The sequence below is a fragment of the Lepidochelys kempii genome, chromosome 2 (genome assembly GCF_965140285.1).
Source record: "Lepidochelys kempii isolate rLepKem1 chromosome 2, rLepKem1.hap1, whole genome shotgun sequence".
Taxonomy (NCBI): Eukaryota; Metazoa; Chordata; order Testudines; family Cheloniidae; genus Lepidochelys; species Lepidochelys kempii.
The window spans coordinates 203,692,092-203,836,270 of record NC_136381.1 but is presented as its reverse complement, the minus strand read 5'-3'; the positions used below and the strand labels follow the sequence as shown (position 1 = coordinate 203,836,270).

Genomic DNA, 144,179 nt, shown 5'->3' with positions numbered 1-144,179 from the left:
CCAGTGGGGTCTCAGGGCGCAGTGCAAACGGAGCAGGCCGGGGCCCCTTCTGAGCATGGGCCCAGCTCCATGGAGCCACTGGAGCCATTGTAAACCCGGCACTGATCACCAGCTACTGATCCACAGAAAAAAATCTATCGCAGGCCACACGTAAGTAAAAAGCAATTTGATTTAGGGGTTTTTTTAGAGCGAGAACTATAAAACGTTCAGCTCACCTGCTTTTTTAGTGTGACAGCTGAGGTTACTTTTCCTTGGTGAATCTTGTTATAGCTGCTGGCACTGAAGATGTTGCTACTTGCAACTGGTTTTCCAAATTCACGTCTGGCATGCAGGTAGCTCTTCGCAAGAGAAAACTTTGAAAAGAACTGCTCACAACAGTATGTAGTACCAAATAGCGATACAATTTTCAGCCAGTCTCCTCAAGTTTGGAAATTCAACGGCACCTACATAGAGTCTGTAGAATTCCAGCAGAGGCAGGTTGTTGTATTTACCCATAAATTCACTGTTGCTTTGCAGTTCTATGACATCCTGTTGAAAGTTTTCAGGTACATTGACTACTTCAACATTGAACAAAAATGTTTAATTCCAGTCCCTTCACCTTTAGGTCTTGAAATTGCTCTCAAAATTTCTCAAGTAAATTTGCACACTCCCTGGCATACTCTACTGTCAATGCAGGTTTTTCTCCCTGAAGGGTTGGAAAACGCGCCATGTTGCCCTTTTCCAGTTGCATTTGCCACAGCTTTAACTTACCTTTGAATGATTTTATGTTTGAAGGAAGAGAAGTAAGAAGCTGGTTAGACCCTTGCAATTTGACATTTAGGTCTGACAAGTATTGAGTAATGTTGACTATGAATGCCAGATCATACAGCCACTTGGGATCATTCAGTTCAGCCACCAGTTTTCCCTTTGTCTCCATGAAAAGTTTCACTTCATCCCGCAGTTCATAAAACCACATCAGCATACTCCCTCAGCTCAGCCATCGCACTTCACAATAATAAACTAAATCACCATACTCTGATTCAAGGTCTTTCAATAGCTTTTTAAACTGGAGGCTGTTTAATCCTCTACTTTTCATGAAGTTAATGCTTGATATTGCTATCGATATTACATTGTTCAGTGTTACAGATTCTCTTGATGAATGATGCAATGACACACAATCAACTTAGTTGGATCAAGGATGAGACGATCCATTTCTTTCTTGACTAGGGCAACTAATCCCATCTGAGATCCAACCACAGCTGAAGCACCATCAGCAGTAAGACCACTCAATTTTTCAAATGATAAAAGAAGTCTGTGCACGGCCGACATAACCTTCTCAAAAATATCTTCACTTTTCGTGGTGTCATGCATTGATACTAAAAGCAAGTCCTCTCAAATCTCAAAACCTGGTGTGATTCCATGCAGAAAAATAGCCAGCTGGGCTGTACTCATTATGTCTGTTGTCTCATCAATAGCCAGAGTAAAACTCAAAATCAGCCACAGAATCTTTGAGACATTTCAATATCCTGAGTCTTATCGTTAATTCGATTTGACACTGTCCTGCCAGATAAGTTCACACACTCAAATAATTTAAGTTTATCTGGAGCCAATAAAGCTGCAGTCACAAGGATGCACTCCTTTACAAACTCTCCTTCTGAATGAGGCTGAGTTTTTTTGTGATAAGTTCACCCACCACTTAATGGGCTTAGGTAGCATTGTCCATCTCCTTTCTTGGTCTTGTGAAAATTGCTTGCTGAGCATTCAGATTCTTTTAAAGTGCTTTAATTTTATCCACATGCAGCTGTCCTTCAAATTCTTTATATTTGATATGCTTCATGTTGTAGTGTCTTTCTAAGTTTGATTTTTTTTTCATGACAGAAATCGCTCCTCCACAAATTAGGCAAATGGGCTTACATTTCACCTCCACAAAAAAATAATCATTTGTCCATTTTTCATTAAAAACATGACACTCCGCATCTACTTTTCTTCTTTTGTTTGCAGTAGCCATTTTAAAAAGTAAGCATACAGGATTGGAACACTGTATCTTCAGGCAACCCACAACAACAGGGTACAGTAGCTGAATAATGAACGTTGAGACGAAGGAACGTGCTGCATGGTTGGGAGGAAATGACAACCGCGTTGTACGCACAAGATTAGAAAATTAGTTACTGGTTGCTATGCCAATGCAAACATTACCCTACCACCCACTCCTCCATCAACACATTTGAATAAGTAACAATGATAGGCTGCATGCACTAAAAATACTATTAAAAAAGTTAAGTGCTACTGTCATAGGTCTATATTTTTAGAAATACTTGCTGCAGGCCAGATGAAATTAAAAAACGGGCTGGCCTATGGGCCGTAGGTTCCCCACCCCAGTGTTAGACCAATAACTAGCCTGTCTCTGATATCTTCGTGTTTTGTATTCCCCAAATCATAATTTTCAGCTAATGTATGCAGAACTTTTATTAAAAAAATTCAACATTCTCCCCCCCACCTTTTTTTTTTAATTATCTGGTGAGAACATGCTCTTTCATAAACCACATTTCTATGAGGTATAAAGTAGGCATCAAATATAGCCAGAACCCTTTCACAGTCATCTTTGTGATTGTCTTCAGTAAAGTCACAGGATTGGAGAGCTGTGCCTGCTTCACGATAGCATAAATGAGAGAAGATACCTGTATATTTCCAGTTTCTTCGTGGAGTTTGTTTGCAATTTGAGTTCTTGGAAAATACTCCTTCCAGGATGTCCATTGTGAAGGTTTGCCAAAGCTGATGTTCTCTGGAGCATTGAAGAGTGGCATGTCGATGAGAAACTGCAACAGTTGTTGCCGGTTTCCTTCTGTGTCTGTTCTTAGTTTTACTCCTGACACCATGTCATGTTCTTCTATTCCAGATATGGACTGCTCACAGTGCTTGCTTATGCACACCGGATGTGTTCATCATAAGATCCTTCAGTGTTTTGCCAGATTGACTAACCTTTGTTTAAATTAGGCATTTTACACACAGTGCCACCTAATGGCTGAACAGTGTAATACAATTTAGCATTCCATTACAAGGTGCGCGTCTCAAATTTTTGTTTCATTTTCCAATTTAACTCCAGTAGAACCTCAGTTATGAACACCTCTGGAATGGAAGTTGTTTGTAACTCTGAAATGTTCATAACTCTGAATAAAACCTTATGGTTGTTCTTTCAAAAGTTTACAACTGAATGTTGACTTAATACAGCTATGAAACTTTACTATGCAGAAGAAAAATGCTGTTTTTAACCATCTTAATTTAAATGAAACAAACACAGAAACAGTTTCCTTACTTTGTCAAATCTTTTTTTAAAACTTTCCCTTTTTTTTTTTAGTAGTTTACATTTAACACAGTACTGTATTGTATTTGCATTTTGTTGTTGTTGTTATTTTTGGTCTCTGCTGCTGCCTGATTGTGTATTTCTGGCTCCAAATGAGGTGTGTGGTTTGTATCTCTGGTGTTCATAACTCTGAGGTTCTCTGAGCATATAACTTAGTGCTGCCTGTGAATTGATATGGTTAACCTGAGGATAATTGCTTTGTTGCATAATTAAATGTTTGTTCAGCAATTTCAGCCTAGGTCTACCTCTCTGAGTTTCAGGTAATTATAGGCCTACAGCTTACTTTCAAAGAGGACAACAGATTACATCAGTCTTCCATTGTTTAGTGGGGATCTAGATAATATTTCTTGAAATTTACAGTAATCTCAACGAAATAAACAATTATTTGTTCCCTTGGTGTGAATGAGGTATCCTCTAGCACTTTCCAGGAGTGCTAGAAATATAGGCAATAGAAAAACAGAATCCTTTCTTGCTGAATTTCCAGCACCCATGATGTAGTGCTTTCTTTTATTCTGCTTCTTCTGGGATTGGTTGAATAGGATGCCTCCTATCCTCCTTCAGCCAGAGAAATAATTTCTTAGTTAATTTATTTGACTTGCTATTCTAGATATAATAGTTATTCCTGGAGTTTGTCCATTCTTTGTCAACTCCCTGTCCCCACCCCCATGACCAGTCATTTCCCTTCCAAATAGGCTCCATTCATTGTTTTGTGTAATTTTGCTATCTAGACCTCTCAAAGGCTCAATTCTACAAAACCTTATTTCTATGAATAATCCTTAATCACTGGAATAGTCCAGATAGCTTCAGTAAGATTGCTCATTTGACTAAGGACTACTCTCTCTGTGTCTTTTTCAGTCTAAAAACCTAAGTTCGAGCTGGTCAAAAAGTAAATATGATGATGATGATGATGATGATTTATTTGCAATAAAAATCAGTGTATAAAGTTGTCAGTCAAAAATTCAAAATTTCAATAAGAAGATTGTCCCAGAACTTCAAGAAAATTTCACAAATGTTTCTACATATTTTTGGACCAATTCTAGTTATGGTATTTCTAAAGTGCATTTATTAGAAAGCTGCTGTACTTGTACAGTAAGTACTCTCATAAGTCTTGTAATATCATACTCTTAATTTTGTTTTAGGAAAGATGCTAAGTCTGAAGCATGTACTTGTCTATTGAGAGTACCATCATGCGTTACAACTTCTCGCAGTTGTCCGAGGATGGATTTTTATGCAGTTGTCTCCAGTCACAGGAAGCTTTTTCAAGAGCTGTAATAAGATTTCCATCTCCAGAGGACCCACTGGGTTCTGTAGATAGCAACTCTAAATCAAGTTGTTAATACATACTTGAAGGAAGCGTGTTCCAAGAAAATGGTACTCTCCGCTCTGATGTAAAACAATAGCTCACCAACATAGAATAACTAGTCACTGCAGATATTCAGGGATCACTGCTAATTATATGAAAAGCTGGCAATCGCTAGATTCCAAGCACCATATGTTGTTTCTCAGAAAAGTTAGGCTGCTCCCATCCAAGAGGCTGCCACCACTGTCGAGAAGCTAATACAAGAGTTAAGTGTCTCAGTGGACCTGCACTGGAGCCAAAGATATAACTTTGAAGCTGCCACTTTACAGACATATTCTAATGTTTGTGTGCCTAAGACCTAGACATGAGTACAGCAGCCCAAGTCAAAACCATAGTGGGAGTTATTTATCATTACTTATGACAGCAGTCTCACTAATGAGTATCTGTGATAAACTATCCACTGTGGGAAAATAAGTAGCACAGGTAACCCACAACTGCTTATTATTAATACATATATTCTGGGTTTTTTTCTACACTTACAGTTTAATCATAAAAGTGTTTTTAATTTGGGGGACACCATTTTTGACTAGCAGGTATGTTGCAACAGAAGAATTTGAGGTTGGGAAATACAACAATTTGTTACTACAACAATATGACCATCTTGTTCAGTGGCTTGTTTGTGTTCATGTTTTGTACTGCCTTGACCTTTCCGTTGCATTATTTTTATTAATTTATTTAGTTCACAGGCATAGAAATGTCCTGTCTGCAGATTACGCAGTCAGTCAAGGCTCTTTGACAACTATTTCTTCTTTATAAATTCATCCATATTCTATCTGCAGGAACAAGGGGCCAATTAGATTAGTCAGCAGCAAAATTCCCACTTACTTCCAGGGGTGTAGGATTGGTTCCAGGAGAAATGCAAAAACAGGCCCATGAGTACAAGGTCTCATAGCCTTACAGCTAACAATATGCCAAACATACTACAAAGTATAATTATATTGAAGATTTCAAAAGGTCTGGTGGTAAGTGTCTAATGTAGTATAGAAACTCTGCACAATCTATGCTTATACAATAGCCATTTCTGTTTTAGCTTCGATGTTCTATCCAGCCTGTACTCAATACTTTTTCCTTATGTGAGATACCGTGTTCAAAAGCAAATGATAGTGCTCAACTATAACAACTTTAGTGAAGAATAAACTTAAATAAAAGAAGTAAACATAGGCCAGGGATTTTTAAAATGATGCCTAATGCACCCAAATACATGGCCTAATTTTCCCTTTCCTTGCAGTCCATGGGACAGCTGGGTGCACAGAAGATCTGGAAATAAAGTAACTTATTTAGATGCCTGTGTAAGGACACAGATGCCTAACTTTAGACACCCAGTTTTGAAAATGTTGGCCTGTTTTTAATCATATTTGTAATTCCCCTTTAACTTAAAAATGAATGTATTAATCTCATTCAGAAGGAAATGTTTTGCTAGATTTAAATTAGAAAACAATTATGAACAGCACTGACTAAATACAGTAGAAACACTTACCCAACTCCGCTCCTAAATAGCAAGAAAAATAATAGGACAACAAAGAAAGTTACAATAATAAATACAGTCACTAAGTCCCATCAAACAACATGGAATTTAGCACATCAAAAGTAAAACCTTTACCTATTATTAATTATGACAGTAATTTCTATCTCACAACATTTCACATAGCAACTGTTACCAAGAAAATCTGCATTTTGTGTTAAAGGTGCATCATCGCATGTGCTCGAGCTGAAGCAAGAGTTGCTACAGTTGCACCTTCATCAGATGCTTAAAACTGTAATGCTCACTGTCCTGGTTACACATTTAAGATTTAAAAAGTTTTAACTGTTAAATATCACATATTATGCCTCCCTTAGAAAATATCTCCTTTGTGCATACCTACCATATATTTTGATGATGGAATTCATTAGTAAGTAGTACAATCAATGTTTGAGCTGCACTGTTCCTCCATTACTGATATTCACAACAGTGATGTCTTGGAGCATCTTTATTTCAGGATTGGTTTCAGAGTAGCAGCCGTGTTAGTCTGTATTTGCAAAAAGAAAAGGAGGACTTGTGGCACCTTAGAGACTAACAAATTTATTTGAGCATAAGCTTTCATGAGCTACAGCTCTCTTCATCGGATGCATTTATTTCAAGAGTTGGAGACCATGTACTGTCATGAGCCCATCTAATTCCATAGGATTATCAGTGTCAAAATCAGAAATCAGGTGTAAGATGGTGCAAGCTAGACTTCATGAAAGTTAGGCTCTCTTACACTCAATTTGAACCCCTTAGGCTCACACTGTCAGACCTATTTTCACCCCTTTACTGATATGTAAGGTACTCCAAAGAAGGTGAAAACAAGGGGTTATCTGCTTCAACTGACACCTTCTTACACACTCCTGTTAGTTGCTTTTCTTGCTAAACTTCTCTTTTCTGGCCTCATGTTGTGACTTAAAGCATATTAGACCAAATTCAGCATTGATGAATAAGGACGTTGTAAGTTGGTAAGCGGGAGTCCGTGGATGTGAGTCTCAGTAAATAAGTAAATCTAGAGGGAGTCATCATTGGTGTAACACTGAGCAAACCTCAAAACACTTAATATATTTATGCTTGTGAGGCACTCGGATAGTATGATGATGGGGCCTCAAAAGTACCTAGCTAGACAGACGGATGATGAAAAGCCAGAAGGTGTAAGTTACTCCAGTTTAGACTGATACCAACTCTCTAAATTTGGCCCTCAGTTCATGCAGATAAATAACTATTGGAATATATGTTTATGCAGTTAAATTCTGTTAGGCTTGTATTTTAAAATGTCATTGTTACTTTTTTTTAATGAAATTCCTGAGAAAATTTTTCTGGTTGTTAAGCAGTAACATAACTGTAGGTTACTATAGGCTTGTTTTCTGCTATGTGCACACCTCACATTATCTCTGTCGAATCTGGGTTCCTTTAGTTTTCCCCCTTACGTTTTCTTTAGATATATACACAAGGACTGAGGACTTGGCCCCCCCGTGTAAGTGTCATTCCATTGATTTCAGTGGAACATTCAGCGCAACATTGATTTACACGGGTCAAAGTTGAAATGTTGTTGTTGGCTATATATGTAGTCCTGTTTTAAGGTTGTGTGTGATGAGAGTAATCTGTGAATGGGTGCACAGTCGCTTTGCATTTGAGTTACACTGCATACCCCAAGACAGCTTCTCTTTATTTAGAGATGTTTCAACTATCTGGTTTTTCCACTAATTAGGCAGTTAAACAAAGCTTAAAGGAAAAGCTACAATTTTTTTTGTTTTTACTTAAATTTTTATTGTTGTTTTGCATGTTTGACAACAAGCCATCCATAATGCATACATAGTAACAGGATAAGTAATACTCCCAACAGTGCTAAGTTTGTCAGAAAAATAGTCTCCTCCCAAGGCTGATGTCAAAGCATGTACATAGACCAAAGAAAGATCTGCTACCTGCACAACTTTTGCAGAGTTCTCTAATAAAGCCCTCCTTAAAACAGGTTTCAGAGTAGCAGCCATGTTAGTCTGTATCCGCAAAAAGAAAAGGAGGACTTGTGGCACCTTATAGCCTAACAAATTTATTTGAGCATAAGCTTTCGTGAGCAGTCTCTTGGGGAAATTCTGCAGTGCTTATTCAGTCCTCTCTCTCAATCTAAATGCCCACTGGAAGGTTCTTTGAAAATCAGATCTAACTTTATTTAGGTGCATAGCTATGAATTTAGGTGCCTAACATTTAGACACCACGTTTGAAAATGCTGAGCTTCACACACCAGGATCAAAGAGAGAGACACTGATGATAGAAAAGACCTATTTAGATCTTCTTATCCAATCTTCTGCCAATGTCAAACTGTTAATAGCCTGATAAGAAGTTGTTAAGGAAACTATTAGCTAGTCATGGGTAGAAAGACAAAGTTCTGTCATGAATTAGAAGCCACTTAAGTGACAGAAAACAAAATGTAGAAATAGCCAACTTTCAATATGGAAGGAAGTGAATATGATTGAATTTATCATAAGTAAGTTCAAGTTGATGTGCACTGGAAGGAATAGTTTAAACTATTCATACATATTGCTGGGTTGTAGCCAATAAGGAAGAAATATCTAAGCATCATTGTGGACAAAATAGTCTATGATTAGAGATGATGGAATACCAGAAAAAATGACTTGTTGAACAATTGACAAGTAAAAGCAAATGTAGTCAAATAATTAATGTGATGAATAGTATTGGGCCAACTGTAACTACAGAGGTTTTACACCTTACTCTAGCCCGGGCCGCTACTGGAGATGGGCTAATGGTAGTAGTCTGATACAGTATGGCAATTTCTGTATCACTCTGTTCTCTATTGTATGTCATTTAATGCTTTCATGAAGTCCAGTTTTCAATTATTTCAGTAATGGAGATTTCCTTGGGAGCCTCTTCCATAGTCAAATAGATCTCACGGTTAGGAAACATTTCATGATATTCAGGCTAGATTTAACCAAACTACCTAAATCTCTTGAAACATCCATAATGTAAGTGGAAATCTCTCAAGGACATTCTTGTGTGATTTCTGTATTTCCTGCTGCTTTCTGAGCCCAAATCGCTGTGAAGACAGCCTTCCCCAGGGTGCCTTGGCAATTCTGCTTTACCCAGTTTAGAGACTGATTTTTACAGCAACTAAGAAGTGAGAAGGAAATGTGTCAGGGAGTAATCACAGGGGCCTGCTGAGCCTGTCACTCAGCTACTTACCATCTATAAGCCTAAGTAGGCACATGTCTCTTTGCCTAAGGAGTTTAAGTGGTCTATGGCTATGTGTGTGCAATGTGCTTCATGAATTGGTCCCCACACCTGAAACCTCCCATACTGAAGAGAGGTTATGCTGGTTTCATAAGTGTCTGTGTGGGAGGGAGGGGTCTGCCTTCACAGCCCACCTCCTGACCTGTTTCTCAATCACTTCCCATCCCTTAGAAATGGTCTATCAGCTGGAAAGATTGTACTCACTGAGCATTAGCCTTCCACCTGTCTTGCAGGAATAACAGCTTTCCTTTTGAGTCTGACTGTACCTTTATAGGCAGTGTCCTGAACTGGAGACTTTGTGGAGCCCCCTACCTCAGTGTGGGATCAGGAGGCATTGCGATCATATCCATTTTCTCCTGCAGCTTCTTGGCATGCGATGTACCTACTGTATTTGGCAGCTTGTGCTTCCAAAGCATATCAGCATGTTCTGGAGCATAGAGTTTTTAAAGTACAACATTAGCCCCACATGTCCCTTTTGGAAAAAGTGAGGGTCAGGTTAAGTAATCTTTGGATTTTAAGAACATAAGATTGGCCATACTGGGTCAGACCAGTGGTCCATCTAGCCCAGTGTCCTATCTTCCAACAGTGGCCAATGCCAGGGGCTTCAGAGGGAATGAACAGAACAGGTAATCATCAAGTGATCCATCTACTATCGCCCATTTCCAGTTTCTGGCAAACGGAAGCTAGGGACACTTCAGAGCACGGTTTTGCATCCCTGCCCATTCTGGCTAATAGCCATTGATGGACCTGTGCTTCATGAACTTATCTAGTTCTTTTTTGAACCCTGTTATAGTCTTGGCCTTCAAACTCTGGCAAAGAGTTCCACAGGTTGACCGTGAGTTGTTTGAAGAAATACTTCCTTTTGTTTGTTTTAAACCTGCTGCCTATTCATTTCATTTGGTGACCCCTAGTTCTTGTGTTTTGAGAAGGAATAAATAACATTTCCTTATTCACTTTCTCCACAGCAGTCATGATTTTATAGACCTCTATCATATCCCCCCATAGTTGTCTCTTTTCCAAGCTGAAAAGTCCCTGTCATTAAATTTCAAAAGTATTTGCTTATGAACGTTGAGTGGTTAGAGCTGATGGGTACCTTTTGGCTTCCTTCTGATTCCAGGTGGAGTTCTCCATGATGTGAGCCAACAGCTGCTGCCTGAATAGAAGGGAAAGGACTACTGCTCCAAAGGCTCTCAGGACTCTGCTGGGCTATGTACCTTCCAGTTGCAAGCCCATGTGCCCTCTGGGTCACCAGGTGGTCTGGCAGGCATTTTCAAATTCCACACTGTCCTCTAGGGCTAGCCAAGGCTTCATCTTCAAAGTTTGCAACCATTTGTCTGTCGGCCACTATACATTTGACACTAATACCTGAGGCAATTAGTACTCTTACAAACCAATGGTGAACTGCAGTTATAAACTGAGTTTAACATGTGCCAGGCACTGCTTCTATGAAATGTAAATAAGGTTTACAACAGCAATATTTTAGTGAATAGGGAAGGGAAATGGACTCTCTCTGCAGCTGAGCAGCTTGCATTATGGTTGAAAGTAAAGGAGGGCTCTGGATTTTTGTGTTTTCTTTGTTTTTGTTTTTTTTTCTCTGTGGCACTGGAAGATCAATTTCTTGGCCAGATGGAATACAGGAGAGAAGCTCACACTTCTATAATTCTCTTTCACAGACAGTGAGTTTGTAAAAGAATTATGGGTTTCTGTAAATTAGGATAAATAACCTCTCTGAACTACACTGTAGTTACATACAAAACCATAACATGTCCTCCAGCAATCTCTTTGCAGAGCTCTGGCCTACCTTGGAACTGCCAGTGATTGACTGAATGCTGTCACTGCTCAGAAGCATGGAAATAAATAGAAATACTTGTGAAATCTTCTAACAACAACAAAAAAGTTCATGACATTTCCCTCCATCCAACTCCTGACATATTTATCCTTCAAAAATACATTTGAAAAATATGGGAGTGATTCTCCACTCTGCTCTGCATTCTGTATACTATAGATTTTGTGCAGTTATGCTGTCAAGTAAATTACAGCAGTCTGTACAGCCTCCCGTCCTCTTTCTCTTTCAAGGAGACCTAATGACTGATGCCTCAGCAGGAAGTTGTGGTGATGCTGATTCTGTAGGTGGCACTTTCTTCTCTGAGTTCATCCTGAACCAATGCCCCAGGAACAGGGCCTGAATGTTTGATTCTATAGACATGTACTGGGAAGTGGTGTGGGGCTGCATGCCCCCAGTGGGAGTGCAAGCAGGTTTTGTTCTTTAAGTCTACACCATGTCTATGTGAGCTCCCGGCCACACAGAGTTTGGTGCAGCCACAGCTGGTGCTGCTAGCTGACAGCCTGTACACAGAGCAAAGCAACACTACTCAGTAGAACATGAAGACAGTCTGACCCTGCTGAAATGACAAAAGATTTTTAAGAAGACAAAATATACACTTAATAGCCACAGAAAGCTCCCAAGGCACGTTACAGACTATGCCTCATCCTGCAACTGGATCCACCTCTGGCCAAGTGTAGGATGGACCTGTCTATCAAGTACATTTCACCCAAACTCTATCTCCTGCAGCCATAGGTGTCTTGCTCACTGTGGGGCACAGGGGCATCATTAGCTATGGAGATGTGGGGAGCAATTGCCACCCCCTGCCTTTACCCCCTCCTTGCCTGCTGGTGCTGCAAAGTCTTCAGACCTGGAGGGGTTACTGTGGGGCAAGGTGGGCTGGGGCTCCTAACTGCTGCATTGTCAGTACTGGTCCCCTCTCCACAGTGGCAGACAGGAAGAAGTGGCGTTGGCCTGGAGCTGAGTGCAGAGTGAACTGGGTCCCAATCCCTGCCGCAGGCTGGCCATTGGTAAGACACTCCTGCTGGCCTTCTCTATTCCCTGGGAGAACACTGGCCTGCCACCTCCCTACCCTCCTCTGGGCTGGGATTGTCCTGCTTACCCCCATCGGAGCAGCCATGGCCCCCATGAAGGAGGTAGAAGTGGGGATGCTCAAACAACTTTGCCCCTCCCCCTGAATTTTTCTGAAATGATGCCCCATTTGTTACCAGATGGTCCCATTACTTTGGGGTATGCTCATTTATTAGGGTTACTCTTCCGGGCGGGGGGAGGTTCTGTAATTCTATTAATATACTGCTTATGTCACTTGTGTGTTCATATGGAGCTCTGCTTCTCCCTTCTGCAAGTCCCCTCCCAGTGTCCATCTTGTACTTGATAGACAGGTCCATCCTGCAGTACGTAGGTTCCTCCAGTCCTAGAACTAGATGAACACACACTAACAGAGCAAGTCTGAGTGGACTGGGTCAATCACCACTCTCAAGCTGATCCCCTTGTATGTTCCTGTACTCAATGGGCTGGGTTAAGCAGCACTTTCAAGCTGTCACCCTTATGTGCCCCTGGCCTCAATAGGCTGGGCTGAGCAGCACTTTCAGCTCCCCCCCTTATATGCCACAGGTTTAACACGTCCCTATCCCACCTTCACGGCGCAATTGTACTGGTAGTAACCCACCTGATGAGCAAACCCCACAGTATTTTTGGGCGCTACAGGGATCTTTAGCTTAGGTAAAAGAAGCGCTGATGCAGAGTAAATGGGGGAAGCTAAAAACACAAAAGAGTAAAGTTCAGAGAGAGAGAAGCAACCAGCTTAACCATAAAAGTTATTTATTGAATAATAGTGATAACTGCACAAGGAGAGCTAAACCAACATAACATACACATAACTACACAAGGAGAGCTAAACCAACATACATTATTAAAGGTTAATACCTGAGATAGAAAGGAAAACAGAGAGAGAGAGAGAGAAAGAAGGGGATCTCACCCACTCCATGAGGCTTGAACTGGTCGGGGTTCCCAGGTGATGGTGGTAGTTCAGGGTCCTGAGGGCAGGAGACAGGCAGAGGCCCCAACACGATCAGTCAGGAGAAGATGGAGTCCCAGTGGAACTGATCCATAGTTTGGATCTAAGCATCAGAACACTGACTGGAGGGTGAGTAGGGATTTTTGTAGAGAAAATACAATGGTTCAAGGGAGAACACTAGATTTGTTTATGGGTAAACTGATGACTCAAGGGTTTTCTTTAAGCTAGACAATAGGAGCTGATCACTCGTGGCTATGGGTGGTGTTTTCTTCCAGGGAGCTCACAATGCAACTAGGCTGCTTCAGTATTTTGGATATCAATCAAGGATTTATTACTAGAATTGGTCTGATAATTGCTGAGCTGGGTGTGCGCAGGCATAGGTTCATTAACATCTGGAGCAGAGATTCCCATGATGCAGTGCGTCCCTGCTTTTCTGATCCTAGAGTTCAGTGCGGTTCTCTGTTCTCCATTCTGTATGCAAATTGAGATGTCTCCCTGTCCCATGTTTCATGCAGATGAGACGAGGGGAGTTGTCTCTGTTTTCCATTCTGTGTGCTAATGGAGAGGTCTTAATCTTGTCACCCTTGTCAGGAGGGGTCTAGGTGTGTCTCCCACCCGCCCTTCATTGCTCTCTGCAAGCCTTTTCTCTTATTGGTTTTGGTTCAAGAAGAGACGGGTGGTGGGGGGTGTCTTTCATGAGTCAGACAGGCTAGATACTGTGCCCTGGTTCCCCAAAAACACAGAGCTGACTGGTATCACTGTTGGGGTGCCTTGTGTCCTTGGGGTACTCAGGAGAACTTGTGGAGCACAACTGTGCCTGATCCCTGTCGTGAGAGGGTAAGGAAGGGGAAGAATAGAGGGAAATGAGCAAGGGGGAGTAGACTGTTCCTAGAGACTAATCCACCCTTGCAAGCTCCAATCCCAACCCACCCTGAAATGCTGAAGGTGAATGGAGATGCTGTCACTTGAACAAGATGTAAAATAATGGTTCTGACCACTTGCGGTCATTAAAGCTACCACAAGCATTTTCATGACCCATAACTTAGCCATGGCTTCCTGGTTAAATTCCAACTGGTAATTATACTTTTACTCAGCTAGGAAACTGTTCAGGGAAGGGGCCATCTTGCTGTTCTAGATTTAATCTTATTTCTATTAATCCTGGAGACCCTTTCTTAACGCCATTGCATCTTATCAACATTCTTCCTGTGACTTTCTCCATTTAGGGCTTGTGTTCATAACACTGCCTTATGGTACATGTGCTCTGTAATAAAACTCTAATATTGTGGGCAGATTAGCTGTAGAATAATAAGCTTCATTACAGCTGGCCGTGACGCCAGCCTTTTGCTTTTATCAATGCATTAAGCGCTCTTCATCTGCAGTTATTACTTAAAAGAGGGCACAGCAGCAATACTGTAAGGTTGAGAAGGCACTTCCATTTATAATAAGCCTGTTCCTTTACATGTACTGTGATTCAGTCATGGCAGAGCTCACTGCAGAATCCGCCCCATTCACACAGGACTGTGCGCCGAAACCAAAGCTTTTGTTTTTAAAAATCACATAATTCCAGCCTTTTCTTTCTGTCAAGAGCCTATTAAAAATGGTCATCCAATGTAACGCAATGCACTGATGTCTGCAGACAGCTAGAAACAGTGTTGGGCCTGATTCAGTTACTCAGTTCCTGGACTCAAGACAAGGAGCGGGGTCATAAGAGAGCCATTCAACCCCTTGTGGTAGGCCCTCTGCATTGTTCTCAATGTTCTCAACAATGGAGCTCGCATCTGCTGCCTTAAAGCAGCTTTAAGTCCACATTGTGCTGCTGGACTTACCAATGGCTAAGGATCTAGCCCAGGGTCTCTGTAAGCACCCTTTCCCAGGTGCTTATATTTTTCTTATAACTTTGCTATCTTTCAGTTCTCTATTGAAGATCAGCGCTTTTAAAATGATCCTTTATGTTGATATTTCTTATGGATTTGGGGGTTAGTGGACCATTTGGGATGTTTGACTGTGAGTAAGGGGTGGTTTTTGTTTTGTTTTGTTTTGTTTTAAACCAGTGACCATTTTTTTACGTGTTTTTAAAACGAGCTGAAAGTTGACTTTTTAAAAGTCACTTCAAAGTTGCTATAAATGTAAGCCCTACTGGAAAGCCCATTGAAGTCAATGAAAGTCTGAGTTGGTATCAGGCCCTGATCCCTCAATGCTTAGTGCTTTTGGAGAAATTTGGAGTAGAATTAACAAACTTATAACACTTAGAAAACTGCACCTCTGAAACAGCTAATATGAACCACTGTTGGGAGCCCAAAGACTCATTACAACGATTTCCCAACCTGCTCTTAAAATCCTGGTTATGAGCCTAAATCTGATGCTAATTAGAATAATTGTATTTCTTTCATCTTGTCTTTTATTCCTGGGTCAAACAGTGTTGTCGTCAATTCTGGCAACAAACACTTTTCTTTCCAGAACACGTCTCTTATCCTGCAGTCTTTGGACAGCCTAAGAGCTGTGCCTTGTGCCAGTGTTACTGAAGCAAGATGCCCTTCATTTTTCAACCAGAGTTTGAGCGTATGCCAGTGTTACGTGCACAAATCTGATTTATGGCTTTAGCTAACTGAGTGCATGTGTTTCCATCAGACTTGACTTCAAATAGGTGTACAGATTGCCTGCCAAATATATTGGTGGGTTCATCACCAGCCTTGCCTATCATCACATGAAAACTCCTCCTGTTACAGAGCATGCTTGAGCTTAGAGTGAGTGGAGAGCCAGTGGGATTGAACCACTGACTTCAGGAGGCTTAATAGCAGGTTGTTTTTCTTCTGCAGCTCACTAGAGGATTTGGTTGTTGACTGACAATCCTGTTCCAACACAGGGTAACAATCTCTGGGTTTCTAAGACCTCTCTCTTTTTCTTTCTCTCTCCCTCTCTCATTTGGTCAGTTCTGACACTTAAAATATACCGTGTTTTCTGAAAGATTTCTACCAGTATGAAAGCAAGCCAGTGGCTCCAACTGGAAATTCCCCTGCAATTAGTCATCTATCCCAAAATGGAAGAAACTTTCAAAGTGTAACATTTGGGGTGGGGATGTTGAGGGCATTACTTGGGAGTGGTAGGTGACTGGATGGATGTAGAAGGGCAGGAGTCTAGGAGAAGGTATGAGAGTTTCTGACAGGAGCAAAAGACTTGGAGGAACTTATCCTGCGGGTAGAGGACTGTGGGGCACAGAAGAAGGGCATAAAACTGTGCTGTCTGGTCTCAGAATGGAAAGGATGTGTGAGGGGCAGGAAGAGAGGATGGATGGAGGCAGGAACAGGAGACTGGAACTTGGATGAAGGGGACTTGGTACTACCTTTAGGCCCTCCTGATTCTGGACTGCTCCAGGGACTGGAAGAGCACTGCAATGTAAACCCAGGGTACATGGGACTGGAGTCCGCAGGCTCAGTGTTTGTAAGCCTGGGTTTGAGCATCCACACTGAATAATGACATTAAGTTTAGAATTTCTCGACCTGTGCCTCACACCTGTGCTCACATGTCCACACCGCACTATGCAGACCTGAGTCACAAGCTTCCTAGCACTCTCTCCAGCTCTAGCCATTCTAGCCCTTTGTTCATGGTGCACTGTGGGAAAACTTGACTCTCCATCCTTTAGCACTTTACAAGAAGTTGTCTCAGTCTGCCAGCATTTCCAGCTGAGCCATGTTTGGGGCTACATGCTGCTGCCAGATGGAATGAGGAATATGGATAAGGCACCTTTCTGAAGAACTTGTCCTGCTTGGGCTTTCACACTTATTTCAGAGAATGGACAGAGCATCCATGAGATACTAGTGGATGTTTTTGTGGCATTTTCTGATCTACTGAAGGCGCCTCTCAGAGGCGGAGGAAGAGGAGGACAATGCAGACATGGCAGGCTGATGCTATTCTGAATCTCTGTATAGCTGCTGATGTCCCCTATCTAGCCTAGTGCTTCTGGAGCAGGGCCACAAGAACAGATTGGTGGGACCACAACCTCATGCAGACCTGGGATGAGCAGCTGTGGTTAAGGAACTTTCACATGAAGAAAGCTAGATTTCTGGAGCTTTGTGAGCAGCTTTCCCTGGCCCACCAGTGTCACAACACAAAGATGAGGTTGGCCATGCCAGCCCAGAAGTGGGTTGTTATAACCATCTCGAAGCTGGCTACCCCTGACAGCTTACAGGTCCATTGCTAACCAGTTTGGTGTTGGAAAGTTGACTGTTGTGACTGTAGCAGCAGAGGTTCCAGAGACAATCAGGAGTGATTTTATCCAAATATGGTGGGGATAAACAACAGCCCTGAAGCGATTGCTGGTTTTGAGAGAATGCGGTTTCCAAACTGTGCTGGAGCCATTGATGGGACTTGTGTGTCCGTAGTTTGCCCCCCTCCAGAAGCACACGAGTTTATAAATGGCAAGGTCACTACTCCATAGTTATGCCAGTGCTTGTGGACCCCAGAGGCCCATTTATGGATACCCATATGGGTTGCACTGGAAAAGTTCATGATGCCAGGGTTTTCCACTGATTGGGAGTTTACTGGCCCTATTCTCACCAGATGAGATAGTTATTCCATTTATGACCAAGCCTCACTGTTGTTCTAGGGGATCCCATGGACCCCTTTGGGCCTCGGCTTATGAAACCATATCCTGATCTCAGAGGCCCTGGCAAAAGAAGGTTCAATTACACTAGTAGGTGTAGAATGGTGGTTGAATGTGCATTTGACAGATTGAAATCCTGCTGGCGCTCTTTACAGAACTGTTTGGAGTCCAGTGTCATCAATAGCATCCACAGGATTGTGCTTTGCTATGTTCTTTGCAATCTCTGATTCCAAAGATGGGTCACTGGCCCTTGAGTGGCCCCATGACAATAATGAATGGCTGAACTGGTACAATCTGCCAGCAAGTATACCTGTCATAGCTGGAGAAAAATCTAGATGAGCAACAGACATCTGGAATGCTTTGTGCACCCATATTACGGTGCAAGGGAAGAGGGAGAAAGGGATGTTTATTACTGTAAAAGTTGCTGTACAAATACATGTATGCTACAAATGGTGTGTGTGTGGTTGTCATGAATTGTGAATGAGATGACTGCTTATACAATGGGTGGGGGAGGGTTGTGTGACATGAATTATGGCTTTTCATTATGGATTGATCTGAATAGATAGATTGTGTTTGGATGCAACTTTCTGGTTATACCTTATCATGGCTTTACCTTTATTCTTTGAACTACACATTATATGAAGTGATGGTAATACACTTCCGGATTGAAATAAAACCTTTATTTGTGAACATGGCTGTACAAATAAATAAAGAATTGTCAGGCAGGCCAGTTGCCATCAGACCACCAAAAGCAGTAGTTAAATAAAGTGCATAACACAAACGTTAGACTGTGAAATCAGTGCAAACAATTTCCCTACGTTTGCATGTCCCCTGCATCCCTGTTTCTGTGCCCTTTCTAGTGCATTTAGCTTAGACTTGGTGCCACTGCAGGGAGGTGGAAGACTGCATGGGGTACATTTAACCTGTTGAACTAGTGTTCGGTTCCAGTTGCATGGACCACCTACCTGTGCTATTGTCTAATGCGTTTCTGGTCTGCAGTGCATGGGACTCAGTATGTGGTGCAGCAGCCTGAACTCTTGTTGCCATTAGTGCAAGCTGCCTCTCAAACAGCTCCTTCTGCTGCACTCTACCTTCCTCCTACAAGCAACATTCCTGCTCCAGGAATTGCAATGCAAGTCTCTCCTCATATGCTGCAATTCTCTCCGGGTGCTCTAAAACCTCTCTGTGCCTTTCTACTGGCCAGGAATCCTTTTCCCAAAGACAAGGGCTGGTGGTTCTGTGCTGCTCTTTACGGCCTATGGTTTCTCAATCTTTTCAGGCATTCCACATTCTGGAGGTCAGATCAATCCCGGAGGTTCCTGCATGGCAAAGGGACCTTCTAGTCCAAGCTAGCCATGGCAAGCCAGCTGTGTAGGGCAAGAGGTTTTCAAGCTTATGATGACTGAGCAACACACCTACTGGGGGAGTGGGTGGATGATCTACAGAGAGAGGCCTTAAAAATATGCCCTTCTCTGAAATGTGACTACTTATCTGGAGCTATCAGCACCTGGAATTGGGTCAAAATGCAAGGGGGAATCAAAATGGATTACTCCCTCCCTATGGCTTATAAAACAGACCGTGCTGCCTACATCTACCTAAGGACTACACACAAACACACTCCATAATATAGACTTGCAAAGAACTGCATAGCCTGCATCCTTTCCTCCCCCCTTCTTCAACCCCCCCCCCAGCTTGTAATAAAAATTGCATTGGGTCATAAGCCAAAAATTCCTCCCATTCATGTATTATTAACAACACACATGGAGCCAAACATTTAATCAGTTTCCAAGTATTTCTGCTTCTGTGTCTGCTGCTGGTTCTGTGGTGGGCTGCTCCTTCAGGGTGGGGTCATCCAGGATGTGCTGCAGCTGCTCCTGTGGCAAAATTTCCTCTGGGACAGGTGTGAGCACCAGAGTCATTTTGGCAGCCTGATCCGGTGCCTATTGGCTCCCCTCTGGTGCTGTACTAGATTCTGGGGTCAGATGGTCGCCATCCTGACTGACCAGGCTGTCATGAACCGCTAGGGCCTCAGTGCTTGGCACAGTACCCAGCACCCAGTCAAATGCCGTGTAAAAGAGACAGGATGACAGGGAGTTCCCATCCAGGGCATTCCGATGGTCGCTCTTGAGCTGCTTAATCCACTCCCTGTGCTCGTCCCTAATGCGGCCAGCTTGTCCTCTAGTTCTTTGTACATGTTATTTCTAGTTCTCTTACTAATGTCAAACATCTTATTCGCCTGGCACCAGAGATTTGCCAGAATCTGACTGTGCTCCCGTAATCAAATATCTGCATGGTTGGCAAAGGACTTCTTTTTGTTAGTGCCCATGGGGCTAATGCAGGAGACAATTTGCTCTGGGTGCAGGACAGTGGTCAGAATAAAATGGAAGGGTTAAAGGTAGAGCAGCTGTACTTGACTCAGGGCGGTTGCTTCCATTTCCTGGGAGTTGATTTGCCACTCTTGGGATCGAAAGGATAGGATCACTAGGCCTAGGTCTGTGAGAGAGCATTGGTGGACTCTCAGGACCCAGGCCCAAGCTGCATCCATATTGCAACATGATGCATTTTGGCCCTGAGTCCCAGTGGGACTCAGGGTCTGACTCTCCCCATCCCACCTCACCCCCCCCCCCAGATGGGCCTTAGGACCTGGATCCTAAGGACTTACTGGTCCAAATCAGACAGCTTTTTGTTTAAACAGAAATAGGTGTTGGGCTTGAGCCTGAGCCTGGGTTTACATTGCAGTGTAGACATACCCTTAGATATCTCTGGTGACCTAAGTTATGGCAGCCTCTTCAAGCTGCCTATGGGGAGCAGCACTGCACAGAACCTCTTCAGCACTGTGTGCTGTGGCCCCAACCCTGGCAAGTCCCCTATGCCAGGGCTTTTCAAGGGGCTTTCAAGAGATTTAAAGCTCTGTCTGCAATGCTTGCACCAGAGAAATCCCATCATCCCCCTTGATGCACACTGGGCTTTTAGGGATCCTTTACCACACTCTAGCACTTTCATGTGGCATAAATAGGCTGGAGCAGAGTCAAGGATCGTAGAATTGAATATAGGTGTATATGAAATCTATATAAATACAATTAAGGAGAAAAAACCAGCAAAAATAAATGTGATGGACATGGCATAATAGCATGTAAAGGTAGAAAGCATGGTTACTAATCTATTCCACAGGTGAAGTCATCCTTAAAGACCCATTTCTCCCATGCTGCCAGCAAAAGTGAATCTAATTAAACGTCTTAAGTTATCTCTGTCCATTCCCCTCTTTCTCCTAAACACCATCTATCTTTCTGTTTGTCCTTAGACTCTGAGTTCTTGAGGGAAGAACCTTCCCTTTTTGAACATATGCAAGTTCTCGGCATATAATGGGAGCTACCACAAACAAATACTAAATAATAATGACTGGGGCTGGTCCAATTTTTAGTGTTGAAAGAATTTCGGCTGAAAAAAATACGTTTTAAGTTTAAATTGAATTTTTTTGGTAGGAAAATGTCAGTTCCAATTAAAAAAAATAAGTTTTTCGGCAGGAAATTTTGAAACCAAAAGTTGAAAACAATTTCCCCCATTCCGAAGGACATGGAAAAACCAAAATTTTCCCAACAACAAAATTGAAAATGAAGGGTTTTTTTTTTCTTTTTTTTCAAAATTTCTCATTAGAAAAATTTGCTTTTCTAAACCGCTGTAATTATACTACTTTGTATGAACCCCGTTGTATCACATGCCGCGGATAATATGCAAACTTACTGTTTGGATCCAATATGAAGCCCAAGGTACAGAAAATTGGCCTCTGCAGCTTGTGGTGGCGTTTACGGGGCAGAGAGCTAACTGATGGGAAGCTCTCCACTTTCTGGACACCCCTGCAACTCAGTGCCAAAGAATTAGTGGGGAAGGGGTCATAGCTTTTGCAGCAGGCTAGGTTTCTCTCTGGTTGAATCAGGGCAATTGTGGCTTTTCTGGCCCCCAATATTTTGTGCTGGATTGGGACCATCAACTGAAGTCTGGGCATAAAATAGGAAGTTGTTCTCATCTGGCCTGAGACAATAGTTATCCATCGTACCATCCATCGTACAGTCCATCCAAGTGCCAGTCACTATCTGTTTTATTAACTCCCATAAAGAACTTAGGTTTAGCTTCCTTTGAACTAAGCTGGGGTTTCATTTGATTTCAACTGCGTAGCCATCTCCGTGTAAAGATGAGGCAGGACTAGTTCCATGCCAAGAAGCAGCCCACCCTTGCTGGAGACAAGAAAACAAACATTTTAACAGTGTAATCAATCTTATGGAGCAGATGGATGTAGTAATTAGAGCAAAAACAATTTTGCCAAGACTATTAAAATTTCTCCAGTCTATCAGAAAGAGGGTGTTGCCACTGGTCAATAATTTTCTCATTATTGCAAAAACATTATTACTCGTTGACTAGTTTGTGGGAAATGGAAAAACTATTTTTGGCTTTCTGACTTTGTTTACAACAATGAGACTGAGACTTGCAACCCAAAGGCTTAAAAAAAGTATGCATTTTTCTTGAATTCAAGGTGTCTTAAGCCATAAAATAATGCAGTATTGGTAGAGTGTTTTTTTCATTGTGCTCCTCCGCATGCTGTTTGGATGCATATTACAAAACTTAAAACAAACTGTTGCCAACCAGTCAGCTTCACCCATTTTTCTCCCACTCATGCGCATTGATGAGATAAGTATCATAGCTAGGGGCCCAAATTTTTAAAAGGCCGGAAACCACTTCTACTTAGAAGCTGATATACCAGCTGAATAATGAACTGGCAAATCGTAATGAGACATGGGTGGAATTTTGGAATTAAAAAAATAAATTACACAAGGAAGAAAGATATATTAGGGCCCACAGTTATACAGGAGTATTATAGATTCCAGATATCCATTTATTTTGTATCATAATGACACTATGTAAATCCATCGTAAGCTCAAACCTTGAATATTGCACACAGGTATGGTCACCCCATCTCAAAAATAATATATTAGCATTGGAAACAGTAATATTAGAATTGGAAAAAGTACAGAGAAGGGCAGCAAAAATGATTAGGGGTATGGAACAGCTGCCATATGAGGAGAGATTAAAAAGACTGAGACTGTTCATCTTAGAAAAGAGAGGACTATGAGGGGGATATGAGAGAGGTCTATAAAATCATGAATAGTGTGGAGAAAATGAATAAGGAAGCATTGTTTACTCCTTCCCCTAACATAAAAACCAGGGGTCACCCAATGAAATTAATAGGCATCAAGTTTAAAACAAACAAAAGGAAGTACTTCTTCACACAACGCACAGTCAACCTGTGGAATTTGTTGCCAAGGAATGTTGTAAAGGCCAAAAATATAATTGGGTTCAAAAAAGAATTAGGTAAGTTCATGGGGGATAGGTCCATCAATGGTTATTAGCCAAGATGGTCAGGGATGCAACCCCATGCTCTGGGTGACCCTAAGCCTCCAACTGCCAGAAACTGGGACTGGACAACAGGGTATGGCTCATGCAATAATTGATTTTTTGTTCATTCCCTTTGAAGCATCTGGCACTGGCCACACTATCAGTAGACAGGATACTCAGTGAGATGGATCATTGGTTTGACCTAGTGTTGCTGTTCTTATTTATTTATATTTTCGTTTGTTTTTTCCCCTCCTCCTTACTTCATTCTGTTTCTTTTTCTGCCATCCTTCCAATTCCAATGAATTCCTTTCCATCTGTATGTGTTATTTCTATTGTGTTTTTGCTGTTTTATTATTGTATATTTCAATTTTTGTGCCTGTATACACGTGAAGTGGTACAAAGACATAAAGGATATGTATAACAGCAAGCATGTGGCCCGTGTGTTCTCCTTGTTAAGGGTGCTCATCCAGGTACTGTAGTGTCCTTGAGGTAATTTTAAGTGAGGGCAGCAATTTAAGATAACCTACCACAGTCCTCTCCTTCCTCAAACAATTTCCCACTCTGCAGTTACAATTCCGCACACTTTCAACTGCCTGGGGGAAAAAACAGATGAGCCCATTTATTTCTTGCATTTCAGCCTAACAAATCACCCAAGTGAGGCTCTGGCAGATCACAAGAAGGGGCAAATTCCAGACTGAGGGACCGCACCATTGGGAATTCCCTGCTGTCCACTGCTAGGAGTTCAATGACAGTGGCAGAGAGCAAGAGTATGCAAATAAACAGCAACTGCTACAGGGGTCTGCAGGGGACAGAGCAGGTGCCTCAACTAGCCAACCAATTCAGGGCTTCGTGTGTAGTGGACATATATGTATGTGTACTGCATATGGTAAACAGCCTGTTACCAGTGATGAAACAAATCAAATGTCATGGCTATGGCACAAGATGGCTATGACTTCAGAGCCATACAATATAACGCACCAGATTTGCGTGTGCTTGGTGCAGAACCAGAGGGACTGGGGCAAAGTGGCCTCAAGGCATTTTTGCACAGCCTTGATCCCAGGGCCAGTTAAGGACTAGGCCAGTCCCTGGCACGAGTTAGAACAGCGTGAAGGTTGCTCGAATTTTTCATTGGTTGCCCATGACCCTTACTGGGGCTATTCCAGCTGCTAAGGATCAGCTGAATGCGGCAGTGTCCTGGCCGCTCCCCTTTTCCCTAGATACAACTCCTGTGTTGGGAGATTAGAGGCGGTGGCTCAGTGCATATGGAACATGGAAAAAGGTGGAGAGATGTAGCTGAATCTTAATCCTTGTCAGTATAAGTACTAATTATTTGGATTACAGCAGCACATTTGCACCAGTGTTTTCTTTAAAGGGTTTATAACAGATGAAAGTTTGCTTTGAGTTGAAATATGGCATGCCAGGACTCAGAGCAGGTGCACAGTTTTGTTGCCATTCTTAGAAATGAATCATTTTGTCAATATTTTTTGTTGCTTTCAGAAAAAAATGCAGGTATGTAATTAAAATAGTTTCCAAAACAGAATGCAAAAAATACTTATTTACTCATTGAACAGTAACAGTTCTCTCTTTCAGGTAAACCACACATGGATTTACAGTTAGTACGAGGGACATGTTTATTAAATTGTAAATAGACTGCAATTCTTCCAAAGGAGAGAGATGGAATGGCACTAGCTTTTACAGTGCAGGGCACCCGAGAAATATCTACAGTAAACTGCAGTAGCCTGTCACATAAACTATAATATTACCATATTATTTCTTATCCAGTAGTCTGTATGTAATCAATCATTTAAAAGACTACATTCAACTAACGTTAAAGTTACGACACAGTGACTGTCCAGGGCCCATTTTAAGAGGGAGAGAGAAAAATGTAGCAGCTCTAGAACTGGTCTGTTTCTCTGACAATTTTCAAGAAAGAAAGCTCATTGTTTGAATCTGTTTTTCATTAACTAACTGAATGGTAGTTGTCAACAGGAAAGGGAAGGGGCTACCCTCTCCTCCCCAAATTTAGTTTGTTTGGGGTTTGTGGGCCAAAAAAGGGGGAAATGTTAACAAAAACAAAAGTTTTCATTTCAGCCCAAAAGCTATTCTTTGACGAAAAAATTCAGCCAGTTGTAGGTGGGAGCAGTCTCTCTAGCAGGGTTAGGAGGGCAGTTTTGAAAGGTATTCCTACATTTTGGTTTGACTAGGAGCATTTGCAGTGAAGAGTTGTAGGAATTGAAGTTCTGATGAACCTGCCTGTAGGAATGCAGGATTCTCTGTCCAAAAGCCTCTTTGTGTGTGTGTGTAAAGAAGCCTTGTTTGGTGTTGGAGTTGTCCTCCATCTTATTTTGTACCGTACTGAGTGTACTTGTGTTCTAAAAATGTCCTTTCCCCTCACAAATGTACCATGTAGAGATGTATCTACAGCTAGATGCTTTGTAACCATTTTCACAACTGCCAGCTGGTGCAACTTACAGCAGGCCCCAGGTTGCACAAACTCATGCCAGGATTGGGGCAAAGAATCAGGGAGCTGTAACTGGTTATTGGGTTTCAACCTCACCTCCTTTACCTTTCTGGGGCTGTCCTGGGAGTCTGGGAGGGAGGAGTGCCAGCTGGGTGAGTTTTAAGCAGGAGGCAGTGATAGACTCACATTCACAAGAGCAAGATGTTCTGGTTTAACTTGGATTTAAACTTGGAGAGTGGTCAGTTTGGATGAGCTATTACCAGCAGGAGAGTGAGTTTGTGTGTGTATGGGGGTGGGGGGGATGTGAGAAAACCTGGATTTGTGCTGGAAATGGCCCACCTTAATTATCATGCACATTGTAGGGAGAATGGTCACTTTGGATGAGCTATTACCAGCAGGATAGTGAGTTTGTGTGTGTGGTTTTTGGGAGGCGGGTGAGAGAACCTGGATTTGTGCAGGAAATGGCCCAACTTGATTATCATGCACATTGTGTAAAGAGTTGTCACTTTGGATGGGCTATTACCAGCAGGAGAGTGAATTTGTGTGGGGGGCTGGAGGGTGAGAAAACCTGGATTTGTGCTGGAAATGGCCCAACCTGATGATCACTTTAGATAAGCTATTACCAGCAGGACAGTGGGGTGGGAGGAGGTATTGTTTCATATTCTCTGTGTATATATAAAGTCTGCTGCTGTTTCCACGGTATGCATCCGATGAAGTGAGCTGTAGCTCACGAAAGCTCATGCTCAAATAAATTGGTTAGTCTCTAAGGTGCCACAAGTACTCCTTTTCTTTTTGCAAATACAGACTAACACGGCTGTTACTCTGAAACCTGTTATAATGTGATGATGTAACCCATGAAGGGCAATATTGTGCCTAGACTTGGTCAGATATACAGTGTAGGAGATGGTGGGAGAGACAGTTTCCTCCCCTGCTTGCACTCCTGAAAGGGCCTAGAACAATCTGCAATCAAAGACAGTGCAAAGCTGGTACCAGCCTATCCAAAATAAATGGGGAAGGAGCAGGGCAAGCAAAGGACTTAGGCCCCATTTCTGAGCCCCAGGTCCTAGAGCAGGCCGTAGCAGCGGTTGCACACTCCGCAGCAGAGCTCCAGAAAGGAGACACCAGCCTGTGCGCTTGTCTACATGTGGATGCTACATCAGATTAGTTTGTTTGCTCTGAGTGCAGTGAATTAACTGTAGTGAACTGAAGTACGACTACACCACTTTGTTACGTTGGATTAAAGTACTTTCCTCGTTACACATTGTGTAGTCCAAATCACTTTTTCTAGATCAGCCCCTACAGTAAACATGCCGGCCATGCAACGTGTTTGAATGTTAAACTCTCTAGTGCTGACGTCTTGAGCAAAGTGGGGGAAGATTCCTGGGGAAGAGGAAGAACAAGCTCTGGAAAGAGGGTTTGGAGGCGGCAACCGTGGCTGATGGTTGTGGGATTTGATACTGTAGGGAAAGAAAACTTCATAGCCTTACCTCTGTGGTACAAACAGCACTTTGAGCACGCTAGAGGACAGGGAAGAAGGTTAAAAGCTGAGCAGGCAGAGAAGATCCTAGCTCCACTCAACATGGCATCAGACAGTGGATAACCAGAAACAAGTGATTTAACCCCCCTCTTCCCCCATACAGTTGTATTTAATACAGAACATAATCCTGGTACAGCTCTGTGGTATTTTCAGGCTGGCTGCTAGTAGCGCTAACCTCCACTGCAGTTTCAGTATGGCTGTCCGCATGGGATTCTTGTACAATCTCTGAATCGGGTGCGTCGTACGGTTCTTGGCTGCCCAGAAAAACCTCCTTTTGTGTGGTCCCCATGATATGTGGGCCAAGTTCGCTTTCCATGAGAGTCAAGGGGGCTCGCTGGAAAACTGTCACTTGCAACAATGCAGTCCAGTTCCTCATAGTATGGGCCAGTAGTGGGATCATTACTGGAGGTCCTGTTCTCCTCCCATGTCTTCAAGTATTTCTGCCAGAGCTCCTTTGCTTGGACTCTGCACAGGCATGGCTCAGGGAGGGATCCTCATCTTCATTTGTTCTGACAGGGTTTTGTAGATGTCTGCATTACTGTGACTCTTCTGGAGATGAGATTGGATGTGCAGCTCTCCAGAGAGGGCAGTCAAGTCCGGGTCCATGCAGAAGCAAAGCACGCATATCTACTCTAATGGCTATGTGATTCCAGGTGTGTGAACTCATGGCTATGATTGACTGACTGCCAACACTTTATCAGCAATGTGACAAGAGTGCCCTGGAGCAGCTGAGACTATACAAGTACGGGCAGGCTGATACAGATGTGAAGCAGCGCAGTATGGGATAGTTGGAGGAGGACTGCCAGCAGTAGTGAGGAATAGGTTCACATAAATTCTGAAGTGAACAAACTCCCTGCAAAGTTCCTGTTCCAAGGGAGATTACTGACTGTGACCTAAGACACCAAATAACTGGCTTTAAAAAAAAGATTGAGTGCATGCAAGTTACTTTAAGATGAACAACCTGAAGTTACTCTGATGTAACAGCCCTGTGTAGAAAAGCCTTTAGTGTGTCTAATCTAATGACCCTTCCACTATGGGCATGTGAGGCATAGCATAATATTAAGTAAAATGATGCAGCGCAAAGTCTCTGCAATACTTGGACATACTAGGGTGTGTTGTATATGCTAAATAACCTTCAACACTGGATGATCGAGTAGGACCTTCTGGGCCCCTGACTTACAGTGACCGCTGTTAACTGTGGGAATTTCATAGCAGAAAGGAAGGTCGGTAGCAGTGTTTGATACTTGCCCAGTGTACAATCTTGGCATTAACTCAGAATTTCACTATCTAAATCAGGCTCTCCATTGAGTTGGGAGCTTTCCTTTCCCTTTGTCATGCCCTCCTAGTTCAAGAAAGAAATTCAGCAGAGAACCTTATTGAAAAACCCTTATTGTTTATAATTATTTCCTGCATCTTCTCTCAAAACTTAAAAAAGCAGCTCTTCAAACACAACTTTAGAAATCCCGTATGATAAGAAAGGGAGGCCTTAACTTGGTAATGAGCCTTCAGTATATGTGACTGTGAACACTGATTGACCAAAGCCATATTTGGAGCCTTTTTTTGTTACATCACAGCCATATAGCAAGTCCAAGGGCATGCACACCTGGGACTATATCACAAACATGTAAATCCTACCCTGTAGCATAGGGAAAAATGGGGGAAAAGGCAGTAATAATATTCCATTTTCTGTCCTCCTTTTTATTGCCTTTTTTTTTTTTTAAGTCAATGCTCAGCTTTTGCTTTGTAGCTAAAGCCCTTAGTTTTATCAATCTCCCTTCTCTCCGGCCTACTGTGTTTTGCAGGCATTTGGCCTTCTTTACAGCTTAATGTTATTCACAATAAACATTTTTCTTAGTACATTTTAATGATACAACATCCGAGCCATAGTTGTATCATTGCTAAGCTTTAAAGATCAACTTTAGTTCCAAAGCCCAACGGGACTGTTTCAGTGTTCCCAATTCATTTTCTTAATAGTACTTTGACCTTAAAGCAGCTCAGTTACTTGAAAGATACATCAGCTGGGTGGGAGGGGGGGGAGGACAAAGGTAATGGGGAAAAGGCAGTGCAGTTGTAAACAAGCACTTACAAAAGCAGCATACAGAAAACCCAAAAGGAGAATTTATTCACAATAGGAGGGAAAAGCAGTTTATAAACTTGATGGTATTTGCTCTTATCCTGCTATTATGAGGTGTGGTATCTGCTGTCTAAACCAGGACATTAGAAATACATACATAGTAATTTATAGAGTGCCAGGATATATGTTCCATAAACAACTGCCCCTCCCATCCCAACCACACCACAACATTTTAAATTATGCAGCCATACGCAGCCGTTACTGGTACACTTCACAGGCAGGTGAAGGCAGCTGATGTCACTCTTCACACTAATATGCTCAGGACCTGATTCTCCTCAGACTAAGTCAAGTCCATTGATTTAGCTAGTTATTCCTGATTTACACCAGTGAAAGGCCCTATCCACACTAGGGATTTGTCCTTATGCCAGCCAGCTGTGTAGGGATTTGAACTAGTAAAGCTTGCCCCTCCTTGAAACCAGGGGGAGCGCCACTGGTGCAAACAGTGGCTTCCTTGGTCTGCAGCTAGACTGATTGCTGGCTGCCAGTTGCTATCCACTCCCCTCAGTGACAGCACAATCAGGACCCTAAAGGGAGCACCAGGAGACCAGGAACGCACACATTCTTGTGTCTGACTCATTTTAAGCATGCAGAGCAAAAAAACCTGTTTTGCTATCTACCCTGTCTCTCCTTAAAGAATCTAATATTGTTATAGGGGGAAATTTTCACAGACACAAATGACTGACTGCCAGTTGTAGCTTGGCAAATTATAATGGGGGAAGATTTCCAAAGTTTTAGTTATTCTAGAACGATTACATTGAGTTTGCAAACTCATGTTAAAAATGGAACTCACTGGGGTTTTTGGACTTTTTGTTTTGTTAGGCTAATGAACTATGTAGTATTGTTCTTCAGCTGTGGAGTTTGATCTCACCTCCCCAGTACAGATCGTACAAGCCTAGGCATGAATTCAATGCCTATTAGTTATTACGGCTCTAACAACCACCTTATTAATGATCATTAAAACTGCTTTTGCCTAGTAAGGGATTGTTCTACACAAAGGCCATTTTTCCTATTTATTTTGTGACTAATGTTTATACCTTAGTGTAAGGAACAGTGTTAGCATAATTCAAGTACTATAAAATAAAACCAGCTGCATCCATTATACGTGCATTACTGCCAGGAATTGTACATATGTTTTTGCCTGATAGCCTCTTGACTCAATAATATCCTGCTATCTCTGCTGGGCAGGCAAGTTTTTAACCAAGAAAAGACAGGTTATGATTTTCATAATCAGACTGTGTTTCTTTTTAAAGTATGTTATCCAAATTCAAATTCTAAGAAGGTCATCTTAAAAAAGTGTTTGTGATTTTAACAATTGAAAAGAGTCATCTTCGAAGTGGTGGCAAGAAGGTACAACATGCACTTAGAGCAGAGATATTTCTTTAGGATATACACATAAGCAGACAAACCCTGCCATATCATACCATACAAACAATTTTAATTGTGTAGTTACAGTCAATAACCACTCCTAGTCAGAACATTTCTGCATAAAGAAAATTGTGATACACATATAAAAACAGCCAGCTGTAACAAAATAACTGGTGTTTTCATAGCAATAAACTCATAAAAAAGAAATACACCTTTATACAGAAAATTTATACAGCTGTAGCTTTAAAATTGATTGTAAACCAAAGGAAGACACATTGCAAACATCAATTATTTTCACATTAATTGCATAAGTTTCTAAGGTGATCTATTAGTTTTATTTACCTAAGCTTATTTGCATGATAGTAAAAATTGCATACAACAATAAGAGTGAAGCTTATAGTATGAATTGCTTGGATAACATAGAGCACTTTTTATAGGCAACTGTGTAAAGCACATTTTCTCTATTTAAAACTTTTAAGACACTTTGTTTTACTGCCCATCAAAATACATTTATAAATAGAAAAAAAAATCAGTATGATAACAAGAGAAGCAATATTACATTTAACGGAAACTTCCCCCAAAAAATTAATTACAACATGACGCTGCAGGATCTACAAATAAATAGACTAAATTGTGTTTCACATTTTCTTTTCATTTTTTTAAAATCATATAACAATGAGAATAGAAAAAAAATACAGTGACCTTTATTTCCAAAACAAAAACAAATCTGAATTACGGCAGTGCCATATAATACAAGGCATTTGTTGGCATATGTTATCTTTAAACTGCATTCCACAGTCTATAGTTCTTTTGTAACATACAATAGACCAAGAGTAACAAACTTTTCTTTTTTTAAATAAACGCGAGTTTCCAAAGACCAAGTGTGGAGTGTTACAGTAATAATTAAAAAAAAAAAAAAAAGAGAAAAACAAATCACAAAGGTTGTAATGCTTGTCTGAAGGCTCCAGAATCAAAATCACTGGTATCATGCTTATTGGGTACACCACAGTGTAGCCAGTGAACACAAATTAATATCAAACAATCCTCAACGCTTCATCTGTAGCTGCAAAGCAGTTTGTAAAACAGAGTAAAACATCTAGTGCAGTCTGCATTATTCTTTTCTTTTTCCCCCCAACTTTTGTGCAAGTTTTGGAAGATTCATTGACCAAACAATGAATGAGAGGTTTCTGACACAACGCAAGATGGAATTTTCGTTTCATTATTAAATACCAGTGGCACTGTTGAATGAAAATAATACTTTTTAGATCAGTCTTTCAATTCAGCATTAATCTCTGTGTTCCCTTCTACTGATAATTCTTCTTCTAGTTTCACTGAAAAAAGTGTGTTTGCATTTTTGTCTTGGATGCTATCTTCTAAATCCTTAAGCAACTCTTCCTCCTTGTATTCTGCAACATCCACCTCCAGCCCGGAATTGTCCTTCAGCTTCCCATGGTGCTTGAGATAATATCGCTGGTTCTGAAAGAACTTGATAATGGTGTACTTGGGTAGGTCAAGCTGAGCTGAGAGAGTCTGGATTGCTTCTTCGTCCGGATATAGGCCTACGTCTTGTATGAAACTCTGTAGGATTCCCAGGGCTTCAACAGAAATCTTTGTTCGTGGTCGGGGTTTCTGACGATTTTCATCCTCTGATTCAGCTGGTGATGCCACCGTTGGTTGCCTTGGTGGTAGTCTGGGACCTGGCTGCTGTTGCTGCTGCTGCTGTTGCTGCTGGAAGACAAAATAAATCATTTGGTAAATGTATTTTTGCTGATATTTTTATCCTACCCCCCAAATCCAGATATCGAAGTTAAAAAGAAAGGCCCTGGAGATTTGAAAAAAGACTTACTACTGCCCAGTGAGTCAGAATTAAAATACAAATTAGTTCCCCTCTCTGTGAACGGGTGGTGGGAGAAGGGGAGGAATATTGGTAAAATATTCAGGTCTGGTCTAGATTACGATTTGACGATATGGTGGTAGGACATGTTAGGTAACACTTTCTAACTAACATTTTAAGAGTCAAGTGCAGACGAGGCACGCTAACTTGAATGTCTGTTAAACTGGCAGAGTTAAAGCCTAGAGGTGGGCCTAGGATTTAACATGTTCGAGTCTACACTAGACTTGAAAATGTGTTCGCTAATATATTCTCTCTTATTCTGACATGGCATTTTAAAATCCTAGTCTAGACAAGGACAAAAAAATAAAAAAAAATAAATAATCAGGAGCTTGGAACTCCTCATTTCTAATCATCACCCTGACAGTACCTTTTTGTGTGACCTTGGGAAGGTCACTTAACCTGCCTGTGTTCCAATATCCCAACACACAAACTGGGAATAAACATACATACTTACCTCAATTGAGTTAATATTTATACAGTGCTAAGATACAAAATGCTAAATAAGTTGCGTTATTATTACTAGAAGTGAACATCCAGCATTCCAAAATGTCAAGCAATAAAATGACCCAGGATGTACATCACAGAGGAATATGGCAAAGCAAATCAGGATGTAAATAATTAACAAGAGTTTAAAATGAAGGTTTGGAAGCAAGGAATTCAAAGACATTTTAAAAAGGTGATGCACTGAGCCCTAGGGACAGAAATGTTTTTCTCATCACCGGCTGGAGCACAGCACATTATAAGATCATGTTTAAATCAAAAGTGAATTTGTTAGCTACTGCTTTGGCTGAGAATTATGTTCCTTTACAGCACAAAAAGAATGGTTTAATAAGATATTTTGGATCAGCAAATTTCTTGTCATATGGTGCAATTTAAATAAAGTAATACTTCTTGTCTTAAAAAGTGAACATTAGATAGATCTAGATTTTCTCTAATAGAATATTTTAATTGTTCTTATATAACGGTAAATTTAGATACAGACAGTGGCGAGCTGGAGCCAGCTCGCACAAACCGGTTGTTAACCCGCTTCCTTGCAGGGGGCGCTGAGGCTTTGATTGGCTCCGGCTGAGAAGTGATGTAATTCCTCCTCCGGCCGCCAGGGGCGCTGCGCTGCGGGATCCATGTGGGCTGCCGCCTGGCGCTAACCACAAGCCCTGTTGCTGTTGCTGCTCCCCCGACCCCTGGACCTGGGGCTCCCACTGCTGCCTGGTGGGTCCCCGGCTGTGTCCTGCTACCTGGGCTGTGTCCTGCTACTCGGGCTGCTCTGAGCCGCTCTCCCCATGAGTGCCTGCAGCCAGCCCCTGCCCTGTATCCAGCCAACCCGTCTCCAGCCATCCCCGCACCCCCTGCCCGCAGCCAACCCCTGCTGCACGCACCCCCTGCCACGCCCCTGCCCTGTCCACAGCCAGCCCCTCTCCAGCCACCCCCGCAACTCCTGCCCGCAGTCAGCCCCTGCCACACGCACCCCCTGCCCTGCCCGCAGTCAGCCCCTGCCGCACCCCCATCCTATATCCAGCCAGCCCCTGCCGCACGCACCCCCTGCCCTGTCTCTAGCCGGCCCCTGCCCTGCCCGCATCAGCCCTGCACCCCCTGCCGCACACACCCCCTGCCCTGTCTCCAGCCAGCCCATGCCGCACGCCCTACCCTGTCTCCGGCCAATCCCTGCCGCACGCACCCGCCCTGCCCAAAGCCAGCCCCTGCAGCACCCCCATGCCCCCCATCTCCAGTCAACCCATGCCGAACCCCCCTGCACCCTCCGCCCTGCCCTGCCCGCAGCCAGCCCCGCACCCTCCGCCCTGTCCTGCCTGCAGCCAGCCCCGCACCCTCCTGTCTCCAGTCAGCTCTGTACCCCCTGCCTCCAGCTAGCCCTGGCCCATGCCCTTGTCTGCAGCTGGCCCCACGTCCACTGGTGCCCTGCAGTTCCCAGGGCAGTAACCCTGCACACCTGCTTCAATGAGAAGGGCAGGGAGCAGCTGGGAGCCACAGATGTGCACACCGTAGGGTGACCAGACAGCAAGTGTGAAAAATCAGGACGGGGGGGGGGGTAATAGGAGCCTATATAAGAAAAAGACCCCAAAATCGGGACTGTCTCTATAAAATCAGGACATCTGGTCCCCCTAGCACATCCCCATGGAGTGGCGGAGACCCACACATGTGAAACGGAGCTCATTTCTAGTTCAGGTCCATCTTTTTAAAAAAGAACTTTAGGTAGTGTTAACATACACCCGTATCTTCCTGGACATGCCCAGCTTTTTGGTTCTTAAATTGCAGGAAAATACGGAGGTGTGGTAACCCTATTGGTACAAAAAATACATACTGTGGCACATCCCTTAAACCAGAACTTTTTATACGGAACCGATTGTTAAGATTTTGGCAGCTCATCACTGGATACAGATACTATAATTATGGCCCCAGTCCTGCTAATATTTATGCACATCAAGTAGTCCCATTCTTGACTTAAGTCCCAAATAGACGTATGCCCCTACTCAAAGTGCTTAACTTTATGCATGTGCTTAAGTCTTAGCAGGATTAGGGCTTTTCAGAGTTCACACATATATTAATTATACAATTGATGCATCTACAAACAATTACAGTATATAAAAAAATCCCTACCATACTGTAAATACAAATTCAAAATACCCAATCTTGCAACCCTTATTCACACAAGTAGTCAGACTGATACAGTGTAATGCAGCTACTCATGTGAGTAACATTTGGAAGATGAAGGACATAATTTTTATCAACAAAGCAAGCCAATCTGAGAAAGCAGCGTAATATTAGAATATTTATACCGTGCATAAGCTTTTCCTTTTATCCCCCTAAGAAGTAATGTTATTAAAAACAAATGCTGCTTTACTACTTAATACAGATATTTCTCTCTCTTTTTTGCTAAATCAAACAGTAAGTTTCCAGGCTTTCACAATTATTTTAGTACTCAATATCCTAAGGGATTGTCTTGTTCAGTTTGTTTTATCTTTAATACACACTCATGTTGTTTCTGGCTGCTGGATAACTCCATTCTTTGTAAATTTGTAAATATTTTTCCATATTGGTAATACAAGTGATCCACTAAGCCTCAGTGGAGGTTGGGAACTCTGAATGCTATGGGTATTTTCTGCCCTTTGGGGCAGCAGTTAAAGGCTGACCTCAGATCTTTGAGCTGACAAAGCTATTTAATTCCTTTTTGTTAAACAGACACATATTGGAACTATTCTACTACGTTTTGTGTGATAGTCTATCTGGTTCATGTGTTGGGATGCAGTGGAGCAGAGGGAAAACTACCTCCCCAGGTGAATACTGAGGCCTACCATGGCTAGTTCAATGAGCGTATCTTTTCTAAGTATATAGATAAGCTGTTTCTCGGTTATCTGGGAGTGGGTCCTGAAACCCTCTCCCTGACACATTTAACTCGTGCCAGCTCACCTGTGGAGCAGCACCCAGCCAAGGTCCAGTGGTCAGCAGGCCTGGTAAGAAAGCGCCTCTATGCTCTGCTTTCACAAGGGTGGTGGGAGAGGGGCTCTAAAGGAAAAACAAATAAACATTGACTCATCCCAAGTTTCAACTGGGAGTAAATGGGATGAGGAATTAGGTCTGGTCCCCCTCCCTCCATTTCTGCTTGAAGTGAACCATTGCTGCTGAGTATTTGAGTCTATGGTACTTGGATTTTAAAAGACACCACTTAAAAATATCAGTTCCTTCCACTTTGTAGGTTATGTAAGTATCACAACTGAACAGAGTAATGCCATCTTTCTAATTCTGACCTCTAACGAAACTACGTGAGCCTAGGTAAGGATGTCTAAGATAAGTAATCAATTATTCCTCCTCCAATCAGATACATTTGACCCATCAGGTCTATGTAAGTAAGTTTGTGTATGTTCACACTCTCCTTTTAATTGTGAAGGAAGATAGCAGTGCACTATTATCTTTTACTGAGAAACCTCTGTTTAGTCTGGCAGGAAGGAAAGAAACACTGATTTCCTTTGCTGCATTTAAAGCTTTATTTACTTAGTGCTATATTGGATTGGCCAAGGTAAACTAACCTGAATCTGCTCTGCTGGAACATGGATAATGTGGGAAGGTCTGTCACCATGGTGATGAACTGCATTGCTTTCTTGTTCATAAATGGCATCTCGTTCAGGCTGAGGAAGACTGAGGAACCTTCGGATCATTGAAAGATTCTCCCATAGGGTCCTGTTTTCTGGTGAGGGATCTTCCTTCCAACGTAACAGTTCACAAAGCCACCCCTTGAAGATAACATCAAAGTATCATTTAATAAGGGACAGATTTTACTCTCATTTACACTTCATTTGGAGTGAATGGGGTTTTACAGGGACAAACAAGGGCTGAATTTGTACTTTTACATTGCCTCATTTCCCTCCCCGCCACTTTTCTTTGTCAGAAATTACTTTCATTTTAAATTCTGGAGGCCTCTCCTGAAATCTAAAGTAAACACTAAATGTGTCAAGAGTCTGTTATGTTATTTTACTATCACAAAATAGGAATTTTTTGCATAACATGTTTTCAGTAGTTTCACATACTTGCTATATATTAAACAAACAAATTGATCAAGGCAGTATCCCTTACATACTCCAAATATATAGTTAGTGTTCTGTTTCATCTAACTCCAGTATGTTCTTTCTTCTGTTTATTTTCTTTTATGTAAGCCAATATCCATCTCAGGGTATTAAGAATGTATTTTAGTAGCTAGTAGATGTCGTCTTCTGGCTGCCGCGTCTTATTTCTCCCCCCCCCCCCCGAATTCTAGTATGATATTTTTTCTTATTCAGAGTAAAAATACTTCAAAAATATCTCGTCTGTAGTTCTGCCTCATGTAAATTGTTATGATAAAGGAGTTCTATAATGTCCTTTTAAAAGAAAGGAATCCTTTGAGTAGACATTAAGTTATATCTTCTTCCTCATTGCTACATACAGAGGTGGCTCTGCAGGTGAACTTACCCCATATGATAACTTTATCTATTTCAGATCCTTTCCCTTTAAAACAGACTTTAAAATCAGATTCACAAGTTTGTTTGATATTGTGGATTTAAAAGGGGATATGTTCATAGGTATGCACAGGAACATGCCCTTCACACCATTTCCAGATTATAGCAAATTGTCTAAGAATGCACCCACTCCAACTCAGACATGTTCTAGGCAAACAGACTAAATGTATGACAAAAGACTGTCCCATGAGAAATGTAGCAATTGCTAATTTGCTTCAAAGACAGACATACAGTTTTATCTTGAACATTTAGCAACTGGTTTCTTATGGTACCTTAAAATTAAATCTGGGGTACTTTCTGCCTTGGTATTTAATGTTTGAAAGGAATAGCGCAGACACCAACTGGCTAATATAGTGTGCAGCAACAAAACATTACAAGTACACCGGACCCTCGCTAGAACGCGCGTATATATAGCGCAAATTTGCATATAACGCGGTCGCAGCCATGGATCCCAAATGTAATTACTTTAATTGGAATTCATTTTAATGCGGTACCATGCATGGATCCCAAATCCAGTGTTCTAGCAAGGGTCTGGTGTATATAACGTTCACAATTCTTTTTTTAGCTCAAGGATTTTTTTTAAACTAGCTCTATAAAATTTTATTTCTTAATGTTGTAAGTAAGATAATGTGATATTTTATTAGACCAACAAATAATACATTCAGAAACCTTTAGACCCCTTCTTCACATACTCGTGGTTTACCCAGTTTACTATATTTTCTGTAGATACACTAACAATGGAAATTTAGATGTTCTTGGTGCCATACATACTTTGTCCAGAAGCTAATTTCAAAGTGTAGTTTTTAAAAAAACCATTAAAGAAGAGAAAACAGTAGAAGTAAGTGATTTAATTCATCCTGTGTTATTTGGAGGGCTGAAAATTTAAAATATATGGTCTTGGTCACAGGTGGCAGATTAAACAATGGATACGGAGGAAAACATATGGAAATAATGAAAAATAAATGCTTTAAATAAATATGGTGGTAACACAGTTGAGAAACCGAAAACTTAAATAGGGCCAAATCCAGATTTGTGGTGAACAGGTACTCTGGGTAGAGAAGATAATGTATTAGAAAACTGTCCTTTGTGGAAAAGATGGGATAGAAATCCAACCTATTGCTCAAAAGAGTGCTAGTGAGAGAGAACGGCTACTGTGGTGTCCAGTGTAACATAGGCTAAGAGATCTAGTCTAGGAATCTGATTAGGTAATGTAGCCAGCTCCTTAGCACATATGCGATGATGTCCACCACATGCTAGATGGGGTTGAAGACATTTCCTTTTTAAAGCAGCAGCAGCAAAGTGCACCTAGCTGTACATTTCTCCTGCCTGTCTTAAGGCATCATGCTGTATGGAGGTAGGTTAGTGCATGGACCACACATGCACTCAGCATGATGCCGCTCCTTCCAGTCTTCTGTGTATTTCATAGGCAGAGGGACAGTATTCTGCATTTTTTTAAATTATACAGCATCAGTTAAATTGATGGATAATGTAGGTTTTTTTTTAAAAAATTTCAAAATCCAATATTAATTAAAATTGTGAAATTTGTAATTAAAAACAATGAAAATTGTCTTTCAAATATTTGCAGCCTGCGATGCTTCCCACCCAAAATGTGTGGCATTGTGCTAGTGATCCTGAAGCAGAAAATGAAACTGACAAGTCTGTTTATATCATAGGAAACGAAAAAGAAAAAGAAACAAACTGCAGTTATCTAAGGTATAAGTAACAAAAGCAAAGACATTTGTTTTTTAGCCTGACACTGTCCATTAGAACCTGGGCATATGTGGTGAACATGTGGACCACAGATGTTCTTTAGGAAAGATTCATCACAATTATGCTGGCTTAACAAATATTTCAGAAAGAGAGCTTTGATTCACTTAAAATATTTTTTCCTCATATTGTCACTTCAGTGTTTCTATACATACTAGATTGATCCTTATTTTTATTAATTGCCCATGACTAACATAACATTTCCAGTAGTTTGCTATTAACCTTTGCCCTGAAATAATACCTCTAATTCCTTATCTAAAAATCATTTGATGAATTGTTAAGTTGAAGCGTGTCTCCTTAGCTTTCCAAGGAAATGCAGTGATTTTAAGAGACTGAAATCAGATGCTTCTTACAAACTATTTCAACCTGCAGCCATAGACTGCTATTCTAACAAAAGTGTCTATTTTTCCATTTTATTCTTCATGTATTTTAAAAGGAGCAGATAGACATTTTGTTGCAACATCTGTGTGGCAATATGGAAATAACCAATTTGTTTCTTCTAAAATTACAAGGGTAAAAATAATTTACTGGACTGATTTCTACTATGTATTTCTGAATACTTTTATAAAGCCTGATTTTATTAAGGTTTAAATGATGCAGGGGGTGAATCGGCACTAACAGAAGTTGTATGATCTAGCTCCCACAGGGGACCAAAATCACTGTTCCAACATCAGTTCTTTTAGACTAAAAAGTCATTAATATTGTACATATTTCCAGGTTCAGTGTTCTGTACCAGATACATGCCTCCATCACAAAATTCAACACACAGAGAGGATGTGAGAAATGATTTTATAATATTTAGAAAAACAATTGGATGGACTTTGAAAACAAAAGATGTCATGGTTTTGAATCTGTTTTTACTTGGAGCAAAACATGAACAGATGTAGTTAATGTAGCTTTTAAATTTAGAAATGAACCCAAAAGGGCCAAATTCTGCCCTTCTATGATAGTCTAAATCTGGAGTAATTTTATTGACTTTAATCAGGTTATTTCTTATTTACACCAGTATAACTTAGGGCAGAATTTGATTCACAGTTTTCATGTTTTATAGCTTCTCAAAATTATAGGACTATAAGATAATAGGCAAAAGACTTACTACTCAAATCAGATCACAACTGTTCTTTAGTGCACACAAAGCACAGTGAAGAAGCAGCAGCTTTTCAAAAATTAGGCCAATTCAAAAACAGCAAGCCTAAAAAACTAAAACATCCTTGGGAACAACCTAAACTTTAAACATAGTATGTTTGCCAGGCAATATTACACTGAATATAAAGAAGGTATAAGACAAAATATAAACATTTAGCTACATATAAATACACTTGTAGAACTTTCAGAATGTTACTACTTTTCAAACTGACAAAGTTTAATGTGACACCTTCTGTTCTAAAACCTTTGTTTCTATTCAAAATCACGCCTTTAGCTGCTATCAATCACTATGCTCTCCCTACTACTTAAAATACTAACATGGGCCCTGGATGAGCTGAAAATGCCATGCAGATGAATTCTGAGATAATATGTTCAAACCTGTTATATACAACACAAATCCTGTAAAGTTATGTATTGTAAACCTACATTTATTGAGAACTAAAAGTCTTAAATCCATCTGCCACAAAGGAAATACTGATATGCACTTTAGAGTAACCAAGAACCATCTGCAAAGGTCTTGCTACAGTAAGCAAAAAATTAAAGATGCTAAACCTAAATATTATTAAAAAAAAAAGTCTTCTGACTGACTTTTGGTTAGGATGTCATTAAAGAAACATAAGACATTAGAAAGCAGAGAAACTGCCAAACTATTGCAGGAAAAAAAGGAAAACACACGCAAAAAGATAACAACAAATGTTATAGTCCACAACATATACCATTGTATGCTTATTTTAAAGAAAAATTCAGCAGTTCTAATCTCAATAGCCCAGTGATGTATTTTTCTGAACATTTTAATTGTATCTGATTTAAATACAAATCCTGATCCTCACCCTTACTCTCACCTCCCACTTTCTAGCAAGACAATTTCTGATTTCCTCAGCACTTTCTTTTTTGAAGAAGTTGATACAAGTCAATTAAACATGGAATAGGTAAGCACCAATTCTTATTATACTCAAGAACGATTGCCTTTCTGCAACCAATCAACATTTGCTATGCAATTCCCTCCAGATCTGTGGCAGGGCTAGGAGGCTCACCTTATTTTTGACTGTGCCAAACGTAACCAGTCTAGAAGGAAAGGAATTCAGTAAAGAGCAACTAAACTTCTTTGTTTGGTAAATCTATTAATGGTAAAAGGAATAAAATGACAAATACTTCTTACTGTATTAACTATCAAGGAATCAAATATATATTAAAAAAAGATTAGCTCTAACTTGAATTCTAAATGGCAAAACATTTTATATCATGTATGCTAAGATATGAAGAAGGTTCTTTCATATATTACATGCAGGAGTATTTTGTTGCAATCTCTGGGGTATATACACTATAAAAATATATGGCATTAGAAGAAATCAGCCTAAACAGGGAGGTATTTGATACAAAAAACATTTTAGTGGAAAGCATGAATTACATTTCTGCATCCAGTATGAACAAGGATTAAGTACATTATCCATTAAACAGTACTTCTAAACTCAAAAAATTCAGTATTGTAGACTAAACTACAGTAGGCATTTTGAATGAGCACATTTTCAGCAATAACTATAAAGCTAGCAATTTATCATTCAGCAAATAATTTTCTACTTTTAAAAGAATCTGTAAGTGTTACTTATGCTAATGAAGACCGTTTTTAATCTGCCCACAAACATGCTAATAGAGGGCAATTTTTTTTATTTACAAAGCTGAAGGCACTCAAGTGTAATTTCATATCAATGTTCTATAAACTGGGTAAAATGGGCTCTTAATCGTCTGAGCCACCAAAATCCTTCACCTTTAACACAAAGGCTTAAAGACAGAACAATAGATGCAAACTGATGAACTAAACTTCTAAAACTGACTTTCTCCCTTCAAATTCATTCAACTTGCTTTACAAATCTCATCTTTGTTAAAATGGCTTTGTTCATTGCCATTGATACTTCCATTACTTTTGCAGCTATGAAGGCAGAACCCACGTATAGGAAGGAAGAAATACAGGGTGGAAAGCACTATCACAGTGAATGTCTGTTTTCCTCAGGCTTTAACTTGTGAGCTGTTCATTGTGCAGGAAGGTTGCTTTTGCAAAAAGAAGTCATAATACTTTGAACAATGAGATACATAATGGTGGCAAAGGAGTACTGAAAGCATTTTAAATTATTTACTATGTTAAAAGGGTGAAATGGTACTTTAAATACATCAAATTTCATCATCTGGGCCATTTTTTGGTGGCAAAGTGGTATTGATCTTTCCAAATGCTTAAAATTAACTATTTCCAGAAGGTCATTATTTGATTAAAGACATTAAAGTTGAGGGCAAGAAATGATGCACTTTGTCTTCTTTCCCATTCAAATAATCATGTAATTTAATCAGAACTATCCCTTCATGTCCTGTAATAAAAATGTTTGTCTTAAGATATTGTTCTTTACCTAACATATTAACCTTTAAATGTTATGAAGTTCTTAAGAATAATCTTTGCTAGAGAAGATTCTTCCATAATGTAATGAGAGAAATCCCAACATTTAAATTGATAAGGATAAATTTCCTCTGTACATTGATTATAAAATGCATTAAACCCTTCAACTATGATTTCTCAGTGTTCAACAGAACCTAGAAATTCAGAGTTCTGAATAACCAAATTTTACATACAGTATTTTGAAGCAAAAATGTACCAACTATTAAATATATTGCTCCGTTAATAAACATAGTAAAATGGAACTATAAACTTGAAGTTATATAAAAACATTTCAGTTGGCATTAATTTTGTATTTGAGAAATATTCTATTTTTACTAAAGAACATGTAGTAGTAAAAATTTAAGGTTCATCACAAATTCATTTTTGGGCTGAGGCCATTTAAATTTTACTTGTTACTGGGTGAAATCCTATGGGTTTATTCAGGACGTCACACTAGATGATCACACATGTTCCCTTATGGCCTTAAAATGCATGAATCTACTTTTGGAATTTCCTAAAATCTGAAAGCCTATTTCCAGATAGAAGCAGGCCTGGCTGTAGTCCTATTGATGGTTTGATGTGGAAGGAAAAGTCAGACCCAGTTGTCCCTTACCTAGGCTTTTCTCTGGTGTTCAGATCTAGGTTTTACTTGTCAAATAAGGTTACCTTTCTCTGGCAACTTTGTAGCAAGCAGGAATGGGAAAGAGCTCCTTCTCTTGAGATGGCTAGTTGGCTATGCTGGAGTAAGGAACACATGCTTGTCTTGTGTGTGTTGTCAGATATCACTTTATCGAGCTTCCTCTCACACAAGATTCCATCTAAGAATTTAAGGCTCAGAGGATTTAATTTGAATAATTGACTGCTGACCAAGCCTGTTTAAGCCTGGCCATTGAGTTAACTGCCCTGGCTTTCACTGCCAATCTATCCACCACTAATACAGTAGGGATGTTTTCTTTACTATTAACTTGTATTCACCCTGGTTTCCACTCCTTCCTAATGATTCTTTGATAGAGGAGTAGGAAATTGTTTTAGCTTTGGATGGGAGACATTCTGTATTTATCCTGCTCATCCTTTTACAGATGCATCTTGTTTCTGGCCATCACCTTTTCTCTCTAGTTTCAGACACGTTTTTGAGGATTCTCAGAAAGGGTTATTGTTATCCAAAGCTGATAGTTTCTCTTCTTCAAAGGACTGAGCTAGAGCTTGTGAAAGGAGAATTTGCAGGGATTTTTACTTTTGCCCTTTGGGGGACGGTAGGTGTCCCCATCAGAGGAGAGGTCACTTTTCTTGCATTTTAGGGGGCTTAGACCTGGAGCTGGGGGCAGACAGGGGTCCATCTGTGTGCTTTTTACTCTCCAAACTAAATTGAGAGGAAATGTAGATGAAATTCAAGAAACTGGGATGGCACACAGGGATTTTTATCTATAGAGGTGAATTGTACTAAAGGAAAGGTGGACTTTTGGACTAGCCTTGGAGACTCCTACTTGGTGAAGATGTTAATATTTGCAGTCTTGAGAGCAGAGGAAAATAGACCTTCCCTTGTGGAGGTCTCTCTGGAGGAGTACTAGCTAGTGTCGAGGGATAGAGAAGCCACAATAAGCCGTAAGCACGGCAAACCTCTTCCCTCGGCAAAGTGAAAGTCCATGAGCTGGAAGCCATCACGACAGAGCTCCCCTCCTGTGTCTCCTTAGAAGGTCTCCTCATAGACACAGCACATCTCGACTTTGGTTTGCTCTATTTGGCCTGCTCTGATAATTGGGGAACTAGGAGAGGAGCCTGGCAAGTAGTCCCTGTTTGAGAAATAAAGCCCCTGAAACTTTGGCTCCCAGAGAAAAAGCGTAGCAAAAATGATTTTGCTTGCTGTGACCCCCCATTCAGCTTTAGAAGATAGTCAAGGTGCAAGAGGCAGAAAAATCTGCTGTGAGGGCAGAAGGGGCAGGACCAAGTCCTGGAAACTCATGGACAAGCCTAAAACTAGTATAGCACTTAAGGAAGCATAATGTAACCGAAGTACCTCAGTTGGAGAGTGTGGTCAGGATCCAGAAATGCTCTGTATGAAAACAGGGAAATGTGGCTGCACAAGTACATAACCAGTAACACAAAGGGTTCATAATTTAAAAAAAACTGATTAAAACAAGTTCTCTTACAACTTGGCTTTTTGTTTAAATGTCTCAATGAGATCTAAAACAAACAAACTAAGTTTGAAGTTTCTAGGATCTTCAGTATATGAGTTATCCAAATTTGAACTACTATATTTTAGTCATCTATTCTCTCATACTATATATTACTCTGCCTGTACAGTCACTCCCTTCTTTCCTGTATCTACATACATTTGCAGCATTTGTTCCAGCACTGAATTTTCCAACTGGAACTGTACCCAAATAAATAAATATATATTTTTTTGCAATGCCAGCCTGTTAAGAAAATGACAGGTCATACCTCATGTTTTAGGCCTTTGTGGAAACAAATACATTTCACCTGCTGTTCAGCATGATTTACAAAGTTTGTTTAACGTAAAAAAGCATATATATGATCTTGTTGACTGTCCGTTTGTTTACCTTATGAACCCACTACAGCCACATCCTCCCTAGTATACTATACTTCTGGGCCACTTTTAATAGTATGTGTGGACAGGAGATGAGAATCCTCTTAGGGAGCATATAATATTGTCCTGGTCCCCTTTACAGGGGGATGCATTGTAAAGGCTGTCAAAGTTCTGTGTGAATTTGAATTAGATTTTTTTTAAGCTCTTATAAGAATAGATGAATAGGCATAAAATGCTTTCTAGAGAAACTAAGGTCTATTACATGAAGGGCAATGGGCTACTTGATTTTTTGGAAAATGGAAATAGGCAAACAGCTTTCATGACCAAAGTTTTCTAATACTGCACTAGCGTGTTTTTGCCAGTCAGAGCCTTTTTAATGAGTTTATTATTGTCTTTTCAAAGTTTATGAAATTGGTTTGTGTGTGTCTGCAAAATTCACAATTTATTCATTTCTGACTGCTGTTCTGTCATTCAGTAAATAGAGATTGCTCTTCAGTATATTATATGACCTCTATCGATCTAGCTGAACAAGAACTTCACGCTTCCTCTTGAGGGTAGGCCTTCAATATAGCAGGGATGAGAGGTGTCACCACAAGACCATCTTACAAATACAATTTTAAGAGAGACAACCTGAGGGTTTCTTCTCTGCTCTTTAGACTTTCTCCAATCCAAAAGAGGACTACCGCTGTTTCTTTGTTACATAAGCTGACTGATTCCTTTGCATCAGCTACTGGGATTTCCCCAACCCTAAATCAGGAAATTTGAAACTGATCATATGGAAGCGTTAATGGCATCTATGCACTTATTTTACAGTTTAACGGAATCACTAGAACACAGATTGGTTACTTATTCATTATTAACTCTTCAGTTGGACCAACGCAAAGTTTTCATGTTTTAGGATTTTTTTTAAAATGATCACTCCTGATAGTTCTGTCAAAAAGGTTGGTTTCTTTATTTATTAGATTGGCTTTTGTTGCCAGAGGATCAGCAAAAAGGGTGAGCCTGGATGTGATCAGCTGTGATTAAATAAATAAATAAATAAATAAATCAATATGTAGCTGTCAGTACAACAGATGGGAATTAGTATAAAAGAACTTATAGGGCTTGTCGGAAGAGAGGTAAACTTCAAAGATAAGGGATTCATTTTTTTCAGCTAGGGAAGGATGAAGAAATTGATGTTCCTGTTTCTCGAGGTATCATATTTAAATCTATTAACCAGTCACATCATCTTGCAGTTCTAATCGGTTACAGAACCCTCCCTGTGATGTGAAAAAACCCAGCTAACAGTGGTACATAAAGGTATTTTGTGAACCCTTTTTTCTGGCATACTTCAAAATAAAAATTTCCCCTCCAATCCCATGTGTGCATCTTTAACACCTGTCCACCAGAAACTTACAAAAAGGCCACCAACTTCAATTCATATTTGTATTTTTTTTAAAATAAAAATATATAATTTTTAACAAAATAAGGAAATGGAATATTAAAGTAGAAAATTCATTTATAGCCAGCAGGTGAGAAAGAAAAGAAAGAAACGGCATTTAATTAGCTAGCTGGCTATTGTCCTGATCCTGCAAGCTACTTTGTGCAGGCAGACCCCTGTGCTTACTTGGATCCACGATGAAATCAGGGTGAGCGATACCGGGGGCAAGGACCCAGCCTCATAGAGCAGGATCAAGGCCTAAAACTGTATCAGATATGTACCCTCCATATACACATGCACTTATGGGAGAAAAAATTCTGTGCCTAACTAAAAATGTAATTATTCAACTCGTTTTGTACTCAGCTATAAAAGTAATCTAAATTAAGAGCTGCCCCCAAACTTAGTTCCCTATCTCTCAGCCTCCTCCACTTTTCTTTTCCAACTATATTTTTCTTCACTTCAGTACAAATAGCAATGATAGGCACAAGCCCTAATCAAAAATATAATAAGCATTCTTTTGCAAACCTTATATAAAATGCAACTATATTCATATGTAAAAAGACAAAGAAAAAAAGGAAAAATAATAATGGATTGTAAAAAAAAAAAGGTAGGTGATGCTTTATTCTTCTTTCTTTTCCATCATTTTTTCTTCCACACATACAATACAAACGGCACTGTAAGCACCAACTACACGAGACAAAAAGGTGTTTAAAAATCAAAACAACAAAAAACAATTGCCAATTTGTTAATAAAGTCAGCCTTAGTCTGGTACATTACCCTTTACACTGTAGGGCTATAAAATGGGTCACTGGGTTTCACAGAAGGGTGACTGGAAAATACAACCCCACATCCCTTACATATACTGAAGAGAAGTTGCATGTAAAAGGGCCTGATTTCATGGCAATAGCACGGCTTCCCTCCATAGAACTGAAAAAAAAAACTACCAATATGCTTAGTGGCCCCTATATTTATTTTTCAAATGTGCCATGAATTTTTCTTTGGCTGCTAGACCTACAGTTGAGTTAACCAGGAGTCTTTAAACAGAAGGGGTCTGGCGATTTTTTCAAACCTTTTTACCACTAACAACTTACAAGTGAACAGCAAATGTTTATTATTAAGTTACTTATAGAGGTTGAACATTTGCTTCTTTGGAAAGGCCTTTGGTAAACAGACCTTGGGGACAGAAGAGCCACTTTCAAAAAATAACTCACATGTTCTTCTTAAAAAGAAAAAAAAAAAAACGCACAAAAAGCCCTAAAACGAAAAAAGGTTCATAATCCTTGTTTCTAGAAATTCATTCTTTCCTCATAGAAAAATGAACTACCATTTGAAGAATGAGTCCAGATCCCTACAATTTTCAAAAACATTTTAAACTACAACTTTCAGTTTGACTGGGATAATTTTCCGGTAAGTTACATCACCCCACAAAAAGAGCATATCCCAAAACATATTTCCATTCACCACTTGCCATATTCTTGACCCAAGTCTCAATTTTTTAAACAGCTCCATATATGCATATTTAAAATTAGACATTTAAATATTCCTGAACAAATTCCTTCTATATTCCCTTTTGGAACAGGGTATATTCAGTGGTTTTCAGTTTCTGAATAAATGGCACCTCATGCTATTAAAATATGACAACATCTCAGTTAAGATGATGAGGGTAAAAGTTGTAAGAAAGAAAACGTTTCTCCAACTTCTCCTCCAGGTTCTGCTGATATAGACATTTTACTACAGCCAAGGTCAGAGAACTTAGCAATGCCAGCTGTCTCAAGGCCCCTTAGAACCTCTTTAAAATGAAGATCTTAGGAGATGGTGAAGCTCCAAACAGATGAGAAGGCGACAGTGATGAGAACATATATCCCACATATGACAAGGAAAAGGCCTCTGCTTATCACATGGTGCCTGGGAGAGTGGTAAGCTGGGTCAAAAGTAAAATAAGGGGAAGGGTCTGTTCTCCTTCCTCCTGACTGGCCAAGGCAGGGAAAGCCTACGGGAACTGTCTCCCAATGTTTTCAAGTACTTTGCTTCTGTTTGGTGAACTCTAATAAAAGCCTGGAGGAAAGACTAATGCTTGGATCTTTATTTCCCTTCCCTAGCTAATGAAACTGCCTACCAGCTCACACTATCACTTCTGGATGTCTTCACAAATGCATCTTCCTCTAAGATTTCCTCCACTGAGTCACTTGTCCGGCGGTACTAAGCCAGGTTAGTTTCGTTCCTTATATTTATTTCCACCCAATGGCATTTATTTTGAGTTTCATGCAAAAGCGAATAGTTCCAGTGATGTCTGGTAATAAATCTTAAAATCAGGAGCAGCTAGGTGTCACCTGAAGCTGAACAAAGTGAATCTCTTTTCTTAGGCCAACTCCTTCCTCATATTAAATCAGGGTAGCAAATCATTAATTAAAGGTGAACCAAAAATGAAGTTACATTTGAGCCTTTCACAGCCTGTTTGTTTTTGTGTTTAATGTAGTTGGAGGAAGTTCCTGTATCTACAACATTCCCCATTACATACCAGAGACATTAATATCCTGATTCAGTAAGGTACTCAAGCATGTGCCTAACTCTAAGCATGTGAATAAGGACACTGAAGTTACTGATGTTTAAATACCTTGCTGAATTGGAGCCTAAAGCTTTAGAGAATTCTACTGAGGACCATTTAAGGTCTCATCGATTTTTAATTTGCCTCTCAAATACCACCCTGGTGTAACCTGAGAAGTCACAGAACATTATACTATACAGAATAAAGATGAGTTGATCACTGAATATCAATTTGGATAAATATTTGTGAACTGGGATTCCCCCTACACCTGCTGTGTCACTTGTGTTAGTCTATCCATTGGAATAGTTTGGATATGCTATATTCAAATTCTGAAATATGGGCAAGTTAAATTTGGAGGATAGCAAAAATATGCAATATGAAAATCTATTTAATTTAATTCAATTGAATTCAGATCAACAAAATTTTGTCCCCTTTCATTAGGACTAAGAATCCTACAATATTCTTTTCAGTGCTAACAATTTTTAGCTATACAGCTTATAAAGGACAGGAAATACAGATCTATACTCTCCAACCTCTGTTCGCTTTAATTTGGATCTGTCAATCCTCTATTAAATTGCTTCTCAAAATGCCATATAAAGGCCCAGCAAACATTATCACTTTCACAGAAATTCCTTCTTTGTATTAATATACTTGTACAATCAAATTTCTCAGTCTCAGAAATAAAATTCTCCCTGATAACTATTTTCCCCTCAAACGGTATAGAAAACAACAAGAGTTGGACAAACGCTCAGTTAATCTAGTACTTAGTCTAGCCCATTTCCAGGCATTATTGATTAGGATCACTAACGCCTTAACTTCTTTGCAGAATCTTTAATTATATTTGCATCTGACCTCAGTGTACCATTAATACTAGCTCACGAAGGCTTTTTCTGTTTTTTACCTCTTCCTGTTACAATAATATACTGTCTGCTTATTAACCTCTGTTTTTCCACGTCTACTACATGAAGGCCAAAAATCATTGATGCATGGTGAAAAGGGAGGTAACGAAACGGAGTGATCCAGAACACAGATACTCTTTCTGAAGTGAAGTGGGAGACTGCTCCGTCTTGCTTCTCACCTCTGATATGGATGCAGCACCAACCTATCAGATTATAAAATCAGCAGTGCCTCTGACTAGGGCTGTTCTCTCTCTACTGCCCTATGCAAGTGTGTCTAGCAGAATAGTAAGCAGAATGCCAGTCAGAGGCATTTTAGGAGGAGAGCTTCTACCCTGCTGAAATGGGGGAAGATTGTGTGAGTGCCAGCTAGAACAGAGGGTGCTTGTACAAAAGGAGTGGTGTATGCACCTCGGTTGGGGTGACTATTTTACAGGCAGGCTCGTGCATAGAGGTGGCAACAGGGGAGCAGAGAGAGAGATGGAAAGAGTTGGTGGTAAGGATGTGTGTGGAAGAGAAACAGGGGACATAGTAATGTGAAGGGGTAAGGGAGGGATAAAAGGACAGACATAACCAGGGGAATTAGTCAAGGATGACAACAGGGAAACAAAACAGAAGGTGAGGATGCAGAAAAAGAGGGAGAGATTAAGAAAATCTATCCTGCCAGAAACAGCACCTCTTGTCAGACAGCAGGTGCTGCCTCGGGAAGAGCTGATTTATGCATCTGGAAGTGTAGGAGCCAAAACACTTTACCTAAATAGGAAAAAATTAAAAATAAAGCAACTGAAAAAGGAGGGGGAAAGGGTGTCACCCTCATTTTTTGGCATGAAAAGACTTCCAGATTGCATTAATTTTTCATATATCTTCTGAGAATGAGAGGAGGATCTCTGGACCTTCTGTAGAAACCTTAAACAATTCAGTTTCTTTCCTGGTTATCTCTTCTCAGCTGAATCCTTCCTTACCCTCCCCTTTACGCCGCCACCAATTGAATTCTGAATTAGATATATGGCCAGAACCTCCAATAGTTCTTTGCTGGGGCTCTTCTGATGGATCCACTGGGCCAGATTCTTCATTAGTGCAGCCATTCTACACAACCCTCCTTGGGGTATTCTAGTCATAGAGATGGTAGATCCAGCCCTATGAGGATCATTCCACAGCTAAGAGATCTTTCAGTGACAGAGCCAGCATACAGGCTCCTTTGTCACTGTCCTTTCTTGCTATCAAGATGGGGAGCATGGCTGAAGAAAGGGGACATCGCTGAGACACCCACTGATTCCTAGCTATAGTTTCAGCCCTCCTGCTGCCATGAACAGCCTATATACATTAGAGCAGTCCTCCAGCTGTTCTACCTCAGCACAGAAGGACTTGCCATGCATGCAGTGCCCTGTGTTATGTGCACCTTGGCTGGCCCTAAGATTCTGGCTCATTGTGCCTCCAAGAAGTTCTCCTCCTCCACCTACCAATTGAGCTCATTTTGAATATTTTACTATTTGTACCACAGTTCCCACACTACCAAAATAACCACTCCACCACTAAATGACTGACAAAGGATATAGGATAAATGAACCTTTAATTCATGACAAATGTTCACCTACCATAGAAGCAGTGTCTAAATGAGAACAGACTTCATGCAAGTGGTATTATGTATAATACCACTCACCTTAAGAGAGCATGCCCATACATCTACCAGTCACAACTACCCAACGAGCCTACACAATTCCACTCCTGTCCATTACATAATTTTTCTTATTATAAGAATTGTTTCAACCCTTATAAATAAAAACTTCTCAAAATTACATAACAGGAACCCTAAATGGAAAAAAAATGCCAACAAAGTGATCTAGTTATAAGTAGACAGTTTAAAACTAATCTAACCATCATGAAAACTTTAAGTCAAAAAATTGACTGGAAAATTGGGTTATTGACAAAAAAAATTCTGCAGGTAGTTTTTTATTTCCTTGAAAATATTTGAGGTTTTTTCCATTTGATACTTGATTTTTTTCCCTTTGGGCAGTTTTTGGCCAAAAAAAATTAAGTTCCCAGTTGCCAATGAACAACATTTTAATTTTTTGCATTTTGGGATAAAAATTAGAATTTTATTTTTATCAAAATTGTGTTTTCTGACCAGCTCTATTTTTAGTTCACCTCAAAATCAAAACTAGAAATTTCCTAGCACATCATTTTTAAAACAGCACGTTAGTACCTTTTTTTTAAAAAAAAAAAAGGGAGCAGAGATAAAAAAGTAAGAAAGAACGAGATGAAAAGCAGTGAAAGCATATTCTTGTTTCATTTCTTTGTGTAAGCAAGGAGGATTTCCAATAAAAGTCCTGAGCAAATGACCTTCAGTAAAACAATCTTGCACAATTAGACAATGTCTCTGTTTTCCTATACAGACTTTGATTTCACCTTCTTTACAGTGAAAACCACACCTTAAAAAAAAAAAAAAAAAAAAGGAGAGGGAAGGAAACAACAAACAACAACAAAAAAGCCTGAAATTTTAGTTACACCACATGTGGTTTTCATTTGTAAAAAATGAACAAGCTGTTTGTGGTTAAACTGTCTAATCTGCTGTTATCAATCTAGCGCTGCATTCAAGATTTACAGGATACATCAGCTTCTGTGCCACATTAGCTGTAAAAGGGAGAAGGGTGGGAGGAAAAAGGAGGAGGAGAGAGTTTATCCTGAGGAATAATATTTCCAATGCAGCCACACTCACACTACATCTGGTTGTGCTGGTAGCGGCAGTTAAATTGAAATATTTCACAGCGTGTGTCAGAAACATGCAGAATGGTAATTATGACAGATCTGATTAAGCCTGAGTGCCACTAGCTCCCTGGCCAGCTCCGGTTGTGCAGGTGTGACCTTGTGCGTGCCTGCGTGTGTAAATAAAATTAATTACAAGCGAGAGGGCGAAGGCTTCAGTGACATCACAAAGCGGAGAAACTCCCAAGGGGGAGACCTAATGGAATATTTTCCCTCAGTCTAATAATACAGTTCATATTGACTTGAGGTAATTAGTGGGATCATTAAAGCAGTTTTCCCGGCGTATTTGGCTGCCTGATCAGATTAGTGAAAATGTTCTTCAGAACAAGCCCTGTGTGGTCTGCCAAAGGAGGAGGAAATAAAAAGCAACAAAGCATATTTTAGAATGATAAGCAGTGCTGGACTTTCAGTCCTGCAAAATGCTGTACTGATCTCTGGAGTCTAGAAATCCTACTGTCTTGACCCTTTCAATTCTTCCATACAACTTGCACATGCTCCTGCTTCGTACAGGCTAATTTCCACGAACACCTTCACTATTTAAAACTGGATAAAAGGCATCTTCACTGATCGTTTTAAAATGACTAGGTTCAATAATTGGAGGGGAACCACGAAAAACAAATATAAACAGAGCTTGATAAAAAATAGATTACATTGGTTTCAAAATTGGTAATATTTTGAGGTCATAATAGGCTTAGCGTAGCAAAAAAAGTTTTAAAAAAATAGGTCTTCCATTTTAACAGAACATAGAGCCCTGAACAAGAAATGGACCATTTGTTTAAAAACACTCTATTGAGCATGCTCTATCTTGCAAATGGAATATGCCAAGCTCTGTCACAGATGGCAGGCTTTGACAGTTCCCATCCGTAGTGTCGATACTCGACAGTTCAGCACAAGATCAGTGACATTCTGTCTCATTAGAGCCACGCTAATTATCACAGCTAGTTTCAGGGGAAACCATGTGTTGCAATGGTCAATTTGAAGGAGTCTGTGCATCAACAAACTGGTAATAAGGATCAGACACCTTATTATATGACAGCATGCTGCCTATGATCTGATTTACTGAATCAGAGGTAGTGAGGCAACAGTGAAGCCTGATGGGTTGTGGAACAGCGTGTACACAATGCATGTCTAAAACATGCTTCTAAAAAAGGAATTACACAAATATTATACATAAAGATTCCAAAACTGTGAAGTCATAATAATTAAGACTTTTTTCCTTTATCATGAAACCCTACTGAGATGGTTAAAATACCGTCAATTGACCTGATTGTCTGTAGTCAAATAAAATCAATTACTAAAAATGAGAACAGTAAAATTATGGACTATGCTAAACTATATTTCATCTGATACTTTGTTTTTTTCAATTGCAATAATGATGATGAACATTTCAGTGTCAGAAAACACTGCTCAATTTTTGGATAGGACTTTAGATCCTGCAAAATGTTGTCCACACATGACAATTTCTCTGTATACATCCACAGACCTAAATTCTAATTTTCAGACAAGGATTCCCTCCCCCCAGTACAGAGTCATTCAACTAGCCATTGTGCTTTGCTGCTGTTATTTTCATGCCAGTCTGAAAAAGGCTAATGGAGGGTTTTATCCTGTCAGGTGTGGCATGCCCTCAACTCCCACAGATCTCTACGGATCTCTTGCAGGACCTGGCTATGAAGGTGTTAAAGATTAACTCAGGAATAATGTATGACAGGTGTGCAACCCATTCCTCTAGAGAAGCTCTTCTTAGATCTTGTACATAATGTTTTCTGAAACGGGTGTAGATACTTAAAATTGGTTCAGGCTAATGTATTTGGATATGCGGTGGGATAGCTATTTTATAACACTATTTAAAATGCTTATTGCCTCATCCACACTGGACAGAGTCTTTTCATCTTCTTTATTTGTTGAAGGTATTGAGTGGTCCTAAAGAGCTATGGGGTGGTTAATCTAGTCCTTGTACATCATATTGAAATGCTTTCCATTCTCACATTATACATTTTCTTTGACATGAAAAAAATCAGTGTTGTTTGGTTCATTTTATTTATAAAGCTTTTCTAGGGCAACCAGCACCGCAGTATCAGAGCGCCTCAAACATTAAGGAGTTTATCCTCACAATATCCCTGTGATGTGAGGACTATTATTATCCCCATTTTACAGATGGGAATCGAAGCACTGAAACATCAAATGACTTGCCCAAGGTCACAAAAACATCCTGTGCTACAGCCAGGAACAGAACCAAAAACCCAGTTTAAAAGACAGTCAAGTTATTGCCCCATTTTGCTATTGCCTGCAGTCTCTCCAGAATGTTTTTTTTAAAGACCAGTCATTTCATGAAGTGCTTACTCTTACTTCTAAGAGGAAAGGTAGTGAAAGTTAGAGAATATGGGCAGAGGTAAAGTCCTGGGGACGTTTAGTACTATCTTTTGCTTCTGCTGTCAAACATAGAAATTTCACTCTCCATGACTCCGTTTAGAAAGAACCCTACGACTTGCAATGTGATATTTTGTGAAAAACAAATTGGCATTATCTGCCAAGTTTCACAGTTTCACTGAATGACACACGGTGTTATAGAGCAATTCTTCATCCCAGACAGAAGCCAATCACTCTTTCCCAGTTTGCACTTTCCCCCCTCCATTCCTGTTGATACCTGATCCTGTCCTGACTCCTGCAGCTCATGGCAAGACTACAACTGTCAGAGAAACCACACTGGGGCAGTCCAAAAAAGGAGACATGTTATATGAGGTGTTTATACTGCTAATATTTTCTACCTATAGAAGCAAAGATTTGAATGGAAACTTGTAATGAAGAAAGATGTAACAGTACATTTTATTTTTATCTAGTGTCTTTTATATGCAGTATCCCTACACACATCATCGAGAATCCATTGTAAGCTTAAGAAAAAAAAGTTCTTAAGCCAAGATTTAAAAACAGGAAATGGCAGTCACTCTGAAGGAGACAAAGAAGAGAATAAATTCCAGATAGATGGGATATGATAATTAAAAGATCAAATCCCACTCTGGAGACTCATTGTCTGCCCAAATCAGAGACCAAGGTTTAGCTGGGCAGAATGTGAATGGTGAAGGGATGGTGTCTTTTAATATATACTCAAAGAGCCCCCTCCTCCCCTTGCTCCCATACTATAACAGGGATGTCTCCAGATAATAAAAGGTTACCTTCCTATTAGAAAGTATTTGTGTGGGGAAAAGAACAGATCAAACATACAGCATTTATAAAACTGCTGGTTAAAAAGATAAAAGTGAGATAAACATCAATGTTTCACTATAAATCACTAGGTTTACAACATTAAAATTTCCAGTAAAAGCAAGGTTTTATATATACCTGAACTCTAATGGCCTATTCTGAAAATATTTGTGTCAGGAAAAGCATGGTATTTCCATGCCAAAAGCAATTTTAGTGCCATTGTTTAGCATTCCCTTCCCAAATTAACTCTTTCCAAATCCATGTGACAAAACCTAAAATTCAGTGTCTATTTCTATTTTTACCCTATACCATGTTCTTTGTTATGCATAGGTTAAAAACTGAGGGAGCTCTGAGTTGTCAAACGGAAGAAGTTGGACACTTCTGAAGAAATGCCACAGCACAAAATAATCACATTAGCAGGCAAGAATAGAATTTATAGTGTGTCCTTAACCACTGATTCACCTCAACGCTTATGCATGCAAACCGATCAATTTCAAAGGGGCTAACTGCCTAACCAACTGGAATGACAAACATAGACGGACAGGAAATTAGGCAACACAGTATAACATACTGCAAAAGAAATTGGTCAAAATGGTATCTGACTATATCTGATTTTCAGAAGTACATACAGTACTCTTACTTCCATTCCAAAATTAAATCTCTGAAATTAGAGCTCAACTCCCACCAATTTCAAGAGCAAGGTATTATTATTCAGTGGGAGCTTCTCAAAAGGAATGCCCAGAACCCTGCAGGATTGAGCCCACAGAACATTATCTCCCCCTTTATATTTATTCTTCCAGTAGTAAGGCATCAGATTTAGGAAGAACTAGGCAGACTAACAGCATTAAATTATGATATATTAGGCATTTACAGTAACTGAAAGCAATACTCAAAATAAAGTACTCATGTTACTCAGGTTTTCATAGTGTGTTTCCTGAATGCAAAAACCCCCTCTGAAAGTGAGCTGATTTTCACCAGACTGTTTTCCTCCCCATTTGACTTCAACATGTGCAGGTTACACCTTTTTAGGCAAGCCCATGTAACACCTCAGAATACAACAAACATCATGGAGGGCTATTAATGTCTCTTTGCTGGACATACAGCTTACGTCTCAGAGTTCTCGAGGGGGTCTGTGTGGAATAAAATTAGATTTCAACATCTGCCACCATAAGAAAAAAATTCATCTCTGGCTCCCATATGAAAACATTGTAACCAACGAACAGTTACTGAACCATGTTACCTTAATGATTATTACCCAAATCAACATTTTTTGAAACAATGAAATTAAAATTGTGCTTTCATAATTATTTGAATCAGATTATCATATTACAATTTTAATAAAATCTCAAAATGATTAAATCGGAAAAGTACTGTGTAGAGTGAAAATATATATGCAGAGGTTTCTTGTGTGTTTTGTTCTGACCTATTTTGGAGCTGGTCTGTTTAAATTTTAGCAAACAACGTGGTTAACCTCGCAAAAAGAACACAAATAGGCATATATCGTGTGTTCAAAATGTTTCTTATATTTGCATAGTGTTTTCTAAAGCTCTGCTTTTAGATCAGATATTATTGGGTAGTCTACTTAAAGTTTATTAGCCAGTCCAAACAATATAAAAAATTAACAGTTTTTGACTTTGAAATGATATGCTTTTTTCAGTTGGTTACAATTCAAAGAAATACAGGAAAGTTGCTATGACAGTTACAAAATTCTAAACCATTTAGATCCTCAGTATAAATGCACTGAATTTTTTTTTTAAAATAGTGTACATTTTTAATCTAATATTCACTGTTTAGATAATGCATTGATGGGTGCTAGAGAAAATTCTAAGATAAATAGAAGATATTGAAGTAAAACCTCAAAAATAAGAAAAAAGACAGACAACCCTCTCTACCTCCCTCCCAAATGTCTGATCATTTAATCTTACAAGCCAGATCGACCCATTTCTTCCAGGAGGCTTATGGACAGTCAAAAAAAATCACCAAAATATCACTGTTAAGAAATGAATATCACTCCCCTAAGCAACAGCAATGATATCACTATTATCACTCTAATCTCTCCCCCGCTCCCTTACTTTCTTGCCTTAGTTTGTATTGTAAATTCTGCTGAACTGGGATTCAGTCTTCATCTGTTTTGTAAACTGGCAGGCCCATGTATGGTCCTATATTTCCAGATTCCCTAATACAATACACTAGATATTCAGTTTTTACTTTAACCCTGCCTAAATATAGACTTCCTTAGTTTCTCTTTTAATAGGCACTTTTTTCTCCTCATGAGCTTAGGTTGTTGAGTAGCAGGTATCCACAAGGCTGTGGGGCTTGCATGGCCTAGAAGACTGCAGATATATTTCTGCTGAATAGAGCACTGGAGAACAATTAGCTTGTTGCAAAAGGTCTCTCCACTAAAGATTTGTCTTTACCTTTTTGTGGAACTGCTTGGAGAAGGAGAGGTCATGTAAATGAGATCCTCACCCCATGTACTGAGCGTCCCTATCTTACACAGTGAAGTTACTCCAGCTTGTGTACAGCATCAAGAGGTCAGAGAAAAGAACAAGTTCTGACCTTTGGCCATTTATCATCCCCCAACTAAACAAATATGTAATTTGCAAGAAGGATGGGAGAAGGAAAGAGTGTTCCTGCCCAATCCAGTCCACTGGAGAGTGATGGTTAAGTGGTATCCTGCCCTAGCTCTAAAGAAAAGAATGGAACCCAATATTCTTGGTGATGCTGGAGCAATGGAGCTCCAGTCACTTTTTGCTTACAGATGAGGGAGGATTTCGGTCTCAATAAATCCCTCTCCTTTGCGTAGCGGTCAAGCTTCATAATACAACTATAAGCTTAAAAGCTGCAGGCTTGATACACATAACTCCATTAAAATGTGTTAACAGGATGACTAACAGTCAACCACCCATTATGGAAGACCCACCTTTCAAGCTTCCTCAGTGCATCTCTGGATATTATTGCCATGATCCAATGTTTTACCATATTGGCAGTCCAGCTAGATAGAGCCTGTGACTCTGTCGCTGGAAGGGAATTATCTTGAGAGGCTGTTTTATATCTAAATTAACTTTATGCAGTCTGAAACAGGTGGGAAGTAACCTCCACAGTGGAAGGGGAAGAAGGTCAGGGCCACTATCTCTGATATATTTTGTACAAGTCAATTTTAAAGTAATGCAAATAAAAATAATACTGACTTTTTTGGTATCTACTGTTATTTCCTCTGGCCATCTGTGCATTTTTAAAAGCAAACATTGGAAGGGCTATCCTTCCTGAGTAGTTTGGAATATACAGATTTAAGCAAAAATACATGTAAATGTGAAAAGATTAAAAAAAAAACAAAAAAAAACCACACGGACTTGTATAGGAGAATCACACCATAATTCTGCTTATAATGCCAAAGAAGGCAGAGAGGTGAACAAAATGGACATTTCTCTTTAACACATAGTTTTGACATGTAAATAAAGACATCTGAAGAAGCACACAGGTTTGAAGCTGCTGTAACATTCTATCATAATTAGAAACGTTTCAAGAGCCCTGTAATTTCCAATAAAAAATTAGTTATTTCCGATATACCAGCCATGATTCATGACAGAATTTTACATTCCATGGGAGATTATAGTGGCCTGATGTATGACATAGTGAGTACAGTGCTAACAAACAATTCAATTTAATGTTTAAACAGCACTTGGTGTTTAGAATCCCACAATAAAAGAAATATTATTGTAGAAATTATCACTTTGACAGTGACTTGAAGGGTAGGCAGGCATCTATATACATTTTTTTTTTTTTTTTTTTTTTTACAGTCCACAGCTTGAGTTTAATCATTTTGATGTAACATTTCCAAAATATCCCTTGAAGTAATTCTTTACAACATATAACTTAGAAAAGAACATCCATTCTCTACAATGAAATGGAACAAGTCCAAAAGGCAAATATTTCCAAAGTCAAAGTTTAAAAATTCTGAAAGGAAAAAACACTGAAGGTCCACATAAACATTCATAAACCTGATCACATTTTATCAGCAGCTTAATGGGCACTGAAAGACAGCAACTCTCTCTCAGAACCAATTTTGGGCAGCTAAGAGAATACTTAATAATTTAGCAGACTTAAATACATTGGCAACCAGTGGTGCCTCTATTTCTTCTGTCAATGTTTTTTCCAGTGTTGGTGTTAATACGGTCTTCTTCTTTCCCATTTTACGTCTGACCGCCCTGAACTCTACTTGAGACTTGAGCACATTCTCACTTGAGTCTTGCTTTTGAGCACACTAATGAGCTTTCTTAAGACAAGTTACTTAGAATCATCATGCAGCAATCGTCTGAGACAAACATACTGACAAGAGTATCTTATTTGCTGGTCTTCCTTCCGTTGCATAAAAGTAACAGTTCTCTTGCACTAAACTTGATATTTTATTCAATTTTTAAGAACTTGTTATAAAAACACCTAATAGCAGAGGGTTAAAATTGAACACACATTTTTGTGTGTGTAAGTACTGTGTTTCATGAAGGTTATAATTTGTCTATCCAGGATTAATTTACATGGCTAGATATGTTACCCTTATTTCTTTTAAATTTGTAAATAATATTTCATAAAATAATTTGCCTTTTAGTTTGGAATTGTGGACTTCTGAAGCTCTAGGGTGACCATATGTCCCGGGACAGTCTCTTTTTTAAGCCTTGTCCCAGCCATCCCGACTTTTTTTCCGCAAAAGTTGGCAAGAGCAAACTGGACAAATGCCCACTTTTGTCAAAAAAGGTGGGGTGTGGAAGAACATGAGGGGGAGGGCGCAAGTGGAGATGCCAGCCCCGTGCAGGGGGGCAGGCAGGGCTCAGGGGAGCAGCGACGCCAGCCCCGGATGGGGAAGGGAGGCCAGGCTCAGGTCAGTGGTGCGGGTCAGCCCTATGCAGAGAGAGGGGCTCAGGCAAGCAGCTCGGGCCAGCCACATTCGGTGTCCCGTTTTCTCTTTGGGAAATATGGTCACCCTACTGTTTTGCTATTTTTGCATAACAAGCAAAACAAATGTATCTACATCCATACAGCTCCATTGTGTCCCTATTTCCTCAAAGCTCACTTCTGACACTTCTCTAGCTGATCCAATAGCTGCACTAACCACCCCCACAAAATCAAAACATCAAACTCTCTAGTTAAAACACCTGTTATTGCCAAAACTAGTCACCTGATCAACACTGCAGCAGTATAGCGCATAGAGCATTTACTCATTCACGGTCACTATGAATTTAAGAAGTTGACAATTTTGGCCCTCCAGGATCTAACCTTTGGGCAGACAACAAACCTATCTTACTGTTAGGGACAACGTCTTCGTCTTCTTTTTTCAATTCTGGCAAACAAAAGGTATCCTTTAGTTACCTTAGGACTCGGCAATAAATGTAAGTAGCTGTACTACTACATGTTGCTAACCCAACAAATAATTTAATTCATATAGAAAACCAATCACAAAGACTGTAAAAATCATATATAAAATGTAAGTTGTTGATAACTGGCGAGTCCCTACCTGGCTTTTGGTTGCTGCAACCTTTGCAAATAGTGCTTGAGACACTTTAGCTCTCTTCATTTCCTGCTGAATCTCATCATATATGGAAGCATTAATGTTCATGGTATTATTTTCTGGTTTTCCATTCCTCTCCGTTGCAACAGTAGCTGTTTTTACCTAGAAAATATTTTATGAGATTGTCATTTTTCATTATGAATGAGTGACTTTTCTCCTCAAGTAGTGTCTCTCTCCCTTGTATGCTTTTACTCAGTCCTACTCAGATTTCCTTTCATGATTCTCTCTTTCTTTTCAACCTTTCAGTATTTTAACATTATGAATTATCCATGGTTCAGGAAAATGGGCTTTAAGAAAATCCTGCACACCGGTACAGGTGAACGTACCCAAAATAAAATGGTCAGTCAGCTGACCATTATAAATTACATCAAACAAGTTAGGTGGAAACAGCCTCACAGAGACTTTTAAATCCTGAAATGAGTCTTTCCCCCACCCCCAAACAATTAAAGTAAAAATTATAACTGCAGTGTAAAAGGATCACCAATGAAATCAAAATGCAGACAGATATATCTTGATTGGTGACCAGTACAGTCAGTTGCATCATACAAATGTAATACAGTTGTCACTTTAGATTTAATCTTTATGTTTTTTCTTATGTTTATTTTTGTATCTTCTATGAAAAATCAGTTTACAACGCTGCACATTGAAATTCTCTACTCATCCATGAAATGGGAATAGGGAGGGCCTTCTCTAACTACCATAATGGCTAGTTAGTTGTACTTTACTTATGTACACCTAAACTGTTTTTCACACCACACCCCATCCCATCAAGGATACAGCACAATGTGCACCACCCCTCCGCAGAACAGGCAATGGCATTTCTCACCTGCAGATGTTCGGAGAAACGTGGGGGAAATCTGGCCTCACTACCTCAGGACAGCCTAGTTCCCTGAAGAGGTATGATGGTAATGCTTTTCTCTCCGTTGGCAGCCATAGCATAATGGGGTCACGGGCATTCAACTGAGGCCCTGAACCTGCCAGGTGATACATGCAGGCAAGGTGGACCTTTAGACCCCATAAAATCCCACTGAGGGTCAACGTAGCCACAAGGGGTCTGCTCAGATGAATCAACTTGCAGGGTCAGGACCAGAGTCTATATTATCTTGGGCTTTAAATTCCCCAAGGATGTGAAGGGAGATGATGATAGCATGATGAATAACTATAGCTCTAACCCCACTTTGCATGAGCTCTAAACTGCAGAGCCCCAAAAGGATGAGTCAAAGGGTTGGGGTAAGAGGGGGAATGCAATTTAGGTAACCCCCTTGCCCTCTGAACAAAAAAAGGACCAATTTTGTGGATAATCCATACTATACACCTTCCAGAATAGTCTGAGTATGTTCAAATATGGTCCATAAATTAAGAGTGCACATCAGCGCCGAGGATATGCCTATGAGGCTTCTCAGCAGCAGTGCAGGTATGCGCACATTAGTTGCAACAAGAGATGCCATTGCTAAACATCATGAGCCTTCATAACAGAAAAGCATGAATGTGGTTGTATTTGCCTTCTACTGTGAGGCATGAGTGCCTCCCAGTATGAACAGTGTCTGATATTAGTATGGATGCACAACTGAAAAAAAAAATGCAACTACCCCCCAGCCCTTTACAGTATATTGTGCACATTTTTATCACTAGAATTTAACTTGCACCTACAGGGTGACAGACTGAGATGCTAAGTGAGACACCAAGCTTGTGCGGACCTCACGTACAGTGATGATTTTCACCTATTGACTTTAAAGCAACTGCTGATCAGGCTGTGCTAATAACTGCTAAGAAAAACACTTGAGATGCCTGGCAATGGGCAGCATAAGCAGTAGCATTAACATTTATGCCTCATACTGCAGCATGAGAAAACCCATACCTTGTTCTCCCTGGGAGACATTCCCACTGAACTCGAACTGGGCAGAAAGAGTATAGGTATGTTCTGAGTAGCATGCAGCAAAGTTATGTGCGCACTATGGACTCTCTAACCTTTATAATTTTGAAATGTACTGAAAGGTTATCTACAACTGTGATCATGTTAAATGCATTATTGTAAGCAGCTGTCAAACTCATGCAAAAATCAGACTGAACTTTGAGACGAGAAAGCTAAAAGTGGACGGCTTTGTAGTCTAAGCATCTACACTGAAATACTGGGATTCCCTGGGACCATTAGTTCAAATCTCATCAAGGTTGTCATCATACTTCTGAGGCATGCAAAAATTCATGGGAGCGGTTGTGGAACAAAATAAAGAAGTCCTGCCTACTCTGCACGGTCATTAACGCTTCCATGACAGGTTTTTGTATGAGGACCAATTTGCCTCTGTGGCCTTGATCACAATTTCCACTGTTCTGCAGCGTGCTGGCTGGCTGCCACTCTAAAGGTGGCTACATAGTGCATTGGTGCTTTAGGATATTACCGCAGACACTACTCAATCAGTGCAGCGTACTGCCATAAAAGAACCCTCAGCAAAATCTGAGGGAAATATAGGATGTAGAGGGATACATGAATTAGTAAGGGTAAATGCTTAATACTACAGTGACAGGAGCTACTGAAAACCCTAATGCTAACAGACTGTGCCTATCTTTATGTTGATGCAGCACAATACTGACTATGGGCCTGATCCAAAGCCCACTGAAGTCCACGGAAAGACTTCTGTTGACTCCAGTGGACTTTATTCTCTATTATTCAGCACTTGATCCACTGACAGCTAAGTAAAATATTATATGAGCCCAAATTAATGTTCGGAGAAAGCAAACACGACACTTCTGGGTATAAAATGATCGATCTTTGGGGCTGGAGGGAAATTTTATCCCCCAACAACCCTCACCCCTCCAAACTTGCATAATGAGTCAAGTGCAAAAAATGTTCCCCTGGCTCCTTAACAATTTCTCTTGAAACATCAGATGTAGACTATGGCTGGATTAGATGGACCACTGGTTTGTCGAATACTAAGTAACACTGCCAATTAACCTTTTGGAAGATAGTCATTTAGAAAAATTATTTCATAATGTATATAGCAACCTTCTAGTCTAATCTTGAAGTGTGACATTCTATAAATCTATTCAGAAGAGAAAGGTTTCATTAGATTCAGCTCTTTTTTGAGATAAGCTTTTGTGCTGGAGTTGGACCTGAACTCAAGGCACAAACATTTTCATTCTGGGGGGGGGGAAATGTGATGTGTTGGGGAAGGGGAAGAGCATCTCCTTTGGAATAAGCTTTTATAAATTAACCACAACTTCCACTTAAAAAAAAAATCAAGATCAATTTAATGTCACTAAATATCAGCTAATCATTTTAAAATGGTAACCAAATTATGCTTACACTTGAGGGTGAAAAATATTTTACCTCAATGTTTAATATCACAAGACTATTCTCCTTCTCCCCCCACATTAGTCATTTCAAAAATATTTGGAAAAAAACTTCATCCTTCCCAACTAGTCTGCCCAGATAGATATCTCATCACATGAGATTGATTACAGTCATGAGAAGTTCTGGAATCATTCACTTTTCCCAAACAAAGCACAAGGTGTTGATGGAGTAACCACTCTGAACAGGTTTTCACAAATTATGAAGTCTTCCCCACCCCTCCCCCTCTTAGGCAAAAATCGAAACAAAAATCTTTTATGACACATTCTCATAAGTACTGTTTTAGCTTAGGGAGAAAACCCTTCTTTAATCCTGGTTTAGCTTTTAATATTACATCGTACATTAAAATTCATGAAGTAGTTCATTCCAGGCAAAACAAACTACTTTTCAGGTCTGCTCTGGAAATAGCACAGGAGGTATAATAAATGCAGTTGCTTTCAGAACTGCTTTTATCAGGACAAGGTTTACTACATCATTATTATAGTGGCGCCTGGAAGCAGAGCCCTAGTTAAGTGTCAGTGTTCCCATTAATTCTCTTCCATGGTGGTTTTCGTAGGGGTAGAGATATTAATTTAATATTTAATATTTTGTTCATTTTGATTTTAAGAAAAATGAAACTTGGCACAAAGATTGTCAATGTAAATCAGATCATTTTTTATTTAAAGATGGGCCAAAAAGTGTAAGTTTCACCAGTTGTTAAATGTGGCCTGATTTTTTTCTGGCATGCTTAGCACCCACAGGATGCACTGAAGTTAATGGAAGTAGAAAGTATCCCGTGCCTCCTGAAATGCAGGTCCAGCTTTCTCTAAACCAGAAAACCTGAGTCCTGTTCAGCCTTTCAAGTTTAAAGAGTGGGCTCAGAGAGACAAGGTGGGTGAGGTAATATCTTTTATTGGACCACCTTCTGCTGGTGGAAGAGACAAGCTTTAGAGCCTCACAGAGCTCTTCTTCAGGTCTGGAGAAGGAAACCGGAGTGTTCAAGGTAAGTATGAAGTGGGACAGATTAAGTGTAAAAAAACAGATGGCTAGTAGGTAGCAGGGGGTGTCACAAGTTGCTGTAATGGACCATAAACCCAGTGTCCCTGTTAAGTCCATGGTTTTTAGGGTGTAGTAGAGTTGTGAATTTAAGTTCTTAGGCTGGTCTTTTGAAGGCCCTGCAGGTTTTCCTTAAGGACAAGTTCTGTGAGAGGTCAGAGATTGACTGATCACTTCATGAAAAGTGTTCGTTAACCTGTCACAGAGCGTTTTAGTCTTTTTTGTGTGAGTTCATTAAAGAGCATAGTGATTGTCTGGTTTCACCCCATAGGGCTTGTCTTCACTGGCAATTAACAGCGCTGCAACTTTCTCACTCAGCGGGTGACAAAACACCCCCCCGAGCGCAGCAAGTTGCAGTGCTGTAAAGTGCTAGTGTAAACAATGCCTCAGCGCTGGGAGCTACGCCCCTCATGGAGGTAGTCTTTTTAAAGTGTTGTGAGAGCTCTCTTCCAGCGCTGTGCCGCGGCCACACAAGGCACGTTAAAGTGCTGTCGCGGTTGCCTGTGTAGACTAGTCCATAGTGGTTATTGGGGCATTTGATGCAAGCCTGGGAACTTAAATTCACAACTCGGTTGGACACTAAACACCATGGATTTAACAGAGACACTGGTTTTATGGCCCATTGCAACAACTTGTAACACACCCTTCTGCCTACTAACTCTCCATTCTCTTACCACTGCAGAGGTGTTAACTGCCCACTTCTTTTTAAATTGTCTCCTACAACGTGTGAACCCCTTATGCTTAATCTGTCCCATCTTGTATTTAGTTTGAACACAGTTTTCCTTCTCCAGACATGAAGAGCTCTGTGAATCTGGAAAGCTTGCCTCTTTCAACAAGAGAAGTTGTTCCATTAAAAAAAAATTACCTCATCAACTGTCTCTCTCTCATATCCTGAGACCAAAACAGCTACAACAATATTACAAACAAGAGTGGCCTTAGATTTTTGGTGCTCAAATTGAGACAGCTTGTGACCTGATTTTCACAAGTACGAAGGAATCGTAACTTCAGCTGAAATCCATAGGAGCTGGGAGTGCTCATCACATTCGGGGGGGGGGGGGGGGAAGAGGGGGTGAATTAAATACAAAGGTTTCTCAAGTTAAGCACCCAAAACATTGAGTCACATAAAATCTGTGGGCGCGTTTGAAAATGCTGGCCTTGTAGATTATATTTTGTCCTTGATCTGTACTCCCTCAGTTTCACATATGCTGATGGAAGGGCAGTGTCTGACCAAAAAGGATCCCACCTGATTGACTGGAGGTTTTTCAGGCTCCCTTCTGCAACAGAGATTATTCAGTTTTGAGAGAGAAGTACCCACTCCCTAATGACTGCAGAGTGGCTCAAACAAACATTCTGCAAAGGAAAACCTGCAGCTCAGAACAGCCAGGCATATAGACACATCACAGTCAGCTGGGGTAGAAACTTATAGGGACTCTGGCCTGAAATTATCATGCTCCCACTCTCTCAGGCTGGCTCCCGTTTGGAAGCCAGCCTGTAAGAGGTAACAAAAAGGTCCTGAATCCTAGAGATCATTCTTTTAGGGGCACTAGGGAACAGGAATGAGGCAGCCACTCAAGATGCTCCAGTCCAAGGAAGGAAATGCCCCTACACACCATGACACTGATCAGGATGGAGAGTTCCACCCCAGCAAATCAGCAGCGAATGAAGTAAATCTACTGAAAATAATTAACAATGGCTGTTTCTTGCCACCCTTCCATGCCCCCATTTCCAGGCAACTTATTTCTTATTAGATGCTTATCCCTTAGGCTTGGATTAGAACTGCCCATCCCCCACATCTGAGATGGTGCAGGATTGTTTCTTCCACTGCTACTTTACAGCAATGCAACTGTCAGCACTTTGCCCAATGGGGTTGCACTCTCAGTAGGGCTTACTAAGTGACACTGTTATAGGAGAATATTAATTAATATCACCACCTGTATGAGCACAAGGTTCAACTTGCCACATCCTGGGGTGGAAGAACTCTCCAGTGCAAGCTCATACATGTGGTTTGCCTCCTTTGGTTCAGTCAGTCTACATGGCAGATAGCATCTGTAGCTTAAGACCCAGGTAATCTGCACAAGTCTGATGTTGAGTATTGGGGGATTTATTGATTGGAGGAGGAAGAGCAGGGGTAAGGGGCAGAAGAGCGCCTTACAGGTTTTCAAGGAAGAGGTGGAAACAATCCAGATACATTAGCTCAGTAGTAACTAGTGAGCATGCTGTTTGAGTGAGAAACTCAGCACAGCTCTTCCTAGCTCAGGGTTTGAACTTGGTCAGCTGTTGCATTACCATTAGAACACCAGGGTCCCGACTGGATTTTTGCATGCAATTTTGTGCACGATTCACACACCCAATGAGGCTGGCCACTAATGGTTAAGTCTGCTCTACTGTCTGCCTGCCAGTTGGCAACACAAGAGATCCTTTTCAGGATGTTTATTTTCACATCCGTCCCAAACAGATAAACTTTCAATTGCAAAATAAGCCTTCCTGTGTGGCATATTAGATCCCAATTTCATGGTTTCATATCTTAATTGTTTCAAATCTTACTGGTCTTAAAATTTAGTATCAAAATATGTTTGCTGTTGTATAAGTATGTTGTCATGCTACATGGTCTGTTTTGTCTTTAAACAATAATCCAAGACATCCATTGCTGAATGAGCAAAATATTAATTTTCTCATTGTATAGTGAACTTTGTTTTGCTAGACTATAACTTCTTATAAATATGCAATAGGTAGGATGTTATTAACTTCAGTGGGTTTTATTTAGTGACAAATAAAAACTAGACAAAAATTCTTCTGATGATAAATATTGAGGCCACTGCTATGATCCATCTAATAGAGGCATCATAATTCAAGCATTTACACTACTATGAACTATTTCCCCTACAATTTATAGGATTTATACTATTTTCCAGTGTAACTAACAAAGAGGAAATATATGTACTGATTATTTAGGACTTTTCATTTTTGAATTTAGGATTCAGGACATCCCTATATGGCTATGTATACTTACAGATGGGCAAACTGAGGCAGAGAATGAAAGTTACCCAAGAGGGAGTCAGTAGCAGCCAAAATCATAACTCAGACATTTCTGTCTTAGTCACTAGACTGTGTGTGTGTGTCTCTCAGGTAAAATCCTAGCATATTTTGTAGTACAACAAACAAAAATACTGCATTTAGGAAACAGTCTTCTTATCAGTTTTACAGGACACAAATATTAATCTGGGGGAGCCGCCTTACATTTATTTTTATTTTTTTTTAAACTGTGTGCTACTTCTACTTTGAACTGGCTGTTTTTAAATGACTTTTTTCCAGTAGGAATCAATGATGCACATCATGCTAGTATACTCAGTAACTAACTAAGCAAAGATAGATACTGAATATGGTTATAAGAATAACTTGGTCATTAATAGTACATGGTGTCTTCACAGAACCATATCTATTAACTTTTTGAAAGATAAAAAAATGCAAAAGAACGGCTTTAGAATACATTAGGTTGCTTATGTAGTTTAAATCAGAAAGCAAATTCAGAGTTAAGGCTGACCCTTTCTTTGACTCAACATTCTGCCTGTCAGTATTGCACTGAACCTGATTTCTTAGATCACCAAATGGTCCAAGACCACGGGAGACAGTGTGGCATGACCTTGGTATAAGGGGATAAGTTAAGAAGGAAGAGCCTGCCTTAACTGTTAATTAATTGGCTTCTAGGGGCAGGCAGGACTATTAAACCAAACTCAGATGTTATTTTAACAGTTATCTGTATTTAACTATTCTTCCACTAAAACATTACTATATAAATAGTGACCCTCATCCTTTATCTTTAATGGTATCTATAGGGGCCTTCACAGACTAAACTTCATTAATGACAACAAAAATAAACCAATGCACAGTCTGTTTTGTTCCGGTACAGAAATTTCCCTTTTTCATGCAATGCATTACAGCAGATCAGAAGCTACCTCCGTTCCATCCTTTTCTACAAATAATTTGTTATTAATCAGGATTTTTAGTATTCATTAGCTAAAGTTTTTACAAAAATATTCATTAAGTGTACTATATTCAAAATGCGTACAGCACACAGCAATCAGTTGTGTATGATCCTGATCAGTATTGTTACCCTTCAACAATCATTTACTCAAAGAGAATTCCCAGGACCCAAAGCCCTATTCAATATAATTATTTTGGTTTATGTATACAGCATAATGTTTCCCACAGATGCTTGTACAGTAGTGCACATTTGTGTGTGTGTGGCTATTCTAGCAGTGGTACAACTTTGAGCCAGAGCAACACAAAACCTTTCAGCAGAGATGCAATATTTTGTAATAATCTTTCAACAAAGACAGTTTTTCTTTTGCAGAGAAACCAGCACATTCCTATGGCCCAATCCTGTACTCCCCAAAACTACCATCAATTCCGTTCGACAGTTGCTGAGAATTCAAAATTAGGTCTCTGTTGCCTAGTCTGACAGACCCTCACATGAGGAGTACTTATTTGAGCAGGTGGTCCCACTGGATTTCAGAGAAGTGAGTAGCAGTTTTACTTGACTGAGGGTTGAGTAAAGACTTACGGATGTTGCCCTAGGGCCCCAATCTTTCAAAAAGATCCATGGAGGAAAGACACTTATGTCTACCTGGGAGTCACTGAAGGGACTCCATGTGGACATAAAGGTTAAGAGTGGTACAAATCACTGGAAAACTAGAAAAAATGTAAAAATGTTGATGTGAAGAGAAAATTTCAGGAATGTTTTAAGGAAATTTCCCCCCATTTTTTCAGCTACTTGAACCGATCTCTGTGTTAAGGACATCTGATCAGGTTCTTAATGAGGCAACACTACCGGCTCAGTGGTAGCACAGGAACCATGGGTCTGCTCCTGCTCCCACTGAAGTCAGTAGGACCAGGAGCGGACCCTAAATCGTTATAGTACCTATTTAAGCTGTTTGCATTAAATGCAGACCAATAATTACAAAAGAAATAGATAGCTGCAGCAGCACAGGAGCCAGCAAACAGAGCTGTAAACAGGGGAGTTTGAGTGGGAGTTCTGTTGGAGGAGAAGGACTTAAGTGAGAAGTCTATGACTGATACAGAGGCAGCAGTGGTAGCGACCCAAGCACTGGAAGACACAGTGAAGAGGACTGGATGTGGAAGCTGCGGCATGTACATGATCCTGGAGGGAGTACCTGAAAAGAGTTTCGTCTGCATGAAGTGCTGCCTGATAGAGCTGATGGAAGAAAAGATCCAAGGACTGGAGATGCAGGTGGAAACTCTGGTTGAGTTTAGAAGGGGGTTCAAGCAGATGATGGAGCAAAGACATGAGGAGGCTGAAGGAAAAAGTTCAGATTTGCAGATGGAAGCAGGGCCAAAGAACTCTAAGAGGATACTGCTGGGGGAGGAAAGTGGACATGTGACTAAGAGAACTAGGCAGAGGAAAAGATGGGCTAGTGAAGGAGAAACAGAGCTCCGGAACAGGTTTTCGGAGTTGGAAAATGAAGAAGCGTCACTGAAAGTAAGAGGGCAAGGAAGAAGAGAAGAGCAGCTAGTCCTCTAGGAAGAGGGGAAGAGTCAACGGAGATAACACCACCAAATGTGAGCCCCAGGAGGATACGGGATGGGTTGAAGAGGATTGCAAGGGACAACAGGAATCAAGAGGACTTGCAGCCAGAGGGAACAGGGGATAGACCAGAGAATTGCACCATCACCAGGTCTACGTGATTGGAGACTCCTTATCGAGAAGAATAGACAGGCCTATAACCAGAGCTGATCCAGAGAACAGAAGGGTGTGCTGTCTGCCGGGTGCTAAGATACGGGATATGGACCTGAGGCTAAAGAGTATCCTAACAGGAGCAGGAGAGAATCCGTCGATTATCCTTCACCTGGGAACAAATGATATGGCTAGATTCTTGCTGGAACATATCAAGGGACACTATGCCAGGCTGGGGAAGATGCTTAAGGAAATCAAGGCTCAGGTGATCTTCAGTGGGATTCTGGTCCTAGAGAAGGGCAAGAAAGGTGTGACAAGATTATGATGATCAACAGATGGCTCAGGCAGTGGTGCTAAAGGAGGGCTTTGGAATGTATGGCCACTGGGAAGCACTCATAGACAGAGGACTGTTCTTCTCGGGACGGACTTCACCTGAGTAGGGAGGGAAATAGACTTCTAGGATGGAGGCTGGCACAACTGAGCCAGAGAGCTTTAAATTAGGAATTTGGGGGAGATGGCTGGGAGATGTCCAAGTAATCTCCACGCTGGATTTTAACATTGAGAGGGAAGAAAACCAAGAAAGAAAGGATACAGCCGTAGGTAGTAGAATGGACATAAGGAGGAAGGGTAGTGTACATACCAATCTAATAGGTGATACTGGCGATAGAATGCCTGTGCCTAATCGGGTAAAGAATGTGAGTGAAGTCAAACGGCAAAAATTAAGATGTTTGTACACTAATGCGAGGAGCCTAGGTAACAAAATGGAGGAACTTGAGCTATTGGTGCCGGAAGTGAAACCAGATATTACAGGGATAACAGAAACATGGTGGAATAGTCGTCATGACTGGACTACAGGTATTGAAGGGTCTGTGCTGTTTAGGAAAGACAGAAATAAAGGCAAAGGTGGTGGAGTAGCATTGTATATCAATGATGAGGTAGACTGTAAAGAAATAAGAAGCGATGGAATGGATAAGACAGAGTCTGTCTGGGCAAAAATCACATTGGGGAAAAAAGCTACTAGAGCCTGTCCTGGGACAGTGCTTGGGGTGTACTATAGACCGCCGCGATCAGATTTGGGTAAGCATAGAGACCTCTAACGTTTTCAATGAAGTAAATACTAATGGGAACTGCGTGATCATGGTAGACTAACTTCCCAGATATAGACTGGAGGACAAGTGCTAGTAATAATAATAGGGCTCAGATTTTCCTGGATGCGATAGCTGATGGGTTCCTTCACCAAGTAGTTGCTGAACCAACAAGAGGGGATGCCATTTTAGATTTGGTTTTGGTGAGTAGTGAGGACCTCATAGAAGAAATGGTTGTAAGGGGCAACCTTGGTTCGAGCCATCATGAGCTAATTCAGTTCAAACTAAATGGCATGATAAACAAAAATAGATCTGTGACTAGGGTTTTTGAAATCAAAAACCCTAAACTTTAAAACATTAAGAAGATTAGTTAGGGTAGTGGATTGGACTGAAGAACTTGTGGATCTAAAGGCGGAGGAGGCTTGGAATTACTTCAAGTCAAGGCTGCAGAACCTATCAGAAGCCTGCATCCCAAGAAAGGGTAAAAAAACCTCACAGGCAGGGGTTGTAGACCAAGCTGGATGAGCAAACATCTCAGAGAGGTGATTAAGAAAAAGCAGAAAGCCTACAAGGAGTGGAAGATGGGAGGGATCAGCAAGGAAAGCTACTTTATTGAGATCAGAACATGTACAGATAAAATGAGAAAGGCCAAAAGCCATGAAGAGTTGGACCTTGCAAAGGGAATTAAAACCAATAGTAAAAGGTTCTATAGCCATATAAATAGGAAGAAAACAAAGAAAGAAGAAGTGGGACAGCTAAACACTGACGATGGAGTGGAGGTTAAGGATAATCTAGGCATGGGCCAATATCTAAACAAATACTTTGCCTCAGTCTTTCATGAGGCTAATGAGGAGTTTTGGGATAATGGTAGGATGACAAATGGGAATGAGGATATGGAGGTAGGTATTACCACATCCGAGGTAAAAGCCAAACTCGAACAGCTTAACATAGTTACTATTTTTAAGAAAGGGAAAAAAATGTGATCTGGGTAACTACAGGCCTGTTGGTTTGACATCTGTATTATGCAAGGTCTTGCAAAAAATTTTGAAGGAGAAAGTAGTTAAGGACATTGAGGTCAATGGTAATTGGAACAAACTACAACATCGTTTTACTAAAGGTAGATCGTGCCAAACCAACCTGATCTCCTTCTTTGAGAAGGTAACAGATTTTTTAAACAAAGAAAATGCAGTGGATCTAATTTACCTTGATTTCAGTAAGGCATCTGATACGGTTCCACATGGGGAATTATTAGCTAAATTGGAAAAGATGGGGGTTAACATGAAAATTGAAAGGTGGATAAGGAACTGGTTAAAGGGGAGACTACAACAGGTCATACTGAAAGGAGGTTACTAGTGGAGTTCCGCAGGGACTGGTTTTGGGACCAATCTTATTTAATCTTTTTATTACTGACCTTGGCACAAAAAGTGGGAATGTGCTAATAAAGTTTGCGGATGAAACAAAGCTGGGAGGTATGGCCAATACAGAGAGGGACTGGGATATCATACAGAAAGATCTGGGTGACCTTGTAAACTGGAGTAATAGGATGAAATTTAATAGTGAAAAGTGCAAGGTCATGCATTTAGGGATTAACAACAAGAATTTTTGTTATAAACCAGGAACAGAGGAGGAGAAGGACCTCAGGAGTATTGGTTGATCACAGCATGACTATGAGCCGCCAATGTGATATGGCTGTGAAAAAAGCTAATGCGGTCTTGCGATGCATCAGGCGAGGTATTTCCCGTAGAGATAAGGAGGTGTTAGTACAGTTATACAAGGCACTGGTGAGACCTCATTTGGAATAGTGTGCGCAGTTCTGGTTTCCCATATTTAAGAAGGATGAATTCAAACTGGAACAGGTACAGAGAAGGGCTACTAGGATGATCCAAGGAATGGAAAACCTGTCTTATGAAAGGAGACTCAAAGAGCTGGACTTATTTACCCTAACCAAAAGAAGGCTGAGGGGAGATAAGATTGCTCTCTATAAATATAATCAGAGGGATAAATACCAGGGAGGGAGAGGAATTATTTAAGCTCAGTACCAATGTGGACACAAGAACAAATGGACATAAACTGGCCATCAGGAAGTTTAGACTTGAAATTAGACAAAGTTTCTAACCATCAGAGGAGTGAAGTTCTGGAATAGCCTTCCAAGAGGAGCAGCGGGGGCAAAAGACATATCTGGCTTCAAGACTAAGCTTGATAAATTTATGGAGGGGATGGTATGATGGGATAGCCTAAATTAATTGCCAAAATGATCTTTGACTATTAGCGGTAAATATGCCCAAAGGCCTGTGATGGGATGTTAGATGGGGTGGGATCTGAGTTACTACAGAGAATTCTTTCCTGGGTGTCTGGCTGGTGAATCTTGCCCACATGCTCAGGGATTAGCTGATCGCCATATTTGGGGTCGGGAAGGAATTTTCCTCCAGGGCAGATTGGCAGAGGCCCTGGGGGTTTTTCACCTTCCACTGCAGCGTGGGGCACGGGTCACTTGCTGGAAGATTCTCTGCACCTTGAAGTCTTTAAACCACAAGTTGAGGACTTCAATAGCCCACACATAGATCAGGGGTTTGTTACAGGAGTGGATAGGTGAGATTCTGTGGCCTGCGCTGTGCAGGAGGTCAGACTAGATGATCATAATGGTTCCTTCTGACCTTAAAGTCTATGAGTCTGAGTCTAAATGGACCAAATCAAATCCATGATTCACAACTGGTACCACAAAAGTTACTCTTTGACTATGAATATATTACTAACACTACATTATTTTAAAGTTAGAGGAAAATATACTATTTCTGCTGTGATGTTAAGTAAAGATTTTTAACAAATAGAGTTTATTGTATTTTTCCTAAATTTAATTTGTGGTGTGCACTGAAGTTAATGATTTGACTAGGATTTTAACATAATTGTATTGAGAAGGCTTTTCTTTAAAAATAGAAGTTGTCAGGGGGACATTAAGGTGGCACATTAAGTGGACATTAAGCAGATCTGAAAGACTGAGAAAGTAGTTTACCTGTGGAGGACGGCTAGGCGGTGTGCTTATTAGAGGTGCTGGGCCCATAGCAGAGGCTGCATTCAAGCTCCTTTCCCTTTCGTCCTGGTAAATTCGATCTCGTTCAGCTTCTGGCAGCTGCAAGAAGTTCTGCATAGCCCGAAGGTTTACCAGTAAAGACTGTGAGGCGGTCTTGGGGTCCTCTTCCTTTCGGAGGATTTCTGAGAGCAAGCCCTGTAGCAAAAAAGAATGCTGAAGAGTTAGGTTGTGCAATCTTTTGTAAAACATGCTCTGCAAATCCTTTGCTAATCATTCCTTTTTCTTCTCCACTATGTTTAGAACACGAAGAGTCAAAGACATTCACACTGCATAGGAATATATTAATGACAATGTAGGTAGTGGAGAAGAGAGCCTCAATTGTATTCTTAATTTTATTAAGCATCTGCTTTACATACAACATAAACTGAATCTGCCTAATTGGTCTCCTTCCTTTTACTGGCTTAACTCACCATGAAATCTTTCACAGTCAGACAATTGCAAAAAGTTAAGAATAAATGAAATCCACATAGTACAGCAGCACTAGAGACTGTGTAGTTCTCATGCCAGGTAGACAAAGACTGCAGCGAAGCATCAGTTCAATCTGTAGTAATGGAAAGCCATTTCTAGAAACTCAAGCAGCACTTTGAAAATAAGTGATATTTGAAAACTAATCTGAGTGGATTAACAGATAACACTCCTAAAGCGCTACTTAATTGATTAAGGCCCATATTTATTACATGTCAGCATTCGCTACCCCCGTCCCCCAAATACCTGAAGGAAGAATCATAATCAATACTAAATGGAATATGAAGGCAATTACGCTGACAAAATGCACATTTTGGGGTGGGAAAAGAGGGTGTGTAGAAACAGTCTGGCACAGAGAATGTCTGTGCGCCTCTATAATTGCCTGACCCTTGGTTGCATCCTCCATTATTCACAAGAACTGGTACTCAACCCCCCAATTATCTGGGATGGGGAAAGAGGCAAATGCAAACCTACACTTAGAGCCCCAACCCCAAGGAATAATTTGGAGGACAAACCTCATGGAATTTTCTTCATCTCTACCCCACTTCTCCTGTGGGCTTTCTTGCAAATGGCGATGATCCAGTGCATAATTTTGTAGTTTCTACTCAAGAAGTGAGCCAGTATAACATAGCCGAGTTATAGGCAGAGGTCTTACGGGGAGGGCTGGAAATTAGTCTTTTTTAAAAATGGTTGGAGTCAAAATACACTTACTGTTGGCAATAATTTTCAACAATCATACTTATCTACCTATTTACTAGATCTCTGGATGCTAGAAAAATGACCCAGTGCTAAGAATACTAGTTAGCAATGGGCACCTCTAATTTTCCAGTAACTGTTCAGAAAGGTTTAACTGCTATTTGTAGGGTAGACAAAGCCATTTTCAGCACAGTTATAGAAAGTGTGTTTGAGATGTGCTTTTTGTAGCAGTGCTGAAAGGAGTATACACAGGGTAAAAAGCAACACATTTATAACACCAGTTAATTAGCCGGGGGGCCGGAAGAGAGAGCCACTGCTGACAACCATTATCAACAAGGGGTCATTTGACTGGAGAAGATGAATTTATGAAGAGATATGGATGACAAAATAGCAAGTCTTAGACTTGGTCTATAATAGGAAAGGTTTCTCAGTCTAGCTACAATCAGCAAACTCTCCCAATGCAGACAACTTAAAATGGCAAAAAAAGAATGATTTTGTTAATATAACTTATACCAGTTTCCCTGAACGAAATAAACTATAAGCTGGTTAAAAAAAAAAAAAAAAAAAAAAAAAGAGGAATACTTGTGGCACCTTAGATAAATTTGTTAGTCTCCAAGGTGTCACAAGTACACCTTGTTTATTTTTGCTGATACAGACTAACATGGCTACCACTCAGACCTATAAGCTGGGATAAACTCTAGGGCTTTTGTTGGTTAGAAATGTTATTTAAAAACCACACCCCAAAATCACATTATTATATTCACGAAAGTTTTAAGCGTATAACTGGCCTTCACCATAAACTGTGAAAACACTGAGTTGACATGAGAGGGGGGTTCTAACGAATTGAGCTGAAAGTTCTAGTACATACTGGAATACAGGTGACTACACAAGGTGCATTGACCGAATTGGGAAGTACTATAGCAGTACCTGCCTGCAATACATTGCTTTAGCTGGTACTGCTAGTCCTTCACTTTTCTAAGCACTAAAATTCAGCTAAAAATTGTATGACAAAATATAAACAGGTAAATCCCAATGAGCATACTGTACATCAAACCTAGCACCCTGTCGAACACTGACACTGACAGATTTACCATCCACTTATAACCAGATTTAAAGTGATTTGCCAAGATAAAATTTGTAGTGTGCTCTCCTGATATTATACTTCAGGCTGCAAGAAGACTGAAGCTGAACATGCAAAACTGCATTTAATCTGTCAGCCTGAAAGTCCCATTTCCCCCTCCAGTGGAAATGAATTTTCTTAAGACACCACCAAGCCTCATTTTAAAAAAAAGTTTACAAGTCATCACAAGTATAATTCATTAGTAATTACACAAAAATGTTCAATAAATATTATCAGTGCTTTCAAAAGCTAATTATGAATTCTTTAAAATGGGAGATAAATGAAAGTGTCTGCCAATATGAACAAAAACACTGCCTGTCTGGCCCCCAGTTTGTCTCCTCTTTGAACGTAATCACTGATTCAAATAGATTTTATCAGCCTTGTGGAACTTCAAAGCTCCCAGAAGAAAAATGTGATTTGTTGAAACCTCCCCAAAATATGCAGAACATCCTTGAGTGCTGTTTCCATTACACTGTGCTTAAATCACATGTCCAGGTGGAAGATTATTCGCAAGCTCCACCCACAAGTTTGGATTCCTGCCAAGTAAGTTACAAGCAGACACATTTATCTATGTCGCTCAGTAGCGAGAGGAGAGCTGTCATGATAGCGTAATAGCACCTTTTTACTTTTTACTCAGTAGCGATATGGATAGTGGGCTTTTTCCTTAAATTACACGATGAAGAATTATACGAACATAGTGGCAATTTCGGTTATACTTAAGCAGGCAAATTTTCCTCCACCACATAATTTACAGAACTCAAATTCAATAAAACATTACATGATGGTCCATTACTGTTATCAATTTTGAATAATCCATCTTCATTCTTCATTTTACTGGAAAATAAAGTGTGCCAAAGACCAAATGAAAAAAGGAAAAAAAGCCTAGCAAGGTGACTGGTATAAACTTCAGGTTTTAAAATGACAGTCTGCACTTTGCTGCACCCAAATGGTTTCCCTTTAAAACAGTAATTGCCCAGAATTAGTAGGTGCGTAGTCTTAAATATCCAGAAGCTTTCACATATTTTTGGTTGTACTCTACCATTTAAAAACTAAAAAGGCATAAACGAATGAATGGCACAAGAAAAGCTGATATTTTAAACAAAATATACATGGATTGAACGGAGGGGAGGAAGAGAAGGTATCCATCAAAAACATTCAGATATGTTCAGAAATCAAAAAATATTTTCTTTTTCTGAACAGAAAGTGACAATCTACATTCAGACATAGCAAAAGCAGCCAATCAAGCCTCTCTTTAGGCAAAGAGCTTTTGTAGGTGAGAACAATGTGCTTTGCAGTCACCTTGGTACAACAAAACCAGAGTTTAGGCAACGTATGTTATGGTCAAGTGTAAACAAACAAAAAGGCAATCCAAAGTTATGGTTTGAACCATAAGCATGACTAACAGCTTCTTGCTTGAAATGTACAAAGTACTCATTGCTGTTATATACACATGGTTCAACCTATGCCTTAAAGCGAAATATGTCAGGCTTGTTTATGGGAACCTAACCTTTGACTTGAACAACTTGTGTGTGTACAGCACTGCAAATCTACTGCATTTTTTGCAATATTTTTAAAATAAGACTATTGAAATGATTGTGCACTATTCACATTGACTACATGTGATTGGCTCTGGGTGGATACACTTTTCAAAAGGAAAAAAGCAGGGCAGACAGCCTCCCATCCATATACACAAGGTGTAACGTCTGTGCAGCTACCCTATGCCATTCCCTCTCCTTGCCCCCCAACATAAAGGGTATGGCCAAAGTGCATTGCACTCCAGCAACCCCTAGCAAGTAGGCAGCCCCTTCTGACTGTTATAGACCTGAGACTTCTCTAAAGTACTCCACCCCTGCAAGGTTCAGGGAACAACAACTGGCTGGCTCCTCTTCATCTCACCCTCCTCATCTGCGCCCAGTGAGGGATTGGGCTCAGCCTATGTATATCAATGGGATATTCTCACTATACAAATGTGTGTTATCTGCATGATGCATTGAATTTAGATGAAAAAAAGTCTGAATACAATCTATTCATTCATTTACAGCTCGTAACTGAAACACAGCTCGGTTTATTTTAGTGTGGCTATCCATGTGCATATATCTGGATAGCCACACTTGGGATGAAATTCACAGAAATTTTGGCTAAATGAACTTCGCATGGGGCACCACAAAGAGGGGCCAAGGGGATGTAATCTACGTCTCTCTCAGCCACTGGGCTAGAATGGCAACTGCTTCTTTTCACATTCCCTTCATAGGGGTTCCTAGCAGCAAAATCACTAGAATCTTAGGCTCACTGTGCACTGAAGCCCACCTTACAGGACAATTGGGAATGTTCAGCGACAGACTGGGGGTTCCACTCTCCTACGCTTCTTTAAATCAGAAAGGCAAATGATGTACTGCATATGTAAAGTATGCAAATTTTCACTCCGTTATAGCTTTCTCAACTATTCTCTTTTTACACTTGGCCAAACGTATTCTTAACTGAGAACTACATATGTACCAACACTGAAGTTTGAAAAAGAAGTTGTTTGATTATCCAAGAGAAAATTAAAAGCATCTGGTCAATTTCTGTATGTAAAAAAACGGCAACACTATCTTCTAAAAATAATGTTTAGATAGTTTAAAAAAAACCCTAGCAGATGTAATTTTACCAAATTCCTGTCTCCTATGGACTGGGACCTAGCACAAGCAGTTCTAATCTAAGAAGAATTTTTTCCTGAAAGAAAAATCCCCAGAAAAATGGAGCCAAGTGTTGACCAACCATTCAAGTAATTAGGAATTTCTTCTTTCCTAAGGCATATTTATAGCAGTATCACAATGTAATACTGACAGAATTAAAGGCTGTAAGATAAGAAGTGCTGACACCTACACCAGCACGTTTAACCAAAACCGAAGCCCATCTTGAACACCAGACTGTTATGCTGCATTACTCTCAGCGTATAAGTCATTTCCTTTTTTAACTTCTATACTGAAAATCAAATTTCTTCTCTCATCTGGGGCCATATCAGACCATCCGTTTTTACACAGAACTCCTAACTGATTTTGGTGAAGTCTTCTGCTTAAAAACTGATGGCATAATATGGTCCCTGGACTGTTTCAGAGAAAGGCTCAAAATATACCTATGACAGTTTTTAAACATGTCACAGTTAAGCCTGGGTTAGTTTTTAACTCAGAATTTAGTAGCTGGATTTAAACAAACATTTTCACTTTGCACTATTGAAAAATAAAAATAACTATTACATGTACATACACTGTATTCAGAAATAACCTCTGAAAGATGTAATGAATCAAAGTTCTTCCCCTAAGTCCAGTTAAAGGAGATATATTCTGAATACACTGATTAAAAATAAATATGCTTACCTATAAAATATGGGTTTATATACACTATGTAGACATTAAATGCAGCAGCAACCCTTAAACTTGTCTTTTTTACCTAAGGTAACTAGCTAAGGCCCCAGTCTTGCAAACTGTGTGTATGTGTGAAGAACCATTGACTTCAATTGGGCTTTGCAGGGGCACAAGGTAAGGCTTGCATATCTCTCTGCAATATTCGGGTCTAAGAAAGAAATAATGCAGATGCTGAGGGAACCTATCTTGTTCCCTACCTTTTCTATATCCAATACCATGCAATATTGTAAATACACAGATAACTTAACGGCAAGTATTTAATTAATTAGCTAAGGCAATTTGTAAGATTCCAAGGGCAACTACTGTTTGTTCACTCAAGCAAAGCTGGATGAATGTTTTGGGGTTTTTTTTTTGGGGGGGGGGGGAAGAGGGCGGAAGGGGGAGAAAGATTCCACCTCTTCTCATTTGACTTTTTAAAACAAGTTCACTTTGATGGTGTTTTCTCCCATTTTGGATCATTTGAGTATATCCTAATGAGTTTATTGGCAACAATATTCCTGGAAACAGTAAATTTTAAACAAATTCCTAATTTGAGAGAGTATTTGCACTGGAAACCTAATTCTAAGATTATACAAATCCAATCACAAAACAAAAATATACTGTACTATATGAGCTAGGTGTTCAATCAAAATTAACCAATTCCAACTTGAATTTCAAATATCAAATACTAAGAATGCATTCGTATACAATTTACAGACTAAAAATTGTGTGCAAAAATTAGCTAGCAAATTTTGGAAACACAAATAAACTATTTTTGAAGGGTGGAGGTCTCAAGCTGCTCATGCACGATTCAAACAGAAAGAGGCAAAAACTACTAAATAAATTGTTCTCTGAATTATTTGCTCAGCTTTACCCGTAGGCAAGATGGCAGCCCCAGACATCATAACTCGAAGCTATTATTTATTTCAATTGGAAATAGTGCCAATAATCAGAAATGTTAAATACTGCAAGTGTGTTAAGTAAAAGCACAACCAAAACCCACACATGCATATTTATTCACACACCTCAACTGACATAGCCTGATCCTACTCAGATACACTCGTCCCACTGAAATAAAGTGTAAAAGACCCAATCCTAAAAACCTCAACTACTGCTAAGGATCTAAGGATTCATGTTTAAGAAAAACTACAACTTTATACAGAAATCACAACATACAACACAGAAGCTATATTTTATCTCAGCTAAAGGAGTTCCTTTTCCTAATTTATAATGGTGGGAAATGGTGCATTGATATAAACCCAATATTAGTGAATTTAAAGTGTACTCTCTTTTTCTTTCTTAAATTATACAAGGAAAGTTAAATCAAAAGTTTCACAAAATGTACTTTACTCAGAACATAATTGTTAAATTACACACTGGTCAGATACCTTCCCACTAAGTTTTAAATTTTCAGAATTCCAAGCCAGTTTTTTTCATATTTCATATTAAGAATATTTTAGCCTGTTAAAATTATAATTTGTTTTGTTATGCTTATTAGATATATTGTCATTTCTTTCATAGTGTGTCTTCATTAAATTTCATGTGGCATGGCATTAAGTTAAAATCCTATAGAAGTTATAGCAGCATTAGCTTCTAAATCAAGTGTAAAAAGCTAACACATTAGTGTTGTATCAGCTTTGCTAGAGAAAGTTTTTACTGCATTTGACACCTGCAGTATACACTTTGGTCTGAACACTGGTACTCAGAAAAATTAAATGTTTTAATATGAAATTTAATTTTAAAAAGTAGACACATGGGAAGTGTGGGAGATCTAAAAATTAAAATCCAAATTGATATATAATAAAAAACAATTCTATACCTTTTAGTCGAGGTATGTTTAAAAATTTGGTAGTAGTCACAGAACAAATCTTATCAGGAAAAGAAAATAGTAACAGCCAGTTGGGTGCTGTGGAGGCTGAGTATAGCTAATGACAAAACAGAGAGTTTGAGAATACATTTGGGATATGGAGCAGCAGAGTCTGCAGTGTGTTGCAGTTAGTTTGTTCAGCATACACATATGCATGATGCGAGACAGAGACAGTGTTAATTGCACAGCTGCATCTTTACAACATAGAAAGGGATTCGGTGAGTGGCTTTGAGCTTGGCTCTGGGTAGAGCTGTTAGGTTTCTCTCCTTTTGGAAATTACTACACATCCAAGAATAGCATCTAGAACAAGAGAGGAACAATAAAAGCTGTTTAAGAATGGTGAGAATTTCCACACACTGTGGATAACTTAACGTTTAGACACAGATGTACTAGCACATGCCAGTACTGATGGCTCCTTCATAGGAGGAAAGTGGGGAGGAAATGAACAAGGTGAGAGATGGAAATGGTGGCAAATACTGAAAAGAACAGAATCTTGCATTAAAAAAAAAACAAAAAAAAAGTCTGACCTGAGTTCTGTTAAAAGCCACACGTGCAAATACTGCCTGTGAAATTCCTGCTCGTTTCAATTCATCACGCACCCACTGGTAGATTTCGGAAGACACCTCTGTGTTGGTTGACACCTGCTGCTCCAACGGCTTGTTCATGGATCTACTGACAGGAGGAGGGTGGTTCAAGTACTGTTGGTTTAAGGACTGCTGGGCTAGAAGTCTGTTCACTGCATACTGCTGGTTCAGCAACTGGGCCATTACCAGCTGCTGATTTACCAACTGAGGGCTAATAGGAGTTGATACAAGTCCAGGGTGCAGGTTTGGGAGTGGGGTCCGAACAGATGGCTGACTGCTATGAGAAAGCTGAACAGGGGATGGAGGCTGTTCAGCTGTGTTCCCTGGGACTGGTTGCTGACCAAAGTTGACATGGTTGGCACCTTGTTGGGATAGTTCAGAAAGACTATCCATTTCAACTAGAGTGAAAAACAAACATTTAGTTAGACAAAATACCAGTATAGATTAACTGAAAATAGTATTGCTCCTCTCTTTAGAAGAAGGCCTCTTAATTTAGGTTCTGGCTTACTGTATTGTAAGTCCCATAAGAAGTTTAATAGCAACACCATTCCTGTGTAACCTTACATTTCTGGCCTTCAAAGGATGGTGCAGTGAATTAAAAAGAAGAACACACACACATGCATGGCACACCAGACAGTAGTGTCTAGGATGAACTAGTGGGGATTCAGTAAAACCCTGTCTCATCTGGTCGAAGTATGGCGAGGGAGGATCCTTTCCTAAAGGCATGGACAAGGGGAATGTAAAAGCCACTAAATTAAAAAACAAACAACAAAAAGCATGTTTGCAGTGAGGATGCACAGTCATATGGGTCTAAAGCAGGGGTGGGGAACCTATGGCCGGCTAAACCCGCCCCGCCCCACCACAGGGCGGGAAGCACCGGCTCACCCCGCCCTGCCCCGGGAAGCACCGAGCCTCTGTGCCTCCGGGGACAGAGGAGTTGAACATTTTACAGTTCTCTAAAATAACCCTGTAAATTAAAAAGAAAAGGAGTACTTGTGGCACCTAAGAGACTAACAAATTTATTTGAGCATAAGCTTTCGTGAGCTACAGCTCACTTCATCGGATGCGACTCTGAAACCTGTAAATTAAATTGCTTTTTACTTGTGTGTGCCCCACAATTGATTTTTTCTGTGGGTCAATGGCCCGTGATAGAAAATAAGGTTCCCCACTCCTGGTCTAATACGTTGTCAATAACCAAGGGCCCAAAAATCAGGAAGCAAAAACTAGATAAAGGGAAGAGATGGAGTACAGGAGAGGGAATGGTGAGCAGTGCTACCCACCTCTAAAGGAATTCAGGGAGGCCCCTCCGTAAGCATGAACGTGCACAACTCTCAGTGCAGACATGCAAAGCCTAGTCATGGTTGTTACTGGGGAGCAGCCTCACTCTGGCATATGGACCCACTGACTGCTTGTGTTGCACCCATGAACTTTAACTCCTGCAGAATCTTCCCTACTATATCTACAGTTCCCAGATGGGACGGAGAAGGACAAACAATCTAGACATCCCTGTACCCTGCTGCTAATTCCTCGTTGCTGTATCAATCCTATGGCCTGTTAGAAACCAGAATAATTTATGTTAAATTATGCTGTTGGACCGTACTGGCATGCAGCATCAGGAGTGGACAAAGGCCACCTTCACCTTCCTCATTCCTGAGCTACTCTTCAGCCATGCTCAAGGATCTGGATGTGAGAGAGACTGGGGTAGGGAAGGAGGACAGGTTGCTTTATCTTATAGCCTCCCATGTATCATTGTTTCAGTGCTTGAAGCACAGCTAAACTTTTTTTTACTGGCACCTTCCCCAGACACTCCCTCTGAGCTAGTCACACCTTTTATTCTAACTTCCAGTGCCTCTGTGGACAATTTAGACTCCCTTACAGCTGAGCAGAGTGCATACATAGCACTGGAACAGTCCAGGTTATATTAAGACTCCTTTAGATTTTATTAAGAGGCCCCCTACCCCCATCCAACTTTTGGCCAACTTTGATCTGACAGGGCTCCTTTAAACCAGGTTTATTTGGAATAGATCTTTGTTCAAAATTTGTTTCATTTACTGGCAATATTTCTAAAAAGGCAAAAAATAAAAATATCAGTGTAAGGAACAAATCCCAGTTTATGAGAAGGGAGAAAAATATATATATACGATTTTCACATTAATATTCCTCATTAACAATTATTCAGCAGATCACCCTCCTGTCAGAGGGGAGTCTACAGGAAGAAATCGGTCCATGGATTCCCTCACACAGATTCCCCTCACACTGTCCTGTAAAATGCACAGGAAAGATGGGGGTTCTTCTACAAAGAGGCCCCATGCCTCCAAACTCTGGTGAGGACCCACAGCTTACTGTCATCATGGAGCCCCTCTCTAGTTTCACCAGCTACTAAGATTTTTGAGGAGATGTAGTGTGGACTTCGTGGCTGTATTCCCATTACCCCTGGCTTGCGTACTCTGTGGAGATGGCCAAACCCCGTTCTGTGCAGTGGGGAGATTGGCACAAGGATCAGGCCCATTGGCATCAGTATAAGTCTTTCCACAGATCTCAGTGGGCTTTGGATCAAGCCTTAACACAGAGGGGCAATACAGTTTTAGACTCTAAACTTACAGAAAAATCTGACATTGCTGAAGTTAACATTACACAGAAGCTACAAACAAGTTTAAGGAAAGCAGCCTTCTGTTTTCACTAACTGAAAGCAGAGATCAACCCAAGTGTGTCATTCACTTGGAACAGTAATTCAAGCAATTACCACAAAAGTGATGCATTGTCTTCATTACTGCCTTAAGCTATAAAAGGCAAGGAACCCGTTTTGGTAGATGAATGGTTTTGCTTTAAATACTAAAAGCTAGAACATGCTCAAAATTCAAACCAAATTAGACTCCGTTTTCTTCATTCCAAAAACAGTTTGAAAAATATTATGTAGAAGCTGATGTAAAATGCCCACATTTATATTAATTGATTTAAAAAAAACAAACTGTGAAAGACATTTATAAACACATTAAAGAATTAATATACCTCACCAACTAATTTATTATAATCCTATAATATACTTGTACACTATAGCCTTACTGTAATCAGAAAAAAACTTGTCCCAATAGCTATAACAAGGCCCTTGTCATAATGGACTGAAGTTACATCCCCAGAAGTTACAGCAAGATATAGTTCATTTGTTAATTCATAAAGCTTCTTGTAGGAGGAGAGTGATGGAGAGCAGACTAGAATTTGTTACAGTAACTACAGACTTGTTACTTTAAAATATAAATTTACCATTTTAGAAAAAAAATCCACAAATTCATAATCTTTCACAGTTCTACATAAAGCTTTTTAAAAAAATAAAAATAAATAAATTATTCTAGGCCGTGGTAGGTTTCAGATTTACAAAATGACAACTTTATATCTTATTCCAATTTCCTGCATGTCAGACAAGCCAAGTCAGTTTGGCTGGTTTAATAACAAATATTTATTGAAATTAATTCTCTCATTATATACATACTCCCCGCACCCTCATTAAAAAAAAAAGCATGCTACATTCATCTTGAAGAGCTCTAGCTTCTTATAGGACTGTGACAGACCTTGACACATGTGTAATGGTATATAGCCACCACCACTGCAACTTTTTTGCTTACCCATCATATCTTTTGCCTTCTTGAAATGTTTATACCACCTTCCAAATTCCTGACATTTTGCTGCTGAGACATTTGCATAGTAAGTGCTGTTCACAATGGAAGAAATCATACTCTGCATGAAAAGGGGGGGGGGGGGAAATCATCTGTAACACATAGCAGCACAAATTGAGAAAGAGAAATTATTTCAATTGTTGAAACCATAATATTTTTAGAGTCTGAGCACCATACTGCATTTTTAATCCTTTTGCCCAGAGCTTTAAATTTCTTTAAATCCATTAATCAAGCTTAAAATCATATACCAAATACATTGTAAATGAGAACAAAAAACAAATCCACTGAGAAAATACTAAAGTTATCAACTCTAAGAATCTTAGACTACTAGAGATGAGGTGTGGTTTCAACAGATTAAGAATTAAAATCCTAAATTCAGAAAGTGTCATTTATTAGTACTTCTACTGCTTTCAATTGAAATTGACCCATCCTAGGTCCACACAACACTGCTAAGGATATGCCCATTCCCTTCATGTCACCTGTGTGCAGCACAGAACCCAGAGAATCATGGGGGGAATTTTAATCCAGAATGAGGTCTTCTGAGCTGCAGAAGAGTGGTTTAAAGCAATGCTGCACAAGAGTGGACGCACTCTTCTTAACCAAACAAACTGTTCATAGGGAACAACTTTGAGAAACGCTCTCATTGTCAGCTTCAACTCTAGGTACTGTGCCATTAAGTGCTTAATTGTAGGACTGCACATTAATCATAAAATATACTAAAGAATTTCAGACATTTTAAAATTATTAAACTTAAGGATATATTTAGAAAGAAGTTGGTTAGATAGAAGGAGGTGCCAAATTTTAACCAAATAACCTTTCAATAAAGTGCTGTCTCACAAATCAAGATTGTTTTGCACACTGATGCACTGTTGCAAGTTAAAAATTACACTCAATATAGGCAATATATTTTTGTGATAGGATGTGTGATCAACAAAAAAAATCAGTGAGTACAATTCCAATAGACTGATGAATTTCAATAGTATTTAATGCGGAAAATAACTACTATTAGCATAACTAAAGGAATTGTCCAGCATATTTAGAACACAATGACTCTCTAGAAGACAAAGCCCTGATTATTAAGTTTCCTTTGCTGGCCTGCATAACACATTTCATTATATTTGTGCTATGGTGAAATCAACGTACAGCATGGGGCCTTTGTTATATGAATTGTAATAACCACTAGCAAAGCCAGTTTGGGGACAAAGGCAGTAAATATTCCTCTAAGTCTGTCTATTACAAACTATTCCTGATCTAACACACCCTGGTTATCTTGATTATTGATTCTACTGGAGTCCATTATAAGCATTCATTTTATAACATGCTGTTCAGTAATATGTGAATTTCTTAGATCCCAAAACAGTTATGCTGACATGTTAATAAGGCAAAATATGGAAACCCTTCTACAGAAGTCCTGTAATGAATGTATCAGACAATTACTACTGTATAGCCATCTTCACGTTTTTCCATAAACCACCACAAATATATAGTCTTTAAGTGCTTACTATTCCTTTACATTAACCCAGTATTTTTCAGGTGAACTAGAAATCTATTAAACAGTATAAGGAAATCTTGACAGATCACTATCTACAGCCTGAATCATCTAAAACTAACCTTAACTGAATCCAATTTCTATTTCCAGCACAATGACAATATCATTGATGTCGGATACTACTAAAATTGTGGTTTTAGGTTCCCTTACAGATCTGGCCACTCCCCCATGGGGACAGCTGGTGCACATGACAACATAAAAAAAAAAAATCATGAGTCACATCTGCAATACATATGAATAAATGAACTGGTTATTGTGCATGTAAAACCTGCAACATCGGCAACTTCACAGCCCACTTTGTGTGTGTACACGTGCATATTTTGCAGGTGAAATTTAGGTTTTAATTGTTGAAAATCTGGCTCATCTCTGATCTCGTCTCATCTCTCTTTTGCTAGGATACAAAAAATGTAATACTTTCAGTGTGCCTCCTGCTATTAAAGATGTCTGCCTAAGATTTGCTGTCCTCATCTCCACTTAAATGTCATTCAACTTCATCTCACAATGAAGTTATAATCCTGTGTTTATGACATCACAGTCTGTTACCAAAGAAATAGGATATCATCAGTTCAGCACTGTGACCTCACTGTAGGACCAAACAGAAGGAACTGATAGGCTGAGTGAAAACTCTTGTGTAAACAACATGGGTAAAATTCTGGTCCCTTTGAAGTTAATGGTAAAACTCCCATTGACTTCAATGAGACCACAATTTCACCTCACAATCTAAGGATTAGCAAGATTGGCAAGGGAAACCGTGAAAGACACGAACAATGTAGTTGTATCTAAAGTATTCCCAGTCTGAAAGTCCCTCTTTAACAGTGGGCTCTTCGAGAACATTTCACACAAATATGCAAACTACTGTGCTTCATTTGCTAATTCACTTAAGGCAACAGTTTTACAAATCTAGTAAAAATGTTCATATCTTGTTAATCCATCAAGTACCTTCACCAAACCTTTTCTTCACTGTTTCCATTCTTGATCTGCCTGTACCATTGTTTTCAGAAGTTCATGGTGTGTCTCTCTGTCTTAGAAGATATTCCCAACATTCTTGAGGGAACCAGAATCTTGATCTTAGGCATACTGAGGTTTCTCTCTCTCAACCACAGGCTACACTACATGCAAAAAGCCCTCAAACTTTGTTAGTGCCTTGTGTTCCTCCATGACCAAACAGTCCACAAGTATTAAACTAGATTGTCTCATGGTCCATGACTGGACCATTTAAAATTCCTTATCCAGATATATCCTATGTACAGCCTATAGCTGTAGATGCTTCCCAAGAATATGGAAGATGAGCTAGCACAACGTGCAGCCTGAATAAATCTCAGACATATTCAAATGCATCACAGTACTCACCCATGATCTGGCCACAGCTTTCACACTTTCTGTGAAAGAAAATTGATAAACCGTATAAGTTGGCCATAGATCTCAAAGTCTTAGAGAACCTCCCACAACCTTATCCTTCGGACCAAGTTGCTTTAGGATCCAAAGTGTCACACACACAAATACCACACACACACACCCTACAAGTACATGTACAGTACTTGCAGTTCTGTTTTGAGAGTCTGATGAAGAGCCGATCTGAAATGGTGCCACCTTGACAGAATCATAGAATATCAAGGTGGGAAGGGACCTCAGGAGGTCATCTAGTCCAAACCCCTGCTCAAAGCAGGACCATTCCCCAATTTTTGCCCCATATCCCTAAATGGCCCCCTTAAGGATTGAACTGACAACCCTGGGTTTAGCAGGCCAAAGCTCAAACACTGAGCTATCCCTCCCCCGCCAAGCCCCCACTACTCTGGAAGGATATCATCTGTTGCAGCCCGAGTTTTCTTTTTCAGCCAGATACATGGTTTACAGTTAGGTCTTCCGTAATTGTGGTGGAATAGGGCTAGAATTGGTTCTCAAGTTCAGCTTAGGTTTCCTTAGAACATAGTTTTAAAAACTGAATCTCATCCCCTCAAAAGGTTAAGTATCATAGATATGATAAATAGGCATGAGGTGCTCTCCAAGAAGTTTCAAGCACTCTCTAGAAAGTAAGTTTTTTATATGTCCATTGCTTTAAAAAAAAAAAAAAAGCCAGTGTCAGCCACCTTTTACATTATGATGTTGGAAGCCAATATATGATGTGTTTCACTAGGAAAGAGAAGGAATTTTATGTTTGATTCTCTCCGGTCATTTCAGCTGCCACAGTAGGTACTTTCTGTGAAGTATTCCTTCACTGTTTCCTGTAAGACTGCTCACCAACCAGGTAAAAAACTGGTCAGTTATGACTAAAAATGTATTGTTGTCCTTTTTGCAAAACAACAAAAACAATGTTAATCAGGTTAATTCAATCATCCAAACCAAAACTGTTCATGCTTTCCTGCCAAATCAACCAACCACAGCAAAATCTGTTATCAGTGATTGCTCAGCTTCCAGTCAAAAACACTTAAGCCCCACAGTCCCAAAACTTCCCCAATAATAACCTTAAAATTACTCTTACATAACAAGACTGAAGCACAGAAAACAACCTCATCAAAGGGTATTTGGGATGCAGTATTTGCACAGAACAAATACATGCTAACAGACTTAGTAGAGGGTTCCAGAGACAACAGTCCCCTTACAGCACTCTGAGCTAGATATTAAGGATTTTTTGGTATGAAATTTCCCCCTCAAAGTGGTATCATAACCAAAACTTATTTAGGCCTTTCTGATTGTTTAACTGAAGAGGGGTTTGGGGGGAAAGAAGCATTTATGAAACTGGTTCATCGGTGTTTAAAGCTTTCAAGCTCTATCAGTGGAGGGGGCAAGGGCTGCAACAACTTATTTACACAATTATCTAAATACGATTAAACAGCTGATGGACAAATATTAAACTGGAAAATGTATAGTCATTTCAGCTTAATGTAATCCTCTTTCTGTAAACACCCAAGATGATTTTTTTCCCAACCAGAACAGTCCTGACATCTCATAAGCCTAAGGGTGAATAGCAAGAGATTGTTTTTGATAGTTATAAATATTCAAAAGACATGCAGACCATCTGCTTTCATAATACAGGTAAAGCAAGACTGAAATGGTGACTGCTGTATAAAAATGGTTCTTTTAACAAAGTCTTCCTCTCCTCGCAAACTATAAAGACAGATGTCAAAAACTGTTTATATAGGGTAATCAGGAGCGTGCAAAATGTAATATTCCTTTTACACACACTGCTTGCTAAAGAGATTTTTTTTCTTTTTCTTCCCATCTGTGTGTTGCAACACATTTTTACAAGTTAAAAACATTTTTTCAAACAGAGATCCCATGAATACCCAAAAACATGCTATCTGGTTTCTGAATGCTAATTAATTTCAACTAAGGAATCTGCATTTTTTCTGTAGGAAGGAATGTATGCTTTTGAAATGGAGTACTGTAGCGATAGCAGACATTGCAGACTGAACACTGAACAACTTCAATTCTGCACGGTTTTGACACTGGCTATTTTGACAACCTTGTCTTGCATGTAATCTGCATCTGTTAAATTTGGTTTACCATAAATGGAGAACATATAATTCTCTCCCTTTTCAATGGAGTTTTATTTATGTTTTGCCATTTATCAAGCTCTTCAATATAAAGCCTTATAACAATGTAATGATTTTGTCAAGTGGAAAGTAAGAGGTCTTATCTTCCAAGCAGAATATGAAGAGAGCTGCCCATAAACCCCTACAGTCAATTTTCAGAATTGAAACACTAATCTTGACAGTAACCTTTTAATGTATTATATTAATGGCACAGAAGCATTAAGCACCTTTTTTATAATTCTCAATAAAACCAACATTTACTGAACAATCTGTCAAAGGACTGGCTCCAATTTTTTTTAAACCAAACTTTTAGAGTTCTATCTATTTTCACTTCCATAAATTCATCACTTTAGATACCTAGATATTTGGCAAGGCAGGATACTTTGCTACCACCACTATAATCTTCCTAACAAATATCCAAACTGTGAATCTCTGTTTCAGTCCCTAGATAAAGTTTAAATGGTGCTTAATTTAAGAACAGAGTACAGCTCTAGATTGGGGGCGGGGGGAATTAGAAGAGGAGGAACCATGCATATCTCAATGTAGAACTTTACCCAAAGGAACTTTATCATAAATAAAACTCACCAACAGTGGAGGACAGTAAGGAAGCTGCTTGAATTAATAAAATAATAGTGGTAGAAATCTCAAACAACATAGTCTGCACTCAGACTGAGATCTCAGAAGTTACTTTAAGTTCCTGTTTAAATATTATTTAATTAAAACTACAGTTGTGCATATAGGCCCCAATCAGGTAAATACATAGTCAGAGACAGTCCATGGCCCCAAGAGTTTACACATCATTGGAGATTATGCCATTCCACACACTTGGAAGATGCAATCTGGTACCTGATCTACTGACATACAGATAATAATTCTCTGACACTTAAACTAAAACCAGAATTACAAATGCAAAATATCTAGACACCATGAGTTGTTTTTAGGACATGGAATGTTAAAATGGGCTGGTTAACAAACACACATACACACCCCTTTAAGACTCTTTATTACCTTGAAATATGAGTGACATAGGAATTTGCTTTGTCATGCCCACTATAAATATGTTGAAGAAAAAAATCAGATGGACAGAGATACATTTCTGATGGTGAGAAGACTGTCTGTGCCTTTGTCAGTGCATATGGATGAAGATTTGACCCCGTACTGTTGCCAAGGTCATGAGAACTATGATGATCTGTAAAGCAAGTGCTGGTCATATTAATTAAAATTGCATAAAGGCGGTCCTAAAAATGATTAAAATGAGGCTTTCCAAAAACTAAAATACCATCCTTGCCCTTCACACACCTTCTACATCATAGAAGTAATTTAATTTAGACTAGCTCCTCCCCCTTTCCCACTGCTTCTAAAGGCTTTGTCTTCATACAGAGAGAACTGAAAATTGCCTCTATTATAATGAGGACTGCCACAACCTCTTATTTTGGTAAAAAAAAGAATCTGAAGTGTAGAATGAAAAATAAGAATGAACTACAGATTCTTGCATTGCTCTGTCATGTTGTAATGTGAAGATTGGAAATTTACATGACAGAGAAGCAATCTCCCACTCTCCTGATGGATATAAATAAAGCAGAAAAAAAAAGAGTCTGCTTTCCAAGATACCAGTCTCATATCCACAGTCGAAAGGCTCAACAATAAAATAAATCATTAAAAAATAAAAGGGTCGGTGGGAAATGCTAATTCACACATACCAATTCACAAGAAATGGGGAAACTGGAAATGGCAGAAATCCAAAGGACACTCACAGCCATTTTTGTGATTTTTGAGTATTAGTTTTTGGGTGCCTAACTTGAGTCCCCTTAAAGAGAGCTGATTTTCAAAAAGTGGTGAGTACCCACCCTTTGAAAGTCACCCCTTCCCTTTTAAAATGTCTCAAGCTGAGCATCCATAAATGGAGACACCAAAAGATCAGGAGTCAATCTTGAAATTATTGTCCACTACCTAAAGTCTGTACAAGGGCTTCCAGCAGCAAAGGCTTGAGATTTAAGTGCGCTGCTGACTAGACCCTTCCTGAAATCAACGTGGATAAAATCTGAAAATTACTAAAATAGTAGCAATAGGTTCCTAGCTTTCTCTCATTGAATGAAAATGGCCTTGTGTTTTCAGAAGTAGAGTCTACATTACTTCATCTGAGAATACTTGACTTCAGCGTTCACCTTCCAGTGACTGTAACTTAAACTTTTGAGTCTCTGGGCTGAGTCTTCCAGCAGGGCAACCCACAAAAAAGGAGGATATGGATAGTGAAAGGTGCTTGAGCTATTATCCATTTCAGATCAGCAACCCTGGCTCGCAAAGGCAACTTGGTTAAGCAATTAAGATTAAATTTGCTGTTTGCCTGCAGGGTGCTCTCAAGTCTTCAGGAATAAGAGGAAAAGAAGGGAACATAAACAGAAAATTGCAGGTGAAGGGTACTGAGAACATATCTATTGCTAGAGCTAGCAAACACTTGTACAAGCAGAAGACATGGGACACCTGATGTCAAAGTTGGGAGTCTCCACAGACTGTTCTGTTAAGACATGAAAAACTGAGCATTCCTTATCTTTATCTTTGCCTTATCCAATTCTCTTTTCCATTCAATCTTCTTGCTAGATGAACCGCATCCTCCTGTGACAGTTCTGTTCTTAGGAGGATAGGATACCTCTGACTTCCTAATTGACTTTTGAATTCCTGGTTCCATCTTTTTTTTTCTTCTTCCAGGTATGACATGACTAAGGTTTTATTGGTACAAATGATTAGTCAGAAAGGAGAGTCCTTTTGCAATTAGTTAATTAAAGACTGCTTTGAGTATCCAAAAACTGTATATTCCTTCCTGCAGAAAGACTTACTTTTCTCTCTACAGATTGAGAGCACATGAGCCCTGACCATCTGCTGTGGTAATTCTCCAGTTTGGTTCCAGTAAAGAGGCTCCTGAAAGTTGCACAATATTGTCCACCAAATTAAGAAAGATTTCCTTGCTAGGGATTATGACACGCTTTTTCAGCAAGTCCCTTCTCTGGTTCCACTGTTCTGCTAGGCAAAGCACCAGTTGTTTGGCATGAAGCTGAGCCCTAAGGCACAATGTCCAGACAAGAAGTCATCATACTCAGTATCATTAATGATGGTCTTGCAAAATTTATTTTGGTGTTCAGGATCAAATCTTTCTTTGATCTACTCTCCTATGTAAATAGAGTAGATTTTTAAAGCCAGAAGGGGCCATTATGATCATCTAATCTGGCTTCCAACATAAAGCTGTTCATAGAATTTCACTCAGCAATTTCTGAATCTATCCCAACAACTTGTGGTTAAACTACAGCATTATTTCTTTCTAACTTTCAGAAAGACCTCCAAATTTTAATTTTAAGACTTCAAGACATGGAAAATGTATAACATCTCTTGATAATCTGATCCACTGGTTAGCTACCTTCCTGTTAAAAATCTGTCTGATTTCCCAGTTTGAACTTTGCTGACTTCAATTTTCAGCCACTGGATATTGTTATGTCTTTGATGGCCAGAAAAAAAAGCCTTCTAGCATCTTATCTTCTCCCTGTGAAGTTACAGAGACTAAGTCACCTCTTAATCGTCTCTTCAAAAGTCTAAACAGATGCAATAAGAGACTAAAGGAGCTCATCCAAGCAATGTTTACCAGACCACCAATCCATTTTGCAGCTCTTCTCTCAACTATTTCCAATTTTTCACATCCTTTTAAAAGTATGCACACCAGAAGTAGACACAATATTCCAGTAGTGGTCTAACGGATACCGTATAAAAAGGTAACTTCACCTCCTTACTCCTGTAAGTAACTTGCTTGTTGATACATCCAAGCAGTCAAAGCAGGGACTGCTGCACTGTGTGTGTGTGTGTGTGTGTGTGTGTGTGTAAAATGGGACCCCCAGTCTCCCCATCCTCTGGGGGCACTCAGACCCAGCTGGTTGCTTCTCCCAGTCACATAGCCTTGCAGAAAATCTGTGGGGAGGAACCAGCCAGACTCTAGCCCATGGGAACAGTTGTAGAAGCAGCTGCAGAAGCAGGGACCTTTGGACATCCAGAGAAGTTTCTACAGAACTTTCTCTGCCCTGCCCTGATGGGCTATTTCCCCCAACTCTCCTTCTCTGTCTCTTCATCTCAATTTCACTCCTCATCTGCCCCTCAGACTCTCTTCCCCACTGCCCTGTCACCTGCCCACCCTTCCCTTCCATGTCCCCTCTCCTTTCAGCTTTCTTTCCATTTAGCTTAGCCCCTCTTAACTAAACCCACCTAGAAAAAAAAAGGTGGAACATGCCACCTCCCACCATCACACAGCTGATTCTGCTTGTGGCTTACACTCTTTCCATTCTCCACCCTGCGTGTCTGTCTTGTCTATTTAGAGTGTAAGCTCTGGGAAGGTAGGGATCATCTGCTATTCTGTGTTGGTACAGCTCCTAGCAAAATACAGGCCCCACCCGTGGCTGGATTTTCTTTTTTGGCACTACCCACAATAAACCTGATTATTAATCATGTTAGAGAGATAAGGTGTGTCAGATAATATCTTTGGCTGGTGAGAAGGACAAGCTTCCAATGTTACCCAGAGCTCTTCAAGTCTCTTCTCTGGGCAAGCTTGAAAGTTTGTTGCTCTCACCAACAGAAGTAGGTCCAATAAAAGACACTACCTCACTCACCTGGTCTCTGTACGGTCCTGGAACCAACACGGCTACAACAGCACTGCATACAATAATCATATTAGGCTTTTTTCCACAGCACCACATAAGGTGTTAGTGTTCAGTTTATCTAAAGTGACCCTAAATCAGACAATGCCCCATTCATCTAGTATATTTAGCTCTATTGAGGAAGAATGGGATGAATGACTCTGTCCTTTCCGCCAAAATGGACTCTAAAGTACACTAGGGTCTGAACAAGAGGAATCAAGCCCTTTTTGAAGTTTTCAATGAATCCGAGACTAAAATATTTAAAGCTCATTATCAAGTGCTAACTGATTTTGATGGATAAAATGAAGATTTCATTAAGCAGTTCTCTAGTAGAGCAAGTTACACATGATCTCTCCCCATGATGTTAGCTTTAGCAATGAGAGTTTAAAAAAAAAAAAAAAAAAAAAGAGTCCAGCTACCCTGGAAAGATCCAATATCCTGTCCAGTTTTGTAAACATTAAGACAAATGAGACAAATCTCATTGATTTTTGATAACTGCTTATCATAGTGATATGCATATTGATGATCTGTTGATTCAAAGAAATCCCTTGGCTCTGCTGCAACAATTACTTCCTGGAGAAAATCTACATTTTTAATTCCTTGTATACCATTAACTGATGGTTTGGGTTTCACCACACGTGTGGCTCCTTTTGTTTTTGTTGAACAAGAAATGGGGAATATACCCCTGAAAACTTCTGGAGTTCCTGGTACTGGAAAAGACATTTGAATGCACTGTAAGGTACATTCAGAAAACACACCTGAGAACAGAACTGTGTTTGGCCCATCTACTTTTAGAGGATATTTTGACACATGGGAACACACAGTTTTGGGAGAGGGATATAGTATTTTAAAAAAATGTATCTTAAAAAGACATACTTTTCCATGGCAAGCACTAGCCAGGTTGAGAGAGAGATTTATTCCTCCTCGCCCCAGAACAGATGTTAGTAGTGAGGGTCTCAGCAGAAGTTTCACTGTCCTTTCTCATCATTGAGTCCATTTTTTCTATTGATAATCTCCTTCAGAGCCACAAAATCTTTTAAAGAGATGGATCCTTTTTGGCAAACTAGGCCACATCAAGATCACACAAAAGCACATTACCCTACTCTGAGAAACAACTCTTCTCAAGCTTGTAATGTTTTGAGACTCTGGATATATTATGTTTAGAGTTAGGGAACTTGTCAGAATTAAGTATTCTCTAGACTCCTATATATGAGGAGAGCCTTTTATGTCTTCTTACCCTTGGGGGAAGACAGATTTCTTTAGCTTGTTTATTCCAAGATTTGGAGGGAGACAGGTCTCAGGCTGCTGCCAAGTGTTTGAGGTTTACTTACTGTGCTCAGGACTGAAAAACCTGTCCTCCGATAAATGCTGCAAGGCATCAAAGGAATTTGATACTTATTTTTCCATTGAGAAGTCATCCAAGGAAGTAGACAGACCTCACCCTTCCCCTAGCATTTATTTTGAGGAGACAAGGTGGGAAGTGAAGAGGAAACTATACATCACTTTTTTTTTTTTAAATGAAGCTTTGTAAGAGTTTGCTTACAGGTTTCAGAACCTTTAAAAAAATCCCCCCTCATCCTCTCAAATAATCCTCAGTGAGCATTCAAGTCAGAGTTGAGATCAATCTGACAAGGAAGGAAGTATTCGGTCTGTCAAAGCCAGAAGTGCTTATCTCTCTGTGTAGCCACTCAAGAAGTGGGTCTCACTGTGCTTTCATTCCTGTCAGGTGTAAAGGATTATTACGAGTCCAATTCCTTTTCTTCAAACAAGACTGTCACAACTTAGACCACCATCACAGAACTCTGCATAAAGGGCAGAGGATGCAGTTAATACACTTGGGTTAGTTGGGCACCTTTCTTCTATATGCTGGTAGCATTTCATAGGGGTGAAAAAAAAATCAGAAAAATGTGTCACAAACTGAGAAAAAACAGCCATGTCTATTTAAAGTCAGGGCAAAATGGACACCGTTAGTGCAGCAAAGACAAGAAACATCTGATGAATCAGATTCATCTGTCCACTTGCCTTTTAAAGAGGACTTAGGTTGGCTGTCCAGATAAGAGCTCTTTAATGGACAGAAGTGAACTTCATTTTAATTCCTAAACTGACACTTCACAATACACAAGTTTACCATATAATTTGGAAAAATTCTTTGCCACTGGCAACTTCCTGAGGAAAAGCAACACGAGGACCAGAAAGGCATTAGTGCGGCAGATGTAACTGACCTGCACAGGCAAAGAGAACGAGCAAGTCACACTGCTTGGCTCTAATCAGTGCTAGAATGTTTTTATATAAATTTTTTTTGAAGAGACATATACATAAGTGACATAAATGAATCAGAGACCATATATTTCTTCATTGTTAATGAAAGTCAGTTAAAAGTGTAGGAAGTGATAAAAAAATACTGTTAGTAATGTGTTTTACATAAGAACACAATATAGAAAGGGAAGCGCAATTAAATCTTAATGTGGACATTTTTTATTTTTAGTTTATCATCTGGTTTACATTTTGAGTGCCTTCACAGACAGTAAATTATGCTGGCATTTCTTAGGGAATAACTGCCATGTTAATTTAGTTTAATAAAATAACTGACATAGAAAAGGGGGGAAAACAAGCAAGAAGAGAGTCCCAACCCCCACTCCTTATCTTTAGTTAAGTATTCAACTGCTTTCTATATGAATTGTCCGTGGTCCAACTCCAGCGCCATGTAATAATACAATACATTACAACACAATACAATACAATCTTGGATTTCTGTAGCGCCCTTCATGCGAGCATCCCAGGGTGCTTTACAATCATTACGAGTTAAAATTAAAACTGAAGCACATACAATTCCTAATAGAATCATTTAAGAATGCTAAACAGAACAAACAACTTTTAAGTCTAGATTTAAAAGTCCCAACTGTCAGAGCGTTCCTTACTTCAATTGGCAATGAGTTCCAAAGCTAGAGAGCAAAGCGACTAAAGGCTCTCTTATGTTATGTTAAAGGATCTCTTATGTTGTTTATACTCTTATAGTACTCTACAATCAACCAGTTTCCAATACAATTTTTCTTTTATGTGTTATTTGCAAATCTTGTTTTAAAAGAAAACTGGGGAGTAGCTGGGGAATAACCCCCTAGCGTAAGTTAGAGAAAATCAGGGTTCACACTCAGACACATCTATAGACATAAAATGTCTTAAGTGGTGCATTAAGAAAGGATATAAGAAAGCATTTATAATAAATGTGCAATTCCTGAGCAGTGTATTATTTACTGGCACTAAATATGCTGCAAAGATATATATAAAGGACACTTTAAACACTAGTTATTGTATATGGCTTCTGTCAAGATCATCATTGCAGTGAAAGTGAAATAAAACAGAGTTCAGTTTTATAATGTATACAAGGCATCTTTTCTCTGAAATTAGCACCGTGTTCCTTATTTTACTCCTGCCACTTCCCTAAAACTTCAAGGCCATATTATGCAGACACCCTTCACGTGAGTACAGACTGAAAACCACACAAGTACAGACCAGAATTGGCCAGTACCTGGAGAATCGGAAGAAGCACAGAAACATCATCATCTGCCTGCAATCCACAGAACCTCCTCCTCTGAGTTTAGGGCTCTGCAGTGTCGGGGCCAGAGGTGAATAAAAGGCTGCTGCCTAGAATCTCAGCATTTATCTTCTGAGAGTCGGTTGCGCAAAGTATCATGCATTAGCTTGCACAAAAACATCCTTCCAAGATTGGAATCCCTAGCCCGAGCTGGAAGCAGATGCACGTGGGGGCCCCATGACAGTAGGTCCCTTCATTGCTGTACTAGCAGGGCCCTCTGAGGTCAGAGCCTATATTGATTTGGTAAGGAACACATGCCATCCCCAATCAGTCAGTGAGTAAACCCAGGAAAAGAAACTGATTCTTCTAGTCCAGTTCATGAATTTCCCTCCTGGAGGGAATGTTTTGAGCCTTAGTTATAATGTTTCAGGTATAAATATCTTTCTACCTCTTCACAGTAATCCTATTTTCCTTCTATTAAATGTTCAGGTCAGGAAATTGTTTTATATTATGTACAGAAACATCTAGACATGTTTTAAATCTTCAAAAAATAATATCTAAACAATGTTGAGAGTCTGATTTAAACTGGGGTGGGGGGGTAGAAAAACCCTTAGAAATTCTAATTAGAGAGGAGACTCTTTGTTCTCTACTTAAGTTGGGAAAGAGGCACCATAGCAGCAAAAGTTAAGGATGAAGTTAGTCTTAACACTGGAATTTTCTGGCATTTCTTAGTGAATGGTTTTCCCCTCCCCCGCCCCCCTTTTTTCCCTCCTGTGTGCCAATACTCATAGAAGATGCCAGATTGAAAGTACCAGAGACTGAAGATTATTTAAATGTACCCACAGAAAAGGTATAGCAGCATAGGGAATAGCAAGAAAAGCCTCATGCCATATCATGGATATTCTTAACTAATTACTTGTAAGAGTCACCTTGAGGAAAGTTCAGCCTCCATCCCCGTCCAGTCCAGAGATGCCAACCTTGGTCTGAGGCTTTTCGTGATGTTTATCAAAAAAACATTAGGGAGGTTGCTTGGACTTCTCCCCTGAACCCAGAAACTGGGACCTCTCCTCTAACCATACCGAACAGTACCTCTCCTCCCCACCTTTCTCATCTTTAGCCAAGGGAGAGAGAAGCCTGGGTCCTCAGGCTCCCATCCCTCATTGCACCACTGACTCCCACCCCCAAACAGGGAGAAGGGGAGGACTGTCCCCAGGGAAATGCCCTCGAGGACTGCAAAGCAGTATAAAATTACCTTGGCCAGTTCCAGGCCTGGACCTCCTTCCCAAGATGATCCTTCTGTTGCATCCACTCAACTGACGCTGCCTCCCCCGCAGACTTCAAAGTGAGGGTCTAATACGAGGCAAGCTGGGGTGATTGGCAGTAGGGCTTAGGATGCTGGATTCATTGCCTAAACCGGAGGCTGTGTGTTGGTGTTTTAATAGTCCCTTGCGGACCCTCCTGGCATGCTTTAAGCACCTCCAGCACATTAACGTAGTCCAGCAGGGTATACACAGGGCAGCTACAACGCAACACGCAGCCTGTGATTTAGGCGGTTAATTCAGCAGTGCCCCAACCCATTCAAATTTGTCACAGCTTGCCTCCTCTCAGACTGTCACTGTGCTGTCTGGGCACGTGCTGCAGGGATGGTGAAGAACATACTGTCTCTCTCACTCTCACCCCATGGCATTATTTGCTGGGTTTGTTGAACCCAAGTGGTTGTGAGTGACGCATACATTTTATATAAGTGTGTGTGTATGCTTGGAAAATTAGTAGATTTAAGCCTAGATAATGTAAAAATCAGGGGGGGTTATGAAAAATTAGGGATGGTCAGCATCTCTGCCAGGCCCTCGCCCCTCTGCAAAGGTTGTCACAGGAGTGCCATTCATGATGATGGCTTCTGTCACTGACACCTGTCCACTAAGAACTAGACTAAGAGCAGTACTCATTTCACCTAAACTACTGTATGCTGGTGTGCTGGTATTTGCAGTGTTGTTGTAGCTGTGCTGGTCCCAGGATATTAGAGAAGAGGTAGGTGAGATAATAGCTTTTATTGGACCAACTTCTGTTGGTGAAAGAGGCAAGCTTTTGAGCTACACAGAGCTGCTCTTCTAACTTTCAGGCATTACTGTCCTTGAAGCAAAAGGCTCTGTATCCCATTAAAAATACCTGAGCCATATAGATCAGTGTTTTTCAAACCGTGGGTCACGACCCAGTACTGGGTAGTGGCATGTAAAGTCGTGGGGTGCCTTGCTCTGGTCAGCACTGCAGACCGGGACGTTAAAAGCCCCGTCGGCGGTATTGCCCAGCTAAGACAGGCTACTGCCTACCTGTTCCGACACCACGCTGCGCCCTGGAAGTGGCCAGCAGTGGGTCCGGTTACTAGGCAGGGAGATCACAGGGGTATGCGTGCTGCCCCTGCCCTGAGCACTGGCTCTGCACTCACGCTGGCCGGAAACTGGCCAACGGGAACTGGAGGGGACAGTGCCTGTGGTGCTGACCAGGAGCTGCCAGAGGAAAGTCCATGCTCCAATCCTCTGCCCCAGCCCTGAGCCCCCCCAAAACCTGGAACCCCTTCCTGGACCCCAAACCCCTCAGCCCCAGCCCAGAGCCTTCACCCCCAGTCCAGAGCCCTCATTCCAACCCCCTGCCCCAGCCCAGAGCCCCCTCCCTGAACACCCTGAACCCCACAGCCCTCACCCCTGCACCCTAGCCCTCCGCCCTGAGGCCCTCACACACCCCAGACCCTCATCCCCAGCTCCGTTGGGTCGCAGGCAAACAATTTCCTTCAACTGGATCCCCAGAAAAAAAGGTTTGAAAACCATTGATATAGATGACAGAAAAGGTTATATCAATTAAAAAAAACAACAACAACATTTATCAATATTAACTTTCAAGGTAAAATGAAAGTTAACACTTTAAAATTTTTTAACAAAAAAAACCAAACACAGATACCAAGTCAACATGTATAAATACACTTAAATTGTTCTAAAAGTCAGTTTTCCCCTCACTAACCTGCCAAAACCTGTGTCCAGGCCCTCAAGGTTCTGTGTTTCCCCTACAATAATCGAGGGCATCTTTAAAAAAAATCTAGAGCAATGTAAAGAATGCGGCTCCCTGTTCTGCTTTAGATATTAGTGATACCATTAACTGTTGCAAAAGAAACAGAAATCTTTAGGTCTAGCAGGTAAAATTAAAAAAGGGGGAAAACCCACCTTTTAGTTCATTATTAAAAATAATTTTAGTGTACACAAACACGCATTATGGTAAACCCAAATCCTGGTCCCATTGAAGTCAAAAGCAAAACTTTACAATTGTTCAGTGGCCCAGAATATAGTGGTTAATTATTACAAAAAGTTTTTCAACTGGGAAAAAAAAAAAGTTCTGTGTTCACTTTTAGTTTCATACAAAAGGGACCTTTTTAATATGGACTATTGTTTACCAAGATGGCCAGAACGTCTACCAGTTTAAGATACTCAATTCCTGTCCCTACTGAATGTAATATCTTCGTAGCTATACAATAATTTGGCATTTAGGTAGCTGAATATTGTTGGGCAGCGTTCTGCTGCCAGGTATTTGAGTAAAAGAACTCTTAAGGAAGAGCTGCTTAGCTCTCTTGGTCTTCCTAAGGGAAGGAAGAAAAGAAGTTGCTTTCTTTCTTCCTCCGCCCCCCAGCCTTGGAAGAAGCTGGATTCCACTGCTCCAACCCCTTCAATGGAGAGGGGGATAGGAACCTGCAGCTCTGCCCCCTCTCGCCTTGTCTACTGCAGGGCAAGAGAGAGACAAGATCCCTGGTGAATTTGGAGGCAGGCCTATTGGATATCCCTCTGAAGGCTGGAGATAGAAGGGAGAGGATCAGCTAGCCACAACCTGAAATTGTCAGGCATTGAGATTGAGGGTGAAGTCATCCAGAAAACCACAAAAGAACGTTGACCAGAGAACTTCTAAGGTCTGATAACAACTCAGTGCAATCATTTCTCCCCAAAAGTAACAAACTGTAAACATTTTGCCATACTATATATATTTGGGTTGAGAACAACATGAAGGAGGCAGCACAATAATACACTGATACTTCGTGGAAAATCAGAGTTCTGAAGTGGGCAAGATGTGAGGCATTTGCTAATCTAAGAAAAGACTATTTAATGCATTTCCTAGTCATTGCAGTCCCAGATCCTGCAAAATGATCTGGGTAAGCAGAGCTTGGCACCTGTGCCAAGTCCTGCTAACCCTGCATGGACACAGGGGTCTGCCCACGTGGAACAGTTTGCAGGTTCTGGGCCTGATATTTGAACAAAAGGGAAATGTGTTTTTATATACACATATTATGTTTGTGTAAAGTATATACAATATGTATAGGCACAATACAGGACAGTGATATAGTAGAAAGGTTTGATCAAAATGCATTTGGGGCAACTGCATTAATCCCAGTAGTGAAGCTATTAAAACCCTTTGTACCATTCTGCATATGCCACATATTTTACAAAAATACAACTTTGGAAATGCTTCCAAATTTGTGTGGGTTTGTTTTTCCTTTTTGTTTGTTTTTGTTTCCTTGCACCTAAAAAGTCAGTCAGTCTCAGTTCCAGGAGAGAAACTAGAAAGGTTTCTGTGGAAAAAAAGAAAAGAAAAGAAAAAACAAAAACCCATGTAAACAATACATGTCCTAAATAATATTACTATGTATAAAAATATCATGACACATGAAGAGATCCCAGATGCTTCCAAAGCTAGAAGCAAGTGCAGCTTGTTCACTGCAAAACTGGTAATTCCCTTTTTCTAATGATATAAAGCTCCTTTATTAAAAACCTGAAAGGCTGTGAGATATCAGGCCTTAACTCTAACATGGATACCAGGACTAGATATTGCCTATCCTGATCTGTAGGCCCGTGTAATCTGAAGGTCTGGGAAACAGAGAAGACAATTCCATGTTTGGAAAAAACAGAAGCACTCTCTCTTTTCCCCAACTATTTCTATAGCTGGTTGATATAACAACATAATTCAAAAGGGCAACGGTTGGTGACTGTTTGAATAGTTTCAGAGGTTTAAAATGCTAGTAGTAGTCCCAGAGGAAACTGATTAGTTGGCAGGGCTCAGGTAAGGTGATTGGGGTGCATGACAAAATGTCCTTTGTCACATAGCCATTGCTGCTATGGGTGGGTGCTTTGTACAGAAACATTTTCAAAGTCATGTTCAAATACTAATCGCTATAAACACCTCTATTGGGTAGGAAATTAATTATCCCCATCACACAAAAGGAAAACTAAACTAAATGTAAGTGACATGCTCAAATACCCAACAACATACAATGAGAGTCGCAAAACTATTGAGAGAACTCAGGAGTTCCTGTTTCCCAGATCTAGACTCAGGCCACTAGCCCATGTCACCACTCTAATATATCGGCTTATATGAGAAAGAAAACGGGGGTGGCGAGTGAAAAAGTTATGAAAGCCTGGTAAGTCAAACATGAAAAGTTTCTTGCATAGCATCTACATATTCTGCTAGTCTGTGGTAATTAGAGAGATGAGGTGACTGAGCTAACATCTTTAACTGGACCAGCCTTTGTTGGTGAAAGACTCTTCAAGCTTGTCTGTCTCACCAACAAAAGCTGGTCCAAAAAAAAAAAAAAAAAAAAAAAGTTCTCACCTTGCCTTTTTAACATCTTGGGACCAACACAGCTACAACAACTCTGGATAGTCTATGGTAGTGACATTCACTAACCTAGGGAACAGCATGCAAACATCCAGTGGCTTGCAATTCACCATCTGAAATTAGTAGCTATTCTTTTCGCTTGCCTGCTTGCGGCCAGAATTTGAGAACAATCTCTGAACTCTTACGTTTTTAATTGAATGGTAATTTAGGCTCACATGCTAGCTCCAATCCACCCACAGGACGTGATTTATGTCAATGAAAATTCCTTACAATCAAGGCCAGCATAGTAAGTGAAACTTGGCCTTAGGGGAAGTGGGGAAAAACAGGAGTAAGGCACAACATTCTCAAAAACAAGACAGTTACAGTAACCTTGGAAGAGAGATGCATTCCACCCTTTTCACGAAAACAGCAGTGTTACAATGGCATTTTGCTAGAGAAATGCAGGAGGAAGGTATGAAGAAGCAAGAAGACAACACGTTATACCTAGATGCCATGAGACACCAATTGTAGCAAATGATCAAGAAAATCAATGGCAAAATAGAAAAAAGATAGTAAAAGGAGGAGGAAAAGAGTCAAGAAATAGAGCCTAATAATTTAGGGTCAAACTGCTTCACAAATACAGTTTACATTTGCCTACAGATCATCAACAGTCCATAACTACATCAACATTTTCCTACAAAATATAGTTGGTTTGCTTTTGCAGCAGAGAACTGTTAGTATTCTGAATGAAATTATATGCAAACACTCATGATCAACTGACTGAAGTAAACAAGTTTTAGTTAGGGACATCACTCTTTCTAGCTTTCCACTCTCAAACGATACATTGGCAATGCTGCACATACACAAAACCACTTTACATACCGTATGAAAAACTCTTCCATACCGATGCAAAAAGGGTATTGGTAAGGATAGTCTGACAGACAAAAATCTGACTATCCTTGGGTTATTTTTCTGTTTTTAATAAACTAGATGACTGTGTTAAGAAGTTATAGTTAGGTGTCTATATCTAGCTGATCCCAGGAGAGAGGATGTCTCTAAGCTTTTTAACGCACTCTTATTTCTGATCTCTAGACTGCAAATGCATCTGTTTCGGAGCACTCCCAATTAATTTAAGAAACACAGTTAATGTCCCAATATTGCTCATAAACCAGTGTCTCCCACATGAGAGTAATATACAATTAATTATATCTGTCTGAACATTTAAACCATTTTTTGATAATTTAAGGAGAGATGGGCAGGTCAAAGTTTTTAGATACCATGATCCAAAGCTTACTCAAAGGAATGGAAAGATTCACATGGAATTTTAAAAGCGCAGATCCGAACTCCATTAAAGCTGATTTTTTTCCAGATTCATATTTTTAAACTTTATAATGGAATAAAAAAAACGGATTGTTTTCAATCTTTGCAACCCAAACATTGCACCACTGAGCTAGAGCAAGAGGTAATGAAATAAAATCTGCTATAAAACAAAACTAGCAGACATCTCTTTCCCCAAGCTGAAAGAAACGCAAACACTAAAAAATCATAAGGAAAGTTAAGGTTTTGCAATTCTTTGTTTTAATAATTCCAACTGTTTTTGTTGTGGACTTATATTTTAAATAGGATTTGTTTTACATGGCATTATCCCTTTAAATCACTGTTACTCAGGGACACTGAATTTGCTACATTATTTAGTTGAAGGAAGTATTTATATACAGTTTTCCACCAAAATGTTAATGTTGAATCTAAAGATATTCCTTTCTAAGTCTGCTTTACTCTACATTATATTGTTGCATCATATGTACATATGTGGACAAGTTGCAACAAGACAATATGCCAAAATGTAAATTAAATCTTGTCTCCAGACAATTTACTTGCTTTCTATCGGTATCAAATAAAAAAATAAAGCTGGTGAACCAAAGTGGAGCGAATCCTAAATTATCTGCAGTCTCCATGAGCCATCAGCGCAAGAACGCGCATGCTTGTACAGTAGGTATGAACAAGATAGCTTTGCAAACATATTACTAGAATGGTTTGCAACCAGTGAAGATAATTTTGATTTCCACTCTGAAAATTCCTGTATCAGAACCATATCATTGAAGACAATCTAACCACAGGAAAAATAGTGATGGGAAAACAGTCTTAGCTAATATGTATATCTAGCAGATATATAATATCTTGTCTAAATAAACTAAGGGCCCTGCTTCTGAAAGACTCCAGTATTGTGAGAAAGGGAAGTAAATACTTTTTAAAATAATCTGACTTCCTTTCTCCCCCACCATGACCAGTATCACTGATTTATAAACAGAATTTCTGTCTGAAGTCAACTTCAGCACAGCAAAATACCTTTGAAAAATCTGAAGGGAGAAATAAATCCGTTGTTCCTACCTCATCATCACTGGGCACAATACAGTAAAGAAAAATAAATTCTCCTTCAAGACAATTTAAATCAATGACAAAAGAACAACATAAAGCAGCCTCATGGTAAGAAGCAGTTCAGTGTTTAGCAATGGGGAATATACGATTTCATCCTTGTTAGATGTATTTTGGTTAGTTCTAATAAATGACTGATTTTCTTTTGGTTGTTTGTAATGACAACACATCATCTAAGGAGCTTCATTCTTTTTTTCCCCTCCACTCATTCAGTACGGTAAATAGACTGTCTAGTTTTATGAATTAGCATTTAAAACTGGTGTGGGTTATGCAACAAGCATTCAATTTCAGTAGTACTTTTGACAGCAGTAAGTAAAGAGCCTTTTAATAACTTCAACACGTGCTTGAAAAAAGTAGTTACATGAAAGCAGTTCAAAGCCTGAAGACAAAAACCAGTAAAAATCCAGTTTGGTATGAGACAATTCTAGTGCACCTAGTGCAGTGTAAACTGCCTTTCACATTTTCCCCAAGGGCAAATACTGTAAGACTATATCTGAAATGAATCAAGCATATTTAAAAAGATCACAAATTGGTGAAATGAATGTGTATTTTTGGCAGATTCACTTCAGATACTACTTGCTACAGTCTATAGAAATCTCTAATCTCACATCAGTGTCGCCTACAGTGCTTCATTATTTGTTACATGTTATGCTAAGTACCTGTGAAAGGGGACATTCCTTGGCCAATGAACTCTGGTTCATATCCTTCAGTAAGTCCTTGAGAGCATTTCTTACTGTTGTGTGAGACCACTGTTCAGGAGGCAAGTCTTCTAGTTTAGGGCAACTATTTGAGACATAGATTAGAAAAGGGATTATTACAAGATTGCATCCTGCTGCAGAACATTCCTTTAAGACAGACAGATTTCATTTTGCGCATCAAGCAGATGCATCTGGAGATTGCTCTCGGTCTCCTGATTGTTCCGATTAGTTAATTACTTTATACAACACATCTGCTGTATTGATGCATGAATTATACATCAGCTGCATGTGGCGACTATTTTTTCATGTTACTTCTACCTTCCTGCTCTGATGCGCTTGGTAAAACAATTTAAGGTGTAATGCTTTCTCACAACTGATCATGAAAAGCATTAATATATTAACCAACCATTTTTTTCTTTTTTTGTTACTGTGAAATTTAAGAACCTAGACAGCAACAATAAGTGTGAGCAAGTCATTCTTTTACAAAATGCACACAGATGGTACTGTTCATGATATGCAAAAATATTTTTCTCTTAAGTAAACTTTATGTAAAATGCCTTCTTGTAATGCATCATTTAATTGACTAAAATGCAATATACTTTTAATGAGATATCCAGAGAAATGTGTATCAGAGCTATACGCATGAAAGTTTTCTACAACAGCATGTTGTAACTTAAAATTATAACCACCAAAAAGGAATGTAGATAAGCTTTTAAACTTTGAGCACACAGCACAGTGGGAATCAAATACAAGCTATATTAACCCTAACAGTGGACAAATAGCAGTCCATGTCCTAGGACTGGTATGTGTCACTCACCTGTGTAACTGGATTTTCAGCGTGACCACATGATACACATCTTGCAGCATGTCTGCTACTGTAGCATCAGGGGCATCTGTCACATAGGAGAGTGGAACTGGATTCCACTTCCCAACCTGGATTAGCCCTGTGCCAGACAGAGAAATTATTTAATAAATGTACCTTACAAGGCTTTGAAAAATACCTGTGATTTTAAGCAGTGCCACTGTCCTGGATTCCATGCTCATTTATTTGAAGACCAGCACAAAAAAACCCTGCAAGTTAGCTCTCCATGCTATGAAATTATGTAAATGCATTACAGTAAATGATTAAAAATACCTTCCGAATATACTGTCAAGTTTCTCAGAGTTCAATAAGACAATCAATCATACACACACATTATATAGGATTTTATAATGCAAGACCTCAGTACTAAAAGTACTTCACAATCCACAAAACCCATCAGTAACAGAATAAAAGAAACAGAGCTAGATATTTAGTCATAAACGCAAGTTGACTCTCAACAGTCCATCTGCTCAAATATGCTTTACACTTCCTTGTGGATCCTCAGTGGAGCAGATTATTAAGGTCAATAAGCATACTAATGATTCAGTTGAAGTCATTTTTTTTAAATTATAATCTACCTCAACATTCCATGAGCAAAGCATATGCTAACTAAATAAAAATACATTAAGCAAAAATTTAAAAAGAAACAATAATAATTGCACTGCATTCCTGAAAAATTTTCTACATTTTCCCCCATAAAGTAAACAGTACAGTTTAGCAATCATATTTACCTTTCGCTTGGGCAGCAGAGCTATGAGAATATCCAAGTGATAGCAATGCCATTTCAATCAGTTGGTTGAATAGCATGTCCTTCCTTACCAACACAAATTCTGCATGCTCCTCCTTACAGTCATACTCAATGGAATTTTCATAATGTTCTACTACACAAAAAACTGGAAGCATAGTTCCTATTAAAAAAAGTAAAATATACAGTATTAACTGGTGTTATTGTAGGGATAAGGAAGAAATCTACAGCGTTACATGGCTAAAAGCCTTATAAACTGGCAGATGAATATCTAGGGGTATTCTGTATTTATGAAAAACACCACTCCCTCCCCACACAAAAAAGAGTTATTTAAAATAAATATTTCCATAAAAGGTATGAATGCAAATATAACCCTACTACTACTTCATCTGCTACCGAACAGAGAATTACCTGCCTGCAGAAATAAATAATAAGGCTGACAGAAGAGAAGTAAGTTGGTTGTCTCTGTCCTGTCTGATTTGTTGTGAGTAGCATGCAGCGTGAGAACCTAAATACATACTGCAGATGTCTTCAGAGTAAGCCATTTTAATGGCATCTCCATAATGTTGTTCATTAACGTTAAAACTTTCCTAATTGTGCCAAAAATATTCAGCTACCTTTGATTTAAAAATTTCACCTTTGGTCTTTTGTTAAACCTCCATGCTAATAAACAGTACAAGAAAACAAAGCAAAACTTACTGCTAACTGATGCTGTATTCATTTTCTGGATGTAACCAGACCACTACTAAACTGCAATTCCAAGACTTGTATCTTTAAGAAACAGTAATAATAATTTTAATCCAGTTTTAAATTTACCTGCAGTTGACACATTTTTTGTCATATGTATTTTGCTACTTCACACCATATATTTCTACACTTACTGTAGATATCATTTGTATGCCCAAAAGTCATTTTCTTGTTTTTGTTACTAATTTTTTTTTTGGGGGGGAGGGGGGTTTGAAGACAAAATGCTTCCCCACACCTTTTGCTTAATTCAGTGCAATCTACTAGACCATGACCAGAAGATTAACAGAGAGCCCAGCAACACTTACTGCTGGAAAGAAGCATTCTTCTGGAAGTCAGAATTGTGGATTTCTTTAAAACTGTATTTATTTTATACAAAATAGCAGGGTACTACAAAAAGACCTTGGAACTGCAGCCCCAATCCTGTTCTTAGTGAAGTCAATAGCAAAATTCCCATTGGCTTGAGACGTGCAGAATCAGGCTCCTTAATGACAGGAAGCAAAAGGGTTAAAAAGCAGATGCACAAGAACTGGCTTATGGCAGATTGCCAGCGGGGTATCATTTTTAGTATAAATGATGACAAGGGTTACTTTAACAGGGCACCCAGGATCTCCAATTAGTCCTGCGATGTTAATGCCTCTGTGAGCACTGCCCTCTAGACTTATAGGGTATGTCTACACTGCAATTAAACAACCACGGCTGGCCCATGTCAGCTGGCTTTCTAACCTGCAAAGGTGTATAAAAGATACCATAATTGAAAAAATAATTTATTGCTGATGATATATGCTTTAAAACCCCTTTGTTCATTTGTACTCCTCTCTGTAACAAAAGATTATAATAAAAAGATAATATGCTTAAAAGGTATTACACACACACACACACACACACACCCCCCCCACATCTGCAATAAGCTGTTCACCAGAGAGTCAGTCTCTGGGAAACAAATCCCTTCAGGCTCATTTGGAAAAGCTCACAAACTCAGTCCGGTTTGCCCAATAGGCTCAGCATGAAAGACAAGACAAAATGCTTGCCAATATTTATGTAGTTGGGGGAGGGGGGGAGGGGTTCTGTTGTTCTTGTTTTTAAATCACAGAATAGGACAAGTCAGGAAGACCAGAGCAAAAATAGCATATGTAAACTGGCAATTTCTTCACTGGTTTTAATTGCACTTTGGAGAGAGAGAGATTGATTTCCAAAAACAGAAAAACCCCACACAAACTTCACTTGGGAGTGGGTTTTCCCCAGCTCTCACAGTTCAAGTTTGACCTGATAGAAAGTTTCACTGTTAAATATCTGAAGGCAAAATCTACATCAAGCTTTATTTTCATGTGAAATACATAACTCTGTTTCAAAAACAACAAAGGCAGGGAGTGAAATACTGCATTTGGTTTCTTAATTTCCCCCCTACCTCCAGTAGGCTACAAAAATTAGACTATAAACACACATGCACTGATATTTCATTTTATGTACAAATGTCCCATAAGTTACAGCACTCCTAAAAATGTGCTACTTGAAACAAAACAGTAGGACCTCTTGACCAGATTTCGATGCAAGTTGTAGATATCAAAGGTGTATCCTGGTAGTGTGACACAGGTATCATCTGAATACAAATCAAGCTGCTAAACCTTCTAGCGACTGTCACTTATGTCCTTCTGCTAATTGAAAAACATTATGCAGAAGAGCACAATCTTAGCTGGCTGATCACTCTTGCTAGTATTTGGCAAGAAATTCAAGTGCAGCAACTTTATAACCTTCTAGTATTAAAGGGGAGAGCACTGGTCAGTGCTAAAAAAACCAACATGATTTAGACCTGAAGGCAGCGTTAGAGCTTTTGCTGAAGGTTTATGAGTCTGTGTAAACAGCACGTCTGCCATAAGGAGCAGTGAAGTCTGTAGAATCCTTGTCTAAAACTGTCCTGGCATTAAAGTTTGCTGTGCAAATATCACATAATACCAGAGACAGCTGAAATCTCCTATTTAGGAATTTATGGAACTTATATGTTTGCAGGCGTCAGAAAGTCCTTTTTATATAGCCCCAGTGCTTCACAGTACAATATTAATGCACTCTGTTTGAAAAGCCATAATAAATTATATTTTTAATGCTCTTACCCTGGCTTTCTTAAGATGCATACATTCTTGGCAAACAATCAATAAATAGGGTAATCATGAGCAGAGGCCAAAGAATTTGCTGAAGTGCTGTTTTTCCATTTTAATAGATAAAGATCTAACAATACGGACTGCTGTGTCTGTTCATTTCAGGATCAATATATTCTTTGTTTTCGCCAAACCGAGGAAAAAATAAATGATTGTATGATAAATGTTACGCATCAGACACAATGAAATTCCACTGCCTTCTAACATTACGTGTTTAATGGTGTTGGCTGCATTTTACACTTTGCTTAGCAAATGCAAGAAAAATCTGAATTATAAACATATAGCAATTATACTGAGAAAAAGTAGAGGTAATTTTAAAACAAATGCCAAACACATACAGCATGTTTTGATTTAAATTAGCAAGTCTGTAGTACACAGTCAAAAAGATATATTTTGATATACAAGATTAATATATTATGGTGAATTTTGAAGTATTTTAATACAAACAAAAGCCACACACCCCCCAATCAATGATTCTAAATGTGCCTTTTCCTTGTGAGAATGCCTAATTACAGCAAACCAGCCACTAAAAAAATATGATGCCCAAGATGTTCATTGTTCAATAATGAATTTTACTTAAGAAAATAAACTGTAAAGATTGACATCATAAATGACTTTTCCAGTGTGATACCTAAAGATTTAAAAACTTTCTTCAAACAACTTGCAACTGTTACTGAAATCCTGTTGACTTTTCCAAGCTTGGATTATCACTAAGAGCAAAGGCAAGAATTAGGTTTTTAGGATTTTGTGTACCTTTCTACATATTTCAGTGCTGCTTCGCAAAACAAACTAACCAGAGAGTTTATTACATTAACTGTCTTTCAGGGAAGAATCTGGTCTAATGAGGACAACTAAAATTAAGACAGTCTTTACCTTAACAAAAATAAGACTCCACCCTGGAAAGCAAGATGCTCCACCCAAACATGAAGCATACATTTCCCAAATGTGATTTACATCAGAATTGGGAATAAAATATTTTTAGAATGGTGATTCAGCACTGAAATATAAATGAAGTCTGTGAAAAGTATGTTTCCCCACGTAAATGGCAATGCATATATTAATATAATTAATATTTCTCCGATGCAGAATTATTAAAAGTGTTACCTTTTCTAATATTTGTTTTCATCAGGTGTCCAGAGTGTTTTAAAGGCACTCCTTGCATTTTAGTTCCTGTACTTCCAAGTCTTCCTCTTCCTAATGGGCTCCCATTCTGTTCCAAGCGCGCAATTTTGGCTGGTGGACCCTTCGGATCGCTTACATTGTTAGACATTTCTGAATGTTCTTTCCCCTGAGTTGCCTCGTTCAAATGATCCATACTCAGTCCCGCCTCTAAAGATCACCTGCCATGATTTAAAAAAATATATATATGTTGTACAAATGTGCGTATGTGTATGTAGACAGTTAACACATGTACAGGGATACATATGTATTGTAAGCTCGCAATTAATAAGTAAATGAATATTTTAAAATAAGAGAAGATGGCTTAAAAACAGTAATACATTTATCCTCAGAAAATGTTCCCATTCTCCAAAGATTGAACGATTTGGTGAAAAAAATGCCACCTACAGAACACAAACAATGATGTGCAGCCTAGGTAGTCATATTCTATCTTGAATTCTTAAGAATGAGAATTAAATAGGTGAAGGTGATTACTAAGTTACATACTCCAATCTATCCAATGCTACAAACCTCACAAGTGTTTGTTGTAAATCATGAATGCTTTTATTTAAGCACCACCACCATGAAAGTGCTTTCTCTCTCCTAGTTAATAAATGCAACTACAACAATGAAACTTTAGGTAAACATGCAACAGATTTATTAGCAACACGAAATATTGTGCATTTAGATCTTTTTCCTAGAAATATGAACCTCAATTGCCTTGTAATTTCTGATCAGGTGGGGTTTTGTTTGTTGGTTTTGCATTCTTCCAGGCTGTTTTATATTACAAATTATCAACTTTTGAAAACTTAAAATATACATATGAAAATTAAGATGTAATCAAGTTTTAAATGTTAGGTCAAATATGGGATCTTTTAAAAGTCAAAACAAACTAAAAGAAGGTTGAAACATCTCTAAATATCACAAGGGTCTCATGTTGAAAAACCACAATTCCTGTGGAACTTCAGAAACCCTCCAACACAGAGACACCTCTGCCAGTGTAAAATTGTATTGATACAGGTATCTGAAGTAAAAAAATAGAAGTAATTTCAACAATATCAAATTAAGAAAATGGTTATTTTAGGACGTTTGTATTTCTTTTCAAAAACTTGTTTTTTAAAAACAAACACATTCCAGCTAAATGACTGGATCATTAAAATCCCTAGACTAAAACACAGAGTAAGTTTGTGATTTTAGTTAAATACATACATACATACATACGTACGTACGTACACACACACACACACACACACAGAAACCTATTTTATCAACTATAAAACAATCAGTTACTGAAAATCGATACGTATCTGGTAGTGGTTTTATTCTGGATTACCATTCTAGTTATATTAGGGTCTACCACCTTTTTCTGAGTGAGAAAGGTATGGTCACGCTGTCAATTATATTATGTATATAATTGAATCACAAAGAACAGGTGACTAGACATTCATTTATGAACTAGTATTTACATTACTGAGTACAAACACTAACACTAGGGGAGTCATATTTAGAAAGACTTGCATGAATCTGATAATTGCTACTATCTTTCAGTTACCTAGTAATTCAACGCATTTTGTACATTTTTCATTGCAAAGCTATTTAAGTCTGGATTTCTTGGGAGATATCATATATTACAAAGATAATTCTGTAAACAATTTATCCTGTTTGAACACAGGCTGCTTCATCCTACATAGCCAAGAAAAAGAATCTGTGTTAATCTGGATGTTTACTAGCAACCTAAAGAATGCCAACTGAATAACTGTAAAGTTTAGAAAATAATGGTTATTTATCCTTAAGCTGTAGGGTGACATGCTGAGAACCGATGGTTTACCATTGATCGTGGTCCCATCTGTTTTTGGTTATGAGTCTCATTAAACAATAAATGTGACTATTTTAACCACTTTTTTTTTTAAAAAATCAAGGTTACTTTATCATTACATTAACTGCAGTCTAACCAAAAACTGCAGACTCAAATCATTGATATCTACCAATGTTTCCTTACAACGCTGCTTTATTATAAAGCTGCTATTCTGAAACTAACTTCTTGAGAATAAGAGGATTCACTTAAATAAAGCCTTACAGAAGAAAATCCCTGTCACTTCTGGCACAACTTAAAAAGTACATTACAACTCCAAGATTATTGCTACAAAAAAGTATCCAGTCATCATGAATAGAATAGTACATCATATACAATGAATAAAAATGATAGATCATAATCTAGTTAGTGTACGGATTGCTACCAAAACACCAAATAGGTCATTCTAATTTGGCCTTAGAATACCCACCCATAGGCATCCTTTAATCACTTAGTCATCTTGTAAAAAGCTTTACATTACAAAGCAAAATTACATGCACATAAAACACCTAATTTACTCATTTCAACTCCATGCCCAAGGCTAAAGTTCACTGAAACCTCAGTTTGGAATAGCGATGAGCAAGGATCAGCATGGCCTGCCCAGAATGACAGCACTTTGGAGTAACTATTATCTCTACAGATGCAGGCAGAGAGTTGATTCGGGTTTCATATTTAGACCTCCTTTACTTTAGCTACAAGTTTCCATCCTAGACATTATATAAGGTCGCAGTTTCAACGTACCGTTTCAAAAAGATCACACATGGACACACCAACTAATTTCTTAATTAATTCATTGTAATAGTCCCTGTAATCAGTATTATTTTATTTCTTTAACTCCTCATGAATTAGCCCCCTCCCCTTTTCATCTTCCCTCCTCTTCCCGCTCCCCAATAAAACCCCATAATCACATTTGAAACAGGCGCTGCTCTTATCCATTCCATATGGCTGTCACAATCCAGGCCAAGCTTTCACTGTGACCTTTTAAAGAGACAAAGAAGCAAAGTACTATCTAGAAACAGAAACACTGCAGTTTTCTGAGTGAAATTAGCAAAACCGACCCGAAACTCACCACTTCAAAACTTGACAGCATATAAATAACAAAAACAAAGGAGGTTTCCTTTGCAGCCCGAGCTCTTGAAGAGGAAGAAGTTCAAGACTGATGTTGTCTAAGTCCTTAAAAAAAAAAAAAAACCTAACCCCCCCGCAAAAAAACAAAACAAAAACCACCCTACACTCCCCCCCTCCAAAAGCCAGCAGTCCTGAAGGCTACTTCCCCTGAAATGCTATTATTTTCCTTTTTTTTTGGTTTTGTTTTGTTATTTTCCTCTATGCAGGGGAGGGGCAAAAATAAATGGCGAGAAACAGAGTAGCCATGAGCAAAAACGGCAATGGACAAAAATATTAAATATCTTTTAGGAAAGCAGTTTTCAAGGTTTTGAAAGGGAAGAAGGAAGTGAATCTCAAAATTGAACAGATAAGTGTAATGCTAAAAATAAATTTGAAAAACGAAAGTAGTAGATTTAAATGGAAGGGGTGACTTGAGTCTAGCTATTCTTTCAAAAATAATATCAATGCGGACAAGAGCAAGTGGGGGGTGGAAAGAGAGGAAGCTTTTCTATCCAGGGTGAAGAGCAGAAAGTCTACTTCTAGGCTGTCACTTACACTATTATTCTCCAACAAGCATACAGAAGAACAGCGCGCACACAAAAATCAATCTGTTTCTCTCCCCCCAAAACCACCACCAGCCCCCAAACTTTCTGCATGAATTTGTAGTGGGGGTAGAGGGGGGTGTAGAGAAAACAGCAGGAAAAGGCACTAAAATGCCACTTTTAATTTCGCCTTCCCGGTCCGTTCAAAGAAAACACACAACAAAATAAAGAGAGGACCTGTCTCTTCTCATTTACCCGGGGCTGTTGCGAGAGAGAGAGAGAGAGAAAGAGGAGGAGGAAGGAAACGCACACACAACAAGACACTACCACCACCAAAAGTAGAGAGATTTCACTCCCACCGAGTCCACCAACGAGTGTGTGTGATTATTTCAAAATAAAAATGAACAAAAGAGTGATTAAAAACAAAAAACCCAGACAACTCCACGGAGAGTTACTGCAAATGGCAAAGGAAAAACTGGAAAAACAAAGGTTGCAAAGGATAAAAAAATAAAAAATCCTGGCTTTGATGCTTGTTTCCCCCTGGCTCGCTATTTATTTAGGCCGGTTTGGTGGCTGTGGCTGGATGTTACGTGTGTGTGTGTGTGTGTGTGTGTGTGTCCCCGGACGAAGCTGCTTCGCTTTGCTCCCCCCCCCAACCCCCTCTGTGTTTCTGTCCCCATTAAATTATTAGTTGACTCATCACTCCTCCTCCTCCTCCTGCTGCCGCCGCCGCCGTCCCCTGCTCAGAGCCTCCTCTCCTCCAGCGCTTTCTGCTGCTGCCGCCGCGGCGGCGGCGGCAGCTTCTTCTTCCTCCTCCTCATTTTAATACAACAACCACCACCGAGGCCAGCCGGCTTTTTGCAGACCGAGACAAGGGGGGACGCAGCCTCCCTGCTGCTGCCCGGAGCCCTTCCCCGGCGGCCCCGGATCATCCGACGCGTCCTGGGAGAGAGAGAGAGAGAGAAAGTGGCAGAGGCGGAGGAGGAGGAGGAGGAGGAGGAGGCGGCGGCAGTAGAGGGAGGGAGGGAGGAGGGTGAGCGGAGGAGGAGGACAGCGAGCAGGGGTGGAAATGGGAACCGGAGCGAGAAGCGGGATGGGGGGGGGGGTTGGAAACCAGAGACCCAAAGAGGTGAGTGGGGGAGAGGGGTGGGGGAAAAGGGGGGGGGGAGAAGAGAGGGAAAGTGGTGCGATTTCCGGCCTAGGGCGCGCAGGAATTTGTAATCAGCTTGATTAGGGTGAGGCGGCTCTGCGTTGATTAGACACAATAGCCAGAATAAGAGGGGGCCGCGCGCGGCGCAGGCAGAGCGGAGCGGGCGCGCCTGCGAACCACCTTCCTTGCGCGGCAGGAAGGACGCGGCCCAACCAGACCGGGGGAGGGGGGGATTTGAGCAATATCCAGGCAACCTGCCAAGATGTGCGTAATAATCAGCACCCTCCCTCCCCTGCCCGGCCGCCCAGTAGCCAACCCGGGGCGAGGGACGGGACTCCGGGGGACTGCGCACCGGAACCCCGGGGAGAGGGGACGGGGTGGTGCAGGTGAGGCTGCGCCGGCTACCAAGCCGGTCAGCCGCAGGGGCAGCCGCCAGCGGGCGGAGGCTTCGCCAGGGGAAGCGTGCGTAGGGCTGGAGCGTTGAGCAGACCTCGCGAGGGGCGGGAAAGAGGCAGGGTGGAGAGCTGCAGCCTGGAAAGCAGGTGCATGATGCATGGTGCACACAAGGAGCAGGCAGATAACAAATCAGGCTGGACAGAGTCCAGCGTAGGTGACCCCCTTGGGGGGGGGGGCAGGGGACCCTTATTTCCCTGCTACCTCGAGTGAAAAAGCTTTTGTTCCTAACAAGAGCCATGGAACAAACTGTAAATAATAATTAATGAAGTTACTGGCTATATAGTTACTCAAGTTACCAGGCGAGTAAAGGGGAATGCTCTGTCTCTGACTTCTAATATTGCTTCACTTTACTCAAGGTTTTCCCAACCCCTGGAAAAGTGAACAAGAAATATGCTCTTCCCCGAAGTAGTTGCAGTTGGAAGCAGACCACAGAAGAAACAGAACTCGCCTACCAAGACACCTAACAATGCAAATGGAAAGAAAGATTCTCTTTTATATTATGCGAGATGGAAGAGATGGACAAGCCACACTTTAAAAGACCACAGTACAGAGACAGGAGGTGGGACTAAACAGAGTACCTATTCAAGTTGTACATAGAACCATAGTCACTTGCATGAGAATCTACTACTGTACACTTTTACAGCAAGGATGATGGTGATGGACATATGTAACAAAATAAGAAATAGACATAATTAAACAACCCTGTATCACAGATATTATAATAAAATTACAATACATTGAAATAATATAACCCTGATCAAAAAGCAATGCAATACAGTTGTAGCTATCTACAGTCTATAAAATAAGGTCCAAAGCCCACCCAGTGAAATGCAAAGAATAGCAAACTACTGAAACTGTTAAAGTATTCACAAAATAAATGGGTATATGTAAAGCTAAATAGATAATTTTCCCATGATTCATTGGGGGAAGACCATACTGACTTGATAGACTTGAAAGCAACAAGTTTGCACAAGCTATGAGAGAACAGGAAAATTAAACTCATTTATTGATAAAGTGCACAAGTTTAGACACACTGTAAAAGAAAGAAAAGCTATATTAGAAGCAGAAGAAAAAGTTTAATTGATACATGAAAATATGTACCCAAATTGGAGAAACAGTACTTCAGGATAACAACTTGGGGGGAAAAAATGTATTAAAAAAGAGGCAGAGAAGCTGTAATAACTTTAAATTTACTTTTTAAAGTAGGCAACAGGGAGTTAATAACATAAAATGCAAACTACAATAATATAATTTCTGAACAAAGAAAATACAAATCGATAAATGCTGTGAAGAGTAAAGGTATCACCACATATATGTTACTATAACAAAAGCAGAGCATCAAACGTAGGTAAGCTGACATCTACTGAAATAAGTGCAAGCAACATACAGGGCATGCAGGAAAAGAAAATGATAATAGGATGAAATACATAAAATATTTATCATATTCAGCAATGCACAAAATAGATTATAATCACAGAAGCAGAGAAATGCAATGCTTGAAAATGAATGTATTATATAATATTCAAAGATGTGAAAGTGGAATACTTGTGAAACACAAAGTTGTACACATTGTATGTGTTTCATAAGGTTATTAAAATTATTACTGAGTGCATACTGGAAAAAAAGGGAAAACAACAAGAATCATGCTTTACAAAGAAAAAAGAGAAAATGTAGAGGATACTTTCTATAATAGATGATCAAGGGATAACTATCTTTTCCAACCAGATAGAATGTTTTGGGTAAAGATTTCATCTTTGAATGACTAAATAAAATTCAAACTAACACTTTAAAAATCTAATTTAAATAGTTGAACCTAAACTTTGAGGAAATAGTGGAGAACATCTACACTGGATTAGTTCTCACCTTTTCAAAATAGCCTTTGTGGCACTAAAGTTTAGGAGATGAAAAAAGACTGACCACTGGAGTAGACTAAAGAAAAGAGGAAGATGCTGAAAAATGAGAACTTCAAGTGACATCACATGTATCTGTTGCTTGCATATGATCAAGAATAAGGAAAGTGCAGAACTTAGGGAAAGAGAGGTGTAGTTTAATACATAGCTATTAAAAATTCTTGGAACAAGGATTAGGGCTATAACACCTTGTAAATTGATCACCAGATAATATTAAGACAAAATTAAAATCTGTTTTACATTTGCCTCAGTATTACAATACATATATGAAAAAGAACTTAAAATGCTCAAGTTAAAAAAATAAAAAATGATTCATCCTAAAGCACCAAGAGTAAATTAAAAGATTGGGGAGATAAAAATCTGATAATATTTGAGCACAGAGGCCTAAATGATATTGTTATGGACACTTACAAACACTGACAAATACTCTGTTAATTATATGATCATGCATATGCGTCTTGGGCTTGAGATAAATTGTTATGAAAAATAACTGCTGTGAAATTGCATATATGTACATATACCCTATAAACACCACACCACACTAATAAATTTCATTATTGTGTATCACCTACCCCTGTTAACGCACTTATTGCAGGCTCTGAACATTGACTAATGTAAAACTTTGCTTAGAATGGAAAGCAAAAATTGATAGTTATTCCTATATTTGTATATCTGAAAAATTAAATTTCTCATCAAAAATAGCAAACTCAGTTGAAATTTTATTTCACTGGTTTATGATACTGATATCAGATTTTTGTAGTGAAAGGCAAAAAATGCTAACATTTTGTAAAAATGTGTAATTGTAGACTGACCATTATGCCAATAGATGCTCAAGTATATCAACTTTTTAATATTATAATGTCCCAGTGGAGGATGTTATTTTTATTTATTAAAAGGAAAGAGATAAATAGATAAAGAAACAGAAGATATGTAAATACCCTGGAATGTATGCAGTCAATAGTTTAAATATCTGATAATGGCACTTTTCAAATTAGTTGCATGTCAAGTGAAGCCAAATACTTATATTAAAGCTGCCTCATTATAGTAATCAGAAGTAAATATTTTGAATTAGACTGTGTCTTCCCAAAACTGTATATGGACACAAAGAAAGTTTGTATCCAGTTTTTGAACTCGGGGAGGAGGTGACTCGCTAGGTATCAGTCAGTGCCTCTGTCAGTATCTGGGTTACAGAACGAATGCCTGTAGGGTGGAGCGTTGCCACAGTGCTTTCTAAGGACTCTGTTCTGATCTTCTTGTGTTCAGAGTAAGTTTGTATATCTCTGGACATTGTGGGTCAAAGCTGGGAAGTTGGTAGGATGGCTGGTGTTTAAAGCAAACAGGAGAAGACCTGGAAGCATCACAAAACTGGCACTAGAGACTGCACATTTAGTTTCATCAGATTTTTGTCCAGATCTGGCTGAGGTTGGATTTTCCACCTTTGCATTTCTGACAACTATCAGGCTACTAGTGTGACTCAAGTAATGGCCTGTGTTGGAGTTGGTGCAGAGAGGCTGCACTGCAGCAGGCATCTGTAGGGAAATTCTGGCTGGTTCCCAGAGTGTTACATCAGAATGGCAGCTCCTCTGTTTCAAGAGGTGAAGTGTGCACTCTTCCATGCTTGGTCAGTTCTGCTGCTCAGTGTGGGAAGAGAGAATACTAAGTCCTGGCTTTCAGGAAGCTAGCGTCCATGGTCACTAGAAGGGAGCAGTGGCTCCCCTCTTGCAGAAGCTTGTACTTAATGCTGCTCAGAGGTAAAGGGAGCATGGGGTGGGAAGGTCCTTGCACTTCCCTTCACACTGCCCCTTGTGCCCCTGTGCAGAGCTGGGCAACATTCAAGTCGAGGCATATTTTATACCTTTATTTAACACGTGCCCAAGTCTGGCGGTTTAATGCAGAGTGGACTTCCTAGTTACTTCTCCACTGGACGTAACCCTGAATTGCATATTAGAAATGATCACTCACTGTCTGAAACTACAGTCCAAATAGCATACCTAACCTGACTGTCACAAGCACAGATTACATATCATACGTTTGATCAATACATATGGCAACATTTTGGAGTTAGAGTTGCAGCATTTGATGACATCTCTCTCAATGAAGTGAAAAGTGTATACTAAACTTGCATTTTGATCAAAATCTGTCCCAGTCTGGGCAGTGTGTCTGTCAAAAAGTAAGAGCGCTATGGGTTTCGTTTCACCGAGAAGCATACCACAAAATGCTGCTGTCCCGTCTCATTTTTATGTGTTCTTTCACATGATGGTCTGAAAGTTACATAAAATGAATATTTAACTTAACTACAGTTTAATACAGACTAATGTAATTGCTTATTAATTGAAGTAAATTATCCTTACCATATCTGTCAGAGGTAAAACTACATATGATGCACTCATTAGTTTATGGACTCAGAATCCCCAAGAAAATATCAGGTATCTACATAATGTCCCACAGTGCTGTATTTTACATTTGGATGTCTCAGTTAGCTTACAGTGTAGAAAATCACATACAGGCAGACATCTCCCTATCGACTACATACCTAAGGAGGCTTGTGTTTATTCCTGCAAATGTTTTCTGCAATATATTTCATTCAAGAAATGTTCTTTTGATAAAATGGATAAGATTATGCAAATGCAGTTTAGGGCTAAAACAAGCTCTTTTTAGCCATACCATCATCCCTTTCCAAATATGCACTAGATAGGTATGTTTCTGTTTTAACTGTGATAATTGTATGATTGGGGAAAACACATACTTTAGTTGATATGACCTGGCTGATCATTTAGGTTTGCCTCTAGCTGCCACGAGTCACATCGAGGCTAATTACTGGGAGAAAATTATGGTATAAGTACAACAAAAATATTACATGTTGATAATATTAAGAGTAGGGATTGAATGGCTAAAGAGATTGATAATATAGAGTCTTTCACCTTTAGGTTGCCAATCCAAATCCAAGTTGGTTGCAATGTTAATGGACAGGTGTCCACATCACAAAAACCATCACAACAGTTAGTACTAATTGCCAGTCTTGTTGGCAGTCTCAAGCAGAGAAATCTTGGACTGAATGGGGACATGGAAACTACACACCTTAAAAGTGGTCCCACGATGAGATGATGCTCTTTGTTGGAGCAGTGTGGGAAAGCTTACCTTGCTGCTGCCCAATCTGTACCCGTTGTGTAGACAAACAGAGTTCATTCCCTAAGTCAGTATAGCTACTTTCACAAACACTAATATATATATATAAGAATGTTTTTATGGCATTGGGTTTGCAAAGGGTGAACCACATTTTAAAAGACAGCCCCATAGATTATCTCTTCTCTCATTCATGATTGCACAGACCACCTTCCCACCAATTCACACTCATAACTTCCCTGTGGCAACTACAGTAATTGCTTACATGGAAATCTGTAATAAGAAATTATTTCATATATTCTTTTAATGCAATTTAAAAGCTGGAAGCAAAGAGGAAAGCCAACATCATATGATCTGCCAATTCTTCTAGCTCGCAAACAAGTGTTCCACAGATCACCAGTAACCCTCAGGTCACAGTTTGAAAGGCTCTGGTTTAAGGTAGCATTTTCAAAATACATCTGTGGGAAAAATACTTAATGTTGAGGGGTGCTCTCTGTTAAAACTCCGATTTTCCCAGACACTAGATAATTAGTAGGCAAGGGATGGGGGCAGAGGGTTGGAATTGCAAACAATTATGTCAAAGGACTTGGCTAATAAGCAGTGTTATTATAGGGACATGTTCAAGAGGCACCTGTATTCATTTTTGGAGCTTGTTGGGATGCTGAAAACATTGTACTGAATATTATAGAAGAGCTTAATATTACAGATGTAAGTGACTAACGGCAAACAAAAAAATTCTAAGATCTTTTTATTTACTGAAGTCAGAGTTAAACTGATATTTCCAAACTACTTTGCAACACAGTCGAGTGTTGTTTTTTCAGACAAACTACTGAATTTCTTTCTTGATCTTAAGTAAACATTGAGCTAATAAAGAAAGAGGCTTCCAAGCAACACAGAAGTTTAATCCAACACTTTTGAGTAGAAATGAGATTTTCACACAGTCCAAGCAAAGCTGCATATTACAATGCAAAACAGCCCCTGCCATTGCAGTTATCACTACACAAGGACCATTCAAGTACTATTAGCAAGACTTTTGATGCTTACTCTGATGAGTTCCAACAGCAGAAATTTGGTATGCAATAGCCTGCTTTATCAACAGGACAAAACAATCATTCTTTTTTCAGCTCTTACAGTACTAATAATTCACTTCCTCAAAAATCTACTGATAATTCTTGTGGGCTGGAAACAGGGAAGAGTTTAGGTTTAAGAAAATGGTTAGAACTGATTGATGACTTGAACTATGTCAAACTTTCATTATGAAACCCAAAACCACATGCAATGTCCTGGTTTCAAATTTCGTTAACTCACAACTCTGCCCAGGTTCTGCCACACTTTTTCTAAGGTTCAAAAAGGTTAAGTGAAACAGCATACCTAATTTTGACCCAAATGTGGACAGGGGTCAATATTGGATTGGATCTAAAAACCCTGCAAAATATGTGGTTTTGGGGCAAACAAAGTGAAACTTGGGGGGTTGTGCTGAATTTGCTTTGAATTTTGGAGTTTGCTCCAATCCAGAGCTCAGAAGATCCCACAAAAACAAAATTTGAAGAAAAAAAGTTCACAGAAAATGAAATAGTTTTGCAAAGCTCCACTGGCAAACTAACAATGACCACACACCATACCTAGCAATATGGATGTGCTAAAATAAAGGGTATTCTAGCATATCCAGTGCCACTATAATACATTTCATTTGTAGAAGCACACAGGAACATGATACAAAAGCAATCAAGCAACTTAACACTAAAGCAAACAACCTCAAAATGACAGGTTTCAGAGGAACAGCCGTGTTAGTCTGTATTCGCAAAAAGAAAAGGAGGACTTGTGGCACCTTAGAGACTAACCAATTTATTTGAGCATGAGCTTTCGTGAGCTACAGCTCACTTCATCAGATGTTTACTTTCTATCCCTGTTAACTTCCAGAACACACTGGAATATTTGACTTAGTTGAATAAAAACCAGAAAGAATAACTATAATAATGGAATCAGAATACTAGGTCAATAATCAAAGAAACAAGGTTTTAGAATACTTTTAATGTTTTACCTCACCAATTTAGTGCTTCCTAGTTCCTGGTAACAATTATAGCATAGCCTTTGTTGAGTAATTAATTCAGGTAATGAATACCTGACCTGAACAGAAATTCATCTGAGTGAGTAATTAGAGATGGGATCCCACCAAAAAATGGGTAATTTTTAGGATCCTTGGTTAGAAGTCAGGTATAGATGGGACATTTATATGTACTTAAGGCCTCAGCACAAGAAAAGATATGAATAAAACATATTCCCGTAAGTGTAGTACAATACAATACAGTAATATAATATTTTGGGGAAATCAATTTATATTTTAGTTGATATCTTTACAGTTCTTTGAAGAAATGTGGGGTAAACTGCTGTGTGTGCATGAACTTTCGCCATCAAGCATCATTGTTATAAAATTAATATTCATTTGATTATTTCTTTTCAGTGTCAATGTTCAATTCCTTCCATAGTACACAGTGATATATAGCATTTGTTTTCTGTTCAGCTTTTTAAAATCTTCATGATTTTTCCCACTTATAAAGATAGTTAGCACCTTCATTAGAAGTTGTGAAATATGTTACTCAAGAAAGATACAGAGGGTACTTTTTGTGTTATCTTCCAGTTCATTATAATTTTTTAAGTATATAGATGCGGAATTTCCCTGTGCCATACCTGAGAGATGTGCAGTTTCAAATGTGGGTGGAACCAGGTAAGGAAAGATGCTTTTTCATTTGGACATAACCTTTCAAACAATATAAGATTGGTGTAAATTACTGCAGGCACAGAGAAATAACTTCAGGACCAAGTTACCCCTGTTTTACATAGCTTTTTATTAGGATGTGGGAGGAATATGGATATGGGAGGAATATGACTTCTGTGTCACCCAGTACATTGCACAGTGTAGAATATAGAATATTTGTTTCTGAAATACAGATCATCTTCATATACAAGCACACACCAATGTACTACCATCAGTAAACTGTGCTTTAAAACAATAGTCACTCAACACCAAAATTTAAGTTTCCTTTTATATCATTTTTTGTTAAAAATAGCTTTTAGGGGAAAAGCACACAATATTTTTCCATTCTTTCAATTGCTACCATTTTGTTGCCATTGTCAGAATGCAGTAAAGGGTTATGTCTTTTCTGTTTTATTTAGAGGTGTGTAAATCTTTCCATGCACGAGAGGAATGTTACCTGCAGTCCATATTGGACTTTTCAAAATAAGGAATAAAAAGAATCTGCTGTACTACCAAATGAGTGAAAGAAATTTAATTAACACCTCTGAAGTGTATGCCTATTTAACTATCATAACAATATGCGTGTTTGTGTATGTATATATACATACACAAACACTGCTAGATTCTGTCCTTTTGAACCTATGTCACCTTACTGAAGGCCATGGGTATAGATGAGGGCAGAATTTGGCTTATTCAATTTAACATATCATCTTGACACACAATTTTAAGATTAAATGACAGTGTGTAATTTATTACTATTTAAAATGCTAGTTTCATGAGAGGATAATTTAACCCCAGAGTCAGTGCAGAAACCCCTGCAGTCAAACAAATTAAGAACAATAAGTTAAGAACAGGAAAAAATGAGTTTATGCTAAGAAAAAATACAAAGATGCATGAAAAGCAGTATGCTATGTTTAACTATACATAAGAGACAGGTGTCACAAAAACAAACAAAAAAAATCATGAAGTCAAAACGAAACTTTAACTCACCAATTTCCATCTGTTAAATCTGAATCTATGCATAATTGATTATCCATGACTGGTAAGTTCTTCTTTTCCTAGCCTAACATTCCACTAAAGTAAACAGTTTTTGAAAAACAGTAAGGACAGAATAAAGATTTTTTTAAAATGAAAAATTACATATCAGTTAATGATATAGCCGACCTGTGTTTGAGAATTTTAATCATGTGAATATTAAATATTAATAACCTAATATGTTATTGTTACAGTATGGTTACAAGCTTCTCCATGCTTAAGGAAAGAGGAAAAAGTAGGAATATGTAACGGGGAGGGGGGAAGAGAGAAGATACAGAAAGATGAGAAGCAGAGTCATAAGGAAAATGTGTCAACAATAAACAAGAGGAAATGAGAAAGAAGGAAAAGATGAAGGTGGAAACTAATCTCTGTGTGTCATTATGACTGCCAGAGTACTGGCAAAGCAGCAGCATCCTTTTATTTCAATTTTAATCATTTCTGAATTTTAATACCCTGTTCCTTTTGTAATTCTCCTGGCATTCCCCATATGCATCCATCCCAGCCAAAACACCAGTGTAAATTAAATGGCACACAACCACACTACTCATGTAGCTTTCCAAAAAGAACCAATCTGGTGACCAAAAGCAGAAAAGGTATGTCTACCTTGTGTCCCTGTGGATGGGTAGCCAATTAACTGACTTACTGTTCCCCACTTTCTTTAATTTTGAAAAGAAATGCAGTGGTTAAGTAACCTAGTAATACAGAATCATTGAATAAATAAATAAATAAAGCAAGCCAGTAGTAATACAATAATCAGTGACCATCAGGGCCTGGAAAAATGAGTTTGCTCTCACTGGCACTAAGGAGCATCACATGATTATTTAATTACAGCTCTAATTTTTGTCTCGTGGATGGCAACATATCAACAATTAATAGGGCAAATAGAGGAGACTGCATTTTTAAAGAGACAGAACCTATAAAATACTGCTTGGAAATTCAGTATGTCAAACAGTAAAATGCTGCTTGAGGAATGTCTTTGTGTCACACAAATAGCTGTTTAACTATGTAACACATATATTAAAAATATCAACTCTGCTAGTATAACTTTATTAGGTGGTATCTGAAAGCATTTTTCAGAATAGTCAAAAATAATAAGCCTGTTTCTCACAGGATAAATCACCCAAAAGCAGCATTTAATGGAATCACAAGTCCAATAAATGAAAATATTGTTATAAAATGAACACATCCTTTATTTTAAAAAAGTACTACAGTATTCTGCAGTGATTATAGTCTTCTGTAAGCCAAATTAAATATTACATCTGCAGTGGGACAGAATGACTTCAATAGGAGAATTTCTTTCATAGAGTACTGAATTAGGTTCAATAGCAATACTGCCATGGCTGGGTCTATTCATGAAAAATGCTGTACCGTTGGTCTTGTTTTTAATCATAAAAAACATATCTGTTATCTAAGCACCCACTTTTGCTCTCAGTTACACATATACAGTTCCCATTATGCCTGATCCTGTAAGTAATCTCAGTGCAAAACAACCATTGGCAACTATGCTGAGTTCTGTATATGGAACACTTACATTATTATGATCACAATAATCAGTGTAACCTGGACACACACTGGAGGGGGAAAACTAGCACTAGGTAAATATATTATTTTGCTTATGATGGTCATTTTCTATAGCATCTGGCAGTCCAAATCACTGGTCACAAATATTTATTATATAGAATGTATTTCAGACAATAATAGTAGTTAAGAGCTAATGCTGGAAAAGAAGATTCTAAATGTCATGTCATATACGTTAAAAAAAAACAAAAAAACACCTACCGTACTAGAATTAAATTATTTTTATAGTCTGGCTACTCAATATGCAATGAAGATATATATATTTTTTAAGTTCTAAAAAAATGCCTGTAAGGATATTTGATTTGAATGGGCAAAGATGTATATGAATTGTTTCCATGTACAAGACTGGGAAAGAAAATAAAACTGGTAAAAAACAATTTTTAAGTATTACTTAAATAAAAGAAAGTGTTCATAAAAAGAAATGAAATGACCTGTTCCTACAGAAAAATTTGTGAAGTTGAGTTGTTTTGACTGAAGTCTTGAAAATTCTGGATTGAAGATCTGAATCTATAATCTTAAAAGAAGGTTGGCAAGCAAGAGCCTGCATTTAAGAGTATCTATCATTCTCTTTATGCGATATGTAATGTACAGATAACATGTCTCACAAAGACTGTAATTAAATGTCTAGTGCACTAGTAATGCTAATAAGCATACAGTATTTATATTACAATGAATCCTTAAACTAAAACTGTCATTTTAAAACTTTTAAGATATTTTTAATTGTTCTTGGAACCTTTTATACCAATCAAGAAAAACCCACCTATGAACAAAAACATTCATAGTTAAAATAAACTTTCCACTATTATTCCCCATATACAAATCTATTGGTTTAAATTTTAATTACAAACCTTTTAAACTCAAGTTGAAATTTCACTTGTTTTTGTTTGCTGTTGCTATTTGCTGCATACATGTGTGTATATATACATACACTAGTACTGCATGAAATACTATATATAGAGAATTTGAAATATTGAAATGTATTCTGTTCAAAACTTATTTTTCATTGTAAGTGGTTTCATTTATCTGGCCATCAAGAACAGACAAATTCAATATACACTAGTTTCGGATGGGCATATGAAAGATACTCTAAACTGTAAGTAAAATCTTTCAGTTTGGGTCCCAGAACAACATCACTGCTTTGCACTTATACAGTCTAATGTTTTTCATCCAAATATATCAGAGTGCTATGCAAATAGAAACAACGTAACTAAGTAAGCCTTACAACACCCGTCGGACAGGTAGGGAAAATAAGGCAGATGATACGCAGTAAGAACCTTATTTGGAAAAATGCTGAGCACCTATAATTTCCAGTGATTGCAGCTGAAGTTGTGAGCGCTCAGTTCATGTGAAAATCAGGCCCTAATAGTGGCATTTTCAAAAGCACCTAGGTACGTAACTCCCATTGTCTAGGCACTGTAAGTGATTTGTCCAAGAACACACTTTGAGTGAGTAGCAGAGATGTGAATAGAACCCAGGAATCTTGACATCCATTCTGCCACTCTGTCTACCAGGAAAGGATTAAGGGGTAATCCTTAAAATATGGTCCCCATAGCCAGATATGTCCCCACTGCTGCAGTGACACAATACACAAATGATTGCTGATAGTCAGCTACTTGTTGCCAAAGCAAGAGCCTGAGTGAAGCAGATGTACTTTGGGTTTAAAGGCCCTCCCTGAGTGCCTCAGGTCATGTCAAAATATGAGCAAAGGGGAAAGTCCAACTCAGCTGGTGTAAGGTACATACTGCTGTCTGTCTGAGAGGAACAATTTTTGTGGATTTATGGCCACATAATCTTAATCCACCTATGCATTTAATGAAAGAATCATTGACACAGATGAAGAGGGCTTATTTCATGAATCAGTGTTATCAAAGCAGAGTTGCTGCAAAACAACTGAAAGGGTATAAATAGGCCAATATAAAAAAGAAATGTTACACTATCATATCTCACCCTGAATATTTATATGTAGACAGACAATCTGTATCAGAATAACTGATCTCAGAAAAAGTATTTTTAAAACAAACAGTAAAGGGTACAGTTGCCATATATTCTATAATACTAAACAATGTGTGTTAATATTTTGTTCACACCGTATACATTAGACCTGATAGTGATCTCTTACCAGTTATATACAAATGTAGCGCCATACAGAGTTAGTCCTGATTTTCAACAGAGTTACTCCTGATTTTCATCAACGTGAGTGAGAGGAGAATTAAGCCCAGCAAGTTTAAAGAGAGATATTTACTATTCAGAACAGCATTTAAGAATGAGAGGTATGTTATCATACCAGACTAATTTTAAGGGGAATCACTTGTATAACTTATGACAGGTTTCAGAGTAACAGCAGTGTTAGTCTGTATTTGCAAAAAGAAAAGGAGTACTTGTGGCACCTTAGAGACTAACCTGTAGCTCACAAAAGCCTATGCTCAAATAAATTGGTTAGTCTCTAAGGTGCCACAAGTACTCCTTTTCTTTTTGTATAACTTATCTGATTCATATGCTATATATGGCCATAACCTACCCTTAAATCTTTGTTCAGAACTTCATCTAATGTTACGGAGATCTGTACACCCTGACGGAGGGCTTGCAGAACCATTAAAAAGTCAACATTTGCCAACCAGTAAACGGATGTTACCTATATCCGATATGAAAGGACAGTAACTGTGGGTAAACACCTACTTTTTAAAAGGCTTGCATCCTTTATGTTGTAACAGTTACAAACTGTGGTACAATGGTGAGAATTAGAGTTGTTAGTACCATACATATGGAAGAGGACATATACCTTTAATTTAATATTAAATGTAGTAAATTTCTAACTTATTTTGAACAAAGGGGGCCTTGGTGGCAAAGATTAGATGCAGAACCTCCTGATAGTTAATTTAATGTATTCTCTTCAAGGTGTAAGCTGTTTTTACTAACGTTATCTACAGGTTAGCAGTCAGGTAATGAAACAAAGATTAAAAATAACATAATGGGATTCTCTCAGGTAGGAAACAGACTTTTTAAGAAGTTGCAAAATTTAAGTAGAAGTACTACAAGCTCTTATTTTACAATCAAACTGGAATATAGGTTGTTTTGATTTTTTTAAATAACGTACAGCAACTTTGTAACAACTAAACTTTAAAAATGCATTAGATTGCATAGTGAAAGAGCTGCAGAACATTTTTCATCATACACACATCCGTGCTTTCAGTTATTAATAAAATGCTTCTGCCCTTATTTGCAGTTGCCTGAATATACAATCTAAGTGGCTCGGTAGGCATATATTCTTAAGGAATGATGTTTTCACTGTTTGAAACACAACCCAAGAACGCTAGGCAAAACTGAATACTGTGTCTTTAAAACTGGCTTCTGCATGCCACAGAAAGCAATATGGAATCATCTTTCTTTAAAGTTCCTTGTGGTGTGGAATGATAACAAAACTTTTCTTTTTCAAACAAGGAAGAGTCAGCTGCCATGGATAACACCGCAGGTAGATATTAAAATGGAGACAGAACCATTATTTAGTAGCGACAGGAATATAAATACATGCACTAACCTATAAACTGGTATTTACTTCAGGAAAGTAAGTAATATTTTCCCTCTGATTGCTGTGCTGTCAGTTTAATGCAGCATAAATAAACAGTAGGTGCATGATAGCTTTAAGTAGAAAGTGTTCACTCCACAAGAGGAGCAGATTACTAAAGCCTGATGCCCATAATGGCAAAAACAGAACTTCCATTTAACCAGAAAAATATGTTCTCTCATACTAAATGATTAGTAGCATTCCTATTAAATCAGGTTTCAGAGTAGCAGCCGTGTTAGTCTGTATCCGCAAAAAGAAAAGGAGTACTTGTGGCACCTTAGAGATTAACAAATTTATTTGAGCATAAGCTTTCGTGAGCTACAGCTCACTTTTTGTCAAAATTCTATGAAAAATGCCATGCAAACAACTTTACCAAAAACATTCATTTTAGGAGCCCTAAATTGGAATAATTAAAAAAGTAAAAAACGCTTTCCTGTAATTTTATCATCCCACTCTAAATGACAACTTCGTATCATCATCCTAGTATAACAAAAAAAATTAAAATGATGTATGGAACTGTCTATACTTTCAGTTTTTTTCTCCTTGTATTCCGTGACTGAAAAATCAAAGTTTCCTCTTTGGAAAAGCAATGATTTCTAAGGAGATTGTACATACACTCTACATCTATTAACATAAATTAAAAGGAACTAAAATGTTCCACTTATATTTATAACTGTTCTAAAAGGAAAGTTTGTGGGTTTACTAGATACTTAATAAATATATCTAGAGAAAGTAATGGCAGGTATGCATAAAAGGGTTATAAAATTCTGCAGTAGTATCTATGCTAAAATAGAATAGACCTTAGAAACATGACTGAAATATTTTTTTTAAAAAAAAATCACATTTCCCCCATTTTTAATAGAGAGATTTAAGTAGTCCGGAATATTGTGTTATCTTGAACAACAATTTCTCTGTAGTCCAGATGCAAAATGTTAATATATTTATCAATCTGTTAAGAAGATTACTAAATTTTATTAATTTGTCTCCCTCCCGCAATACAACTAGAAAGCATAACAAGGATTTCAAATTAATTTTATGGTATTCAGTTAAAAAAAATCTGGCAAACAGCTGTATTTCAACAAATGTATTCCTTGACTGTAATAAAATTTTCCTCTAATTTAAAACATCAAATTAGATTTTTAAAAAAAAATAATGCAGAACTTTAATTGAAGACTGCAAAAATTGAAGTCATATGCATTTAATCCCTTCTCCAACCAAAAATATCAATGTAATATAAGTTGTAGTTATCCATGACTTGACTACATGAAAGAGAGACACTTCTGTGATTTGAAAGGGCACACCTGCCTACATCCCTTTGGGATTTTATATTAGAGAATTACTATTGAACTTTGAAGACAGTACACTGTATTTAGTTTAGTACTATCTGTAACCAAAGGATCTCTATAATAATAAGGGACAGGTGCTTATCAGCTGACCTTATGGGCCTACATTGCAAACCATAACCTGTTAAGATAAAAATGATTACTACAAGCTTTGGCTAAATTGGGAGATTCTCTCTTTCTTCCTATTCTGCAAATCAACATGTACCATTAATGAATCACAGGCTGACTTTACCTGCTTTATATTTCTTTCTCAGAAATAAGCAGTATCTAAGGACTTATCCTTGTTGAAAGAACAGGAGAAGAGAAGGAGGAACTCTTTTGGTAGTAACTTTGCTATTTAATGATTCAAGAGCAAAGAAACTAACTTTTAAAAAATGCATGAACAAAAAGCATTCCACTTAAATATTTTTGTCCCAGTAAACTAATTTTGCATACAAAGAACTATTATTTATTACACATTTGCACTTGTAGGGAAAAGGAGGAATGCACTGATTCGAGAAAAAAAAAAACTATACAGGCTTTTTGGAGACTTCCCTCTTGTTTTTCCCTTGTTTTTCTTAGATTACTGTTTTTTCCTGGGGAAAGAGGAATTCCTTGGAGTCAGTTGTTTCTTTTTCATTGCTGTTTGTACTGAAGAGTGGGTACAACTGTAGACAATGATTTTATTTTTGTTATAGAGCTTTATAATGTATGTGGGCTATCCATTTACATGTATATACACAAACATGTATGCATACATATGCGGTCTTTTTATGTTCACTTTTTACTATACATGATTACATATTTTTGTGTATCATATTATTTCCACTTGATAAGTGAGATATTAATAAAATCTGAAACAGGAAATGTGTATATATAAAGTGTATAAATAATATACACACTGCAAGTGTATATGATACAAATTATAGATACTGTACTGTATTCAAGCCTTTACACAGTACACAGTTTCAACTTTCTTTTTTAAATAATGCACGAGAGTTAATGTCTTTATATCTGATGACTGCTTTAAACTTGGAGATAGGGAAATATAATCCTTGTATTAACTAACGTTGCAATTTTACACTATTTGTAACCTTTTCTAACAATGTGAGAAAAACAGAGTAAATATATTAAATTTGTTTCACAACAGATGCTTAGGTTGTTAATATTTAAGATGCTTATTCATGCTATTCCTGTCTGCACATTTGTCAAAAACGTAAGCTCGAATGCTAATGTTTGCCAGCAGACTGGAGCAGACAGATATATACCAAATGATATACCAATGTACTATACCAAAATGATATAAAGTAGAAATAAAGGACTGCTGCTAAATCATAAACCTCTGTTACTAGATCACATGCCTTAACCTTAAGAGTTCTTGAATCTGAAATTATGAATTATTTTCATAGGAAAATTACACTAGGTTTGTCTGAATAAAACTGATTGTTGGTGTTTGCCGATATTTTTTACCCATTTTGGGTAAAAAGATGGTGTAAAATATTTTAGCAAAGTTTTCAATGCTCTAAGGGTTTCTCCCTCAGTAACACAAGCACTTTAAATTTCTGGGACTGGCAGAGCAAAACTTGGAAACTTGTAGGTGTCTGTCAGTAGTTCTTCTCACTGGAACTAATAAAAGATTTCGACAAAATTATGATTTTCTGTTTGTCTTTTTTTAAAAAAATATCCAAGGCATATATTTGTACTTGAATTATTTTCCTTTGAACTAAATGCCCCTCATACATATTGTAAAATGACGTTTGAAAGGCGGCTCGGGGGCTTTTAAACAGTGGCACTATCTTGGTGGGACGCTTTGGTTAATGTACTTAAAACTATCAACTTATGAGGATTTTCCAATGTATGTTTGGATCGCTGCTTGGAATTAAATATTCTGTTTCCTTTTGGATCCTTCGCTGCTGCTTCAAGGGCCCAACCAGTTCTAAAGTGGAAAACGCCAGGGGAGGGACCTCCAGCGGAGAGGAGATAGCGTACCTGTGCTTACAGTGCCTCCTCACCCCTAAGGTCACAGGCACGCCAGCTGCCACGGTGCGTGCTGCGAGAAACGTTTCCCTCTCAGAGATCACTGCCAAACTTGATCTCCTTCGCGTTTCTCTTCCTCCCCCCTTGCAGCCTCGCAAGACGATCCTCAGCAACTTTGCGTTTCAGGTTAAACACGTCGGCCAAGTACCCCCCAGCCCAGCCCAGCCCAAACACGTTTATCAAACGCATCTTTTACAGCGCTCCCAATCCAGGCAACCTGTCGCCAAGGCGGCTGGCCGGTGTTACACCGGCACCCTCCCGTGCTCAGCACGCTGGGGGTGGGGGAGAAGTTTCCCAAACTTTCCGGGAACTTGCCTTTGTCAAGTGGCTGCTGCAGGGCCAGCGGCTCCGGCTCTGCCCCTCGGCAGGGGTTCAGCAGCAGCCGGAGCCCAGGCGGGACAACCCCCCAGGGTTTATGGCATGCAGCTCTGCCAAGGCGGCAGGTGTGTGGAGCGCCGGCGCTGCTCGGGGAAGGGGTTTCCCCCTCCTGGCCTCCCCCCACTTTTCCAACCCCACAATGTGATTATTAATACGAGAACCGGGGCGCGCTAGAGACTGGGGGGGGGGGGCGGAGAAGGAGGAAAAAGAGACCGACTCACTCACGAGAGCGCAGCGGGCGACACCTTCAGCTTCCCAGGCGGCGGCGAAGTTAATCGCGCTGAAGTTCAAGTTGTCTGTTCACCCATCGGGAGCGGGCGTCTAGAGGAAGGAGACGCGGAGTCGGCAGCGGGGGGGAGCAGGCTGCTCAGGAGGAGCCCGGGCTGGCAGCAGGGCAGCAAGGTACCAACGCGGGGGACCGGCGTGTGCCCGGCTCCCTCTCTGTGGCGGAGCCCTTGGGCGGGGAAGGACGCCGGGCGCAGGCTCCAGCGGGCGAGCCTCGGCCGGGGGTGGCTCTGCTGCACCCGTGCGCCGTGTCTCGCCGCCTCTCTCCCCCTGGCGGACGCTGCTTCGCGCCTGTGCCGGAGCCGAGCCGAGCCGCCGCCGCCGCCGCGGCTGCTGCCCTCCCCGGGTGCGCGGCGGCAGCAGCAGCAGCAAGCGGCAGCAGAGCCGGGCTAGGGAGGGGGAGGCTGAGCGCCGGCGTAGAGCGGAGCCGGGAGCCGCCGCCGCCGCCGGAGCCGGGTGTGCGTCTGGCGCTCGCTCTTTCCCCCCTTCTGCTTGCCCTTGTTTTTGGGGCTGAGTTGGTGAGAGTGGTTTGTGTGCGCGCGTGTCTCTGCCCCCTCACCCCGGCTCGCGGTGGAGGAGGAAGTCAGGTGAGAGACACAAATCCCCTCCCAGCCCTTGTGCGATGGGTAGGAGCTAATCACTGTTGTTGTTGGGCTGCTGCTGCTGGTGGTGGTGGTTTTTAATGCTATTATCTTTCCTCCCCTCCCCTCCACTCCCGGAGAGCAGCGCCCCTCGCAGGAGCACCGGGCTGATAACCCCCCCCCCCCCGGCACGCAACTCTTGAACCTCCCCCGCTCTTTCCTCCCTCCCACCTCCACTTTCTCCCTCCTGCTCGTTTATTTCAATATTTATACCCCACATGCTTGGCTGTCAGCTGCTGCCCGCTTCAAGCGAGTGAAAGGATGAGCGAGCAGGCCAGTTTCCGAAAGGGATCTGACAAAGGTGATCAATATTTTAAGGGTCAGATCGTCAAGTGGGACCGGAGAAGAGGGAAAGGCACGGGGCTCCCTCTCTCTTTCCAGATGGGCCGTGTATGCGCGCCTGTGCCCCGGCCGCTGAGACCCTTGGGTGGGGAGAGAACAAGCTGGCGCAGATAAAGTTAATGGAAAGTGTGTGCATGGGGAAGTGGCTCTGAAATCTGTATTGAGTATGACAGCAGGCAGCCCGTATTTGCTTTAGATAAGGGGAGCAGGGATGTGCTGGATTTTTTTGTTTGTTTTTTTGCAAGCATTCCACGTCTCAGGCTCATGCCGTGAACTGCACGGTGTCAGTTTGCAACTAGCCACGCTGGAGTCACTCAGTGTGTGTTTTTTAGACGCTGCCCTTAATTCTGTGGTCCTTTCATACGATGTTTTATGTCGCACAAAGTGCCTTTAAATAATTATATTTCTGATTTTTCTTCATTAGTGTTAACTGCCGCTTGGAGAGACTTTTTAGATCTTCAGTCCTTCCTTAGCTGATGCACAGTTTGTAAGTAAAGTTCCTGGAAAGTGAATCTGGCAGTGAATTCAATTTTTCCTGAAAGCTGAGATTGTTTCTTTTCCTCTAGGAGCTTGTGAAGAGAGAACACTGGGGATTCTGAATGCCAATCCAGTCACAATCTGTATTTTCAGTCTGTGGCAGATTTGATCTCTCAGCTCCTGGAACAAATAAACAAAACTCCTCTAGACAACTTTATATGTTTTTGAAATAGGAGCTCTTGACATTGTTAAGCTGATACACCTTTCTTTAATAAGCCAGTGCTACACTATTGTATTTATTGGCATAAAGCTGCCACTTTGTAACACCATTTTTGAATAATCATTAATCCACAGGGAATCCATGAAGCCCAAAGGTTACATTATAGTAATAATATAATAATTAATAATATTGATCTTGCCAGCAGGGAGAACTCTTTTAGGTAGTTACTACCAGACACTCCCATTCATACAAGACATAGTGGGGCAAATTCATCCCTGGCGTAACTTCATTTGACTTCAGTGGAGTTGCGACAGGGATGAATTTGCCCTACTATCTCAACCTTGAAATAATGTCCCTCCCTTTCCCAAGAGTATCTAATGCTGAAGTCTCTGACCAGTTCTGGCCTTTCCATCTGAGAATAATATCTAGTTTTGTTAGAAAAATTCAAACTTCTCTACCTGTGACTATGCTACCCGAACAGTTTTAGACCTGTTAACAATTTCTTGGAGTGGCAGTTCATTTTCTGATCTTTAGGAATTACAGGGAAATATAATGAGCATTAAAGCGAAGAGCACTTCACACATGCCCATTCAAACACTTCTTGGAGATGCCTACCAGATGAGCTCCTCGCATTCAGTGTGTGGCACATTTCCTTTTGTCAAATAAATGTCTTCTTTGCATACATCAACCACTTTTGACTCAATGGTCAGTGGTTATTAATAATAATACAGTATTTCACTTCTTCAAAGTAGTGATAAATAATTAATCCTTGACTCCCCAGTAAAGTATTTCAGTAAGTGATATTATCCCCAATTTACAGGTAGGAAAATTTAAAAAGAAAAAAAAAAGAAAAAGAAAGATTAAGCGATTTGCCTGAGGCCACACATTGAATCAGATGTAGAGACAGGAGTTAGTGGTTCCTAATCCTGTATTTAGACAACACTGCCTCCTAAAGACCCAAAAATGCCTCATGGAAAACATTGCTCTAAGAGAGAGTTCTAGAATTATATGTATATAATCTTTTTTGTTGTTTTAGAAATAGAGGTATTTGCATAAAAACCAAAGGATTTTATTCCACACATGATAAGTACTTAGCTTTTCAATAAACACGGTGATATCTGATTTTTGCAACAGGCCCCAAATTCCGTAACGAGATAATTATCTCTGGAAACAAGAAAATGCTTGACGACAAAAATACAGAAATGGGCGCTATAAAGGGAACAGAATTGCTGCCAGAGCCTCCACTTTTGTGAACATGGATCTCAAAGTTCAGTTTGGTCATGTGTGGATGTGAAAAGGGCTTGCAGATTAGTACTTCAGTAGCTCATAGTCAGTGGTTAACAAACAGGCTGCCCTTTGTGTGAGACTGTATATTTTTGAGGGGGGTTATTCAACCTGGATTCAAAATACAGAAAGAGCTCCGTAGTGATCCTGTTACCCAAAAAGAGAAAACCTAAGTGGGGAAAACAAAACCCAAACTACACTTGATTTGGTTCTGAAAGAAAGGGTTGAAATGCAATGGAAGATTACTCCATGTTGGATTATTTTCAACAATATAATGGCTGTTGATTGCAGTACAATATTATGACTAGCATGATATTGCTAACCTGTAGGCCATAAGAGGCATGTACTGACTTTAACTATATAATAGGTTAGTGCTCCTTCAATATTTTCAACATCAAATGATTAGGATGTTTCAGAACACTGAAAAACATACAAGTTACCACTATTACGTACTTGAATGTTATGCTTTGTAACATTATGCAGTGAGTTTCACAGAGCTTTCATTCACGTCAATGAAACAAGAACATATCACATGCTTTTTGGCTGTGCCATGTTGCCGAGACTGTGGCATCACACTGCTATCTTACGGTATGACAGAGCACAGATGGCATGCCTGAAAAGCAGGTGTACAATATAACTTTCTTTTCACTGACAAACTGAAATTTCCTCTCACAGTATGTATAAGCAGTGTCCATCCTTGTGTTTGCTTGCTCTTATGATACAAGAACGAACAGAAAGTTCTACTCATTTTGCTCATCCCTGAAATCTGGAGTTTCAAAGGACACTGCAAATGAGTGTTCATATATATATTTATCAGTTTATTAATGTTGAGAGCTATGTTTTATCTTTTGAAATGTCAGAGTGATGATTTGAGGGAAATGGGAGCAGTTCTGTTTTAAGTAACATGAATGGTATTGGAATAAGATTCTCTGTTACAGATTAAAATGGTATATGAATCATATAGTAATCCATTCATTAGTTTATGGATTCAGAGTCTTCCAGGGAGTGTCACAAATCCATATGATACCCCTGAGTGTTAGATTTTTTCATATAGTTTTGAAAGATGTGTAAAAATATATATATTCAGAGAGCTTCCTATTGACCATCCATCTGAAGGGAATTGTGGATATAAATTATTCAAGCTAATGTTGGCATTAACTTAACAAAAAATACTGCTGTCTAGATCTTAATGTGTCAGACAGTGTAATGCAAAGCACTGTTTTTGCCAACTGCACCCATTTTTGGTCAAACCACGCCCCTTCTTGGGTGCTGATATGACAAATCTGGAGGACACACTCATCCAGAGACTTCTTTTTGTGTAAGAGAAACCACCAGGTCCTCAGTGAAGAGGCTGTTGTTAGGTGCTTAAAGGAACATATAAATAAAACAAGTGTTGATCTGACAGTAGTATCTGGTCATAAGTATCCACATAGACTTTAGGAGCAGTAAAATATTTTTTTCACTGTCAGGAAACTGAAATGAGACAATCAAAAGCAGAAGAAATATTTCACTAATGTGTAAATATACTCGAGATACATGCTGAATGCTGGATGATAAAGAAGGCTAAATTGTGCCCAGCGCTACAGCTGTTCAATGAAGTGTAACTCGGGTCCAAGTGCTGCCCTACAGTATTGCTAAGCAAATATCTCTCAATGACAAAACCTTTCAGTAATGTACAAGCTGATCCTGAATCTGATTAATTCTTTGAATCATTCCCAAGCAATTTGGGCCTAATACAAATATGGTTCTTTTCGCAGCTTCTAGCATGTGAGTAAGGCAATAGCAGTGAAATACTTGCTCAAGAAATCTAACACTTTTTGATTCCTTGCTTTCACTGTGATTTGATCTAAACTCAGCACACCAAAAACTGAAAATAACATATTTGAGCTTTTTCCCTGGCATCTAAAAATAAATGGCTGCTCTTGTTGTTTTGGACATGTTTTAGGGCTGCTGAAATAGTGCAAAAATATTATTCAATACCAACGCTCCCCCGTACCTGTTTTGGTAGCTTAATGAAGTGGTAAGACCATAACCACTCCCAGTAGCTCAAAGTATTGAACAGATACAGAGCACACTGGAATTGACCCTACAGGTACAGTTCAAAGGACCACTATCTATTTTAGCGTAACCTTCTTTGACAGGTCTATATGATCTAATAAATATTAGAATTTCTGCATTCTTTCTTCCTATTAGAGCATTAGTAGAAGGGAATTCAGGGACTCCTCCTGAATGAGATTACAGCTTTCACTGTTGTCTTCTTACTATACTGCAATCTCCTGGAGTGATCACGCTGGCCTGTTATCTTCTGAAGTGGGGATGATGGATGCTAACTGCAGCTGGAATTATGTCTTTCTGGAAAAAGAACAGGAGTACTTGTGGCAGCTTAGAGACTAACAAATTTATTTCAGCATAAACTTTCGTGGACTACAGCGCAC

The 144,179-nt window shown here is 39.4% G+C and overlaps 1 protein-coding gene and 2 long non-coding RNA genes across 13 annotated transcripts; 2 read left to right on the top strand and 1 right to left on the bottom strand.

The window, feature by feature from the left end:
- Nucleotides 1-30,840: 30,840 nt before the first annotated feature.
- On the bottom strand, nt 30,841-138,798 carry SATB1 (SATB homeobox 1). 11 transcript variants are annotated; one of them, XM_073333527.2, is made up of 14 exons: nt 118,610-120,290; nt 118,449-118,518; nt 115,635-115,870; nt 111,620-111,796; nt 110,844-110,970; nt 109,988-110,111; nt 87,936-88,047; nt 84,259-84,713; nt 76,123-76,335; nt 61,901-62,056; nt 41,637-41,720; nt 36,727-36,930; nt 36,110-36,205; nt 30,841-32,520 (listed from the first exon to the last, which is right to left on the bottom strand). In XM_073333527.2, exons 3-14 carry the CDS (start codon nt 115,843-115,845, stop codon nt 32,059-32,061), a joined length of 2,421 nt encoding a protein of 806 aa, XP_073189628.1. In that variant the 5' UTR covers nt 115,846-115,870; nt 118,449-118,518; nt 118,610-120,290; the 3' UTR covers nt 30,841-32,058. The 11 variants fall into 11 exon arrangements, with proteins under 11 accessions (XP_073189628.1, XP_073189629.1, XP_073189630.1 ...); XM_073333528.2 differs by lacking the exons at nt 118,449-118,518; nt 118,610-120,290 and adding an exon at nt 138,717-138,798; XM_073333529.2 differs by lacking the exons at nt 118,449-118,518; nt 118,610-120,290 and adding an exon at nt 138,721-138,744.
- LOC140907472 (uncharacterized) lies at nt 120,217-121,297 on the top strand. Its single transcript, XR_012157503.1, has 2 exons — nt 120,217-120,318; nt 121,152-121,297. It is a non-coding gene; the product is annotated as an uncharacterized LOC140907472 (long non-coding RNA).
- A 208-nt stretch (nt 138,799-139,006) lies between the features above and the next one.
- Nucleotides 139,007-140,559, top strand: LOC140907473 (uncharacterized). Its single transcript, XR_012157504.1, has 3 exons — nt 139,007-139,367; nt 140,188-140,250; nt 140,330-140,559. It is a non-coding gene; the product is annotated as an uncharacterized LOC140907473 (long non-coding RNA).
- Nucleotides 140,560-144,179: the final 3,620 nt, after the last annotated feature.

Coding starts and splice junctions, on each gene's coding strand:
- SATB1 (XM_073333528.2), bottom strand. CDS start 115,845: ATGGATCATTTGAACGAGGCAACTCAGGGGAAAGAACATTCAGAAATG. Junction 111,797..115,634: donor GAAAACAAATATTAGAAAAG/GTAACACTTTTA, acceptor TTTTTTTAATAG/GAACTATGCTTCCAGTTTTT. Junction 36,206..36,726: donor TTCCAGCAGAGCAGATTCAG/GTTAGTTTACCT, acceptor TTTTTCCTTTAG/AGCCCCTCTCCCACCACCCT.